The 138815-nt window shown below is 38.0% G+C and overlaps 21 protein-coding genes and 1 pseudogene across 33 annotated transcripts; 11 read left to right on the top strand and 11 right to left on the bottom strand.

The window, feature by feature from the left end:
- Positions 1-118: 118 nt before the first annotated feature.
- Positions 119-2353, bottom strand: LOC114721104 (subtilisin-like protease SBT1.2). The gene has a single exon (XM_028906915.1). It carries the CDS (start codon positions 2351-2353, stop codon positions 119-121), a length of 2235 nt encoding a protein of 744 aa, XP_028762748.1.
- Positions 2354-4350: 1997 nt separating this feature from the next.
- On the bottom strand, positions 4351-6618 carry LOC114721110 (subtilisin-like protease SBT1.2). Its single transcript, XM_028906919.1, has one exon. The coding sequence runs from the start codon at positions 6616-6618 to the stop codon at positions 4351-4353; it is 2268 nt and encodes a 755-aa protein (XP_028762752.1).
- Positions 6619-12427: 5809 nt separating this feature from the next.
- LOC114721103 (subtilisin-like protease SBT1.2) lies at positions 12428-14653 on the bottom strand. The gene has a single exon (XM_028906914.1). It carries the CDS (start codon positions 14651-14653, stop codon positions 12428-12430), a length of 2226 nt encoding a protein of 741 aa, XP_028762747.1.
- A 3084-nt stretch (positions 14654-17737) lies between these two features.
- LOC114721102 (subtilisin-like protease SBT1.7) lies at positions 17738-20109 on the bottom strand (annotated as a pseudogene).
- A 1465-nt stretch (positions 20110-21574) lies between these two features.
- Positions 21575-25079, top strand: LOC114721132 (copper chaperone for superoxide dismutase, chloroplastic/cytosolic). The gene is made up of 6 exons (XM_028906953.1): positions 21575-21939; positions 22033-22059; positions 22627-22699; positions 22798-22932; positions 23846-24069; positions 24594-25079. Exons 1-6 carry the CDS (start codon positions 21685-21687, stop codon positions 24855-24857), a joined length of 978 nt encoding a protein of 325 aa, XP_028762786.1. The 5' UTR covers positions 21575-21684; the 3' UTR covers positions 24858-25079.
- Positions 25080-25873: 794 nt separating this feature from the next.
- Positions 25874-30333, bottom strand: LOC114721134 (nudix hydrolase 14, chloroplastic). Of its 2 annotated transcripts, none has more exons than XM_028906954.1 (7): positions 30009-30315; positions 29318-29423; positions 28583-28660; positions 28127-28219; positions 27375-27467; positions 26973-27071; positions 25874-26334 (listed from the first exon to the last, which is right to left on the bottom strand). In XM_028906954.1, exons 1-7 carry the CDS (start codon positions 30230-30232, stop codon positions 26098-26100), a joined length of 930 nt encoding a protein of 309 aa, XP_028762787.1. In that variant the 5' UTR covers positions 30233-30315; the 3' UTR covers positions 25874-26097. The 2 variants fall into 2 exon arrangements, with proteins under 2 accessions (XP_028762787.1, XP_028762788.1); XM_028906955.1 differs by lacking the exon at positions 25874-26334 and adding an exon at positions 26341-26648 and having other exon boundaries at positions 30009-30333.
- A 1550-nt stretch (positions 30334-31883) lies between these two features.
- Positions 31884-39713, top strand: LOC114721130 (geraniol 8-hydroxylase). Of its 4 annotated transcripts, XM_028906951.1 has the most exons (4): positions 31884-32760; positions 32788-32988; positions 33067-33491; positions 38847-39321. In XM_028906951.1, exons 1-4 carry the CDS (start codon positions 32104-32106, stop codon positions 39040-39042), a joined length of 1479 nt encoding a protein of 492 aa, XP_028762784.1. In that variant the 5' UTR covers positions 31884-32103; the 3' UTR covers positions 39043-39321. The 4 variants fall into 4 exon arrangements, 3 of the variants coding, with proteins under 3 accessions (XP_028762784.1, XP_028762783.1, XP_028762782.1); XM_028906950.1 differs by having other exon boundaries at positions 31884-32988; XR_003738029.1 differs by lacking the exons at positions 31884-32760; positions 32788-32988; positions 33067-33491 and adding exons at positions 37213-38322; positions 39537-39713 and having other exon boundaries at positions 38422-39274.
- A 3307-nt stretch (positions 39714-43020) lies between these two features.
- Positions 43021-44601, top strand: LOC114721100 (geraniol 8-hydroxylase-like). Its single transcript, XM_028906913.1, has 2 exons — positions 43021-43860; positions 43990-44601. Exons 1-2 carry the CDS (start codon positions 43021-43023, stop codon positions 44599-44601), a joined length of 1452 nt encoding a protein of 483 aa, XP_028762746.1.
- Positions 44602-46282: 1681 nt separating this feature from the next.
- On the top strand, positions 46283-47968 carry LOC114721131 (probable sugar phosphate/phosphate translocator At1g12500). The gene has a single exon (XM_028906952.1). It carries the CDS (start codon positions 46495-46497, stop codon positions 47560-47562), a length of 1068 nt encoding a protein of 355 aa, XP_028762785.1. The 5' UTR covers positions 46283-46494; the 3' UTR covers positions 47563-47968.
- A 3896-nt stretch (positions 47969-51864) lies between these two features.
- On the top strand, positions 51865-54349 carry LOC114721119 (guard cell S-type anion channel SLAC1). The gene is made up of 3 exons (XM_028906928.1): positions 51865-52550; positions 52913-53718; positions 53829-54349. Exons 1-3 carry the CDS (start codon positions 52041-52043, stop codon positions 54163-54165), a joined length of 1653 nt encoding a protein of 550 aa, XP_028762761.1. The 5' UTR covers positions 51865-52040; the 3' UTR covers positions 54166-54349.
- Positions 54350-54422: 73 nt separating this feature from the next.
- On the bottom strand, positions 54423-60282 carry LOC114721120 (protein TPX2). 5 transcript variants are annotated; one of them, XM_028906929.1, is made up of 18 exons: positions 59975-60282; positions 59485-59643; positions 58602-58688; positions 58310-58457; positions 57834-57942; positions 57393-57443; positions 57032-57129; positions 56864-56939; positions 56719-56781; positions 56474-56560; positions 56243-56301; positions 56078-56156; positions 55827-55892; positions 55678-55740; positions 55410-55487; positions 55270-55314; positions 55031-55119; positions 54761-54867 (listed from the first exon to the last, which is right to left on the bottom strand). In XM_028906929.1, the coding sequence occupies exons 1-18, from the start codon at positions 60147-60149 to the stop codon at positions 54849-54851; spliced, it is 1551 nt and encodes a 516-aa protein (XP_028762762.1). In that variant the 5' UTR covers positions 60150-60282; the 3' UTR covers positions 54761-54848. The 5 variants fall into 5 exon arrangements, 4 of the variants coding, with proteins under 4 accessions (XP_028762763.1, XP_028762762.1, XP_028762764.1 ...); XM_028906932.1 differs by lacking the exon at positions 54761-54867 and having other exon boundaries at positions 55033-55119; positions 55270-55304; XM_028906931.1 differs by lacking the exons at positions 55270-55314; positions 55410-55487.
- A 2572-nt stretch (positions 60283-62854) lies between these two features.
- Positions 62855-63442, top strand: LOC114721099 (uncharacterized). The gene has a single exon (XM_028906912.1). The coding sequence runs from the start codon at positions 62855-62857 to the stop codon at positions 63440-63442; it is 588 nt and encodes a 195-aa protein (XP_028762745.1).
- An 11277-nt stretch (positions 63443-74719) lies between these two features.
- LOC114721118 (probable aminotransferase ACS12) lies at positions 74720-77788 on the top strand. Its single transcript, XM_028906927.1, has 4 exons — positions 74720-75422; positions 75530-75670; positions 76492-76652; positions 76739-77788. The coding sequence occupies exons 1-4, from the start codon at positions 74925-74927 to the stop codon at positions 77592-77594; spliced, it is 1656 nt and encodes a 551-aa protein (XP_028762760.1). The 5' UTR covers positions 74720-74924; the 3' UTR covers positions 77595-77788.
- A 2406-nt stretch (positions 77789-80194) lies between these two features.
- Positions 80195-84067, bottom strand: LOC114721111 (probable LRR receptor-like serine/threonine-protein kinase At1g12460). Its single transcript, XM_028906920.1, has 2 exons — positions 82020-84067; positions 80195-81928 (listed from the first exon to the last, which is right to left on the bottom strand). Exons 1-2 carry the CDS (start codon positions 83186-83188, stop codon positions 80440-80442), a joined length of 2658 nt encoding a protein of 885 aa, XP_028762753.1. The 5' UTR covers positions 83189-84067; the 3' UTR covers positions 80195-80439.
- A 1131-nt stretch (positions 84068-85198) lies between these two features.
- Positions 85199-89646, bottom strand: LOC114721098 (TVP38/TMEM64 family membrane protein slr0305-like). 4 transcript variants are annotated; one of them, XR_003738020.1, is made up of 5 exons: positions 89050-89640; positions 87681-87917; positions 87353-87570; positions 85830-86093; positions 85199-85484 (listed from the first exon to the last, which is right to left on the bottom strand). XR_003738020.1 is itself a non-coding variant. In XM_028906911.1 (4 exons), the coding sequence occupies exons 1-4, from the start codon at positions 89323-89325 to the stop codon at positions 85451-85453; spliced, it is 765 nt and encodes a 254-aa protein (XP_028762744.1). In that variant the 5' UTR covers positions 89326-89646; the 3' UTR covers positions 85199-85450. The 4 variants fall into 4 exon arrangements, 2 of the variants coding, with proteins under 2 accessions (XP_028762744.1, XP_028762743.1); XR_003738022.1 differs by having other exon boundaries at positions 85845-86093; XM_028906911.1 differs by lacking the exon at positions 85830-86093 and having other exon boundaries at positions 89050-89646.
- Positions 89647-94768: 5122 nt separating this feature from the next.
- LOC114721117 (uncharacterized) lies at positions 94769-97472 on the top strand. The gene is made up of 5 exons (XM_028906926.1): positions 94769-95255; positions 95723-95801; positions 96217-96285; positions 96853-97026; positions 97200-97472. Exons 1-4 carry the CDS (start codon positions 94930-94932, stop codon positions 96955-96957), a joined length of 579 nt encoding a protein of 192 aa, XP_028762759.1. The 5' UTR covers positions 94769-94929; the 3' UTR covers positions 96958-97026; positions 97200-97472.
- Positions 97473-97999: 527 nt separating this feature from the next.
- Positions 98000-98986, bottom strand: LOC114721106 (uncharacterized). Its single transcript, XM_028906916.1, has 2 exons — positions 98393-98986; positions 98000-98308 (listed from the first exon to the last, which is right to left on the bottom strand). The coding sequence occupies exons 1-2, from the start codon at positions 98560-98562 to the stop codon at positions 98116-98118; spliced, it is 363 nt and encodes a 120-aa protein (XP_028762749.1). The 5' UTR covers positions 98563-98986; the 3' UTR covers positions 98000-98115.
- Positions 98987-100465: 1479 nt separating this feature from the next.
- LOC114721115 (zinc finger A20 and AN1 domain-containing stress-associated protein 1) lies at positions 100466-102174 on the top strand. Of its 2 annotated transcripts, none has more exons than XM_028906925.1 (2): positions 100466-100746; positions 101465-102174. In XM_028906925.1, the coding sequence occupies exon 2, from the start codon at positions 101472-101474 to the stop codon at positions 101976-101978; it is 507 nt and encodes a 168-aa protein (XP_028762758.1). In that variant the 5' UTR covers positions 100466-100746; positions 101465-101471; the 3' UTR covers positions 101979-102174. The 2 variants fall into 2 exon arrangements, with proteins under 2 accessions (XP_028762758.1, XP_028762757.1); XM_028906924.1 differs by having other exon boundaries at positions 100467-100747; positions 101469-102174.
- A 4210-nt stretch (positions 102175-106384) lies between these two features.
- On the bottom strand, positions 106385-108406 carry LOC114721141 (AT-hook motif nuclear-localized protein 24). The gene is given in 2 exon segments (XM_028906962.1): positions 106385-107284; positions 107287-108406. Coding segments are annotated over 2 exon segments (873 nt in total). The 5' UTR covers positions 108041-108406; the 3' UTR covers positions 106385-107165.
- Positions 108407-116152: 7746 nt separating this feature from the next.
- Positions 116153-118162, top strand: LOC114721140 (protein DETOXIFICATION 56). The gene has a single exon (XM_028906961.1). The coding sequence runs from the start codon at positions 116418-116420 to the stop codon at positions 117942-117944; it is 1527 nt and encodes a 508-aa protein (XP_028762794.1). The 5' UTR covers positions 116153-116417; the 3' UTR covers positions 117945-118162.
- A 39-nt stretch (positions 118163-118201) lies between these two features.
- Positions 118202-121255, bottom strand: LOC114721114 (ATP-dependent Clp protease ATP-binding subunit CLPT2, chloroplastic). Its single transcript, XM_028906923.1, has 5 exons — positions 120964-121255; positions 120836-120874; positions 120397-120506; positions 119288-119467; positions 118202-118489 (listed from the first exon to the last, which is right to left on the bottom strand). The coding sequence occupies exons 1-5, from the start codon at positions 121182-121184 to the stop codon at positions 118332-118334; spliced, it is 708 nt and encodes a 235-aa protein (XP_028762756.1). The 5' UTR covers positions 121185-121255; the 3' UTR covers positions 118202-118331.
- A 6154-nt stretch (positions 121256-127409) lies between these two features.
- Positions 127410-130691, top strand: LOC114721108 (ACT domain-containing protein ACR8). Its single transcript, XM_028906918.1, has 7 exons — positions 127410-127833; positions 128482-128527; positions 128645-128759; positions 128911-128978; positions 129097-129663; positions 129754-129858; positions 129948-130691. The coding sequence occupies exons 1-7, from the start codon at positions 127754-127756 to the stop codon at positions 130308-130310; spliced, it is 1344 nt and encodes a 447-aa protein (XP_028762751.1). The 5' UTR covers positions 127410-127753; the 3' UTR covers positions 130311-130691.
- The last annotated feature ends 8124 nt before the right edge of the window (positions 130692-138815 follow it).

The following is a 138815-nucleotide window of genomic DNA, read 5'->3' as shown; positions in this document are numbered from 1 at the left end:
TACCTTCGATACAAGGAAGATTATAAGAAAGCTTTTCTTCATAGTTCGTATGCGGTAGGACAACTTTTAAACCATGACAATGGTGTTCCGAGACGTCAATACCTACCTTCCCAGTATCTCACTCAAACTTCACAGAGATGGGACTCCTAACACTCTGCTTCGCAGAGACCCATCGTAGATACCCTTGAGCATATTCCCTTGTTTTATTACCCGACCCAATTCGGCTGAAAGTGACCGAATACGTCTGCTTCTGGTTCACCTCCGAAAAATAAACCTTATTTGGTTGGACCTTCACGTCAACCTCCTCCGGTGCTGTAACCATGACAGCGTACGATGAATAACCTTCCCCGACATTTGTAACTGTTCTTGTGAATGTCTGGGAGGAACCAAGCACAACAGAAAACGAGGGGTAGTTGAGCTGTCCTTCGGGAATGCTCGATGTTTCCGAGCACTTAACTGGTCTGCGAGCAATGACCCCAACTTCCTTATCTCTGTACCCTAAACCACACAGATAAGGAATATAATCATCCGGTTCGATATCATAAACTAAACCCGGATCGTTTGCTCTTGATGGATTCACGTGGCCGGAGCCCGTGGCGAAGAGATCTGCAGGCTGAAGTTTTTCATCAAGAATGAGTTTACCTCCCAAATGTTGTGTGTCCGCCGTAGTCATGATAGCAGATTTTATAGCAGCTGGCGACCAATGAGGATGAGAGCTTTTGAGCAAAGCTGCAATACCACTCAGATGAGGGCACGCCATAGATGTGCCAGACATAATATTGAAATTGGGTTCTGATGAAGATGTAATGTTATTTGGTGGGAATGGCCAGGAGGCTAGGATGCTCACTCCAGGTCCAATGATGTCTGGTTTTAAAATCCCAGGGCTTACCAAGTTAGGACCTCGGGAAGAGAAGGACGCAACCGTAGGAGATAAGGGATTTCCTATGATAGTTCCTTTAAACAAGATGGTTGCTGTTGGTGTTGCCGTAGAATTTATATAGGCTTTCGTCTTCAGCCCAGCTTCATAGCTTACATGCGTTGCCGGCAGAACATGTACATCAGCTAAGGTACTGAAGCCATTAGCTTCATCATTCATGAAGATCATGGCAGCTCCACCAGCTCTTTTCACTTCTTTTCCTTTGTCAATTCTTCCAATGCCTCCTCCTCTCTCACATAAAACAATCTTGCCTCTGAAATCATCGCCAGTCAAGGATCCGTTAGCACAAAAGGCAGAATCTTCTTGGCCATTCTTGCCGGCATACACAAGTGGCAGCATTGTCGAAGGGAAGTCATGAGGCTGGAAAACAGATTCGCCGATAAATTCTTCCCCGTTTCCAAGCCTCGCAGTAGCTGCAATGGCTCTGTCGATGGTGCTTGCTCCAACTGTGAGAAGCCACGGCGCTCCATTAAAAATAGAGCCACTGGAAGGGCCAGAGTTTCCGGCCGCATTGCTTACAAATATTCCCTTCTGAATTGCTGCAAACGAACCAATCGAAATGGCGTCGTTAAAGAACGGCGACGCCTCATCGGAACCGATAGACATTGATATTACATCGACACCGTCCTCGACGGCGGCTTCCAACCCAGCAAGTATATCACTTTCAGGACAATCATCGAAGACACATACTTTGTAAATGGCTAAGTGAGCATGAGGCGCCATTCCTGATGCTGGGCCTTTGGCATTTCCTAGAACTTGCGCGTTTTCTACGAACGCACCTGCGGCTGTACTTGCCGCATGAGTTCCATGTCCATCATCATCAAACGGCGAGTCTACTTTCTGTCCCCTGGCCCTAGCCGCACTGTTGAACGATCTTGCTCCGATTATCTTGTTGTTGCATGCCGACGCATTCACCTCGCATCTGCCTTTCCATTTAGGAGGTGGGGGTGGAATTCCTGCATCACTAAACGAGGGATGGTCGATCACAGCGCCGGAGTCCAGCATTCCGATGATGATCCCCCTTCCAAAATTTGATTCCTTCCAAAATCCTGTGGTTTGCTGTAACCCCAAAAACTTGGGTGTGTGTGTGGTTTGGCGACGTAGGATTCTTTCAGGACGAGCTGATACAAAGCCATTTTTCTGCTGCATAGGTCTCAGTTCCTCCAGAGTGAGTCTTGCAGCAAAACCACTCATTACATTCCGATAAGAATAAAGCAGGCGCGGTTGTTCCTCGTCGGAGCTCATAATTGTCGGTGGGAAGAACGAACGGTACCAGCTCTCTAAATCTTCTGACTGCGCAAGTATCCTGCCCTGTGGTCGCTCGACATGGATAATGTATGTTTGTGGACTACTTTGAGCAGAATTACTGAAGAGGCTCAGCACGAAAACGAGAACAATAAAGCAGGAAGCTTCCATGTTTAGCAGAAACGCAGCTTTAGCTGTTGTCTAGTTGATTTGCGCTTTTGGACATATAAAGGAGTCGCGAGAGAGGAAGAAGGCCGGCACTTACATGTGAGTGGCCGGTTACTCTAGCGCCAATAACTCGTTCTGGATGGCAGGTAACGATCGAGCTTGGTCAGCACGCTTGTCTAGCTTTTGGTTTTTTCTGTTATACGCTCAAGTCGGCAACCTGGAATTTTTAAATATGTTTGTGAGATTTCTGTTGTCTCACTCTGGACCTACTCCTTTCAAAACATGTTAATTTAAGTTTAGTGGGATGAGAAGAGAGACCTCGTCCTCTGAGCTTGCTTCTTCAACAATGGCCGTTGACTTAGATGCAACTCATATGGAGTGTTCGATCTAGTGAAATTATGCACGGTGTCATGTACACAAATTTTCGTCACGTCTCTAAGTTTCTTTCTTTCATTCATTCATTTTTTGGCTGACAGAAGAAAAGTTAAAAGAAAAAAGATAGAATGCTGGTCCAAAAAAAAAAAAAGAAGAAAAAAGATAGAAAAGGACAAAATAAATCACGCAATAATCTAATAATGGACACGGTGGAATAACAGTGCACAATAGCCATCCTTTTAATAATAAATTGATGGGAAAAAGAAGGAGTGAAATATGCCTTGTTAGGGGTAGAGAGCCGGCTGGATTGACGCTTTGGGAATTTTCCCCCTTCTTAAGAATATTTGAACCTTTTATCCCCAGTTCATCCTTATCATTTTTGAAAATGACGCAGTGTTCAAGCATGAAATAACTAAACATGGTTTTCCATATATTGTATAAAGTTTATAAAATAATAAATTGAGTTGTTTATGATTTGTTCATAATATCACCTGCTATATAGTTTATGATATACATGTGTGTGTCAAACATTGATAAAATTAATTATTTAAATATATTTATTATTTTATTAGTTAACCTAAATTAAACATAATAATAAACAATTTTTTCACAACAACAACAACATATAATATAATTTTAATGATGAAGTAAAATACTTAATGAATTGGTTAGTTAAAGAACTATAAAATTATAAACAACTTCGATAGATTTATGAATCATGGTATCATGAATTTCATCGGTGGCACTGGTCTTTTAAAATAATTCAAATAGTAAACATGCGACAAAAGCATAGCAAGCTATTCCAACTACAATTAAGACAATTCAAATTAGATATAAACAGTCCAAATATAATTAGCTTAGGGTGTTGATTAAGGTGAAAAGTACTAAAATTGGTTCCAAGACGAAAGATCATTTTATATTTTAAGAATTAATTCACTACTCATCGCAGTGATGAGTACCATCATGCTCATTGTTGCAGTGAAATTTAAATAATTTAAAATTAGTTTTAATAATTTAGATTTAAAATTGAACTAGTAAATTTTAAATAAAAAATATTTTTAAAAAAACTTATAATTAAAAGAGTATATTTATTTTGAATTATGCATCTATTAAAATAAAAATATTTTTTTAAAAAAATTAAAAATTAAAAATTAAATCTTTACTGTTTATATAAAATTTAAATAGTTAAAATTTGAGGAGTATCATGTTACTCACCACTCTATTCCTTCACGGACGAGTGATGCAAAATAGAATTGCGCTCCTCAGCTTTTGTCAAATAGTCTCGTGTGATTACCTGTGGAGCTGTTTCCTAATTTTGTTCGCCCACTTTTCCATTTTTTATCATCAACCCCTATTGAGCAAAGAATCAGAAAAAATGACTCCCAGTCTCCCAGAGACTCATTAATTTCAACCCATCTGATTACTGTAATTACCAAAATTTTACAAAATAAACATCACTCGTTCTAATTTTTCTCGAACATGCAAATAATTATTTAAAATGATTAGTTCGAGCAGAAATTGACATCAAAGAGAGACATCCATATAAACTCCGAGCGGTAGAAATAGAAACTTTGCAGACATCTGATTCATGTCCTTTATTTTTGTAGTGTCATGCCACAAATATTTCACTCGAAGGTGACCGCTATGGGGATGCGCACGGTGTGTTTATCAGAGATCCACGTGAGTTGCCCCTGGGAAAACCCTAAATCTTCTCTAAATTTTTTAGGTAGCGGAGTAAAATCGACTGAATATGCAACCCGCTGATTCAACCCTGTGAATTTTATCTGGCGAGGGTTCACGTTCATCACAACTCCCTCAGGCACGTCAAGTTCCAAATTGTAAACAGAATTTTCAGATCCAACATTTGTTACCGTTCTGGTGTAAGTCTGCGAAGAAGACCCCAGTTGAATAGAAAATGAGGGATAATTTAGCTCTGCTTCCGTTATGCTTTTAATCTCCAAGCACGTCACTTTCCTTTGCAAAATAACTCCAACTTGTCTGTCTGTGTAGCCCAACCCACATAAATATGAAACGTAATCTTCTGGGTGGATATCATAAACAAGACCAGGATCGTTTGCTTTGATCGGGTTCACATGTCCTGCACCAGTTGCAAAAACATTTGCAGGTTGAAGCCTTTCGTCCAATATGGGTTTTCCTCCTAGGTTAACTGTCTCAGCAGTGGTCATAATTGCTGACTTAATGGCTGCAGGAGACCAATCTGGGTGCGAGCATTTGAGCAGAGCGGCAATGCCACTGAGGTGAGGGCAAGACATTGAAGTACCAGAAATGATCATGAATGGTGTCGTAGAGTTGTCCACAGACACAGGCCATGCAGCTAGGATGTTCAATCCTGGTCCTATAATGTCTGGTTTAAGAATGCCGGGGCTTGTAAAGCTTGGACCTCTCGAAGAAAATGAGGTAACTGCTGGAGCCAGCGGATTCCCTATCACTGTTCCGTTGAATAAGATTGTTGCTGTAGGTGTGGTCGTTGAGTTTATGTAATTTTTAATAGCCAACCCATCCTTGTAGCTCACGTGTGTAGCAGGAAGAACATGCACATCAGCAATGGGATTAAACGCCTCATCTTCACTGTTCATAAGGATCATGGCGGCTCCACCGGCATTTTTAACTTCTTGCCCTTTGTCGACTCTTGCAATGTGACCACCTTGCTCGCATAACACAACCTTTCCCTTAACATCCACGTTCTGTAACGATCCAGGGGCACAAAATGTTGATGATTCGTTCCCGTTTGCACCAGCATATACAAGAGGCAATGGCGTTGAAGGAAAGTCCTTTGGCTGGAACACAGATTGCCCCTCGTATTGTGCACCACTTCCAAGGTTCGCTACTGCTACGATTTTTCTGTCTGTGGAACTTGCACCAACGGTTAGAATCCATGGGGCTTCATTGGACAAAGTGGTATTTTCAGGACCAGTGTTACCAGCTGAACAGGCTACAAAAACCCCCTGTTGAACTGCACTGAAAGCACCAAGGGCTATTGAGTCATGGAAGAAAGGAGACGAGAGACCACCAATTGACAGAGAAAGAACATCCACACCATCTTCAACGGCAGCGTCCATTGCAGCTAGGATTGCACCTTCGGAACAACCATGTAATTCGCACACTTTGTACATTGCCAAGTGCGCTTTGGGTGCCATACCAACTGCTATGCCCTTAGCGTTGTCGAAAACACTGGCGTTTTGGACGAATCTTCCGGCGGCTGTGCTGGCTGTGTGAGTTCCATGACCCACTTGATCAAACGGTGGGTCTACGGGTAAAGTTGAGTTTTTGACGAAGTTTCTTGCACCGATGAGCTTGTTATTACAAGTCCTCTCTCCGTTGAATTCGCAGAAGCCTTTCCATTTTGCCGGTGGAGGCGGCATTCCTTCGCCGCAGAAGGAAGGGTGGTAGGGTTGTATGCCGGTGTCCAAAAGTCCGATTATGATGCCTTCGCCGAAACTGGAGTCTTCCCACAATCCGAGTCCTTGTTGCAACCCTAAGAAGCTTGGCGTATGAGTTGTGTGCAAAGAGTATATCTCTTCGGGTTTTGCTGACATAATCTCTTCCTTTTCTTCCAGAGCTTTCGCTTCTTCTGGAGTTAACATGGCAGCAAATCCAGAAACAACATTTTTGTATGAGAAAACCATGCGCTGTTGGTTCTGAGTTTGTGCAGTGGCGGGCAGTAATGAGTGGTACCAGTTATGTAACTCCTCGTACCGAAGGGAAGCAACATCGTCAGACTTTTTAACGTGAACAATGTAAGTCTGCAAGTTGCTTCCAAGTTCTGGATTTTGAGTGGCTGAAGAGGTAGGACTCACTATAAGCATGGAAATGAGACCAAGAAGAAATGCAAGCTTCATCTTGGTTGACGCTCTTTGCTTGGCTTTCTCCATGCTCTAACATACGCTATATATGTATATATATATATGCATATGTGTGTTTGTGTATGTATATGTGGGTGTCTTTTATATTCAAAGAGCAACATAGGTTTTCACAATAGGGGATCTCCCATCGGTAAGTAAAGACGCCGTTCTTATCAATGTCCAGCTGCTTTGTGCCTCTATAGGCTCTATAGGAATTATCAAAGTTTTAAGTAAATTAAGCCGCGTTTGCATGGTAATACTCGCTCTATACATACCATGCCGGTATAGAACATTAAAACTTTTCACTCGGTGTAAGGCTAGCTATAGGAATTTATGGCAAAGAGAAATCATATTTATGAACATCACTTTGTTTACTATTCTGAAATGAGATCAAAGAAAATCTCTTACTTTCCAAAATATGCAGTTTAAATTTATATAATGAATCAGTTTCAACACTCATCATTTTAATGAACACCTTAAACTCATTATATCTGAATCATTCATATATCATTTGGATAATTCAGATTTAATTTTTTTATTTTTATTTATTCAAAATAATTATTTTAATATGTATATAATCTAAAATAGAGATAATCTTTTAACTATCATTCTTTAGAAAAAATAATTTTTTCTATTTAAAAATAATTAATTAAAGATTTTAAACCTGAACTATTTAAATCAGATATAAACAGTCTAGATTTGATGAATTTAGGGTATTAATCAAAATGATGAGTATTGATATATCCATCTCTCATGGAGGGCCTTTGTGATAAAAACCAAAGCGTAATACGTCATACCTGTGTACAAGAAACAGAGGTTCTACCTTATGCTCAACTTATTATTAAGACATTCTCATGTTCAAATCTACGCCTCTCAGAAGCGTAAAGAATCGTACGAACCTAATTTTCGGAGTTGCTTTCATTTTTCAATTGGATATATATACTTTTATGAATGTATTTAGATTTAGGTTTATGGTGTTTGAATTAGTTTATTTTAAATGATTTTGTACTCTAGGAAGTAAGTATTTAAAATTTTGGATGAAATACTGTCTTATAAAATACAAAAAAAGAAGAAGATTTAAGTGATTATATTTCATTATACATAACTAATCATAGAAGTTATTATATGAGTTTATTTTATATAACTAATAGTAGGTTTGTTGTTGTTGCATGGAGTACGTACGAGAAATGATTCATATTGCTTCTAGTTCATAGACAGTCTTGTTGAAATTTTCATATACAATATAAATATAAAGTTTAATTTAGACATCATTTTTCTTTTTTGTGTGTAATGCACGAAAAGGGATCATAACTTTAAAAGTTTTAAGGGATTGTACTCATTTGTTTTTCATATACTGATTGAATTTCATACATTTATATGTTCGATTACTAGCCAGTTTCATGTTAGTTAATTTATGAAAGGAAATAATAAAGTTCCAATATTGGTTTTCACGTCTCTAGTTAGGAGGACAGTCAAAAATTGAAAACAGAAGCATAGACTGATTATGTGCTCGATGCGGACAGAGTTTGGAATAAGACACACTGCTAAACCAATTTGAAAAAGAAAAAATGATAAAAAAAAAAGAAGAAGCTAAACATTACTAAATGCTAAATAAAGAAGTCAACAAAAATTTGTTATTATTTGCAAATATGTGTTGTTACCAAAACTGATTTGAAATTTAGTGTTTATTTAGTTTCTTGTTTTGAGCACAATTTTTGGTTTTTAAAAACAGAAAAACAAAAAAACTTTTTTGGCAATTTGTTTTTAGCTGATTGTTTTAAAAAAACAAAAAAACAAAAATATATTTTTAAAAACTGAAAAACTAAAACAACTTATACGTGTTTTTTGTTTTTGTTTTTCCATTTTTTATTTTTTTGTTTTGAAAAATTAGAGAAATCTTCTTCTTTTCTCTTCTACTACTTACTACTTATCACTACCTGTGATAACTACTACTTGTCAAAGTATAATTTTTTATATATTTTTTTCAAATATGATTCTTTAAAAATTATTTTCCAAACAAATTTTTTTGTTTTTTGTTTCCAAAACTTGTTCTTAAAAACAATTTTGTAAAATTGTTTTGAGAATAAGAAAACAAAGAACAAAAACAAACAGGCCCTTAGTAATTTTCAACTTCCTTTTTTTTTTCCTTTTTTTTTTTTTTAACATGTAAAGGCAAGCCGAAGCTTGAGGAAAATAACGCCTTAAAAGGCTACACAAACAAACAACAGAACAGTCATGTTAACATCTTGTCTTCCAGGAATATTCCTTTGCAACCGTTAGGCACCTCCCTTTTTTTTTTTTTTCCTTTGAAAAAGCAGAAAACGTCAAAAAAAAAGTCTTCGGTGTTTCGCTCTAGGTTAGGTAACACAATCGTAATTTTAGTATTTTACAAATAAACGAATTTATAACGGCATATACAATTAAACATCTTCATTTACGCATGACCAAATCAAAAAACTCGAATATAATTCTTATTATTGTTTTTGTCAATTTGACATGAAAATAAAGGCGAATTAATTTTCGGTTTCAAGTAATAATAAAAATATATGCTTTTCAATGGTTAGGTTTTTGCAACTGAAATTGATTTTCAAGAAATAAAAATAGCAAACGAAACAGAATATATAATTTATATACACGCACATATAAACCAAACGCATATAACACTAGAGTGACCCACATGCGCGTATAAAGGGCCCGTTTGGATGAGCGATTGGAAAAGCTGCTTATTGGAAAAGCAGCTTATGGATAAGTGAAATGGGATATAAGCTAAATTGAATAAGCTGAATTGTGTTTGGATTGGAGTTCAGAAAAGCCCGTTTGCAAAAGTGAAATGGATAAAAAGCTGTTTGGATTATGGTTGAGTAAAAGTAAGTTTGGTTGTAAAATGACTAAAATAGGTATGAGTTTTAATAAATAGTAAAAAATAGGAAAAAAATAATTTCACATAATACAATGGAATTAAAATAATTTAATATGAATAAGTGAATTAAATTTTTAAAATTTAGAGTAATCTAAAAAATTATTTTAAATATAAAGTGAAAGAAGGAAAAAATTGAATAGAGATAATATAATGATGAAGTAAAATTTATTTAGTGAATTAGAATTACGAACTGTAGAGAAATCATAAAAAATATTTAAGAAACAAAGTGCAACATGATAAAAAAAAACATAATACAATAAATTTAAATTAATTTAATACGAAGAAGTCAACTAAACATAATTTAAATGGATAACAAAGTTTTGAACTCCAATTGACAAAATAAAATAAAATAATATTACATAATTAATTATTTGATAAACTATGAACGATTTGGTCTCTGATTGCATCACGAACACGATTCATATGCGATGAAGACTGTGATGTAACGTTTGAAGGCGATGGTTGACTAGCTTCAGCCTGATCATGTTCGGCCACTATATTATCATTTTCAGCTTGTTCAAAAAGGGAGTCGGAGCTTGAATGCCTCCTTATAAGGTTATGAATGGCCATTGTTGCACAAACTAAGTATACTTGTGTTTGGAAGTCGTAACTACGCATGTTTCGTAAGATGTGAAATCTATTCTTCCAAACACCAAAAGTTCTTTCTATTGTGCACCTTAAACTGGAATGATAGTAATTGAAGGCTTCATTGATATTTCGAAATCCTACTTGTCGTCGGAAGTCCGGAAGGTGGTAGCGCTCAGATCTGTATGGACCTAGATATCCATTTGGTGTTGGATATCCCGCATCAACCAAGTAATATTTCCCTAATGATTCATGAAACAATTAGAGAGATTGTGAAAAGAAAAAAAAATGATGTTCCAACCCGGCCTTGTAAATGATGTTCCTTGACGTTCTTTGTGCACAATTTGCTCAACACAAACATCGATTAGAATTTTCGTCGTATACGAATCCCAACTCGCTTTTTCTTTATCGTTATCCATTTCTAAGTGGAAAATAATATAGATCAGACTAACAGAACCAAACAAAGCACAAAAAATGTTCAAATTCAAGCTACATTATGTAAGAAATAAGTTCTACCCAGATAAAAAAAATTGTTCTTGCATATTCTTCTCATCTAAAATTAATAAGAAATCCCAAGACATTAGATCTATGCATATAATCATTGCATATAATCCTTATATTCTCCTTATAAACGTATAAGAGTAATCAATAATTTTTCCCTAAAATATCCTTCACCCTTAATAATCTAATTGATAAGAATATGATAGGTAATAATTGAAGGCAAAAAAAAAAAAGAATACTTAGGTCAAATTACTTAAATTGGTTAAAAATGTTTTATTGATGTGTAAATTAGAAGAAAACTTATCATAAACTAATAAGAACCGGATCATTTGACAACATTAATTGATATGGAATGTATTTTGGCTCATTCTTCCTGTCGCCTACAACACTCATTTGCAGGTAGCAATTACATCTGTGCCAGATTTAGCCCAAAACTCAGATCTAAAAATCAACAAATGTCAAGCATTCATCACAAAAAATTATTCATCACCGAAACACACCACAAAACCAGGCCAAGAAGAAAAAAATAACACAGCACGGTGGTTCGATCAGTCAATCTATTAGCTCACACCAGATCAACAAACACACACCCTCCACATGCTTTGATTAATACCGTATCCTACATTCACCGAAAAGCAATACAACACGAATCGGTCAACCTGGCTCAGAGCAGATCAATCGAAGTTTGGCAGAGGTAGATCAGGCTCAGATCTTCGACGCACACCTGAGATGGACCAGCTGACGGCGGCGACAGAGTTCACGGCAAGTGTCGGTGGTTCTGGGGACGGAGGATGAGGGGAGGCAGCTCGCGTGAAGGACCAGCCTTTCGGTCACTCGAAGCCACACCCAACATGAGGACCTCACGGCGGAGACGCGACGCAGCTCACGGCAACTCTCGGTGGTTCTGGGGACGGACGATGAGGGGAGGCAGCTCGCGTGAAGGACCAGGCTTTCGGTCACTCGAAGCCACACCCAACACGAGGACCTCACGGCGGAGACGCGGCGCAGCTCACGGCAACTCTCGGTGGTCGGACGACAAGGCGACGGAGGAGGCAGGATGAGGGTCGCCGGTCGGGTAGAAGGGAGAGCAGATGGGAAAGAAGAAAAGAAAGAACGAAGGCTCCAGGAGACGAAGAAAGACCGAAGACTTGAGGAAAAAAAATTGAGGACCGGCTGATAGGATCCAACGGTAAAAAGTAAGAGCTTATGATTCAATAAGCCATAAAAATTGGCTTGGGCCAGAACGTGCGTTGAGGAGCTTAAAATTCATAAGCCACTTTTTTTTCCAAGCCCATCCAAACAGCATCTGAATTCCAATCGGGCTTATGCTGACTTTAAGCTGCTTATAAGCCCCTCAGAAGCCCAACCAAACAGACCCAAAATTATTAGGGGAAAACAGCTTTTTTAGTTAGATAGTTTCAAAGTTACAGCTGTCAATAAGTATAGGGAAAAATTGGAATTCAAGTCAAAAAAACCGTATACGTTTATCAGGGGATCTGCAGCTTAAAGATGTTTGATCGAGAAAGAAACCTGGGGCTGAAATTGTATATATCATGGGTCATCGTGGGGAGGAAATCAAAGTTACATGAGAAAGTGCTTATGAGCTAGCTCGTTTGGAAGGATTGATGGCCTAAGCAGAAACAAAAAAGAAAAAAAAATTCCATCTGAATTCAAAAGTTCATGAAAATTCACGATGACTATCAGCCATGCAAGAGAGATAATCAAATATTTAAAGCATCGCATCGCCGCGAGAGGCACTGGGATGAATATATGGAGCCATTTGACTCCTTTATTTCGCCAGTAAGATGGTGTGCCTTCAACCATTGGCTTTCATCACTGGAAAATGACAGATACGGGGATTCTAACAGTGTGTTGTTTGGAAACCCACGAGAGGGAACCCTGGGCAATGGAATGATTGCCCCTGTTTTCTTTGATTTGTGGGATGAACTCAACCGAGAAAGTAGCCTTCTGGTATACCTCTGAGAAGGTTATCTGAGTTGGGTTTACGCTCATACCTAACGCCAGGGGCACCTCAAGCTTCAGTGAGTAAGTTGAATTGGCGGGTCCAACATTAGTCACTGTCCTGGTGTAGTACTGTGAAGTAGATCCCATAAGAATAGAAAATGAGGGATAGTTGAGTTGTGCTTCTGGTATGCTTCTGATCTCCGAGCATCTCACTTTCTTCTGCACAATCATGGTAATTTGCCCATCTGTGTAACCTAAACCACACAAGTAAGGAACGTAATCATCAGGATGGGTGTCATAAACAAGCCCCGGATCACTTGCTTTATTCGGATTAACATGTCCAGCACCAGTGGCGAAGATGTCAGCAGGAAGAAGCCTTTCATCCAGAATCGGCTGGCCTGCTAGATTTAAGGTATTAGCAGTGGTCATGATTGCCGACTTTATGGCTGCCGGAGACCATTCAGGGTGAGCGCTTCTGAGCAGAGCAGCAATGCCGCTGAGATGAGGGCAAGACATTGAGGTACCAGAAACAACGTTGTACGCGGGTATTTTGTTGTCTACAGACACACCCCATGCTGCGAGAATGTTCACACCGGGACCAATTATGTCAGGTTTAAGAATGCCGATGCTTGCCAGGCTTGGACCTCTGGATGAAAAGGAAGCTACGGCTGGAGTGAGTGAATCCCCAATTATAGTTCCTTTAAATAAGATTGTTGCTGTTGGTGTGCTGGTCGAATTAATGTATTCCTTGATCACTAATCCAGCAGCGTAACTCACATGAACTGCAGGGAGAACATGAGCGTCAGAGAAGGTGTTGAAACCAACGGGCTGTTTGTTTATAAGGATCATGGCAGCCCCACCGGCATCCTTCACTGTTTGTCCTTTTATAATTGTGGAAATATCGCCACCAAGCTCACATAAAACAATCTTTCCCTTAACATCCATGTTCTTCAAGGAACCTGGGGAGCACCAGACAGAGGACTGGTTTCCACTGGAACCTGAATACACAAGAGGCAATAACTTAGAAGAAAAGTTTTTCGGTTGGAATAAAGTTTGGCCGTCATATTCTGCTCCGTTCCCAAGCCTTGCCATTGCTTTGATTGTTCTATCAATGGTGCTTGCGCCTACTGTGAGAATCCACGGAGCCTCATTGGACAGAGTAGCATAGTTGGGGCCAGAGTTAGCGGCCGAGCAACTAACAAAAATGCCCTTTTGAACAGCGGTAAATGCACCTATTGCAATCGGATCATCGAAGAAAGGAAGGGAGCCCAAGCCAAGTGACAGAGAAAGCACGTCCACGCCATCTTCAATGGCAACATCCATTGCAGCTAACATTGCACTCTCGGGACACCTTGTGTCGTCGCAAACTTTGTACATTGCCACGTGAGCTTTAGGTGCCATGCTAGCTGCTGTGCCTTGAGCATTTCCAAAAACGTTGGCGTCCTCCACAAAGTTTCCGGCGGCTTCGCCGGCTGTGTGGGTTCCATGAAACAAGTTTTCAAAGGGAGGTTCTTGCTTTGCATTTTTCACTAAATTCCTCGCCCCGATAAGCTTGTTGTTACAAGTCCTCTGTCCGTTGAATTCACAGTAGCCCTTCCACTTTGAAGGGGGTGGCGGCATGCCTTTGTCGGAGAAGGAAGGATGGAGTGGGTATATTCCGGAGTCTATAACCCCAATTATGACGCCTTCACCAAAGTTGGACTCTTTCCACAGCCCCGATCCCTTTCTCAAACCCAGGAAGGTTGGGGTGTGGGTAGTGTGCAGAGAAAGTGTCCTTTCGGGACGAGCCGACACAATTTCGTCCTTCTCTTGCAGAGCCTTGGCTTCTTCCTCTGTCAATCTCACAGCAAATCCCGACACAGCATTTCGATAGGAGAAAACCATGCGATCCTTGAACGAGGCTTCTGTGGTAGTTGGCAGAAACGATTGGTACCAGTTATGCAGCTCTTCGGATTGAGGAGAAGCGATACCATCGGGCTTTTTGACACGAACGACGTAGGTTTGCAGCTTTCCCTGCTCTTGGCTTTCAGAATTTGAAGCTGGAAAGACGCTGAGCAGGCAAAGCAGACCAGTAAGCAATGCAAGCCTCGTCATTGCGAGAATGCCTAGCTCTGCTTAGAGACGAAGTCCTCAAATTGGACTGCCTTGAATTTGTGTGACTTGCCATGCACGAATATATAGCACAAAACGTAGAGGTCAAGTACTGCTCACATTGCTCTTCACGACGGGGACTTGCAAATTGATATATGCGGGCCAAGGGCGGCTTGTTTCTTGTTCGTAGCTTTTTGTTAAATATTTATATTTAACATAATGTTAAGGTAAAATGAATACCTTATATTGAGCCACTCGCATAAGAGTGCCCACTTGACGCACGTCGTGCAATAACATTATTCCTACATGAATCATTGCCACGTGTTCATACTACACGTACATCCATTACGGAAATGCTCTTCATGAACTAAAAAAAAAGAAAGAATTAAGTCATACTATCTCTGGTCCTAATTATAAGAGTTAGTTGACTAATTTAAAAAGATTAAGAAAATAAGTTAAGTTAGTTATTTATAATAAAAGGTATTTGGATGAAACCAAATCATGGTTTGGAGAATAGATTTTGGAAAGAATAGATTTTGTGAAAAAAAATGATTCTTAGAAGTGAGAGTGTCTGGATAATTATTATCAGAAACACTTTTTATATACACAAATTACTAAAAAAAGTATAAATTAATATGATAATTACATAAAAGATGGATTTTATGATATATTTTTATTTGAAGAAATAAAATTGTTAATAATATATTTTTTACCAACATAGGTAATAATACATAAGATAATATAATTAATAAATAATTAATATCTGTATATATTTATAAGATATAAGATGAAATATGTTTATAAAAAAATAATTGAGGGATGTTAAAGTCGTATTATTATTGAGATTTATTCTAACAGGTAGAATCATACTCTCCAATTTGAGTCAGAAACATAATGGATTCACTTCTTCTGAAACCAGAGTTTTGGGCTCCAAAACCATGGTTTCGGATTATTTCTCCAAAATTGATGCTGTTTGAGTAACATCCCACACAAATTATGGTTTTGCCTTCCAAACCATGATTTTGAGAGACACCCAAACATGTCCTAAATAGGTGTTGTCTTTTCTAAAATATCATTACTATTCAAGTGTGTTGGCTAGAACTACCCTTATTAGAAGGACTATTTTTTAAAAAAAACATAAATATTAAAGACAAAGAAGATTGGGGTCTTATGTCTAGGACCAAAATAAAAATCAAATAAGATTTTATACTAAGAACAACAGGATGTAATATATTAGACATGGATTTTTGAATAATTGGTTATAACGTCCCTTGTTATGCGCGGGGGAAGAATAAATAATTTTATGCTTCCCCTACCAGAGCTTGGTCAGTGAGAATTCATCATGCATTGAGTATGGTGATCAGTTTAACCAGGCCAGGACTCAAATTGTAGCATACTGCGCGCGCGCGCGCACTCATATAAATAGTTGATAACTAATGAGCTTCCTTTTATCTTTCCTGCTATATTATTTTCTATACGATAGCATCGGCTAATTTATATGTAGTTTTTATTAATACTGTCATAAATTAAGAAAAGTTCATTATGTGTCCTGTCTTTGCATCTCCTACCTAGTAAAGCTCCGTGCAACGTACATGGAAGACATTCTTGTAATCACTTTTAAATAAGTTATAATTGTAAGTAAATTCCATGAAAAACATAGCCTGCATGTTGTTGGATATTTCAATACTTCGCCATATATAAACATTAAGGTGTATGCACTAAACAAATCGTACATGTGCAATAAAAAAATAAAATTAAAATAAATTATTAAAAACTTTTCCGCACACGACATTTTGATTTAATTTGTGTTGGTTGCAAGTCTCCCATATACAATAAGAATTAGGATTTTCAAATCCTTTTTGCTGCATACATGGAATACACCTACGCATATTGACTATGTATAAATAGAGATACAGGTAAAAGTATAACCCAACATTGCGTTGACTTTGACTTCATAGAAATGGCTTTTATACATGTTAAAATGCTGTAAGTCTGTAGCCTTGAATCATATTGAGATGGTGATCGATGTAGCCATGTCCAAGAAATGGGGGGAAAAAAATACTCCTCCGGTCCTAAATATAATACCCTTATACTAGTGTGTATAAGGGTCTTATATTTAGGACCGGAGGAGTAGCTTCATAATTCTAACATTGATAACATCATTACTTTAATCTCATATCTTCACAACCATAGAACATATCATTCCATGCATAGGCCAAGTGATTCATCAATATTTCTAAATGGAAGTCATCATGCATCGATGAAATCCATATTCCTATCTTGCTGGCACTCTATATCAAAGAAAAAGTATATGCTTGTATATAGATGTTTACGTTTGGGGGGGGGGGGGGAACAAAGTGCTAAATGAGCCGATTGGCATCTATAGACGGATCGTTTTTAAAGTCAATCTTAATTCGACTCAATTTTATAAATTTGTATAGTGTGCTTCTAATAGAATAAAATTATAGTCTAAGGTTTGGCCGGTAAGAATAGGGGTGGAGTGAGATGGAGGTAATGGCCAGATGTTCGAGGGATTAAACTCTATATGATATGACTAAAAATATATTATAGTTTATATAAATTTCAAAAAAAAAAAAGAATTAAAACAGAATCATATAGAAACCTCATGTGTATACTTAAATTGATAAAAACTCAAAAGCCATGCACATATATGGACGTATAATTACCAAGTATGGTATGGGGAAAAACGGAATTTTAGTCAAATATAATTACTAATTTTTTTAACCATCTCAGTCAAATTATTAATTGCTACTACTAGGTCTAATTAATTTGTTCCCTTGGAATGCTCACTTCTCCGGGTCGTCATCAGCTTAAAGAAGATCGGGAAACAAAATTTGGGCAGAAATCAAATTTCATGGGTAATCGGAGAGAGGATTGATGGTTAGTTCAGAAACTCATAAAAGAAAATAATCCCATCAGAAGTTCATGAAAATTGATCACGATGATCATCAGCCATCTGACTGGAACAAAATGAACAGTAGCGAAATATTCTAACATTAAAAGTAGAAATATTTATCCCACAGATGCCAAGAGCCTTGGAATGAGTACAAGGTGGTGTGACGTTCATCATGTGAAAAGGACAGATATGGGGATTCTAACAGTGTGTTGTTTAGAAACCCACGAGAGGGAACCCCGGGCAAAGGAATGGTTGCCTCTGTTTTCTTTTATTTGAGGGATGAACTCAACCGAGAAAGTAGCCTTCTGGTATACCTCTGAGAAGGTTATCTGAGTTGGGTTTACGCTCATACCTAACGCCAGGGGCACCTCAAGCTTCAGTGAGTAAGTTGAATTGGCGGGTCCAACATTAGTCACTGTTCTTGTATAGTACTGTGAAGTAGATCCCATAATAATAGAAAATGAGGGATAGTTTAGTTGTGCTTCTGGCATGCTTTTGCTTTCCGAGCATCTCACTTTCTTCTGCGCAATCATGGCAATTTGTCTATCTGTGTAACCTAAACCACACAAGTAAGGAATGTAATCATCAGGATGGATGTCATAAACAAGCACCGGATCACTTGCTTTATTCGGATTAACATGTCCAGCACCAGTGGCGAAGATGTCAGCAGGAAGAAGCCTTTCATAGAATCGGCTGGCCTGCTGGATTTAAAGCATTAGCAGTGGTCATGATTGCCGACTTTATGGCTGCCGGATACCATTCAGCGTGAGCGCTTTTGAGCAGAGCAGCAATGCAGCTGAGATGAGGGCAAGACATTGAGGTACCAGAAACAACGTTGTACGTGGGTATTTTGTTGTCTACAGACACACCTCATGCTGCGAGAATGTTCACACCGGGACCAATTATGTCAGGTTTAAGAATGCCGATGCTTGCCAGGCTTTGACCTCTGGATGAAAAGGAAGCTACGACTGGAGTGAGTGAATCCCCAATTATAGTTCCTTCGAATAAGATTGTTGCTGTGGGTGCGTTGGTTGAATTAATATATTCCTTGATTGCTAACCCAGAAGCGTAACTCACGTGAACCGCCGGGAGCACATGAGCTTCAGAAAAGGTGGTAAAACCAGAGGACTGTTGGTTTATAAGGATCATGGCAGCTTCTCCGGAATCCTTCACTGTTTGTCCTTTAGTAATTCTGGAAATATTGCCACCAAGCTCACATAAAACAACCTTTCCCTTAACATCCACATTACTCAAGGAACCTGGGGAGCACCGGGCAGAGGACTGGTTTCCTTGGAACCTGCATGCACTAGAGGCAATAATTTGGAAGAGAGGTTTTTCGGTTGGAACAAAGTTTGGCCGTCATGCCCCATTTCCAAGCCTAGCGGTTGCTTTGATTGTTCTGTCAATGGTGCTTGCGCCTACTGTGAGAATCCACGGAGACTCATTGGACAGAGTACCATAGTCGGGGCCAGAGTTAGCGGCCGAGCAACTAACAAAAATGCCCTTTTGAACCGCGGTAAATGCACCTAATGCAATTGGGTCGTCGAAGAAAGGAAGGGAGCCCAAGCCAAGTGATAGGGAAAGCACGTCCAATGGCAATGTCCATTGCAGCTAACATTGCACTTTCGGGACAATCCACCATTTCGTCGCAGACTTTGTACGTTGCCACGTGAGCTTTAGGTGCCATGCCAGCTGCTGTGCCTTGAGCATTTCCAAAAACCTTAGCGCCCTCCACAAAGTTTCCGGCGGCTTCGCAGGCTGTGTGGGTTCCATGAAACAAGTTTTCAAATGGAGGTTGTTGTTTTGCAGTCTTCACTAAATTCCTCGCCCCGATAAGCTTGTTGTTACAAGTCCTCTGTCCGTTGAATTCACAGTAGCCTTTCCATTTTGAAGGGGGTCGCGGCATGCCTTTGTCAGAGAGGGAAGGATGGAATGGGTATATTCCGGTGTCTATAACCCCAATTATGACGCCTTCACCAAAGTTGGACTCTTTCCACAGCCCCGATCCCTTTCTCAAACGCAGGAAGGTTAGGGTGTGGGTAGTGTGCAGAGAAAGGGTCCTTTCGGGACGAGCCGACACAATTTCATCCTTCTCTTGCAGATCCTTGGCTTCTTCCTCTGTCAATCTCACAGCAAATCCAGACACAGCATTTCGATAGGAGAAAACCATGCGATCCTTGAACGAGGCTTCTGTGGTAGTTGGCAGAAACGATTGGTACCAGCTGTGCAGCTCTTCGGATTGCAGAGAGGCGATACCATCAGTTTGTTTGACATGAACAATGTAGGTTTGCAGCTTGCCCTGCCCTTCGCTTTTAGACTCTGAAGCCGGAAAGACGCTGAGCATGCAAAGCAGAGTAATAAGCAATAGAGGCCTCGTCAATGAGACAATATGCTTAAAGAAAAACAAGCGGGCTTCGATTGCTTGAGTCGGTATGCCTTGCCCTGCAAGTATATATGTGTGTGTGTGTGTGTGTCGCGCTCGCGCTGGTAGGTCCCATGCATTCCAGCTCCTCCGTAAAATATTCTGCTCGTCACTTTCCATCTATGTCTCACGTTTTCGATCCTAGAAGAGATATATTTATTCGGGTGTCAACGACGAACATCATAACTCCTCACGACTGGGTCCTGCAGTATGCGGGCCTTGGGCGGCTCCCCCCCCCCGGGGGGTCCTTGTTGATAGTTAATTGTTAATGATTATTTAGTTATTATTATTAACCAAAATAATGGACGCATCACATAAAGTTTAAATATTAAGCTACTCTTCGGCCAACAAAAAAAATATTAAGCTACTGGCAATGCATGGAAATGCCCGCCTTCGGGCCGCGACTCGATTACTATAGAATCATCGCCGCACGTTCACACCATCCTGCACGTCCATCTATTACGGCAATTCATAATCTGTGGTTCCTAATTTTTGAACGGGAGCATTTATGTCCAAATAAATTATAGAGTAAGACTAAAATAAATAAGAGAATTGAAGTGGAGGGATTAATAAATAACCAACCAATAAGCTTTGATGCCCTTGGATGGACCTGATAATGGGCTGGGCCTGTAGAAATGGCAAAACATGGGCTAGAATTTCCTACAATACGGGCTGTATGCTGTGATGCGGGCTGAGGCAAGAACTACGTGTTCGCTGAACCATGGCCTGTCTCCTGAGAATCCAACAACAATATCAGTTTTTTTTAATCAAAAAGCAGAGTCTTCTACCAAAAACGGGGCACAATTAAGCTTGAAAATTACACTACGCGCAAAAGAGAGCGGCTAATTTGCTTCCACTTTGTCTTCACGGAGACGAACGTAAAACCCAGTTGGGATGTTCCTAAATAAATTACGTCTTCACCAATGCTTGGATTTAAGAAAGGCTGATGCTTCAAAATTTATCCCTATATTTTGTTATTTTCTGGCACGGGTTCAAATCCGCTGCCTTCATAAAATTAATTGCATGTAATATATTTAAAGAGAAGAATTAGAAAATTATAATGAGCGGTATGATTACAAAACTTTAACCTGACATAAACCTGGGCTAACATTAATACTCCTCCGATCCTTAATATAAGACTCATTTAACTAATTTGATTAGATTAAGGAAGTTAGGTAAGTTAGTTAATTATAAGAAAAGTGACACATTTTTCCTAAAACACCATAATCATCTTTCTTAATACCCCTCTCCCTCTTTTACTTGATTATAGTTGAGGGAGTATTCATAGGGGTAATTTATAGAAAATTGATAAATATGAGAAATGACTCTTATATTTAAGACCAAAACCAACTCAAGAATTAAGTCCTATATTAAGGACCGGAGGAGTACATTATTTTCAAAATCTCAAATTAAAAATTACTTTTAAAATGTGTTGTTAAATATAATAAACAAAACTAATTTAGAATTTTAAAATTCTAGAAGTATTTGTAAAACTTTTATGGCAAATAAAAATTAAGAATATAAAATTAGATATAGTGGTGGTTGGCCCCAAAAAAAAAAAAAAGCTACGTTGTGGAAGGGATGGATGGTTCCAGAAGGAAGTGGCGAGCAGGTGAGTCCGCGCGCGGAAAGCTATCGACTTATGAGAGTGCATGACTCAAATCGATCCGATGGAAGAATTATAATTACGCGAAAATGGCATTCTTAAGGTCAGTCGCAACAACCACGACTGCCATAGCTGCTTCTGCAATTCCTGCAGCTTTCGCCTTTTCAGCTCTTTCATCATCGCCATCCTCTTCCTCCCAATCTCCCAAAGTCCCACACCTTCCCTTCCTCTCCATTTCTCAATCGCTCAACCCAAACCGCTTCGGTCTTCTCAGGACATTTGCTAACCCCGGCCCAGCTCTCCACATGGACGCCCCAACCTCTCAACACAGCCCTTCTTCTCAGGTTCGCCATCATCTATATCGAACTTTTGTCTTCTTATATTGATTCGCCTATAGTCTGAACTATTTTATTGTTATTTCCTCTTTCTCTTGATAGGCCGATGCTGTTTTGCCGGATTTACTGGTACGTTTGACAATTTAGTCTGAAAGCACTTGTCTCCTTTTCTTTTATATTTGGATTGGATGGAATCCTCCTCATGCCTTTTGTTGCTTCGCTGGGCTTTTAGTTGTTAGTTTGCTCAGCTTTAGCTAAATCTGCTCCTGGTGTGTTCTGCAGTTCCATATTTTAAAATCTGTACCACTTCCACACTTGTGTAGTATGTTGGAGTGAAATGTCTAAATACCGCTGGAGATAATTCAGATTTAATAATTCGAAGGTTATCTTTATTGAGATTCCAAGCATATCATCGTTTGAAGGCTTAGAATTTTTGTTATATTGGAGTGTTATCTCTTTATGCCATTATTTCTAGGAGTTTAAATTACAGTTGATCTCTATTGCATAGTAATACGCATAAAAGGGAGGGGGACTGCCCCAGGGTGTAAGTCCCTGTTTTCTTGTTCATTCAAGGATCTCGTTCTCTTGCTCTATCAAATTCTCAGTTTTGTAAATGTTGTCAAGAAACTCTTTTGCAACAAAAATGACTTGCTGATCATCTGGTGCTTTAATGTTTTATGGTTAATTTGGTGCCAGACGGAATACATGGTGGATATGAAATGTGAAGGCTGTGTTAATGCGGTCAAGAATAAACTACAGTCAGTAAATGGTAGGCTTTCTGATGTATCGTTCTAAGTGACCTGTTTAGCATTTTTAATTCCAATGATAGGTTGTTTCCTTTGTTATTCGTTCTGTCACATTTACCAGGAGTGAAGAACGTTGAAGTGGATCTGAGTAATCAGGTTGTTAGGATTCTTGGTTCCACACCAGTGAAGACGATGACTGAAGCTTTGGAACAGACTGGCAGAAGAGCCCGATTGATTGGACAAGGGGTGCCTGAAGGTTGGCCTGTTAAATTCTCGATGTTATTGTATGCCTATTAGTTGCCAATTTGATAATATTTTTCTTTTAGAGTGATAATTTTCTGTATGATCTTATTTTGTTAAGTATATACATCACATTAGATTGTAAAAGCACCAGTTTGAAGGCTTGGGCAATCGTTAGATATGCAGGGTTACCCTTGCTCAAGGTCCTGGAAGAATACGAGGAGCATCATAATTAGGCTCCTGGGTGGTATGATATAAATGCCACGGACCCACCACTAAAAGAACCTTTCTTGGTCAACATCCAGCTTACTAGCCAAATTAATTTGTTATCTGCTTTAGTAGTTTTTTGCCAAGCAAAATTTAATTTGATCATAAATGTCATGAATTCACATAACCGTGTTATCCTGACTCATTAGCTATACTATTACTATGCATTAACCTGGTGCTATGCTGTAGCAGCTTGTTTGCATATTTTCCTTGTTCTTTTGTCTCTAATATGGCATAACATGAAATGTGACTTCATCAACAAGAAAACAACATTTGCCATGGAAGGTTGGTTCACTTAGCAAGTATATGACTCGTACTCTAAAAGGGTGTGGGTTTAAATCCTATTGTTGATGTGAGAATTGTTGAAGGTTGGTTTGCATAAACCTCTGTAATAACTTTTTATGCCATGGGACCTGTTCTGATCTTAGTGAGCTCTTGTGCTACAACTCACCTAAATTTTCTCTTACCCAAAAGTGGGGTAAAAGAACTAGATATTGGATATCGCTATATTTTTGCAACAATCTTCAAAAGTCATTGATTGCATAGCAATGCACATGTCGCTCAAACCCAGTTTGATTGTCAGCGATATATTGCTACTTATATTTTTCTAGGTTTTGATCATCTCATGAGTGTAGTTCTCATAAACAACTCTTCTACTTCAGACTTTTTAATTTCTGCTGCTGTTTCCGAGTTCAAGGGCCCCAATATTTTTGGAGTTGTTCGCCTGGCTCAAGTAAACATGGAATTGGCCAGGATTGAAGCCAGTTTCAGTGGGTTGTCGCCTGGAAAGCATGGTTGGTCGATTAATGAGTTTGGAGATCTGACTAGAGGTGCAGCGAGCACTGGGAGAGTGTTCAATCCGACTAATGAGGAAATCAACAAACAGGTTTGCTTCTCCAGACATTTTTTGTAGTTTTATTGTTCCGTACCTTTCATGTAAAACTTTTATCTAAATGAATTTATGACTGATATTGCTACATGGTGCTAACTAGAATGATCAAATTAGTGAATTAAACGAGATGAATCCGGATGTGTAATAGGGTGATGTGGCTATGTTTGCTGATCGAATCTGTTTAAAATTCCTGTAAAATGTGTGATATGCCTGTAATATGCTGTTGCTAAAACCTTTTTCTTTGAAGCCATTCTGATCAAGTTGGGAGATGGTTGAGAGGATACATACACAGACTGATAGGTTTTATTCCTTCAGTTACAAAACCATTTTTTCCTGACTCAATGCCCCCGGGTGCTCGTTGACAGATGCATGATGTACTTTCATGAGAAATATAGCCTATTGATATAATTGCACTTTTTTCTTCCTTGCGTTCTTTCTTTCTTTTCAGTTGAATAACCTGGACTGAATACGTTCATCTTAGGACATTAATTTCCCTTGTCCTTCAATTGCATTTGCAGCCACTTGGTGACCTGGGAACACTAGATGCTAATGAAAAGGGTGAGGCGCACTTCTCTGGGGTCAAAGAAAAACTGAGGGTGGCTGATCTTATTGGTCGATCTGTGGTGATATATGCAACTGAAGGTAAAACAGACAGCGGTATAGATGCTGCGGTGGTTGCCAGAAGTGCAGGTGTTGGTGAAAACTATAAAAAACTTTGTACGTGTGATGGCACCACTATCTGGGAGGCAAGTGATAGAGATTTTGCTACGAGCAAGGTCTAATAAACTCAGAAGTATGTATCAAAATCAGTTGTAATTTAGATTGGCACTCGTGTATTAAACAAGTAAGACCGAATCTTTAAATTTACCTGAGTCAGGGAAGCCAAATCAACAAGTGAATTGTTCTTGCTCAGGCACCTAATTGGGCGATTCTTATTGTTGCTAGTGTGGTTTCTGTATTTGAGGGATCCATAGCCTGCCGCATTATTTTAAGCCCTTTAGTGACCTACCTTCTAATGAAGAACAAAAGCCCAAAATTGGTACGAAACGAAAGAAGTGATCCATCTACAATGGAAGTCAAACCTTATCCGCAGTGGGTATGTGCTTGGGCTCTAATTAGGGTTGTGCAACACGTCTGTTGGCTTGTCATACTCGATCCTGCCACCTGAGCTAGCCTCTGGTTGCTGCACACTCCTAACAAATACTTTCTCTAGTTTTAAATATAAAATTTATTTACACTACAAAATGAGTTTTATATTAAAGGTTGAAGAAATATTTCATTTAGTTTTATTAATTACCTCGTTCTGAGGTTAGGGCAGGCTTCATCATCCAAGTCATTGTAAGCGTCGCGGCATTTGATGGCCCAAACCAATGCCTAAACTTGCAAATGACGAGGAAGTTATATGAGGTTAAAAGAATATAATTGTATCCGGAATAAACGGATATATTGCTCCAGTTCTGCAGTGCCCTCAGTGGTGCCATCTTTCGCCAGTGCTGTAGTACCACATTGGCACCAAGCAACTCTCTTAAAGGGGGTGGTTTTGCAAGTTCCTCCTCTATGTGGATGTGGGCATGTATGAGTTCTCTGAGAGAGAGACTCGTAGATATGGGTATGCAGGGTTTCATAGTTGCGTCTAACAAAAGAGGGCACAATTGTCCGGGGCTTGTGTCTTCGGGCCTAAAGGTTATCATTTTCTTTATTGACCTTGACTAAAGGTTATAATTTGAAAACAAGCAATATGTGAAATAATTTAATGCTCGACAAAAGTTTTATTGCATTCCGTCTAATCTATTTTTTCTGTGACCAAAAGAAGAAATGATATCTTCCGAAAAAAAATGTCACATCTATTAACCTTAACAATCGTTGTTATTGGCGTTGCTAGGCTAAGCTTAAAGGTACACCACATCATTTTACAGGAAAACACATGCAGAATCTGAGATAAATGACCTGCGCTAGTTCCCTGTCCTCAATGGTGGCCAGAAAAGGATTCTCCACCACCAATAAGGAAAGCCGGCCAGCAAACTATGTTGCCAATGGAGGCAATAGTCCTTCTTTTGTAGCCATTTCAAATAAACAAACAGCCATTAAAACCTTGGAATCAGCAGTTGAGCGCCAAAGTTTCTCGTATGGTACAACCCGAACCTTTATCAGCTCCCCGTGTTCACGAAGGCCTGTTTCTTTACCCTGTAGCTGTGTGATAGTCTCCTTATTAACAGAGCCTCTGAACAGAAATAGACTGATTTCTTCGTCACAGCCTCCCTTCAATCATAAGAAAGAATTTAAATTTCGTTTAAGATTAGAGCAAAATAGTCATTTTAGTTTATTAAATATAAGGGAATTGTTGAGAGTTGTTGAGGAAGCTTAAGTAGGTGAAACGTTTAAGTAGTTTGCAGCAAGTTCTCATGCAGCCATATACTAAAAGACATCTCATCACTCAGACAACTCATGTAAAGTAGACACATCTAAAATTTCACTACTTGCTTTTCTCATCCATTTCCAGAGTTCAAGAGTATCGCAAACCACAATTCATTCTGTGACAAATTTCCCAACATATGTGCAAAGCCATTGGATCCCTGGCAGTGTTAAATCAGTCACATGAGCAGGTTATCAAATGACCTAAATTTTCTTCTAATTATGACATAAATGGTTGTATTCTTATAAAGTGCTACTCTACAACAGCAACAAACAAGTAGTCTTATCCCGCTAAAGCCACATGAATTGCACAATACCACCACTTCTATCTTGGGGATGTTATTTCATAAATTTATATATCAGCAACAGGCATCATGCTAATTTATTTGCTAGTGTTGGAGTACGCCAAAAAACAAAGACAAAAAAGGATGCACAGACAAGTAACCAATTAGGTCCTCAGGCTTCTAGAAAAGAATTTGAAATACCGGAGAAGGAATAACTCTGCATCCAGTAGATGGTTCCAGGAAGGCAGTGAGGTCAATCATGTCTTCTACATCCAAGTGTATGCCAGTCTCTTCTTCAACCTGTCAATGCACGGCATGATAACCCATGAACAACACTGTAGTGAGCTCAAAAGTTCAAACAAGGTTATCAAGGAGTAAAACTACTTGCAGATCACATCTTTAAAAACTGATCCCATACAAAATTATCATTTTTATCATTCAATGAAACATAACTCGCCTATTTATTCTAATCAATTACAATAAAAAGAGGAGTGAAACCAAAGGCCGTGATGCAAAGAAAGAGGGCCATAAGAAAAAACGCACAGCTAAGACTTTTCACCAGCCAAAAGAGGAAAGTGGGGGGGTGAATGAGAGAGAGAGGACCTCACGAACTGCAGTGCCAACAAAATCGCCCTTGTCATCATCCAACATTCCAGCAGGCAGTTCCAATAAGATCCTTCCAGTAGGGACCCTTACCTTATTTTTCAATGAGATTGAAATGAAGCTGTTAGGGCCCTGAAACTAAATTCTAGAACTCCCTGCTTGATTGGAAACAGAAAATAGGACTGCAAGGCAAGAGATGCAATGCAATTGAACTTGCGTTTTGTATGAATAAAAAAGTTCCACTGTAACAGTACCAACGTTCTAGACACTGATATCAGCCAAAAATCCAACTTTCCCTTGCACCTTTTTAATAACACAAAAGAAATCAACAGCACAGCAATATCAACAGACCTTGTATAGTATATTAGTGAACATTTTTATTTTTATTTTAGAATTTGGCTCAAATAGCCCAAGCTTCTTGCTTTTCTAATAGACTCCCCCAAAAAACTGAGACTGAGTTCCGCAAATAGGCAACCCAACTGCTCCCTGCCAATGTCTATCCTTCTAGCTGCACCCCAAGCTCGCCTATTTTCCCTCCACTCTTACTTCTTCGGTTAAAATTTTGTTATATTCTTTGTGAGTTGTGATAAATAGTTCCCTTTTGTGCCCTTTTTGCCACTCCCTTAGATCTCCTTCTGTGGGTTTCCGTGACGGAAGATTGGGACCCATCAGAAACATGAAAGATATAAATTTCAGATATTAATTGGTTCGAAACCAACAAGAAAAAAAAACTCCAAATTTGCAGCCATTACCTGCTCAGTAAGAACAGCATATGTCTCGCCTTCTGATTCCAAAAGTATCAACACTGCCACAGCTGGTCCCCGTGCAAATACGATACCTGGAACCTAATCACGGGTTACTATATAATCAAACAAAATGAAACAATGATTAGGTGCACAACGTGCAGGTCCACGAAACAAAAGATTAGTTGCCCAAAATGTAGGTCCACAAAACAGTAAACTTTGACTTCCCAATCCAATCGTCACAGCATACAACCAAAAGAAATGAATGAATTGTCTAAACCCCTCCCAAGTTTCTTTCTCAGAAGAAAAGGGGAAAGAGTAAAGTAACCAATAAAGCTATCGAAAGAGATAAGAATAGGAACAACAAATCCAAGAAGATCCATAGTTCACTACTATTGTGAAAACAGATGAATACTGAAGGCAGTAGATTTAGATTGAAGAATTTCAGTACAGAAAATTGGATACCTTTTGGCCAGTTTCTTTGTCAACAATGTCAGCTTTGAATTTGAGAAACCCAATTCTCTTTCCAAACATATCCACCCCCTGCTAACATGCACACGGCACACCCAAAGAAAACAAAATCAACAGACTTCTGATGATCAGGATTAGGAGAAATTACTACCACCATATAACTATATCCTCTGCTTTAAAACGAAATCCCTACAGAGACCATGAAGATATATTTTCCTTACTGTCACTCTCTAGTCCTTAGCAATTACATTAAAAATGCATGGCATGCTATTGTTTGTTTCCATGTGCAGTCTCAGTAATTAGTTCAGAAGAAACTTAAGACAAGACCTATATTGACAATCTTTTTTGTCATTGCTTTGTCAAAGGAATCACTTGCCCACTTCCCTGCATTGATCAAACATTAATAACTTGAGATCTATGAAGCATAGCACATCAGACTGTGATGTTTTAGCTTCTAGGAGACCGGTACAAGGAAAGCATGTCTCGCCACCCTATGCCATGAAACGAACAGGGGTCTATGTTCATCAGAATATTTATTTAATTATGTCTCAATGTTGCGCCTAAAGTTGTTTATTAGATTTTGTTCTAGCAAAATTTTGTGCAAGTCTCAATCAATACCTCATAATAGTCAAGAAGTTTACACAGCATGAAAAGAACAAAAAACCGAGAAGAGTAAATATACGTGAATTATCAGTGTAGCAGATCGCGAAGAACCAGCATGAAGGTAACCTGAATGAGAACTTGTCTTAGAACCACGTTACCAAAGGCTAAGACCCCATTCTCAGTTTGCAGATTATGTAACCACTGCTTGAATAAAGAGGAATCAATAGCACTCCTGCACAAGAAACGTCAGAGGAAAATTATGCTATGTTCGTCATAGTAGTTACTAGTTAGACATATCGACTGATTCTCAAATGGCTCAGTTTAGGCTCACGCCCCTAACGACTTTAGTTTAAAACAACGCTTCACACGTCTGAATTTGATATCGATGCTGGAAATTAACACTTGGACCATCTTCAGCTAGCTTTGACATCAAATAAAAACAAGAGAACATTAAATCAAGAACCGTTTGCAAAAGTTCAAATTCCGAATAGAGCTGATAGAAACTAAAAGGAGATTACATCCGTGGTCCTAAATTTTGCACCAAAAATTAATGATATTAGCCAAAGAAAGTTTGCCGGTGTAGAATTTGCAACATTAGCCCTTGCCTTGGTTTAACCACCGGGGGTAAGTAGTTTTTTTTTTTTTTTTTTTTCCCGGGTCAATTTTCATTTGCAATTATTTTAATTGAAGCAATAAATGCACAAAACTACTTGAGATTCGAAACTCTCTGGTTTCTTATTTAATGTGACCAAGAAACAAAATTAAAAGGATGATCTGCAGAAACTAAAAAGACGAAGGCGGTTTGAAGCAGAGATACCAGAACTCGGAAGGGGAGATTCCAGGAGCCGCGACAATCTTGACGGGCTCAGCTACTTGCTTCGGCAATGTGATTGAGTGAATCAACGGCGATGACTCGGCAGACATTTTGCAGCACAGTCTCGTCCTCCTACAATTGGGCGCGCTCAGTGCCGCGAACCTTTTGCAAAATATCGTGCCCAGGCGGTGAGCCATGGGGGCTTCGACATTAACCGGAAGATGCATATATTCTTTTCCTAGCTTTACACGTGTGAATCGCTCGTTCCGTTATCCCAGAGAGCACAGGGCCGCATCCGAAGGGGCATTAGAAAACGGTGTCTCTGCTACATTTTCTTTTACAGTATCTTCGCTGCTTCCCAAAAACGGTGTCGCCCCTTGGTGAAGCGAACAAATCTAGACCGTTGTTCACAGGAAGCAATCATGGCCGTCGTTGCTTTTACCCGTTGTCTTTCCTCTTCCAGGCCTCTATTTGTGTGACTTTAACATAGGCTTGCAATGTAGAAGAAAACACAAAACCTTGAACTGCATCTCGTGGAGAGAAGCTGAAGCTAATGCTGTCCTTTCCACGCTCGTGTTCAGTTATTATTTATTTTTTGGCTTTGGTCTCCTACTTGCTATTTACTCATCTTCCACTTTGCTAACTAAAACCAAGAAAAAAGAGGAATTGTTAATTTATTATTATTATTGTCATATTCCCCTCTGATTAAAACAATAAAACAGCAAAGTTCCTTCCTCCTCTACAATCAAATAAAACCATACAAGACAATTTAAAGTCACTTCCCTCTCCTACTTTTTCATTAAAATTCTTTCGTCCCTCCCTTGTTAATGCAAATAGACCATAAAACTTTTGGCGAGTCTAAAAGGGTAGAGTGAAATTTCAAATTTATGTAGGGGTTATTAGAAATAAATTTGCTACAATAGGAGCCATCCGAAATTTTCCCGATAAAAAATGTTCCATGCAGGTAAATTTGGGTCCGTGGCCAATTAAATATAGGTTCGCCAGTGAGATCATATCGATTAGGATCACACAAACCAAAAAAAAAAAAAATCAATTATGGACATTAATAAAATTAGATCCACTCTTCGTGTAAAGACAAGTTTGGGATTTGTGATTCCAAGTAAGATCAGTTCATGATCACGGGATTCCTTTTTTTTTTTTTGGCCAGATATGAAAGCCTGTTTCACAAAGCTATGTCAATTATTTGGTGCTATATATGGTTGTTGATCTTTTTTCGGTCTGCTGTCACTTGATGCCTTCAAGTTCACTATTAATGAGCTTGGGGTGGTCTCATCATGATCACTGAAAATTATTCACATAGTAAATGATAAGGTGATCCATTCAAGGCACCATATATTTTTTTAAAAAGAACAGATACTGTGAATTATAATAGCCTGAATAAAGTCGCACTAGTTGGAGCTGAAGATTTTTCTTAATTTCCTGTGTAAAATGGTCAAGGTCTTCTTGTGTCTTCACGCACGGGCCGGATCATTGAAGGCCGAAAGTTAAAACTTTTGACTTTGGCTTTCTTCCCGCCAGCGTATCAAATACTTGTCTCCATGAGTGGTAAAAGAACACGCACGCAAATGTCTACGTGTACGCGTGTGTTAGTTGTATACTTCTGGCCTTCAAAATTTAAGCAGTGCTTTTTTTGAATTAAAGGTATTATATTCATTAAGTATCAAAATTAATTTAGTTTATACATTTAAGAGGAGGATTAAATAAATGGGATGATAGGACCTAGAGCTGATGAAGTAACTTGATTCCTTGCCATGTGTAGTGGATTATTTTATTAACTCGTGTTGCATTGATGAAAATGATCTGGATTTGGATCCGCTTGAGAAGGCGCTAGTTAACCATTAAGCGATGAGCCGCATATGAATAGTTTATTGCTGGTAAAAGGACACATCACCCGACGCGGGTTTGGATTCATATGATATTTTATCGTAGAGTATTTAAAATAAAAATAAATAAATAACATTTCAATTATTGAGCTTTGAAGTCGATCATTATTCTAGGCCTCCAATCCCTTGGGCACAGCGCTAATCTATAGAATGCATGGGAGCAATGATTTGGGGTATGCTATTATCGCACAGAAATGGATCTCATGAGTTGTATTCTCATGTCTGTCATCTGCTTCATCTTCATCCAAGCGCTTTGTTCGTTACATGGAACAAGCAGCAGAGGAAACCACCGCCTCCCTCCCGGACCTCCTCCTTTTCCTGTCATCGGAAACTTGCTTGCTCTTGGGAACAAGCCTCACAAGTGTTTGGCCGAGCTTGCCAAAACTTACGGCCCCATCATGAGTTTACAGCTCGGCCAAATCACCACCGTAGTCGTCTCTTCCGCCGATATGGCCAAAGGGATCCTCCTGACCCATGACCAGTTCTTGTCAAATCGAACCGTTCCCGACGCCATGAGAGCCGTCAACCACCACGAATATAGCTTGCCCTTCCTTCCCGTTTCCCCTCGCTGGCGATCCTTGAGGAAGTTATGCAACAGTCAGTTATTTGGCAGCAAGATTCTTGACGCTAGCCAAGATCTCAGGCGTCACAAGGTGCAACAGCTCCTCCAAGAGGTCGAACAAAGCAGTGTGACTGGTGAAGCAGTGGACATCGGAAAAGCGGCTTTCAAAACTACCATCAATTTGTTGTCCAATACAATATTCTCTGTGGATCTGGTTCGATCTGTAGGTTCAGCCGGGGAGTTCAGAGAGACGGTGGCCAATATCATGAAAGAGGTTGGAACGCCCAACGTGGCCGACTATTTTCCTATACTCAAGAAGCTCGATCCACTAGGTGTCAGAAGACGCACCGCTATTCATTTTAGCAAGATCTTAGACGTCTTCCACCACTTGGTTAGCCAACGGAAGAAGCTCATAGAAAACACAGGTTCACCCATCAGCAACGACATATTAGATGTTCTCCTTTCCGAAGAGAACAGAGAACAGATGGAAGGAGAGAGAATCCAACGTTTATCACTGGTACCAGAAAATCCTCTGCTGATAATTAATCTGGTTTTGCTATTGCAGTATATATCTCAACTATGGTTATATATGTAGGACCTATTTGCGGCCGGGAGTGATACGACGACATCTACGCTAGAATGGGGAATGGCTGAGCTACTCCATAACCCAAAGGCAATGTCAAAAGCAAAAGCAGAGCTGGAAGAAACCATAGGGAAAGGAAAACCAGTGGAAGAATCAGACATAGCGAGACTGCCTTACTTGCAGGCAGTACTGAAAGAGACGTTCCGGTTGCACCCAGCGGTTCCATTTTTACTGCCTAGGAAATCTGAGATGGACGTTGAGGTGGGGGGCTATATAATCCCAAAGGATGCACAAGTTCTGGTAAATGTTTGGGCTATCGGAAGAGATGCGAGCATATGGAAGAATCCGGAAGGGTTCTTACCAGAGAGGTTTTTGCGTTCAGAAATCGACGTCAAAGGCCGGAATTTTGAGCTGATTCCGTTTGGTGCTGGACGGCGGTTGTGTCCAGGATACCCTTTAGGGATTAGAATGTTGATGCTCATGTTGGGATCTCTTGTGAACTGCTTTGATTGGAAGCTGGAGGGTGGAATGAAAGCAGAGGACATGGACATGGATGATAAATTTGGACTTACACTAGAGAAGGCTCAGCCAGTGCTTGCAGTTCCGCACAGAGTCGGCTACCACTGTATCTAGTAAAAATCCAAATATGGGTAGCCATGCAGCCTCCGATCACGCGGTAGGTATATGAAGGTCAAATAATTGGGTATGGGGTATTTTCTGGGAGATCTCTTGCCGGAGATCCGATTCACAAGGCATTTTAAAATGTACTTTTTTTTTGCCCAGCATTTTTAAATGTACTTGAGATGGTGATGTTGGGACAGTGGGACCTGACCTACGAATGAAGCCATGTCCAAAATTCCAAACGAGAGAATGAGAACCAGCGAAACTGTACTTCCACGGTGAGATGGGTTAAAATACAAATTTGGTTTGAAAATATTTTACTCAGGAATATCAGGCATTTGGAAGTGTTTTTTTAGTACAAATTTGCTCTAAAAATTCAAAATTATTGCAATGTTGTCCTATATTATTAAAAAACTTTATATTCGTTGTTAACATTTTTAACAGCATGGATGATATTGTTATAATTTTAAATTTTCAACATAAATTAGCTCCTAAAAAACTTTCGGATAACAGTGCACCCAGCGCTTCCAAATAAAAATTTTCAAAATAAATTTGCACCCTAGCCCATAATGAAATCAGTTAGTGAAATGTTGTACTGTTTTTCTTTTTTTAATTTGAATGTCAATTTTCTTGTCAAGTGGCTAGTGTATGAGTATTTCATACGATTTTTCGGCCCTGGTACTTTTATTTTAGTTTATGCTTAACATAACTAGAATAACCTCTTGCATTAAAAAGGGGGTTTAGATTTTTTTTTTTCCCCAATGACAAATGTACGGGTAAAGTTTTTTTAAAAAGGCACAAAGCCCCACGTGTATTGTGTAACCGGTAAAGTAGTATTCGTTACGACTTGCAAAAGTCCAACTTTCAATATCAAATAAATAATAAATTAATTAGATAGCTTCGAACAATTTTTTTTGCCAATTATCATGGTCGAGTTTTAGTTTATTTATACAAAATAATATGAATTCAACTTACTCTTCGATAAATGCGTGTGTGTGTGTGTTTTCTTTTTTGCCTGCGTTCAGTAAATTTGTTTTTATTCATGACCTCATTAGCTTTTTTTTTTTTTTTTTCAATGTAATAAGGCCATTTTATTTGCTAAAACCCCGCTCGAGTTAAGACGAAAATGTATCATGCACGCCACCCTTAATTAATACGAACCAGAAATCTAATGCGGCTGTAATCTTGTGAACCTATCGTGCACGTCAACCTTAATAAATACGAACCAGAAATCTTCACCAAACCAGGAAATCGGGCTGCTTCTTCCTTGGTCTCTTCATTTAATAATAAATCAAACTTGATGAGTCTAATCGTACTGAGTTGAGATCTACTCAGTTCAATCGTCGCGAGAGCCTACTCCTAAAGCTTCAAGCTTTAATAAGATGGATTTCTACCCTGTGTTTATATAGATTAGCCTCTCACTTTTCTCCTTTCATGATTCTACTTGGAGCTTCTTCTTCTTTTTTCTTTTTTTTTTTTAATTCTGTTAAATTATAAAATATTGTATATTTATCATCTTACTTTGGAAAAATTAATAAGAGGAATAAAAAGACTAGATCTTTGTTGTTTTGCCCTTTCGGGATTGGGATATGAAGGCCATAACCGAAAAAAAGAGAGGGACCAACATGGCTGCACCGACTGTTTTCGGAGCACCGACAGCCATGGCAATGTTTGCATGCTGTAGTTGTCCAAGGGACCGATGCAAAGGACGTCAAATTTCGGCGAGCAGATGCTGAAAATGCAGAATAAAATGGAAGAGATCAAAGGACTGTGGTTTCTTCATAGTTCATACCCTCCTCCAAACCCTAACTTCAGGGTGAGATTTTAACTCTGTTTAACCCAAAAAAGAAAAGAAAAAAGGTTTACAATGCCATGTCATCCCCCTTATCATTTGCCAACTAAGTTTTTCTGTCACACTCTACCTTAGTCAGAAATTTAATGATTAATTTTAAAGATCTATTAATATTAAATGAGATTGCTCCATTTTATAAAACTTTATCCGTAAAATTATTGTACCATAAATAATTTTAGGGACACTAAGTGTATATAAAAAAAATACCTAAGAATGTTAGATGCGTCTTGACCTTTTTTTTTTTTAATATCTTCATTCTTTACCTGTCATGCTTGAAATTTAAATGATTTTGTTCTTAGGTAATATATAAATTCCAGCAGATTAACTTAAATGCTTCTTATGAAAGTTTATTTAGGGAAACAGTTGACATCTGAAAAAGTTTATGGCCAGAGAGGACAAAAATAAGAGGTTTATTTATCCAGGGTTTATTAAGCTCATTTAATATATAAATTATATTATATATGTTCTATCGCTCGAGAACATGAATAAACTTGAGATCAAAATCTCAAAGGTGAAAAATAAAGATCACAATAACTATAGGTGGATCTAACGCATTGTGTAAAAATTGAGGAGTGAGTCAAGCTTATGAGAAAGACAAATTAAGAATTTTAATATTTTATAAATATGATACTACCTTCGTCCTAATTACAAGACATCATTTGTAGACTACAAATAAAGTCTTATAATTAGGAACAAAGGTAGTATTTATCTCCACTTCCAACTCTTGACCGACGTTGGTCATACAGTTTGGAATCTCTCATCTTCCCTTCTTATTCTCTTTCCTCCTCTTCTTTTTCTAATATTGGATTAATATATTTTAACAGTTTATATTTTAAATTTTTTATAAATTATTTATTAAAAAATTTTAAAAATGTTTAGTGCATTTACAAAGCATTAGAATTAAACTTTAATATAGTTTGTAATTTATTATTTATTCATTTTTATAATTTAATGGTTGAATAATCATTTTGATCTTGATGGAATTTGTTTCAATTTCATTTATTTGTTTTATTTTTCAGCCCTTTTTATTTTGGTCATGCGGCCATCGTCATTTTATACTAAGAAAAGGTGGCACCATCTATGCCCCCAATCATTTGAGATCAATTTTATAATGATTTTTAGAGTATACTTCCAGTTATTTTAATTTTATATAAAGTTTTATTTTGATCTCTTAATTTTAAAAAATATATTTATACCCATTTAATCATAAAATCTTTAACAAGGAATATGATATTAAAATATTGATGAAATATTCTCAAATATTAATATATTAAGTTTAATTTTTAAAATAATTATGATTATTACAAAAATCATTATTTAAGAATAATAATTTTAAGATAAAAAAGACTAAAAATATATATTTTAAAGTTAGAAGACAAAACTGAAATCTTATATGAACTTAAAATTTATCACATATATATATACACACACTTTTCCTAGCTTTTAAAGTCAATATTGACTTTAAAATGTTCATAAATTTTGGTAATACTTTTAATTTTATTGCTCGCTCACATCCAAATTAAATGCATCTACTCCAAGAGGTCTTGCTCGAGCCCTTGAAAACACTTCAATGATCTTTTCTCCTTCGCCAAGGAGCAGTCATTTATGATACCAATTTTGGTCAGGAAGAGTTAATGAGAGAAACTCAATCTCAAAACACGAGTATCCGTTTTTAGATCAGAATAAAAATCAACAAAACATGCCTTACTAGCCAAGAGATAAAGCCTAAATTTGGTATACGTCCATTTCATCATTGGGACATTTTGTCTAAGATATTTTGAGATTTTGGGCCACGTCTTTAATGCATATATTATTAATTATTCAGTCTCGCTAAATGAGTGGCAGTTGGGGAATGCTATCCTTTCTCACGAGTCACGAGCTGCGCGTAGCCAGAGTCTCTCAGAGAAATGGATTTCCTGAGTTATATGCTTTTGCTCATCTTCGTCATCTGCATCTTCGTTCAATTTCTGCGTTTGCCGAATGGAAGAAGCAACAGAAGAAACCGCAAGCTTCCTCCAGGTCCTACTCCTTTTCCCATAATCGGAAACCTCCTTGAATTAGGGCACAAGCCCCACAAGAGTTTGGCCAAGCTAGCCAATATTTACGGCCCAATCATGAGCTTACAGCTCGGCCGGGTCACCACCATAGTCGTTACTTCCGTCGACATGGCCAAGGGGGTACTTCTAACCCATGACCGGTTCTTGTCAAATCGAACCGTTCCTGACGCCGTGACAGCTCTCAACCACCATGAATATAGTTTGTCCTTTCTTCCCGTGTCCCCCCGTTGGCGAGCGTTAAGGAAGCTATGCAACAATCAGTTATTCGGCAACAAGGCTCTAGATGCGAGCCAAGATCTCAGGCGTAGCAAGGTGCAACAACTCATCAAGCAGGTCCATCAAAGCAGTGAGGTCGGTGAGGCCGTGGACATCGGAAAAGCGGCTTTCAAAACCTCAATCAACTTGTTGTCTAATAGTGTATTCTCCGTAGATTTGGTTGAGTCTGTAGATAAAACTGGGGAGTTCAAGGAGACAGTGGTCAATATCTTGAAAGAGATTGGAAGACCCAACGTAGCCGATTATTTTCCGATACTCAAGAAGATTGACCCACTGGGGGTCAGAAGTCGCACCACCATTCACGTCCGCAAGATGCTCGACGTCTTCCACCTCTTGGTTACTCAACGCTTGAAGCTCCGAGAAACAACAGGTTCACTCGCCAACAATGACATATTGGACGCCCTGCTTTCTGAAGAGAACAGGCAGGAGATGGATGGAGAGATGATCCAACGCTTATCACTGGTACTATCTACACGCACACAAAGAAAATAATTAGTATGTTGACAATTAATATGGTTTCGTTATGGCAGATCGCAGTAATAACCACATATGTTTATGTAGGACTTATTTGTGGCTGGGAGTGATACAACATCATCTACGCTGGAATGGGGAATGGCTGAGCTGCTCCGGAACCCAGAGGCAATGTCGAAAGCAAAAGCAGAGCTGGAGGAAACCATCGGGAAAGGAAAACCAGTGGAGGAGTCAGACGAAGCGAGACTGCCTTACTTGCAAGCAGTAGTGAAAGAGACGTTACGATTGCATCCTGCGGCTCCATTTTTACTGCCCAGGAAAGCAGAGATGGATGTGGAACTGGGGGGATACACAATCCCAAAGGGTGCACAAGTTCTGGTAAATGTTTGGGCCATAGGAAGAGATCAGAGCATATGGAAAAATCCAGAAGAGTTTTCGCCGGAGAGGTTTTTGGGCTCAGATATCGACGTCAAAGGCCGGGATTTTGAGCTGATTCCGTTTGGTGCTGGCCGGAGGGTTTGTCCGGGCTACCCTCTGGCTCTGAGAATGGTGTTCCTGGTGTTGGGTTCTCTGATAAATTGTTTTGACTGGAAGATGGAAGGTGGGACAAAGCCGGAGGACATGGACATGGATGATAAATTTGGAATTACCTTGGAGAAGGCTCAGCCGGTGCTCGTGGTTCCGTATAGAGCCAACAAGCGCCGTCACTGATCGAAAAGACATCCGGATTGGCCTGCCATATTGGGAGATAGATATATGGATGTGTTATTGGCCACAAAAAAAGGAAGTGTTTATAAACCATCTTTGGAGATATATTCTAAGGGAACCAATGAATATGTCGTTCGGGAATGGATTGGATAATGCAGTACAATTTTACAGCGCGAGCGGATGGCACCAACCAGTCAAAGATCGATGGAGAGAGTTCGTGTAGTGAAACCATATGGTTGAATGTTATCTTTTTCGGGTTTACATATCTTTTTCAACTCAAGTATCTTATTGCAGGTACGTTCTCGCAACCTTCGTCTGACTTTTGATCCGTTCATATTTTTGGATTTCTTACTTTATCTTTAAATTGACTTAATCCAAATGAATTATTTTTAAATCTATTCTAATGTAATATCTATACATACTAAATATATGTAAAAAAATGACTTAAGTCGAATATTATTTACAATATCACACATCTGTTTTGGCGTACTTTTCAGGAATAGACTCTTCATGTCAATCCTTCAGAAAAGTTGGGGAGCAAGGTGTATTAACTTTTTGCTATCAATGTTGGAAGCCATGAGAAGGGAACAAAGCTGAATCTCTCCACTTTCTTTGATCTCATTATTATCTTCACCGTTAGATCAACTTTAATAATATTATTTAAATATTAATTACCAAAAAATGTATATAAGTAAATTGAAATTATTAAAATTTGATGTAAATAGTTCACATCTTTATATTTCTATTAAAATATTTTATATAAGATATTAAATCTCAACTATTTAAAGTTGATTTAATAGTGAGGATGAAAAAGAGAAGGGAAGTAGAGGATATGAAAACTGGATCTTTCTCATGAGAAGCAGAAAACAATAAAAAATTTTTGCCAACTAATCTCTCCTTTTTAAAAATAATGGAAGGTGTATACTCTCTTTATTGTTTTTGTTCTGTGAATGTACTCTTTTCATTCTTATTATAGAACAAAGTTTTAAATTTTTATTTGGCACTAAATATGATATAGAGATGAGACATTTAATTTTCCTCAAGATTACCCCCTTAGTTACATCAAATTGTTGGCATTTTTTTTATTCCCAGAGACACCTTATGGTAATCATTAATTTCAGTGAATGGCAACATTATTAAGCCATGCATGCTTTTACAAGTTTACTCCTGGCTCTATTTATGAGGAAGAGTAAATTTTTTAATCTTATTTATAAGTTATTTTATTAAATTTTTAACATAAATATATTATTTTCACTCTTCATTTTTTATGATATATTTTTACTCTTCGTTTATTATTGCCACTATTCTCATTATTATTTTCACTTACAAAGAAGTTTTGATCCTTTTTATTTGTTATTGGTGTCCTTTTCAGTATTTCATTTTTAAGTTAAAGTAAAGGTGAAGAGAGAAGAAACGAGTGAGAGAAAGATATTAGTATTTAATAAGGGTGAAAGTTACATATTTCATCTATTTGATACTTTCATTGGTATGCAAAAAACTTCTACAAGTAATAAATAATAAGGACTAGAATGGTATGTAGATTGTTACTTTGATTATATATATATATATATATATATATATATTAAATAATGATAAAATTTGAAAGTTTTTATTTAAGATGAAATTAATGATGTTTAATATTATTCTTAATTCTTATAAAACATGTTATAAGTCACTTATAATTAGGGGTTAAAATAACCTTTAGGTTTTGTTTGGATGGAAGGTTTTTGGGGAGAGGGGAGAGGAGAAAAAATTGTGTTTAGTTCAGAAAAATGGAGGGAAAGGGAGGGAAATTTTTTTATCTTTAATGCTTCCCTTCCCTCCCCTTTAAATTTGGGATTTTTTTAAGAGGAGAGAAATATTATCTCTCATCCTGACTAAATTACTCATATTAGTTTTTGAATAGGGAAAATCCCAAAAAAGGTCCTTGGAATATGAGAAATGCCAGATTGGGTCCTTAAATTTCAAAAATGACAGAATGGGTCATTGACCCAATCTGTCATTTGTGAAATTCAGGCGAATTGACAATTTTACCCTCATTTATTCATTCACTACAATGATTCAAGGAATCACTATAAGGGTTTAGGTGTTACCTAGATTCGTATAGCGAATAACTATTCACTTTTTCATAATCAGGTGTCTTGTTATTAACTACAACTAATGCTGTAATCACTAGAACAATGTAAGCATTACCTAGATTTGTGTAAAGAATAACTACTCATTTTTTCATAGTCAGGTATCTTATTATTGTCAAGTACTTTATTATTAACTACAACGAATCTTGTAATCACTAGAACAGTATAAGCGTTACCTAGATTTATTTAGAGAATAACTACTCACTTTTGCTCAAGGGCAAAAATGTCAATTCGCTTGAATTTCACAAATGACAAATTGGGTCAATGACCCATTCTGTCATTTTCGAAATTTAAGGGCCCAATCTGGGATTTGGTATATTCCAAGGGCTTTTTCTGGGATTTTCCCTTTTGAATATTTCAAGTTTCTTCTTTTTAGTAAAAATTTTTTTCACTCTTTGCTTTTTTTTTTTTCAGCCCTTACTATTCTTCTATGGATTTTTTTTTACTCCTCAAAGATTCTTTTTTTTTTTTGTGCATATTTTCTTTCTTTGATATTATCATTTTCCATGCTCTTTACCATTAATCTTTCCCATCTTGTCCCCTTGCCTGATCCCCCACCTCATTCATCTTATCATTATTATTAGTATTTTTTATTCATTTATTCTGTATAAAACTATTTTTGATTGGTTTGTATGAGTTGAAGTCGTTGAAATCTATTAAAATGATATTATCAATCACCAAATTTGTTGATATGTGTGTCCATATATACCTATTTTAGTTCAATTTTATTTTTTACACAAAACTCTGTGTATTATCGATTTAAGCATGTGAGGTTGAGCACATTATATAATTAAGGATGGAATAGTTTAAAACTTGTAGGATAAATTTATTTACAATTTATATAATATGCTAAAGATTATAATATCTTTTTTTTGATTGACACGTATTTTGATATATGATTATTTATAATCTATTTGTTATGTCTTAAGATATCTGGTTTTTTTATATTCACAAATTAGAAAATAATAATTATGATATAAATATCATAATAAAATAATAAAGAAGTTTAAATAAAAAGATAAGGATATATTTGTTAACTTAAAATTAGCTCCCATCCCTTTCGTTCCTAAACCAGATAAGAAATCTCCCATATACTCTCTTCCCCTCCAACCAAACAAAACTCATAACCTTTCCTCTCTTCCTGTCCCCTCCCCTCAATTCATCTTCCCTCCCCTTCCCTCCATTGAACCAAACAAAGCCTTAGTCCATCAAACTTATCCTTATTTTAGTTTTAGTCTCTCGATCAAGTTTCAAATCATATGTTTTAGTCTTTCAAGAGGCAAAATAATTCAAAAATGTTTTAAATGGAAAAAAAATTTAAGGAATTAAAATCGATGATTTGAAACTTAAAGAATCAAAATCAAAATGAAAATAAACTTTGAGCAGCAACGTTTATAGTAACTATAATTAATTAGGACCAAAAAGAATATAAAAATTAGTTCTCCTTTTGAAAAAAAACTTAAAGCTTTATGTTATAAATAGAATTGGTGTGTAAGCCTTTTTGCTCTCTTGTAAACACCTTTCCCGCTCGAATATGACAACGAGACTTTGCTTTTGACCTTCTTTTAAAAATTTGTTTTTTCAATACTTAACCTCCGGTCAATGAGAAAGCCATGAATGCATAATAAATGAATTATGGAAAGGTGTGCAAATGCCAATTTAATGCCTTAATTTCACAACCGAAAGGAAAATTAATGGGGAGACACACGTCAATTAGAAAGCTACTGCAACCATAGATAAAAGGAGACCCTTACTCCCCCGAGTTCAGGGGCCCCTGTGTCTGTAAAAGAAGATGGATTTAGTGTATGTCATCTTAATCCTACTGCTAGTAGTACTTTCCTTCACCATGGCTCAAGCCCTTCGTCCTGAGAGAAACAATAAGAGAGCCAAGTGCAGGCTTCCGCCAGGTCCTACTCCTTTGCCGATCATCGGAAACATCCTCCAACTGGGCAAACAGCCACACAAGTCCTTGTCCAAACTTGCAGAGATTCATGGCCCTATCATGAGCTTGAAACTCGGCCAGATGACCACCATTATCGTTTCTTCCGTAGAAATGGCCAAACAAGTCTTGCAGACCCGCGATCACCTCTTGTCCAACCGTAGTGTTCCGCATGCCATGACGGGTCAAAATCACCATGAGTTCAGTTTGCCTTTCATGGCCACTACGCCTCGTTGGCGATTCCTGAGGAAAATATGTAATAATCTGTTGTTCTCCGGTAAGATTCTTGATACCACTCAGAAACGTAGGCGCGAGAAAATGCAGGAGTTTCTCGCTCGTATTTATCAGAGCAGCCTAACCGGTGAAGCAATGGAGATCGGAAGATCTGCTTTCATGACTATAGTAAATATGTTGTCAAACTCTATTTGTTCTCTGGATTTGGTTCACTTCAATACAGTGAACGAGTTCAAAGAGTTAGAGTCGGACGTCATGGAAGATGTTGGAAGACCAAACTTGGCAGATTATTTTCCTGTTTTGAAGTTGGCGGACCCACTGGGCATCAAAAGACGTGTGGATGTTCACTTTGGGAAGATGTTGAAGATAACTCATGGCCTGGTTAAACATAGGTTACAGATGAGACAAGAAACAACTTATGGCGCCGACAGAGACATGTTGGATGGCCTCCTCCGCATTTCTGAGGAAAACAGCCGCCAACTAAACGATACCATGATCGAACGTTTGTTAATGGTATGTCACCCTTTAGCTAGAATCGAAGTAACTTGCATATCATTATGCTTGTTGATTGTTATTGTTATTGTTATTGTTCATTAGAATATGAGACATATTTTCCACTAGTAAATTCGGTTCTGGGCGCAGGATCTCTTTCTCGCAGGGTCAGATACAACTACATCTACATTGGAATGGGCAATGACGGAGTTAGTGAGAAACCCAGAAGCTATGTCAAAAGCAAAAGCAGAGCTAGGGAATACAGTAGGCAAAGGAAACCTGGTAGAGGAAAGTGACATGGATAGACTCCCATACTTACAATCAGTACTGAAGGAGAGCTTTCGCTTACACCCTGTAGTTCCATTTCTACTGCCTCGGAGAGCAGACGTAGACGTAGAAATATGTGGGTATGTTATCCCAAAGGGGGCACAAGTTTTGGTGAATATTTGGGCTATTGGGAGGGATCCGAGCATATGGGACGAACCGAATGTATTCAGGGCTGAGAGATTTCTGGGATCGGAAATTGACGTCAAAGGTCGACACTTTGAGCTGATACCATTTGGTGCAGGGCGTCGAATATGTCCTGGGTTGGCCTTGGCGATGAAGATGCTGGTTCTTATCTTGGGCTCGCTTATTAACTCGTTTGACTGGAAGCTTGAAGATGGCATGGTCCCTGAGGATATGGATATGGAAGATAAATTTGGCATAGCCATGGAAAAGGCTCAACCCCTGCGAGCCGTTCCTGTTAGCTTAAGGAATTAGCACAGCATCGCATCTCTGTGTTGTGCCTCTGAAACGTGTTGACTTCCCTGAGAGATTGGAACAGTAGTGATGGATTGTAAATAATAAATAAATGGCGTTCTTGGAATCAAATGTTGGTTAGGTTCATGGAGAGTGTGCATAAGAGCATGAAACAATGGTGACAATAATGTAGGTATTTCATCAATCTAAGGGTTTAAAAAACAAAGATGAGGGAAAAGGATGAAGAGGCAAGGGAAGAGGTTCCGAAGTGATATATACATATATATATATATATATATATATGAATTTATCTATTACTATCTCTATTATAGATTAACAGGATCAAATTAAAAAAAAAAAACAATTGGGTTGTTGAGGAAAATCTATTCTATTACATGAAAATCGATATACACATATTCATGATGTTTTTAGCCAAAAATATTTATCATGTCCATTATATTCGTTTAATAATTACTTGACGGGAACAATTTCCATGTTATTACTTATTACGTTCTTATTTCATTTTTTTTTAGGTTGCCTAAAGTATCCTCCTACCCGAACGATGAGAAACCCCTCCAAACAGTGTTTATTCCATACATGTCATCCTAAGAATTAAATCCAGGATATAATATTTAAGGTGTCTAAGTCTTTTTTATTTGAACCAACACTTGTTGGTTATTTCATTCTTTCTTCATTCTATTGTGCGTTGTAACTGCTTAAGGGGCCTTCTTCGGAAAATGATGGATTGCATTTAAATTAAAATTTGGGCCTTGTGTTTGATGGCCATGATCAATTGGGCCCAGGTGAGATCAACAGAACAGGGCCTGACTAGCTGGCTGACAGCTGACTGTTGGTGACTAAACATGAATAAGATCCAAAGAAACGCATCTAACAGCTATGATTGTAATACGAAACCGAACGCGAGACGAATGAGTCCATCCAAACCCGGGGAGGAAAATATACTAGCTCCGGTCTTTAATATAAAATTCTATTTGATTTTTATTTTGGTTATAAATATAAGATTTCAATCTATTTTGTTTCTTATGTTTATACATTTTTTTCAAGATAATCCTTCTAATAATTATAGGTCTAACCAATACAGTTGATTAGTAAATATATTTTAAGAAAGATAACACATATTTATTACAAATAACTAACTTAACTTCTTTCTTTAATCTTTTCAAATTAATCAACTGGGTCTTATAATTAAGATCGGAGGTGTGTTACATAATATGTCCCTCCGATTTCCTTTCCTGTGTTTACAAGAAAACTCACGCTGACGGGGGAGCAACGCTTGTTCATTATATATTCTCTTTTAGATCTCATACCGTAGATCTGGGGACCTCATTGTAAGAGAAAGACAATGCAGCTAACAAGAAAGACTGACAAAGTCAAAGGTGGTGGACTGTGTCTGGGTGTGAGAACAATAATGAAAAAAATATGACAGACGCTGGGGTAAATTGAAGTTTGTACAACAAGCGGGGGTCGTCTGGTCAACATGGTAATGTGCAACAAAAGTGTAATACTGCTACTAATGCCCCGTTAGGAGCAATACACAATTAAGATTTGCTCATTGGAGCACACCGACACGAAGCTCTTTCCGCACCTTGGAGCCTCTCCCTTTGACGATGGTCCCATTCTGTGTGTTCTTTTTAAAATTATTTGATTTTGTTTAATTCGCTCATCTACGCAAATTCCAAAGCCTCACCCTTGGATCGCATCCGCCTTCTTTATTCCTCCTTCCTTTATTTGTATATTATTTATTTCTCTCCTTCTCCACCACTCCTCTCTCAGCTCTCTGCGTTTCAGATCTGACCATCCCCACCCTTCTCTCTCTCCGCCCTGATTCTCGTGCTTGTGATTTTCAGGGAGAGAAAGTCGGGGTTGTTTGGTTTCTCTTATCGTCCATTGGCGATGGTGGAGGCACAGACATGGACTACGAGGAGAATGAGCAATCCCAGGTTGCTGGACACGGCGGCGACTGACAAAGTCCTCGACATTCCAGCCACCCCGCCTGGAGATGTTCGGAACAACGCTTACAGCTTCGGATCCCGCCTCTCCCCCAGTCTATGCACTGCCCTCATCATTGCTTCTTGGTACCTCTCTAACATCGGTGTTCTCCTTCTCAACAAGTACCTGCTCAGCTTCTATGGCTATCGTTACCCCATCTTCCTCACAATGCTTCACATGCTATCTTGCGCCGCTTACAGCTATCTTGCCATTAATTTCCTTGAACTCGTTCCTCTCCAACAAATCCACTCCAAGAAACAATTTCTCAAGATCTTTGCTTTGAGCGCCATTTTTTGCTTCTCTGTTGTCTGTGGCAATACGTCGTTGAGGTACCTTCCGGTTTCTTTTAACCAAGCAATTGGTGCCACTACTCCTTTCTTTACTGCAATATTCGCCTTCCTGATTACTTGCAAGAAAGAATCTGGTGGGGTTTACTTGGCCCTCTTGCCCGTAGTTTTTGGGATTGTTTTGGCCAGTAATAGCGAACCTTTGTTTCATTTATTTGGGTTCTTAGTGTGTGTTGGTTCCACTGCTGGGCGTGCCCTGAAATCTGTGGTTCAGGGCATTTTGTTGACCTCTGAGGCAGAGAAACTTCACTCCATGAATTTGCTTTTGTACATGGCTCCATTGGCAGCCCTGATATTGCTTCCCTTCACTCTTTACATTGAAGGAAATGTGGCGGCCGTTACGCTTGAAAAGGCTAGAAGTGATCCGTTCATCGTGTTCTTGTTGGTTGGGAATGCAACTGTGGCTTATCTGGTGAATCTGACGAATTTTCTGGTGACAAAACACACCAGTGCGTTGACGCTGCAAGTTCTGGGAAATGCCAAGGCAGCTGTGGCGGCTGTTGTTTCCGTTTTGATATTCAGGAATCCTGTCACAGTAATGGGAATGACGGGATTCGCCATTACCATCATGGGTGTGGTGCTTTACAGTGAGGCAAAGAAGAGATCCAAAGCTACCACTCATTGACAATAATTCTCAACATTCTTTTGTTTATTTGCATAAACACGGTGAGCTTATTTCTTCTTTTTTATTGCACAAGTTACCTTTGTTTTAATTCGATTTCTGTGAAAGATAGGGGGAATTGGATCAAATTACGGCAATTGGACTGTATAGGAGGGAAGGAGAGAGGCATAGAATGATGCTCTTATTCTCTATATTTGTCGCGGTTTAATGTTCTTGGTAAAGGTGGTGAAGAGAACCCAAATTCTGTCTCTCTTCGCCTTTGTAACGTTGTACTATGCTTGTTATCCATTGGCAACACACACATAAAGGATTCAAAGACAAAAAAACTTAAATGTATGAGGGAGGAAAATTTCCCTTCACTTCATTTTGTCTATCTTTGATTCTATTTTTGTCCTTTGGTTATTCTACACTTTGGAGTTTTGTGTGTCTATTTTCTTAGTATTTTGGTTTGGCTCGTTCACAAGCGTGCAGTTGGTTTTGCAATGTTATTTAATCAAACAGCCTTCATTGCAATTTATCAAATTATCACTTGTATGCTTCTAAAGTCTTGCTGTGGTCATTCCTTTATTAGACACTGAGCTGTGATTGTCCTTATAAAGACAAGATCATTATGACGGGAAAGGGAGGCTTGGTGATTTTGATGAAACCCCAAAATCGCTTGTAGAAAATATAGCCTGGTTAACGTTAGATAATTGATCAAATTTCGGCAAGGCCTCAAGTGGCCAGTGCAGGGGACCTATTGCTAAGGCTACTTTCCAGTAAGCTTGTTGTTTTGTTCTTGTATAGTATTTGTATGTACAGAGTAGCACATGACAAAACTAAGCTTGGTGATCAGTTTCTGGTCTTGCGAACCAAAGCTAAAAAAGTCCGACTATGCCAGTACCTGAGGAACCATCGGTAATGATCAACTTAGTGTAAATGCATGAATCAGTTTTGCTTGAAAGGGTCCTACTGTTAACCGTAAGAAAATTGTAATGTTTGTTCTGTTGAAAAGCCCAGACATGGAGGTGGAATCAATTGACGTTGTGTTTGAATATATTATTAGCCGGATTAGCTAGAATGAATCTCGCCTTCACTCTTTGCCATTCTGGTTCAATGTTTTTGTGATGGAATTGACCTGATTATTGGGGAAAAAAATGATTATCCTGAAGTCAAGAGATCTGAAGTTAAGAGAATATATTGATTTTATATGATATTTTATCAACTAGACAACATTTAGCATGCTTGTTTACCGACAGTTGGAACAAGTACACGGTGAGGTCATTGTCCTTTCTTTTACTTGCATTTCAAGTATGAGAAAATGGCACATAGAAGTCATATCATTTTGGCAAAGATTACGATGTGTTGCCAAATGTGAATGGTTCTAATCCTCGCCAGTTTCTACTGATCCGCCCAATCCTTCTTCAGGTGTGTTTGACCCAATCTATTGAGATTTCCTTGCGTTAGTCGCATACTATCTGCGTCAAGGCTGTTCATTGTTTTTAAAATTTTGGAGGAAAAATAAAAAGCCGTTAGGCTTTCTGGTGGAGTTGGAGTAGAACCTCACTCTTGTTTGAATTGATCATCATTTTCAACAGTCAAATGCTAAAAAGGTAGGGAACCTACCCAACCCAAAGCTGAGGTGGTGTTTGGAGGTTGAATGTGTTAATCTTTATCAAGTTGACGAGAAAAATTTTAGCATAAGATAAGAAAATTTATTCTATTTATGACAAAAAGAAAGGTGAATGTATACTTTCATTTCAATTGACCATTTCGTAAAAGCAGCTGACCAATGAATGTGATTAATAGTAATAAAAAGGAAAAATGACATTTTAGAACCTTACAAGAAAAGTGGCAAGGACGTCAGCTTGGAAATAATGAAATGCTAGTGGAAGATTATGGAAGCCCAATTGAAAACGGTCTCCCATACTTTTTATAAGCTATGGTATTTTAAATGAGTTTGGTTATTTTTTATAAGTTTTATTTTGAAAATGTTTAAACATTTAATGTTCTTGTTCGCAAAAAAAACATTTAATTTATTTTTTATTTTTATTCTTAATTATATTTGCATTTTTTATGCGTTCATTTTCATCTTCTTTCTCACTTCTTTTTTCATAAAACTACATTCTTTCACATTTATTGTATTTAATCAACGTTAATTGATTTCTCTATTTACACAATTCAATTCTTTATAACTTATAAAAAAGAATAGGAGGCAATATTATTTCTTATTTTTTTGGTTACGTGTATAGATATTTTCTTATTAGAGACAATCAATCCTATTTGGGAGTCAGACTTCCACAGTTCTACTGGACTCAAGCCTCATTGGTCTTTGTGTTTGTTTTTTTTTCCAAACAAGGAGAAGCAAAGCTTGAGTTACATAAACAAGGACCAAGTCCTAGGTAACGCAAGCACCTAGCGAACCTGTTGTCTTTTAGGAACATTCCGAAGCAGCTATTTGCTACATTACGAGAAGAATTGCAAAAGAATCATTGTATGCTTTCTGTGTCAGCACATTTAATTGTGTATCACTGCACGCATGCTGGCATGGTGAAGCTCCACGGACCAGTCGTCACAGGTAATATTATCTGCCTTACAAGGTTTGAAAGCGTCACTTTTCCCTTAATTAAAAGGGTTAAAAACTGCAATGTGAATGTAACGAGCACGAAGGTCAAATCAAAGGAAGCCCAGCCTGAATGGCAAGGCCTCACTTGATGCTGGGTTGCTTTTATTTCGATGTATTAATGTTCTTTTCTTGTATTTAAAATGAATAGCCACCTTCTTCGAGTGGAAAAATGTAGTCTCTTTCATCAACTTAATGATGAAAGATGGTTCCTGAAACAGCAAAATTACTGTTATAGCGTTGGGTTGGAGGGAATTAGGGAAATGCACAAAACTACTTTACCATGTCCGATTCTGGTTTCTTGCCTTTCCAGTCATTCCAGCAACTTTGGATGGGTGACTCGGCCGATTTCTTCAGGATTCAGGCTTCCATTATAATTCTCTGCCCCCAAAGCTACATCAAATTTTAATCTCCAATTTATCGCATGATAAGTAAGTAACACTCTGCAAAATTAGCCACAACCAAGTTTCCAACATTTCTCATTCTTGACAATGGATTTTGTAACATCGCTAACAGACTAAAACGGCCAAGAAATTAGCCACAAATTCTTATTTTCGCTGTGTCTCCGCAGTAAGAATGCCTTAAAATAAAGTTTAGGATATGCCAATATTGGAAGAATAACTCGTCAAAAGATTTAACGATCGCGTCTACTAGATGACAATGATCTTGAGAAGGACATCCCTTTCATTACCAATCTAGAAGTTATTAACGTAAGACGAACATAGAAGTTTCCTAAACATAACGATTTTACATCATCCATTTCTTTGGTGTAGAAGCTCCAATATGAAATAGTTCCATCGTCTTTTGTATGGCTTCGGTCGTGACCTTATCTTCAAAAAAGTTCAAGAGGCTAAACGCCCAGTAATAAGCCATTCACATACAACAATAATATGAAATAAGTGAATATAACCAAAAATACACTGGTCGTAGGACTTGGAGTGGGAATAGGGTCTTCCTTCCAAAAGGGGTAAGACCAAAACAAGCATTGTTTCCGGGGCTAAAGAATCCTTTCAAGCTGGTATATGACCCTTATCCATTGAACCAAGTGGTGGATGGTCCCCCCCCCCCCCTTCTTTTTTTGACCGAAGAGGCTAACAGAGCTCTCAAATTGCATAGACAATTAGGGAACGGCTATTCCATGTTAATAACTCAAAATAAACTACCAGTATGATTTAGATTGGGAGAAAAGTCTTCTCCCTCCTAAAAGGGAAAGACTAAACAAGTTAACAAAGTCCTTCCTCTCCCGGCTTCCTTTCATTTGCATTGATATCACAAGCGTAATGGGATCAAGCCCACCATGACCCTTTTTTGTGACAAGCTCTGCCACTAAATATTTGTCATTATCGCATTCTGATAATTCAAATTAGAGATCTCTAATTAAACCGGCGCAAGCCTTTGTCAAATAAACCAAGGACTTGGCAGTTCTTGCCTTTTTAAGAAGGTAATAAGAGTTCCCGAACTGCTTAGGCATAGGCAAGTGGGCACAGGCTCCTTCTCGTTAGTTAAAATCATACGGCTGAATCCCCGTGTCGTGTTGAAAACTCTATTCCATTGATGTTGTGTGAAGTATGAATGCTACGTTCAAGTTGCTCTCAACCCCTAACCATGCTGTTACCCTGCAAAGCCACAAACTCTAGGGAAGTTCCCTCACGGGAACTCCATATCTCGACGCTATCTTTTCTCACAAAGCACTGGCTTCCATTTCGCCTGCCGAACCATCACCAAAAGATGCTTCCTTTTTTACTCATTTCTCGTGATCCCTCCTCCTCCACACCTCACTTATGTATAAATACCACACCCAACTTACAGTGACTCTCGCGTAATCTTCAGCTTAAGATTTGTACTTGAGCTTGTTTTGTTAGGTTATCGGCGCAAGAAAATGGACAAGAAACAGACAATTCTGCAGACTCATTTTGTGGATATACATGAAGCTTTACCAGAAGAAGACGAAGAGAGGATAATTAAAATGGAGGATAGCGATAATAACGTGGAAAAGAAAATGAATAGACCCATCAGAGTTAGGGAGGCGAAGAGGCCCCAGAAAAGTTTTGGCAGGCAGCTTTCGCTTGAGACTGGATTCTCTATGCTGAACAAAGAATCAAAGGCTAAGGATGACAGGAAGGCTCTGCCGAGAAGTGGGAGAAGTTTCGGAGGGTTCGATTCGGCCAACAGGATTGGTTTGGAAGGAGGGCGCAAAGGAGACTTCAGTATCTTCAAGACCAAATCCACTCTGAGTAAGCAGAATTCTCTGTTGCCCTCAAAGAAGGAGAAGGAGCTGGAGTCTCACAGAAGTGATGGCTCCAATGGCATTGATGAATCTGTCAACAGAAGCGTTCCCGCTGGTAGATACTTTGCAGCTCTTCGTGGACCTGAGTTAGACGAAGTCAAGGTAATAAATTCACCTCTGTTGCATACGTTGTTTATATAACGTAACCTTCTTTAGGTTTTTTTTGGCAAAAACTACGTAATCTAATTATAAATCATCCCCGAATTGAATCTTGAATTTTAACTGAAAAATGCTTATCTGTTAAAATATAAACCTCATTAGCATGCGGTAAGTCTCATTCTCCGAAACACTTCCTCTGTTCCGCTCGCCTTCACTAATATTCTCAATCTAACAGTAGTTGATCATTCAAGTTGTTGATCGAACAACTTGTAAGAGCAAGACACACACACACACACACACACACAGAGGATTATCAGGATCACTCATAATTATAGAGTATGACTGCTAATGAACGGTTTTAACAGGAATCAGAGGACATTCTTCTGCCCAAAGATGAGAAATGGCCATTTCTTCTGCGGTTTCCAATAGGATGCTTTGGTATCTGTCTTGGCCTAAGTAGCCAAGTGGTTCTGTGGCGGGCCCTTGCAACAAGCCCAGCCACCAAGTTCCTCCATATCACCCCATTCATAAACTTCGGCCTCTGGTTATTGGCCCTAGCAGTTCTAGTCTCTGTCACCATCACCTACATTCTCAAATGCATATTCTACTTCGAAGCGGTCAAAAGAGAATATTTCCATCCAGTTCGAGTCAACTTCTTCTTTGCCCCTTGGGTTGTCTGCATGTTCTTAGCCATCGGTGCACCTCCAAAAATTGCTCCTGGAACACTTCACCCCGCCATTTGGTGTGTTTTCATGGCACCATATTTCCTCCTGGAACTCAAAATCTATGGGCAGTGGCTTTCTGGGGGTAAAAGACGACTCTGTAAGGTGGCAAATCCTTCTTCTCATCTCTCTGTGGTGGGAAATTTTGTTGGGGCAATTTTAGCTTCGAAAGTAGGTTGGAAGGAGCCTGCCAAATTCTTGTGGGCTGTTGGATTCGCACATTATCTGGTGTTGTTTGTGACTTTATATCAGAGATTGCCAACTAGCGAGGCTCTCCCAAAGGAGCTCCACCCTGTGTACTCCATGTTTATTGCAGCTCCCTCCGCTGCCAGTCTTGCTTGGGAAAACATTTACGGTGAATTTGATGGCCTATCCAGAACTTGCTTCTTCATCGCTTTGTTTCTCTATAGTTCACTTGTGGTGCGCATCAATTTCTTCACCGGTTTCAGGTACGATGTTTCTCTAGGTTTCTCACCTGTCCCTTCATCAATTAATTTTTGTCTTGGAGACATTCCTATAAAGGTTGTGATTTGATAACAAATAATCTTGTAATTGACAGATTTTCAGTGGCGTGGTGGTCGTATACGTTTCCCATGACGACAGCGTCAGTGGCGACTATAAAGTATGCAGAGCAGGTGCCGTCGGTAATAAGCAAGGGCCTTGCGCTGGGGCTTTCGTTCATGTCTTCGACGATGGTGTCTGTTTTGTTCGTGTCCACTCTTCTTCATGCCTTCGTCTGGCATACGTTGTTTCCGAACGATCTTGCCATTGCCATAACCAAGAGAAGACAGGGTAGGGAGAAGAAGCCTTTGAAGAAGGCCTATGACATAAAGCGTTGGACCAAGAGAGCTCTCACCAAGAACAACTCTGTGAACAAGGACACTGCCCAAGAATAATTAATAATGAGACTCAATTCCGTGCTTAAGAAAGCCAGACAACCTATTTCGATAATTTCCCAGGATTATAATTCCAACCTTTACGCTCGAGAGACCTGTATTTAAGTGGTAGGCTGTAAAATTGTTTACCTAGGCTCGGTTATTTATATCAGACAATCTTCAGCTATTTAATATAGTCTTCTCCATGATCAGCGTTTCATGCTTTTTCTGGTAAATTAACGGCACTGGCTGGTGTGAGGGAGATGAGGTGGCCTTTTGTTCTCCGTTACATGCGAAATTAAGTATGCGAATACAGAATGAACAAGAAAAATGGTTAACTGCTCTAGAATTTGAGGAAATTAGCATGTTGTACGAGTCGATGCTAAAATGTGAAAGATAATGATAGGCTTAGAGGCTATACAACTCTGGCCTTCTAATGTTTTTATTGATTTAAGATCAAAGGGCAGTCGTTCATGATACAAGTGATGAAGATAATCATGGTGTGTTGATTTCTTCTGAGCTGAAGTATTCTTTTTTGCTTTTTGTACCAATACTTCTATACAGTAGAACTATCTTTCGTCTGAGAAGAATTTTTACGCGATGTTCAGATTCAACTATGTACTCATCGAACTTCCATATCAACAGCAAAAATTCGAATCTGATCCCCATAAGAGAAGCTTGTTTTGCATTGCTTTTGTTTGTTTTCATCGGATGCCCAAGCTCCTGGAACATTACAATTGGAAAGAGCTCGAGATCAACGATTATGAAGACAGAAAAGAAAATTCTTACAGCTGATTCCACATATAATGTTTTCTTATGAATCAAAGCCCCCATGCAATGCACGGAGAGAAATTGAAATGATACAACTGGCATCAATAACGTATACCTCCTGGCACCAAACATTGTACTAGCTTCGCTGCTGCAGTCGTTATTTCCACATTGGTTTTGCCTTCCACCAAATATGGGGTGCTTTTCCTACAAGATTTGTGTCAGCTACAGAAAAAATTGATAATTTTGATGTGAAATAATGAACAGAGATATAGGGTTTAAAATTGAAAGATCGAAATAATTAGACAGATTTAAAAAGCAAATCCAACAAGTCATCTTTAGGCATCTCATTGTTACCTTTCGCACATGATGAACAGAACTTAATATATTTTCTTTTGAATCCTTGCACCAAGAAACAACCAACTCAGTATGATCCTCAGGTATATGATAAATCATCCAAGACCATCGCATTCACTTTAAAATTATAGAAGTTATACCCCTCTGAACATGTTGGAATGCGGAGATAGTTTTGTCTGAGATCTATTATTTGGCTGGAATTCAGATGTCAAGGACAGCTAACAATTCGAAAAAGGAAACCGTATAAAAATAATGGAATACAGATATCTTCATAAAAAACAAACTACTTGAGTATGTGAATTAGAATTCAAAACAAGTTGAATAACTGGCTATTGAGTAAATTTAACAGGGAGGGAGGAAGCAGGGGAAGTAAGGCATAAAACTAAACAAACAACAACATATATTCACCTTGCTGAAGAGATCAATCGGAGGGTTCTGTTGAACTCTCTTCTCCGTATGAAAATTAAAATCCTGTACGAGTTGAAGCAAGATGTCATTGTACTCATCCGGAAAAAATATTATGAAACGAAGGACAGACAGAAACATTTTCCCCTCACCACTGGCACTGTGGTTTCCTGCTTGCTGTTCCAGAAAACACCAATATCTCCTTTACTCGAAAGTATCTGCAGTCAGACATTAATTTTTTTGAAAAAATATAATTTAATTTAATGCTGCTGCAGACTATGGGCCTGCGGCTAGAGGACAATATCTTATCACGATTACCCTCCAAGAGAAAATATAGAGCAATTTCACAGTTCATGTCGTTGCAAGAGCTTTATACGCATCTCCCCAGCTATTATCTCATTACCTTTTTATTAAGAGGCCGAGCTTTAAAAGTATGAGTAAATTCCAGAACATCGTGCTTTAGTGCACTCGTGACTTTTGGCCTGGGCAAAGCAGCAGTTTTACAAAGCTAACATCAATATGTCATGAACTATCAAGTAAAATGGTCATTTATCATGGCATTTCTTACCTTCTAATGTCCTTGATTCTATTTTCGCGAGCAGAAACTGTATTTGGTTTGTCCATACCCTGCAACCAAAGAATTTAGTTTTGAATGCAGGTTAGTCATCAGAAGTACGCATCTTATGCTAATTTACAAATTTTTTTTCATGCACACTTGATGCATGAGAATGCTGAACCACAATACATGAGGGTGAGAAATAACATGAAATGGTTTAACACAAAATCAAATGAACTAAACCTTATCAAAATTATTGCACTGAAGAGAAGCGGATGAACTAGCTGACGTGTGGTGAATGGCCCTCTCTGATGTTTTTAGGTGAAATTCCTGTGAAAAGCAAGAGAGAGGCCCCAGCTTAAAAAATGCATGCAATAGAGGAAACGTGCTTTTTCAGATTTGACTGTCTTTCAATTCAATTCTTTCTTATGACTGTTGCAACTGGTGACGCAATTTGTTGAACTAGAGAGCAAATATCAGAAGCTTACTTGAAATTCAGGCAACCGTGGAGTGCTCCTTTTGGGAAGTGGTAAAGAAGGAGCTTCAAGAATCTAAATTATTAACATAATTAGGAGAGAGATGGAAACTAAGAATAACCAAACAAAACCAACTTTATAGACAGAAAATACAAACTTTTCTGTTTAAAGGGCGTGCTTTGAATCTATGGACAGCCTCTGTCACATGTTCTGTCATTGCAGCGTTTTTAGGCCTGCAAGATAAGTTGATGTTAGGATTTCCACCAAGTCAAGAAAAGAATTGACCTTCGTCATCACGATTTCACTGAGGTTTACTATGTCTGACCTAATCCTTTGCGCTCTTTGTGCCGTTTCAAGCTCAGGTTCTAATGGAATAGTAAGCTTCAGCCTGGCTGGTGCAGCATTCTGTTCAACAGTTACAACCTACAGGAATATACAAATATAGTCTCATCATGTGGACCTCGCTGTGAAGAATTTAATGTGCTCTTGGTGTTCAGATATTCAACAAGGAATTCCCTTCTTTAATATCTGATCAGTAACCCTCTACTCATTGTAAGACATTCAAAAGCAGACATGAGAAACAAACACCACCATGCATAAGAAGAGGGTGTTTTTCAATTTCATCCAATCAATTTTTATTAAGGGAAGATTTAAGCAATTGTTTTTAAAAAAAAAAAAAATCATACCGTCTTAGGTGCCTTGTGGAAAAAATTTGTTTGCTGCTTCACATCAGCAACCTGTCATAAAAAGGTGCAATAAGCAATTTGGATCTCCGCAGTACCATAAGTGGTTGGTCAAAGTTAACTAAGCTTAATGTAAGCTTCCAGTTCATATTTCCAATGCTAACAAGTCAAAGGTCATTATCAAGTTTCCAGAGTTTAGGACAACATTAAAATCTCCCCCCCCCCCCAAAAAAAAAAAAAACACACGTGGTGGTCCAATTTTATTTCAGTCATAACCCTTTTTTCTATTGCACTCTTGCAGAAGCACTATGCATTTCTGACACATAAAAAGATGATAATGACAATCAATTATCGCCATATATATAAGAGGTACATGCAGACAAATTCAGCAGCAGCTTCTTCAAGTATCAGCAAAATCAGAGAAGAAAATAGCAATTTGCGGACCTTGCGTAAGAGCCCACAATCCAATTTCTGCCTCTTGGCAGCTTGACTTTCCACTCCAGAAGCGATAGATACAGTCCTTTCATTGTTAAGTCCTGGTAGCTTGTGATATCTGAGAACAATGGAAGAGTTAACAGGTCGCACAAATAATTCTTTGACAACTCATTCTTCATGCTTAAACATCACCACGAATTAGAGATCTAGATATGTGCATAACAGAAAACACACTTAGGAGCCAATATTAATGCAGCCCTGCTGCCAGCCCAAAAAACTTAGAACTCCACAGAGAACAAAGCACTTACCAAAGTTAGAGAGAATTTAAGGCAACACACCACACCTTAGTGAGGTAACATAAATCTAGTAAATTACATAAACATGATACGTTTCACATGCAAACAACGCATGATAATGTTATTCTGTTCATAGTTCATTAGTCCTCGTTAACTACCAAAAAATTGACAAAGTTTGCTGAAATCCACCTGGAGCCAACAGTTTGGGGAGGTCGATTTTGCTTTGCCAACTGACTGGCAGTAGGTTTCATCAATGTTGATCTCTTTGAGACAGCTGATCTGGCCTTAGAATTCATACTGTCCCAGGTTATCTTACTCTCACCATAAAAGGTAAATCCTAGAAAGAGACATAGACACATGCCAAGCAAAAAAAGGAATTAAAAAAAGTCAGAGTAGAGAGAGAAAACATAGAAGCAGACACGACCATGATATCATTGTTCAATTACAACATAAGTAAGGTGCATATTATCTCATTGATTACCTGTAGTTACTTGTAATGGCTCCTTGGCAACATTTTGTAGAATTCCACTCAATAAGCCAGAAATATTGCCACCTGCTTTCACATCCGCTGAAAATTAAAAACCATCATCAATTCGAAAGTGTTTGATAAAGTTCAGAAGTTTGAACCGCCCATTACAGCTTGAACAGGAAAAAGGTATGAATGTTAAATGAAAGAGGCCATTAAAGTAATCAATGTCCCAGTTTCGCCCTTCATTTTTGTTATGTTGCTGCAAGAAATACTGCCAGCATAGCCTCCAGAGTTTTAGACATTTGAACCAACTACAAAGTACAGATTACTGTTGCAGTTAATTCTGAAGGGCAGGAGTTCAATGTTTGAATGTGAGAACATTAATATGATGCTAACTGCTAAGGCGAGTATAAATGCAAGCCTGGCAAACCAATTAGACATGGACACGTCAAAAACACGTCTAATGCCAACAGATAAACCTCAACTGTCAGTTAAAAATATTGAAGCAGCTTAATGAACTGCCCAAGAGTGAAGTTGAGGCCCAGGAGAATTAGCCGTGAAGAAAGTTACAAGGGACAGACGCACATAGTGTATGACTTGTGAAAAAAATTTGCCATGCTTTTTTTTTTTTTTTAATGTCACTGGCGACCAATTAGCTTCATCATAGAAAAAATTATTAAAGTATTTTATCATATAATTAGTAATTAATGACCAGTCTCTCTACGATCTAGACAGATTTCCGAATTCGATGGAAGGGTCCAGTGATGGAAATTTGCATACGTATAAGTACTATAGCAAACTCCTCATGAGCATAGTGTACTTCACATATAAGAAGACTGAACAAGCATATTATAACAGAATATGAGAAAAGCACATGATAAAACAAAACGCATACCTTTATTGTCAATATCAGTCTCAGAATACTCCATCGCGGACGGAACACTGACCTTGCTATCATCCATCAAACTTGTGTATTCCAGGTGTTTTGATTTCGGAGAGGCAGTCGCACTCTCAATAAGAACGTCCTCTCCCATAACTAGCTTCGCTACAAAAGCTGAAACAGAGGCAAAATATGATTCCTAGGGCTATATGATGTCCGATTTCAGTGGGAACATGCAAACAGTAAAGCAGTTAAAGCCTAGCATCCTATCAGCCATTAAAAGCCAAGCCACTCATTGTCAGAGAAAACGCAGCCAAGTATACCTATCAGAATGAAGAAAATGTGACCAGGTAATAGAAGTAAACACGGCGTAGTCGCCAAGAGTGGAACATTACGCCGCAGTCGCAGGTCATTGTGTACATAATAATTGAAAAGTGAAAAATGAACTGAAAGGACCTCCATCCAAATAAAAAAAGATTCAAGAAAGGAAGAGAAAGGTACGGACGTGAAGGAGGGTAACTTCCAGCAGTTTCGAACCAAATTTCTGCTTGATGAGCTTCGGCAGGAGTCTCCGGTCGAGTGAAATCAAAGAAGCGAGCCGCATCAAACTCATAATCGAGGTCTATTTCATGAGCAACAAAGAAGTGCTCGATTTCCATATCTTCCTCCATTTCTTGCATCTCTTCCCCCCAAGCAACCAGAATGTATCACCAGCAGGGTGAGTCCGCGTCGGTTACGGAGCTCCGAATCAGTCCCGAAGCAATGAGGAGGACGATGCGCGGTCCCAGGCCGGCACTCACACTGTAGGGAAATAGGTTCCAAGGGGGGTTTTAAATGTTTTTATTAAATTTCTGATTCGTATTATATTAAGCACCGCAACAAATACAATTTGAACGAGACAGAGTACAAACAGATAGTTCGAAGCGAGAATGAGCAGCCCTTTTAATTTCCATAGAAGCAATCTGTATTTTAATAATAAATATAATATTTAATATTTATCACCCCGAGAGATGTAACCATCCAAAATTTGAATTTTTATTATGGCGTTTAAAGACATATGACTGATTTACCCCTGGATGATGGCGGAGGACGATTGAAAATTGAATCACGAGTCGTGGATAAGACAGACAATTAGAGCATTGGAGAGAGAGTGTCTGACTGTGTGATCGTGGACTTTGTGCAACGTTTCGGGGGACGAAATCCTGTCCAAGACTGAAATTTCGGCGTCTCGGTAGTTTGCCTCTCGTAATCGAACTAAATTACCGAATTGACACTAACGGTTCTCTCCAGATTCAAAATAGAAGATGGGGACCCAATAGCGGCAGGCCATGCGCCCAACCCAAGGATCCAGGTCCACCCATCAAAAAAACCTGGTTTTGTATTTTTCCGGCCATGCCAAGATTTCGTGCTCTTCGTCAGGAAACACTCAAATACTTCAAAGATGGTGCTCTCTACCGGAAAGTCCGCTCTCGTTCCTTCTTCTCAAGAAGACGATGACCTGCTAGCGCGAAGCTCTAAAAAGATTAAAAATGCAAGGAATGTTGGTGCGATGAATATTCTGGGTGGTCATTGGCCTCAACTTGGTAGTAAAGCTCCTGAGTACTCTGTAGGAGGCCCTTCCTTCGCTGATAAATTGAAAGGTGTCGATAAGCAACGTGAGGAACAAGATGACATTGAGAATGACTCTGATACTGATTCAGAAACACATATGTCCCAGGATTCCAATCATGATAGTGATAAGGAACCTCTGTTCAAAACTATTGAAAACCCCGACAGGAATTTCCCAACGTTCTGTTTCTCAGGGAGGATGAGGAAGAGGCTGTACAAAGCCTGGAAGAAAGCAGTCATCGTGAAGTTGCTGGATAGAAGCATTGGGTATAAAGCATTACTGGCTAGATTACAAGTGCTATGGGCAAAACGAGGAGTCATTAGCCTTATTAACATTGGTCATGGTTTCTTTGTGGTTAAGATGACCAATAAAGAGGATTACTTCAATGCCTTAACAGGTGGTCCTTGGATGATATACGATCATTATCTCACAGTAAGACCTTGGGAGCCTCAATTCAGACCAGCTCGAGCAAATATTGACAAGGTTGCAGTGTGGGTAAGACTACCAAGAGTCTTTTTGGAATACTACGATGAAGAAGCCCTTACCATCATTGGTAATAGAATTGGAGAGACTATACGGATTGATATAAATACTTCATGTCATCTGAGGGGACACTATGCTCGCATTTGTGTTTTAGTTGATCTGGGGAAACAACTCATGTCGGGGTTCCATCTTGATGGTGAGGATTATTATCTTGAATACGAAGGACTTCATATGCTCTGTACAAAGTGTGGATTCTATGGCCACCGAAATGAATCTTGCCCAATCAAAGTGAATTCCACAGAGAAGAATGCTAGCAGTGAGAATAAAGAAGACAATGAGCAATTACAGGGAGAACAATCGCGATCCAATCCAAATGTTGCCCAAGATCTTTGGCGAGTTGTTCAAAAACCTCGCCGGCAACGGAAAAGCAAGGATGCCAAGGTAGAGTCGTCGAAGCCGGAAAACAGGGGATCAAGATTTGGCATTCTAGCTGACGTGGCAGCAGACGAGAAAGATGAGGATTTGCCTATTATTCCGTATCCCGTACATGAGGTGGAGCAGCAACTATCTTCACCCCAACGCACTACCGCCTTGCGTCTCCAGAGAGCAAAATTAGGGAGTGTTCCAAAAAAGCAAAATGGGACCAGTGAAGGTACAATGGTAGTGGTTCCGAGCAAAACGGCAGAGGAGCTGCGGGAGGAAAAACGAGCCAGACGCTTGGAGAAAAGGACAAGAGAAATGATGAGGAATGAAATGCGAAGCGGTGAGATTATGATGTTAACACTAGAGAGTCAAAAGGAGGATAGTCAGCTGGAAGGTGTGAACGGGCAATCTATACGGGCTATAGATGAAGAGCCAGATTCTATTATGGATGACCAGGCCCAATATATTAACCAGCATTATGACCCAGGGCAGACGCAAATGCATGTAGATCCTGGAGATCAGGTTAATGGGCTGCGTGATGAAAGCCCAACGGGGAATGGAGCAGGCGAGAACTTCAGCGGTATAGGAACAATTGTTCCAGAAACCCAGTTTGAGGCCTAATAGGCCGAGATTCCTCCTCTCTCTCCTTTCCAATTTTTTATGGATAGTATCCTATATTGGAATACAAGAGGAGCAGGCGGTAGAGGGCTCCTCCATAATATTAAGCCCATTTGTGATGGGACCAAGCCCATTATTATTTTCTTAGCTGAAACCAGATGCCAAAATGAAGAAAGGTTTCGCTGTCTATCCTCCCTAGGATTTGACAAAGTGCGAGTAATTCCTAGCAATGGCCAATCTGGTGGAATCGTGATGGCGTGGAAGAGTCACTCGATCAGAATCTTAGTCCTCGAGGAAAATCACCAATATTTTCATGTTGACTGTCAGATACCTGGGCGAAATTCCTTTATCTTGACTGCACTTTATGCAAAACCTCATCATGACTATAGACAGCAGCTCTGGCGAAACTTGTTCAATCTTTCACAGTCCATTTCTAATGCTTGGGTTGTATTTGGCGACTTCAATGATATTCTAGCTGCCTCAGACCGCATAGGAGGTGCTCAAATTCCTTATAACCGAATTGATTGGTTCCAAAGCAGAATTAGGGATTGTGGTTTAGTGGATATGGGATTCAAGGGCCCTAAATTCACCTGGAGGGGTCCTCGGCTCAACGGACTCAGACGGCTGTATGAGAGATTGGACCGAGCTTTGTGCAATTCTGAGTTTCTCAGTTCCCTTTCGGACTGCTACTTAAAGGTACTTCCAAGAACTAATTTTTCTGATCATAACCCAATCTGTCTTCAATTTCACTCGTCTCACTCTGGTGATGTTGTAAAGCCGTTTCGCTTTGAAGCTATGTGGCTTGAGCATGATGATTTCAATCGTTTCCTTTCCAGTTAGTGGAATAGTTCGGTCAATTTAAATGCTTCCCTTGAAAAGTTCAAAACCTCTATTGCCAATTGGAACAGAAATGTGTTCGGTATGGTAGAAAAAAAGAAAAGGATTATTTTGTCCAGGCTTAATGGTATTCAAAATTCTCCTGCTTACCCCCATTCTTCCTTTTTAAACAATCTAGAGATGTCGTTGCAAGCTGAATTAGAGGAAATCCTTAAATTAGAAGAGATGAAATGGTTTCAGAAATCTCAATCAGTTTGGATTACTAAGGGGGATAGGAATACCAAGTATTATCATATGAAAACGAACATGAGAAGAAGAAGGAATAGAGTAGTTACTCTAAAGGATGCTGGGGGTAACTGGTTAAATGATGATGAGGATTTGAAGGCTCTAGTTGTGAAATACTTTAAAGATCTCTTTGAAGATGATAATTGCCTGCTTCAAACGGATATGAAATTTCCGCAGCTCAGTGGTACTCAGATTTCACAATTAGGGGCTACCCCTACTGATGAAGAAATAAAAGCAGCTTTATTTGCGATGGGGCCTTATAAAGCTCCTGGAATAGATGGTTTCTCCCCTATTTTTTACCAAGCTAATTGGAATACTGTGGGAAAATCTGTCTGTGATTTTGTAAAATCTGTCTTCCAGCAGAATTGTCCGTTGAATGATGCTAATAGGACCCTAATTTCTTTGATTCCTAAAAGAGATACTCCAGAAATAGTGAGTCACTTTCGTCCCATATCTCTCTGCACTGTTCATTACAAGTGTTTAACCAAAGTGATCACTAATAGACTGAGAGGCATGATGGATGATCTGATTTCCCCCTTTCAATCTGGTTTCATCAAAGGAAGACATATACAAGACAATATAATTGTGGGGCAGGAAATTATTCACGTTATGAAGAAAGCTAAAGGTAGAAAAGGTCTCATGGCTATGAAAATTGACTTAGAGAAGGCATATGACCGTCTAAGATGGGATTTTCTTCAACAAGTCTTAGTGGATTTGGGTCTGGAAGAAAATTTCGTGAGACTAATTATGAATTGTGTTGCATCGGTTTCTTATAACATACTCTGGAATGGGTCGCTTACAGAATTCTTCTTTCCCCAAAGAGGGCTTCGTCAAGGTGATCCAATCTCGCCACTCCTCTTTGTAATCTGTATGGATAGGCTTTCCCATATTATTAATGATGCTGTCAACAGGGGTACTTGGAAGCCTATTAAAATCACTAAGAATGGGCCAGCTATCTCTCATCTCATGTTTGCAGATGATATACTCCTTTTTGGTGAAGCAACTGAAAGACAAGCTGAGTGTATGATGACTTGCCTGGAGTCTTTTTGTGCAGCTTCTGGTGAAAAAATCAGTAAGGATAAGTCTTCAATCTTTTTCTCCCCTGAAGTGCCCACAGACTTAAAGAATACTATCTGTGGTATTACTAGAATGAATACTTCCTGTGGAATAGGGAAGTATCTTGGGTTTCCAATCTCCAGAAGGAGGAGACCCAAAGATACTTATCAGTACATAATTGATTCTGTCAAGGCCAGGTTATCAAATTGGAAAGAGAATTGTTTATCTATGGCGGGAAGAGTTGTGCTGGCCAAATCAATTATTAGTGCCATACCAATTTACCCAATGCAAGTAGCAAAAATTCCTGTTACAGTCTGTCTAGAAATTGAGAAATTACAAAGGAACTTTATTTGGGGAACCTCTAATAGGAATCATGGTTTCCATCCAATAGGATGGGAACAAATTATTCTTCCAAAACTACAAGGAGGACTTGGCTTCAAAAGACTCACTAGCCTTAATCGGGCGCTTGGAGCTAAACTGACGTGGAAACTTATTTCAGGGGAGAAGGGATTATGGATCGACGCTCTGTTCAAAAAATATATGCTTAGAAGTGATTCTAATCTTTTAGAAGCACGAAATGGTGACTCTCCAGCTTGGAAATTCATTGCACAGCAGAAAGATATTGTTGATATGGGCGCTAAATGGACTATTAGGAATGGTCAATCGGTAAGGTTCTTTACTGATCATTGGATTTTTCCAGACAAATCCATCAAGGAACTTTGCCTTAGACAACTCTCAGTGGAGGAAGAAGAGAGTAAAGTGGCAGACTGGGTAAGCTATGGCACGTGGGACTTCTTGAGTTTATCTTCGCTAGTCCCACAGAATGTAGTACATAAACTGATCGCAAGAATACCCCCAATGATAGAAGCTGGTGAGGATTTCTTATCATGGAATGCAACGGTTGATGGCTCCTTCATGGTGAAAAGTGCTTATTACATGCTGGAGCGTTTGATTGACACAACTAATAGCAGTGTTTACAAAGCTATTTGGAAATGGAAAGGCATAGAAAGAATACGTGTGTTTATGTGGCTAGCAGTCCAAAATAGATTACCTACAAATGTGTGGAGGAGTTTCTGGTCATCTAATTCTCCTTTATGCTCCCACTGTAATCTGGTGAGGGAAGATACTATGCACATCTTGCGCGACTGTGAGTACGCTAAATACTTATGGAAGCAGATTTTACATCCAAGGTATCACTCTTCTTTTTTTGCTGCTAACATTAAAGATTGGTTCGCTCTCAATCTGAAAAGAGACTTGGGGGTATTAAATGATGGTAATTGGGAGTTGATTTGGGGAGTATCTATTTGGAAGCTCTGGAAATGGAGGAATGAAGCTACCTTCAATCCAAACTTTGTTAAACCTGGTGAACCAGCCCTTGTTATTCTGAATAGCTGGAAGCACTTTGTTCAGTATGAAGTTGAATCTCACAATGAATACTCTGCTAGTAGCACTGTTTCCCTAGCTTGGCAACCACCCCCTAGAAATTGGATCAAATTGAATGTAGATGGAGCTGTGTCTAACTCGTCTGCTAGAGCAGGATGTGGGGGAGTCATCCGAGATCATAATGGTTTATGGATTGCTGGATTCTCTCATTTTTTGGGGTCTTGTTTGGCGTCAGATGCAGAGCAATGGGCTATTTATAAGGGCCTGCAACTTGCTTGGGATATGGGTTTCAAAAACATCATCCTAGAGTCTGATGCTTTGAATCAGATTAATCTTCTAAAATCTAATGGACCCTCTCATAATAGTGGTCTTTTAGTGTTGCAAATTCAGAAGATGATTAAACTGCCGTGGAAGGTGGAGATTACTTTCATCGGCAGAGAGAAGAATCGGATTGCAGATCAACTTGCGAAAGAAGGACTCTCTACCAGCTCGCTGTTAGACTCTTGTCCGCCTAGGCTTCAAGACTTAGTAGCTTCTGAGTGTATGGGATTCAATCCCCTAGTTGTTTGATTTTTAAGTTTTTGGGCTTTGCCCTCTCTTGTAACCCAAAAAAAAAAAAACACTCAAATACTTCATCTTTTTTAATACAGAGAAAATTAGTTTGGAGGTGCTTACAGTTTTATTCAATTTTGAATCAGGTTTCTAAGTTTTTTTTTTCTTTTTATCAGATCCTTTAATTTTTTATTGCTAGATTACTTAGTCCCTGCCGTTAAATAAGCATTAACAGTGTCAAAAAATTTTGTTAGTTGAAACTATCTTTCCCCCCATCTCCTTCCACCGTAGCCCCACAACAAACTAGTTCTCCTCTCTTCTTTGCTTATTCCCGAAAGTATTCTTTTGCCCCACAATTAAATGGCCCAACTCCCTTCCTAACATATTCCCGAAATGGATCCCTATGTGGAAGACGAAGGGGGCAACAACTCTGATTTACAATGAAAGTATAACCACGGCCGATGCCCGACAATGAAGTGGGCGGTGGTTTGAGGATTTCAGGAGCTTGAGACTAGTGCACCTCCTAATGGCAGTAGCCGACACTCTTAAACAACTCTGCACATTTGGTTCCACACACATTAATTTGTATACACTTCTTCAGCTTTAGTTAATTTCAAACACTCTCCTCAAGTTTACAATATAAGGTCTGAGTAATTGCCTTGTCGTTAAGTTGCAAGATTAATATGACAAGTTAATAGAAAAAACAATTAAAATATGACAGGAGAGCATATAAGGTAGTTGTTGTTTTGTTTGCTTCCATGTGTCATCATGTTGGTTTTGGCAGCGTAACCAAGTCCAAATGCAGAGTAGTGCCTAGAAACTAATCAAGGATCCGCTGACGGAAGCAGGAAAGAAAAGATCAATGAGAGTGGTAAGGATCTCTAAACTAGTTTTCCCTTTAATGTATTACTTTCAATTATTAACACGAGAATTAGTTTAATTTTTAATTCAGTTTATTTCATATTTATTTATTTTTCTTAATATACTCTTTGTAATAGTTGCATATGTTAAATATTTCATCAAATAATACTTTACTAACAATAATATTTTAGGAAATGCAACACTTATTTATTATAAATAAATAACTCAATTAATTTTTTTAGCCTACTCAAATTAGTCAACTAATTTTTATATTAAGGATCAAAGTTAAGAAGAAAAAAAGAGTGGGAAAATGTCTTAGAAGGTGGAACAAAATGAGTATAATATAAATCTTGATAAATTAAATAAAGCAGCAATGAGTAAATTACTCAATGGATGAACAGAATGATTACTGTGAGGCTCAAATTACTGAGCACCACTCATCAGCCGGAAAAAAGGAATAAATAAATAGAACCCAAACTGCACCGTGGGTGCCACGAGGATAATCGATGCCCCTATATTGATATTATGCCTACTATTAACTATTACTAGTATTAAGTTGGATTATAAATTGCTAAACTAGTGTTGGCCGCGTGGGTGACAAAGTTGATGTGTATTAGGTGAGGTTGTCGATCTATGAAACGAAGCGAAATTGGAATTAAAGCTGGCCCCTTTTTTTCCTTAAGAAATTTGAAATCACTGATTCAGCCGTACATGGAACTGAGCATTATTTTTGACTTTTCTATTGCAGTGAAGGTTTTGACAGATCGTTTGGTCCCTCCGGATTTCAGATTCACCCAAATAGCGTTCAGACGTGAGAATAATAGAGCATGCCAGCCCAAGCGAGTGCATTAATGGGACAGCATTGGATTCGAATCCCGAGTTTTAAAACTGAGGCTAGCTAGCTTTTAATTAAATGGGTTACAGGCTCCCAGCTTTCAGCACGGTTGATATTGAATATGGTAGATGAATGGAGATTCCAGAAACATTTGGCGACGGACCATAAATAATTAATGAGAATACAGAGTTTGTGGCAATGCTTGTTCAATGACTTCTCCGTAGGACATTCCCCACCCACTAGTTCAATGCATCGCAATGGATTATAGTACTGTACTCTTTCATTCTTAAATATAAGGATGTATTATTCAATTCTTAGATTTAGGGTCAAACCAGAATCCTTAAAAAGCATTTATGCGTTAGAATTTGATGAAGTATATTTTTTTGTAAGCTATTTTTTTGTTTTCCTAAAGTATAGATATCTTCCTATTAAAAATAATACTATTCGAGACAGAGTCAAGCATTAAACATGGACACCGTTACCAACAGAAATTTGAATTTTAATTCGTTATATTATGAGGAGCTAACCATTTTCACTAGATCCAACTACTGCTAATTTTTGTGTAAGCTGTGTTGGACGATCGGAAGTATTGTATGAAACATTGATTTTGGCCAAAAAAAGACGTAACACAAAGCTAATATGAAGGGGTGAAATAATTAAAAATAAGTTTATCGTTCCTCGCCTCTCTGCGTAGCCAAAAGCCGGAGGCTTAAAAGCCCAAGCCACCTACGGATAATAAATAATAGAAGTAAAAGGGAAAAATGGCCGGAGACCATTAAACTAAACAATTGGCATGAAGATCTGCCTTCACTTGGACACGGGAGGACCAAAACCCTGAACTCAGTCGGGGAAATGATGGCATCCCTTTTATTTTTATAGCTAACTTAATCTGACTAGAGAATTGAGTCCAAAAAAAAAAAATCTGACTAGAGAATGCTAAGACCCCTTATTAGTTAAAGGTGAACAAAATAATCCTTTTGCCAGCTTAAAGATTCAAAATTGCTCCTTCCTCATATCCAGAAGATAACGTCATTCTCTCTGTGTGCGCATTAATTAAATGTACGTAAGAATGTGATGTGCGGGACTCCGGGGGGATGTGGGACAATTTAACCTGGACGACAAAAACAAAGAATAAGCCAAAGGATTTCAATGTGAAATTCTTGGAAGATGGACAGACGTAGCAGTAAATGATTGTAAAAATACTTGTAGCACGCAAAACAACGGATTGCATGAGAAGAACAACTAGACCGGGGGAATGGAACACAAATATTTTGCTGAGAAGAACAATATGACAGCGAGTTTAGTTTTATTTGAAAAGCTACTTTCCAAGTTTTACTTTGAATCAAGGCTTATAACTTCTTTCAAAGTTATAATTTTTTGATAAATTAAATAGAAATCAACATACAATCTTAGTCGAGATATTATTAGGTACTAAATGTAAATACTACCTCCGGTCCTAATTATAAGAGTTAGTTGACTAATTTAAGGAGACTAAAAAAGTAAGTTGAGTTAGTTATTTGTTCTAAATAAGTGTTTTCTTTCCTAAAATATGCTTGCTAATCAAATGTTTTGGTTATAATTACTATTGTTAGAAAGACTACTTTGAAAAAAAATGTATAAATAAAAGAGATAAAATGGATTAAGATCTTATATTTAGAATTAAAATAAAAATAAACAAAATTTTATATTAAAACCAGAGGTAGTACTTTTTTAGAATGGGATTTAAATTTTAATTCTTTATATTGTGAGAAATTGACTTTTTTGACAGTTTTACTGTCCAAAAACAATCCCAAAAACAAGAAGAAAAAAAAAGGCCCTTTATTTGCCTCTCTTTAGTCTTTATGGGATGCTGTTAGGACAACGGAGGACGAGGCCCAATATCTATGCGCTAGCCCAAAAAGTGGTTCGAGGCGATGAAGAGACCGCTGCATGCAACTGTAAAATTAAATCTGATGATTTGGATTTAACAGTTCTTGAATTTAAATACTACTTTTAGGGAGAGGGAAAAAAAACTCAGGTCAAATTACTTATATTTATTATATTAAATTTTCCAATGAAACACAGTCATGCGTCATTTTTTTATTTTATGTGAATTTATAATTAAACATTAATATTTTAAAAATAGGATATATAGTTATTTGTGATTAAAAAACTTAATATAATGTATATAAATAACTTAATATAAGTATTGTCTCTATTTTATATTGTTAAAAATTAATGAACGGTTAATAAAGCAAGCCAAGAGGGGCATGGGGCAACCACATCGTCATGACCTCATCCACTCCTCAGTCCTCAGCCCCAAACGTCCACGTCCATATCCTTTTTTCTCTTAATTATTAGCCCCTGCCCAGTGCCCTCAAATCATGTTCCTCTCTCTTGCTTTATTTGTACCCATTTTTAAATTAACTCTGGATCCATTCCTTCCAGTCCATTTCACTGGGAACCAGGGTCCTCGCTGAACTCATTCTCTGCTTTTCTTTCTGTAGGAAAGAACGACATATCTGCAGCATCACTGTACTTGTGGCATGACATGCCCCACTCAGTGTTTCTATCAGAAAATTCTGTTCGTTCAGCTAGTTTAATAAAGATAATGTCAATTACGCCAAACTTATTAAGCGGCCTAAAGTTTGCCACATAAACTTACCAAGTCATATGGTTAAATGATTATTTTGTATGAATGCTTATTTCACTACAAGTTTAATTTGGAATTTACTTTCCAGCTGGGATTGATGTTCGTTTAATTTATATTAACCATTAATTCCTATTCATCACAAGACAACTATCATCATGTATACTGTTCATCCATCCAGCTCCAAATGTATGGACTAGTAGGGAGAACTGGTTTGGCTTTAGATGGAAAACTCTAATTTACTTTATTTCTTGAAGCTGTAATTTGCTCCTTGAATTATCCCCGTTAATATACTTATGGTGGGGTTTCTATCATGGATGATTCATAATACGAATTACTAAAAAGATGTTATAAGAAACTAATACACGTTTTTTTTATAAAATAATTAGTTTAGCTAATTTTTTCAGCATCTACAAATTAGTTATTTGGCTGCTACATGAAGACTGAGGGAGCATATAATGATGATTATCTTTTTCCATCTAGTGCATATAAGTAACAATCTAGCTAATCCTCCTCTGTTCTCTCACAAACTCTGCATCATATTAGTTCTGTTCCATGATTTTATTTGGGAATGGTCTGTTTAATCCAAGGAGGGACCTGTGTATATGGGCAGAATAAATCTTCAAGGAAAGTGTCATAGAGCCTTGCTTAAATATTCTGAAACTCCTACTTAGCCAACACTAAGAAATTTAAAGACTTTGCTGTGGACTATCACCTAGTTCAGTGTTCTCCATCTTTGCCATCGAACACAGATTTGTAAACTAGAACGGCTGCTTTGTTAGTATGATATCGCCATTTGGCTAGCTGTCGCTTGAAATCACGGATGTGTACATCTACACGCATACACACTGACATGTTGCGTGTTTGAGCGTTAAGATTGTATTGAATGGTGCATAAACCAGAAGGGCCACTAAAAGAGACAAAACCATCTTGGAGACCTTGCGAGTTGCGACGAGGATAAACCACCAGGAAAGAATTAGAGGTATGAGATTTATACAGTAAATGTGTGTGGTGCGAATAACGATAGAAGATCGGGGGACAAGTTGTCATTGCTTCGCTGGATTGATTTATGGTGAGATCCAAAAACAACAAAACCCGGGTTTTGTCAGCAAGTGGAGTGATTAATGAATGATTTCGATATGTGGAGATTCCAAGGTTTTTTACCCATTCTAATTGGGTGTCCAGGCTTTATTATGAGAGTCAAGCAAGGGATGATTTGCTCCGCGTTGCCACGACGCACCAAAACCCAGGCTGATCCCATTCACCGAAGTTGTTGAATAAAACCTCTTGGTTAATAATATATTAAGAAATTTGATTGTTAATACAGAGTATAATTCATACAGTCAAGTCCACTGGTGAGATAAAATTGGCCGGGAGGTTGTACTTTTCCGGTTCTTAATTACTGAGTTAATTTTGATTCTAAATATAAGATTCAATTTTTAAATTTATCTGTTTTTTTTAATTATCCCTATTGATACTCTTCCAATCATAATCAAGTGGAAAAGAGAGGGATGATATTACGGAAGATGATCATGATATTTTAGAAAAATATATATCATGTTTATTATAATTAACTAACTTAACTAATTTTTTTAATCTAATCAAATAAATCTTATATTAGGGAAGAGAGGAGTATCATTTGAAAAATAAAATTAGCTTCTATGTCATATTTTTTTCCTCATTAGTTAATCTGATCTCATGATAAAATACTTACACATTTTATTTAAATTTGGTTTTTTGGGCACATTCATATATAATACAATTAACGGTTAATTAGTTTAGTTTTTTGCAAAAGAAAAAGAGACACGCCCATAATCTCATCTTTCATTTAGAATGGATAAAAGTCATGATATTTTGGTAGAAAACGATTTAAAATCTTGCTATCTCATCAAGTATTTTATTTATGCTTTTAAATTTTTTTTCCTTCGGTGAAGTAGTTGAAGCATTCTGAGGGAGTTTAATTGTTTAATACGCTCTCTCCTTTAAGATATTGGAGGCAAAAATCAAATAAAATTATTATCTCTTTTCGAAATTTCGAGAGCGTAATATATGGACTCCTCTGAACTACGTTTATGTCATAAACGACAATTTCTAGATAGCGGCTCTTGCAATTCATGACCATCTGATTTAGTACCTCATCAAATAGTATTTCATTAGACTCGGACAATTGTTTGTGAATTAAAATAAAAAAATGATGCAAATTCTATTTGGAAAAATTAAACTGAAATTGATTAAGAACTCGACAGAATTATGCTGAAATTATACTCACTAATATTTACCATGAATAATATTAAAATTTAATTTATTTTTGGTATTTATGAATTACAAAAATAAGAGCATTCCCGATCATTTTTCCAACACATTTTTATTCTTACTCGTTTTATAACACACCTTCTCTCATCTCCATGGCTCTTTATTCTTCTAAAATTCACAGACCATATAACAACTAATTAACAATGACGAAAAAAACTCATCTTAAAAAAAATTAAAAGAAAAATATCATTTTGCAATATAAGGAAAAGCCGTCAACTTGCAAAGAAGAGCCGTCATGAGAAATCCTTTTGGCAAGGAGACCCATCCAAAATTGATCTACTCCTCTTATGTTTGTAATAATTTTGTCATGAACTGACAAATAAATCAAATCTTGTTGATGCCTAATTTTAAAAGTACTAACCACAGAAGAGGCTGCATTGAAAAAGTAATAAATGGCGCACCGCGCACATCTGTCCTTAGAATTCACAAATAGAATTTTCGTAACGCTTCGAAGTAAGTTCTAAAATGTTTTATCATAATCGGCACTAAATATTAATTAATTTAAGTGAATCCATATATATATATACTCCTCCGGTCCTTATTATAAGACCCCATTTGACTTTTTATTTGGTCCTAATTATAAGACTCCAATCCATTTTGTCTCTTATATTTATGCATTTTTTTCCAAGATAATCCTTCTAATAATGATAGTTTTAGCCAATATACTTAATTAGCAAGGATATTTTAGGAATGACAACACTTATTTATTATAAATAACCAACTTAACTTACTTCCTTAATCTCCTCAAATAAGTCAATTGGGTCTTATAATTAGGACCGGAGGAGTATATATTTATATTTTCTTTGGGAATGAGATATATTTTCTCATTACCATTTTTTTTTTTGGCCAACAATCTTTTCTCATGACTCAGCTAAGTTAGCTTAATATATGTATAAATGGGTTAGTATAAATTTTTATCTCTCAAATTTGTTTTTATTTTGATTTTGATCCTTCAAATTTTAAATTATAGGTTTTGTTTCTTCACGTTTTTTCATTTATAATACTAATCTCTATAATCCAATAAAAATTTAGACTATTTTATTTGTTAAGGGACTAAAACTTATAACTTAAAATTTGAAAACAAAAACTAAAATGAGAACCAACTTAAAGGAAATAAAAATTATATCAACCTTGTATGAATATATTAAATCCTAACCTTTTTGCCGCCTGAAATGATGGTATATTGAATTATTGATTGATGATTGATTTCGCGGGGATGCATGGAAATTGGGGAGAGCTGGTGGCAAAGTGACGAATTTAAAGAAGTTGACTAGAATGAGCGGCAAATTTTAGAGGTTATTTTGGTAAAAAAGATATGCAGGAAAAAAAAAATATCGGGAAATGCATTGAACGGCGCACACAATCGGATTGAAAATCTAAAATTAAGCTCCCTCTTCTCCGCTCACATCACACTTGCGTCTTCTCCGATACAATCGTCTCTGTTTCTTCTTCTGCTTCTTCGTATGCTCCGTCCGTAAGTCCATTTTCAACCTATCCAATCCAGTCACACCCTTTAAGCCTCGTAATGCTTGAATAATGCAGCCGCCGCTCCTCATGGTTCTGCAACTACAATGACCCAGAACTTATCGCTCCTGCAATCAGAGGAAGATAACAAGCCATATCCTGGTCCTCGTGGCGGAGGAACGGCCATGAGAGTGATTGTGCCTTTACAGGGAGTTGTTCAAGGTAGAGGAGGCCTCTTTTTGGGTTCAGTAATTCCTTGTGCCCTCTTCTACTTCCTTCAGCTCTACTTCAAGAAAAGCCATCGTACTCCCCCCAACTCGCCTCCTCCATCTTCCTCTCCCGACGCCAACTCTTCTTCCCCGTGTTCGCCATCTACTTCTTCCGATAAGCTTACAGAGGTCGCTATTTTGCCCCGCTCGCTTTCTCGAATTCTTCTATCGCCCAGGGGTTCGTCCTCCGTGCCGTATCTCTCCTCTCGGGCCAATTCCATCGTTAAGGCCGAAAACTCTCCTTATATCCTGCGTCTGCAGAAGGTTAGCGAGGACTCGTACCACCTAACTGATAATCCGGATGGTGTTATTCAGCTTGGTTTGGCTGAAAACAAGGTAAGTACCGCTTGGGTTTTGCTTTCTGATTACTGGGTTCTTTTCCTCTTTCAATTGTCCTGCTCGGTTATGAGAAATGTGCCCGAAGAGTTTCTCGCTGTTTGTAGTTATCTCTGGACTTGGTTCAAGATTGGCTTGTGGAGAATGCGAGCGGGGCTATATTGGGAGGCCAAGAAGATTGCAGGGAGTTGAGCATCAGCGGGATTACGGCGTACCAACCGCATGATGGATTGACGGAATTGAAAGTGGTAATTCAGACAGACTCTTTCTCTTAGTTCCATCTGATATTATTTGCTGGTCTGGCTTGTTGCACCTGTACAGTTATGAAAAGTAGTTGAATTCGAACTTTGAAGCCAGTCACGGTTAAGGCGTAAATCGGGCTTCTTTTCAGTAGAGACTCGCGTCACTTGCGAAGTTTTGATGTGCCTCAATTTGGCCTTTTGAAATTAAGTCCCTCATGAAATTGGGTGAAGAATGCTCTGAACTTGTATTATTTGACATGTATAGCTACATAATGCAACACATAGAGAAGGCAGCAATGAGTCAATGCTGCAGGGCATTATTAGAATACTTACAAGGTAATAGGATGGTCGGTGAAAGGAATTGGAGTTGTTTTGTTTGGCATCAGGCTTATGGAGACACGATGACATGATTGTCTCTGAACCTTTAATGTTACTCATTTAGTGGTTTTTAGACTTCTAATGAAATATGGAGTCGAAGAATCACCGTTACTTTAACAGTAGAATTGTTTCAAAACTAAGCAGAATTGCCACCTAATTTCTTAAGAATATTAGCATCATGCGCTCTTCATTTTATTGACAATAGTCTGTGTGAAAAAAGACCTCCCCCCACTTCGTATATCCAGAGATATATACCTCATGTTCCGCTGTCCTCCATCTTCTTTCGTGGTATTTGTCGCATGAAAGTGACTTTGTAGAGTCTCATCTGTTATAAATGATTAAATGCCCAGTCTCTGGTGTGAGTTCGGGATGGCCATACTTGAAATGTACCTCCTAGAAGACTACTTTTAGCTTGTAAATGATTGTGGCCTGATTTTCTAATGCTGCAGGCTGTTGCAGGTTTCATGTCTCAAGTTTTGGAAAATCCAGTTTTGTTTAACCCCTCTCAAATGGTACTAACCACAGGCACTACCCCTGCTCTTGAAATTCTTAGCTTTTGCTTAGCAGATAGCGGAAATGCATTTCTCGTTCCTACACCTCATAGCCCTGGGTAATTATTAATTTCCTAATTGAGACGTCATCATTTTTACCCCTGCTTTCGTGCAAGAAGTTGAATATTTTCAACGCATGATGCAGCTTTGATAGGGATATAAAATGGCGAACTGGCCTGGAGATGGTACCTGTTCCCTGCCGCAGCACTGATAATTTCAGTTTAAATATAACTGTACTTGATCAAGCCCTCAAGCAGGCAAAGAAACGTGGTCAGAAAGTCCGTGGAATGATAATAACAAATCCCTCAAATCCTGTTGGAAATCTGTTGAACCGGGAAACATTATATAATCTTCTGGACTTCGCCAGAGAGAAGAACCTCCACATAATATCTAACGAAATATTCGCCGGGTCTACTTATGGTAATGAGGAGTTTGTGAGCATGGCAGAAATCCTGGAAACACAAGATGCTGACAGAGACAGAGTTCATATTGTATATGGGTTATCAAAAGATCTTTCTGTTCCAGGTTTTAGGGTAGGTGTTATCTACTCTTATAACGAGAATGTCCTGGCCGCATCTAGAAAACTGGCAAGGTTCTGTTCCATTTCTGCTCCAACCCAGCGATTTCTTACCTCCATGCTTTTAGACACAAGATTTGTTGAAAAATTCAATGAGGTTAATCGATCAAGGCTACGGAGAATGCATGATATGTTTGTGGCAGGTTTGAAGCAGTTGGGGATTGAGTGCTCTCGAAGTAGTGGTGGATTTTACTGCTGGGCAGACATGAGTAAGCTAATCCGCTCGTACAGTGAGAAAGGAGAGCTTGAGCTGTGGGACAGATTGTTGAATGTATCGAAGATCAATGTTACCCCAGGATCATGTTGTCACTGCATTGAACCAGGATGGTTTCGTTTTTGTTTTACTGCATTGACTGAAAATGACATTCCTGTAGTTATGGAACGAATTCGGAGAATTTCCGAAGCTACAAAGTCCCCCAGTTGATATGGCGTCAATTATTTGATGTAAATCTTGCTAAATTATGCATTCTTTATTCTTTTGAAGATGCTCATAATTGTTTTATACTGCTTCTGCTGGAGGCAACAACCAGCAATTTAGTGACTGTGGAAGTGAATGATCAAGAGCCATGGTGTTTGATGAGTTGCCGTGAAATAATGGATCGCAAATTGGAGTGGTAATGCCATTGCATCAAAATCTGATTTCTGCCTTACTCGATCTTATCTTTTGGAATAACTGATGGTGAAATTGCCTCAGCCGTGACCGAAACTACAATTGTTATCCCCACGTAATTAAGCTTTGCCTTTTTCAGCTCATATAGGACGAGTCTGAAATGAGAAGAGGTAAGCCCCTTGCAAGACTTTGACCCCAAAAAAAAAAAAAAAAGCCCCTCGCAAGACCAATGTTTCTATTATATGCTTATAACTTTTAGATGCCGTGACTCAGGAAGTGTTTGGCAACTTCTAAACCATGATTTCAAAAGCATTTTTTTTAAAACGAAACAAATTTTTTCATATATTTATTTCGTAAACCATAAAAATACTTCTGAAATTATGATTTGGTTTTTATTCAAATACTCTGTCAGCGTAATATGAAGTATCAGTACTTTGTCTCTCATTGCAGTGTTCTTTATTCAACAAGACATTCTTTGTCTCCTAGTGGATTTCTGAGTCTCTATGAATGACATCTCTCTTTAAGGCAGGTGGGCCTCGTACCGAAGAGAAGAGTCTTCACAAGCAGGATCTTGTGGGCATTATATTTTGCGTTGATCTAACTTTGACATATTTTCAAGTATGTTTAAAGTATTTTATAATTCATCAAATATTTTAAAATATTTTTTCAGATGCATCTAACATCTTAAAGTATATTATGGTTTATTTTTAGGTGCGTCTAATATCTTAAAAAAATACCCAAAAAAAATTTAGAGTGTTTGATGTACATTCACTTGATGTATTTTTTGAGGAGTTAATGGTGAGATTAAAATTGTTTCTAAAAATATTAATACTTTAAGAGTAAAATTACATCACAAAGTATTTTAGGATGTTAGATACAACTGGAAAAATATTTTAGAATGTTGAATTAGTCTTAACCCTTTTATTTTATCACAAAAAATTTGGGAAAATTGTCACAATACAAATGTCTAGCTCTTTTTGTGGGAAATCCGTCTTCAACCCAAATTGATACGCAAGTGTTGTTTTAGATTTTATTAACAAATATTAAAAAGAGAAAATGATATTTAGGTCCTCTATAAGAGAAATACTACCTCCGATTTAGGATTTAAGATCATAGTATTAACGTTTTAGTTTTTACTCCAAAAGGAATTATTCTTCCGGTTCTAAATGTAAAATTTATTATATAGTAAATTACCTCATAAATAAGTCTCACAGAGAGAGTATTAATTAATAGTATTGTAGCTATCAACATTAAGAGAATTGTGCTTAAGCAATCTAAGTGTAAATGATAATGTCATTCTCATGGTTAAAAAACCCAAAAAGGATAGCAGAGCAAGGATTAGCATGCGGAAACGTAGAAAGCGCACAGTACGTGCACCACAAGCTTTGCTGGAACATCGCCATCTCCTTGTGCCCATGGTAAACATCCACATGGACCACACATCTCTGTTTGGTGTCTGGACATGTGATATTTCATGGAAGCCAAAATTAAGCATCTGAACGACTGAAATAAAGTTTTCAGTACCCTTAATCATTATTAACATATTATCAACACCCGTTGATTCGAAACTGGACAACTTATTAATCAGGTCAAAACACTCATTCCAGGTCCGCTGACCATGGTTGATTTAATAGTGATAAAATTAATGTTTTTAACTTTATATACAAAATATTTTGGAGAAAATTAAAGAAATTATTACTAATAAATTAACTTGATATTTAAATATGAATAAGTTAATATTCATCCACAATCCTACATTGAACTCCAAATAATAAGTTAATAATCTATCATCATAGTATTCATTAAGCAAATGTATAATTACTGATTGTTATATATAAGAATAATGCTCACATAGTAATTGTACTAATCACTTAAAAAAAAAAGTAAAATAATAAGTTAAAGAGTATTACCCACACGATATTTTTGGTTTTTGACCCATTTAATAACGTTCTCAGTCGATTTAGGCATTGGTTTACTAGATTTGTTCAATTTTTGACTAGTTCAGTCCAATTTGGAGAATACTAAGCGATACTAATAATGTCATAAATATAAAATATGAAGTAATCATGCCTTTTTTTTTTCAAGAGATAAGATATTTAAACATTTCAAAACTATTAACAAAAAAACAGCCAGTATTTAAAAGCTTTTTTTTTTTAGGTTCTTATACGCTATGAAAGTTTATTTTTGTAGCTAAAATACTTTGACTGCTATCCGCCGTTAAATTTAACCATTAAAATATATGGTGTAACCAATGTCTTTATCAATTAAATTTAACAACAAATAATAATTCATAGTAAAAATATTACGATCGTGGATATTTTTAAGCTATTTAAAAACCTTGTCCTTTTTTTTTAATTTAACTGTCTAAAATTAAACCTCACCACATGAAGATTTTTTTAATGAAATCAGCATGGTGCAAACGTAATAAACAAATGCCTCTTATTGAGAATATTACAGTTTTAAATTAAATGATAATTTAAAAATGAATGCAAAAGAATTATTTTTCTTTTTCACTTTTCCTAGGAAAACATTCTCACTCTCGAGCCTTGTATGCACAAATTTCCATCCACTTCTGCTGCCTCCTATCTGTACTCAGGGAGAAGCTAAATTAAAAATTACCTAACTCTGGGCGGCAACGAAGTCCATTTGGTCTGTCTGGTTAATTTGATTCCAATCCATTTCTGATAGATTCAAGAACCTGCACAACCTCAGCCATACTTGGTCTCCTTGAAGGATCCTCCGACGTACAGATAAGCCCCAATCTCATCACCTGAATTAACTCGTTCTCCACAAAACCCAGCAACCTCGTATCAAAGCATTGTGAAGCTGAGCCAGTCTCCAATAATCCTCTAACATAATCACACAAAACCACGACCTCGCTCGCTGTTGGACTTTCTACGGGCTTCCTCCCTGTGACCAATTCCAAAAGAATAACCCCAAAACTATACACGTCACATTTCTCACTCTGTCTCATACTCTGAGCCAACTCTGGTGCAACATATCCAACAGAATTGTGGAATTTGGTCAAACCATAATTGTCCAACATGGGAAGTAACTTCCCTAGCCCATAATCACACAACTTTGCCTCATACCTGTCATCTAAGAGTATGTTTGATGACTTCAAGTTGAGATGAAGAATCGGAGGTCGACAGTCATGGTGAAGGTAGGCAAGGGCTCTTGCAGTTCCAACTGCAATTTGGTACCTTCTGGACCAGTTTAGTTCCCTATTGCCGCGGCTAGTGCTGGTTCCGGGATAGCCAAAGCCATGTAGATTATCGTAGAGATTCCCATTTGAGACAAACTCTGATAGAATTAACTGCATGGTCGAGGACCAATAGTAACCTTGAAAGGCAACTAAATTAGGGTGTTGAAGGTTACTTATTCGCCCAATTTCATGCTCAAATTCATCTTGGTTTCTGATTCTTCCCAACGTCTCAAGCTTTTTCACTGCAATAGAGATCCCACCTTCAAAATCAGTTCTGTAGACTGTCCCAATTGATCCTCGCCCGATCAAAGACTCTTTATCAAGCAATGCTTTGGTACCTGCCTCCCAGTCTTCATACTTCGATGGTAAACTTTTGCTGAAGAGAACCAGCTTTCCTATTATGACATTTGATTCTGTAGATCCAAGGGGCGTAGTCTCAACTATCATCATCTGTTCATCTTTTTTCTTACGACGTGCCTTGATATTCATGATGCTCACCAAACAAACCCCAATAAGAATCACTGCTGCAGCAACAATTGCAATAATTGCAGAGACACTTAGTTTAGGCTTCCTAGAAGTAGGCTGTGTTGTAGTGCCATTTGCTGAGCAAGGGGTGTCCAAAGGAACCCCACAAAGATAAGGGTTGTTGGAAAATGCTGAAGAACCAAAACTCTGTATCGATGCAATTGGTGGAATGATACCAGAGAGATTGTTAAATGAGAGATTAAAATGTGTCAGTCTGTTCAAATTCCCAAGGGAAGAAGGGATAGAACCAGAAAGTGAATTATGTGACACATCTAGGTATTGGATCTTTGACAAGTTTCCTAGGCTTGTTGGGATGCTGCCACTGAGCTGATTTTGATGCAGGTCAAGGACTTCCAGATATGTTAAGTTGTTAAGGTTCTGAGGAATCTCTCCTTCCAAGTTATTACCCGAAACATTCCTGCAGAAACATAAAACAATATATTCAGATTTTGTTCAGAGTGTTGAAGTTAATGGATAGCAGTCTAATAAGCTTAGGTCACGGAACTCACAGCTCTAGAAGGAATCTACAATTGCTTATATCTTCGGGAATTTCACCGACAAGGTTTAGATTATGCAAATCAAGCACTTCAAGCAGCTGAATGTTGCCAAACCCCTTGGGAATCGATCCACTTACTGAATTATTACCTAATTTAATAACAAGTAGCCTTCCCATGTCTTTAATCCCTAATGGGATAGTCCCTTTCAACCTATTAGACTCCAAGGCCAATAGCTTGAGGCTTTTGCATCCTGTTATACTAGAGGGAATCTCCCCATCCAAAGCATTCCCCGAAGCATCAAAAAACTGTAATCTCTCGCTACAAGCAGTGTTCCCTGGAATTTGTCCACTAAAACCGTTACGTGATACATTGAAATAAGTAAGATTCTTCGTTCCAATGATGCTAAAAGGGGCTGAACCAGTGAATGCATTATCTCCAAGATCTAAAAGTGTCAAACTTTGGCATCCCACAATCTGCTCTTCCACTGTTCCTGATAAGGCATTGCTTCTCAAGGACATGTAGGATAATCTTGGAATATCACAAAGTCCAGAAGGAATACCCCCTCTTAGATTGTTGAAAGAAAAATCAAAACCTTCAAGGTTCGAGCAATTCGCCAATGACGCTGGAATTATACCTGAAAGACTGTTATGAGAAAGAGAAATGAACCTGGTTTTGTAACAGTGCCTAAACAGAGCCGAAGGAATCTCCGCGGTGAACTCATTCTTCGATAAATCCAGAAAGCGGATACTTTCTAAGTCACCAATGAACTCTGGGATTGAACCAGATAATGCATTGGAGCTCAAATTGATTTTCCACAATGAGTGAATGTCACCGTATTCTTCCGGAATCTTCCCCGAAAAACGATTCCCGAACAATGTCAAAATCCTCAAGAATTTCAATCCAGACAAAGCCGGCGCCAATACTCCGGCCAAACTAGTGTTCCATAGTACGATTCTTTCCACAAAACCTTCGGGGTTACAGAAAACTCCTCTATAATCTTCACAAGGGTTTCCACTCGAAACCCATGAGCTCAGGCTGTTTTGAGGATCATCTGTAATGTTACCCTTAAATTGAAGCAAAATCTCCTTCTCAGTCACCGGTGAGACCGCGATAGATGAAAGAAGACAGAGAACAGAGCACAAGAGAGCATGCGGGAGATGAAATTGACGATGCCTTCTCATGCTCGAAACAAGGCGGAGTTGGGAGATAACATTAGCCGTTAGGCATTATCGTAGTTGGAACCAAATGTGCGACGATTTGTCTTTCCTCAGCTGCAGTGAACGAGGTTGCGCAAATGCTGTTTCAACGACGAACACAGCACCACCATCATGACCAATTGGGATCATTCCACTCAAAGCTCCTTCCTTTTCCAAATGGGATTGACAGAAATCAGGTTCACTAAAACAACAAAGATCTGCGATTCTCTTAGTATGTAGCGATTCAGCCTTTTGAGGGGGGAAGAATGCGAGAAGCAAGGTCTGAGGTTGAGCTGAGAGATGAAGAGAGAGAAGAAATGGAAGGCAGGGAAGAATGGGAAGTAGGAGTAAGTAAATGAAATGAGAATAGTGGAAACGAAGGCTGTAGCTTTGCTGGAAAGAAAGCAGATGAGACAGCGAGAGGCAATTAAATAAGCTTCCTATAATGGTTAGTCTGTGCAAAATAAATTTTAAGCGGTTGCCACCAAGTGAAGCTGAACCACGTGCATTCCAGAGCCGTCCCCCTCTTTCTCACTCTCTAGCAATGATGCGCTTTTAACAATGGAAACCCAGACTGTGCCTGAGCCTGAGTTTCTCTCTCCACCACCATTATCACTCTCATTTATTCTTCCCCACCAACCAAGTCGGGACCAAGACCACCGTCAACACCACGGCAATTACTACAACACAAGGCCAATCCAATGGAACACCAAAAAGAGCCAGAGAGAGGAGAGTGTGGTTTTGTCTGTTCCCTGTTCTGTCTCCGGGTTGGGAAGGGGTATGCTAATTGTTCTTACCCACCCGATTTTTCCTGTGTCCGTTTCGTTGATTAGGGGCTTTATTAGTTGGAATTAGTCGTCATTAGCATCTCATTACTTTAACCAAAACTAGTCACATCATGACATTTATAATGTATTCTGTGCTGCTGTGGGTTCGTAATGTTCAACGTACACGAAGGGAGGTTTTACGAACTGTGATTTGCGGGCGAGGAAGCTCATACCATGCGAAGCGTCTGATTTGGATTGTATGGTGGCTCGTAACAAAGGAGAAATTGAGAGAAAATAATAGAAGACAGTGAAAAACTACTTATAAAATTATAATTGATATTAAAATAGTATTAATATGACAAGATGCTAACACAGCAAGCGTCCTGCTCGATGTGTTAGGTAATTTTGGGATTAGATTAATGGAAAAGGAAAGATGGGGCCTTTTCTTCAACGCAGAACCTCTTTAACGTTATTTCTCTTCGTTCAAAGAGTCTGTTGTGTTGCATTTGACTCTTTTAAGTTTGTTGTGGTTGGGTGACTCCTTCTACCCAATTTCTCCCCATCCTAATCAACGGTCAAAAATAGAATTTCGAGATACACTCAGCTCACACGCACACCCACAACCAGTGAAGGCCGACAATCTGTGTAAAACGTCTCTGCTGGTTTGCCTTGTTAAGTGCTTTTTCTCCCTTTTAACCGCCTTGGCTCTTGCCCAGAACAGAGAGCAACTTTTATCATTGTTAGTGTTAGTCCCATTCCTAATATAAGAAATTAAGTAGTTTTTTTCACATTAAAAAATTATTATTATTATTGTCCCTACTATTTGATCCGCTGGTTCCCTCAAAGAACGCAACTCGGCCTATTTTCATTGGTCGTGGTCATTTTGGTTTCATGATTATTATTGAGATGATATGGCCTCTGATCTTAAGTTAATGTCGTTTTGACGGATCACATAATTCAAAAAACAAGTAAGCAAGAAAGGCTGGTTAACAAATACCATGCGTGTTTTGTGGTAAGTGGGTGGCGATATGAAAATAAAGAGGGGGGGCCAACTGACAGCCATAACTTGTACCCACTTGTAATTGCATGCAATTCGAATCTGAGTCTGTCCCATTTCCATCCGCCAAAAGCTCCCGACTCTCTAACACAGGACAATCGCTTCAGACAGTTTTTAGTGGGGTCACTACTCCTTAAATTTTATTTCTAACTAATTTATAGGTACCAGTAAAAAAACAATTAAAAATATTAAATCTGTTATAAAATATGAGTAATTTTTGATACTCTATTGTCCTTATAAACTATGCTGAAACTTTACATTATAGTACTAATTTTTACCCTCTTTCATCTCTCTCATGAAAAGGGGAGGGAAAAAAAAAACACCAACAAGGCTCTCTGACGTGGCATCGCCACAGTAGGATAAGAACAATGTGGAGATCATTATGGCTTTTTCAGAATCTTCTATCCTGCTTCCAGCGTCGCCTCAACACAAAAGCTTTGATTGTGAAGCGCAAGGTCTACAAAGAGATTAGATCGTTATTGGTCACACTCCGCGGAAACAATAAAAAGGAAGGATGATTATTAGTCAATCTTATCTGGCTACTAATCACAAAATGAGCTGGCTCAAACGTCAATCATATGAGTGAGAAACTCTTTTGTATTTGATTCTCATTTGTTCAGTCCAAACAATAGCATGAGTGGGAATTTCATTCATATACAATCATACAATATAGACGCACAAAAAAATGTCCGTCTCAGCAAACAAGACCGGGGTTCAAAGAAATGTAGATGCTGAGCTAAAATAGGTTAGTCGTGTTAGCTGAATTCCTCCCATGGATGAAGTAGCTTAAATAAAACCTCACCCAACTGTGCACCACCTGCCAATATGACCTGGTGTCTAGCTCATGCAGTGAAAGTCGAGGAAACCAAGCCAAAAATTACTGGATTATTGCAATAAAACTTCGTCTTCCCTTCCCAACTCTTTCAACCACTTTTTAGCATAAAACGTGAAGAAGATTGTTGTAGCCACAGTAAAGCAGAAACCCATAACGTTAAAGATAATTTGAGGGGCAGATAGAGTGTGTTTTTCATGTGAAGCATCAGCTAAAGTCATTATCAGAATCCCCCTGCAGTAAGAAAATGCCAGGGATATGAGTTGAAGATACAAAACAGGAGAATCAAATTATGGTGAAGTCACAAGTCTCGCTAGGAAGATGATTGGAGAGGTGAAACCCCCACCTGGGGGGCGGGGATGCAACCAGAAGAGGAAGAACAAGAAGCCAACTATGGAAGTAAGAGCAAACATGGTACCTAGCTGGTGAAACTAAAGCATAAAATCAGGTCATGCACATACTCATTCGCTCACATGTAGGAAAACAGAAAGTCAAAATGTCAACATCCTTCAATAACCATCAAGTTTAATGGTGTATATATGTAAAACAAAATAAAGTTAGGTAAAACAGTTAGAGTAACTAGCCGTTAGAGATTTAGGATTTAGGGATTATAAATAGACTCAAATACCCAATTGTATGACCCGACTTTCCCGTGAATGAAATTGCATACTATTCAGAATTCTCTCTATCTCCTCTCTTGTTCTCTCTCTATCTCTACTTTCCCATCTCTCTCAAACCCTTTCTTTCCCGTTCCCTCTCTTCCAAAATTATCTTTACTCGTCAGTTAACAAATAGTACTTGGTTTAGTTAGAAACACTTGCATTCAGAGAAATAAAAAGAAAACAAAAAATCAAAAGCATTCTGCCACCTCACACGCATAAAACCAGAATGCAATTCTAAGGAAATTCTCTCACTCAGAATGGAGTATATATCTGGCTCACATTCTTTGCAGATTCAGTATTAATACTGAACCACAAAGACACAGAAGGAGATGTTCACCATACCATCTAGAATTCTACAAATATTTCACAACTGCTGTTTAATTAGTCATTTGTCACTGAAATATAAATGGTAATTTATAAACCTCGTAGGGATGAAAGCAACAGATTTCAACAAGGGAGATCATAACAACATGGTTGCAGAACTCCCACTTAAATCGAGTATTGAAACCATATCAACTTGTTCCAACAATTAATAGTTTTATCAAGACATATATTAATAAATGTCATTTATGAACAAAAGGCTTATGAATATATGCATGTCCTCAAAAAATTTAAATAATGATCAGGCATGGACATCCAAAATTGAGTAGAACAGACGGTCCCCATGTATATGGAAACATTTAACAAGCGCATATAAATATTCAACAAACTGCCTAGATCTAGGTATGCAAAGAGGAAGCGAAGCAACTCATTGAGTGATCAAAAAACAATGTTTCACACAAACACACACAGACATCCACACAGAGAGAGAGAGAGAGATAGAGATTCTACGTGTAGATTGCAACAAATATTTCTGGCACCATTCCCACCAATGATCCCATTATGTAAGGTCCATACTTAACATTTGTTGCCACAGCACAGTAATTGTAGATTATGTAAGGGAATGGAGAAATTCTGATTAAAGCAACAGCACGAAATTGATGCAACCAATTTCCTTCACCTGCAGATCTTAATAATGAGGCTTTCTTAGGATACCTTTCTAACCAACCCTGCATAGAATATGAAATGTTGGGTTAGCTTTAGCACAGAAATGTAGACAATGTTTTAAGAAAAAAATAAAATATAATAAAACCAACTTGATTAAAAACAAGGCACGTACTTGAAGTTTTTGATGGAAGATTGAACCAATGAAAAAAGGGAGAGAGACACCCACAGATGCCGCAGATATTATTAGCAAGAACCCAAGGCCATAACCAAATGTCATCCCAGCCACCCACATAGAAGGTGTAGACGGTAAAAATAGTGTTGGAAATAATGCTATGGAAGCAAATAGCAGAACAGTTAACACTGGAACACTGAACGTGGTTCTCTCCCAAATCAGTATTGGAATAATCTCCTGAAAAGAAACATTAATCAGGTAGGTTCTCAAAATACTGATATATGCAGATAAGGGCAAAAGAACATAGCAAACTTTTTAATGCTCTAATCAGTTTCTGCAGCTGCAAGAAATCATGTCAGCCTATATATCCATGCACTGAAGTTCCTAATATCTCAAGTTAGAGGCAACCAACAAGAAATAAGATACATTAGCCAGCATCGTTTAAAATCAACTCGTCAGCCAAAGACACAGGCTTTTATTCATTTCAACTACCATTTCTACTGTCACAAGATAAAACTGAGCTGTAAAATTCACAGAGTTCATCCAGGCAACAACTATCCAAATAGTCAAATGCTCCATACCAGATACAAAGAGAAACCGTCCTAATACTTTCTACATTTTAAAATGCATTCATCAGACAAAGACACAGACATGATCAAGCCAAATTGGATAAACTAAGGTTGATTCCACAGCAAAGTACTCCACATTCAGGATGATGGAAACCAAGCTCTGTAGGTGGCCCATACACGTGGTTATGCTAATTTCTCAGATCTTTGTAAACCTATTTATTAAAAAAATAAATAAATAAGTTTAACATCGACCAAACAAATTTTTCCCCCCTTATTATTTAAGATATGCAATCACGAATTTTAAAATTTTCATATGGTTAAATTTTCATATGTGTTATCTTCAACCACCTTTCAAGTAAGTTTCCAGGTATATGCCTAGGAATTTTTTTTTTATTTTTTATTTTTTAACCAGACAGAACCTCGGGTGTCGATTTCAGTCATCCTGTACAATAAAAAATTACACAGCAACCGAACAAAGGGGAAAAAAAAAACATAAAGGACTTCTAGGATGGAAATCATGGATGACCAAAACTAGACTCGAGGTTGCTAATTCAAAGCATGTTTCTTTGACGCAAGAGGACCCACCAAGTTCACTCCGGCACTCAATTTTTTCCAAACACATACATGATTTCTTTCTCAAAACTTTGATAGAGAGGAACGGGGATGGGGAAGCCTCAATACCCAAAACATGTGCGAGTCCAAGACTAACCAAAAGGGAAACGATTACAACACAGTAATCGAGGGCATTCAAGTTCATCTAGAGTTACGATTGCAAGAATAATACACGAGTAATAACAAACCTTATCCATGAAAAAGGGTCCGACCCACTTGAGAAATACAGCAACCAAGAGCCCTATACACACAGCCAAGATCAACAATTTAACCCAATACCATAAAGACCCTACTCTTCCTGTTGGTGAAACCTCCGCCGCCTCACCTACGGCGGTTGCCGGTTCAGCATTTTCCGGACCGTGCCTCAATTTTACGTAATCCCCATTGTTGTCGTCACTGCAAATTCTGAGCGGAAGCTCCGGGATCACCTCGGCCCTCCCACCATCGTCTCCATAATAAGCCATCGAAAAAGCAAACCCCTGAGTGGCCGGTGGCCCAAAATACGCTCCCTCCTTGTAACCACCGGTTGAAAAAAAAACACACCTTATCAAAGAAACATGATGGGAATTTTTATTCAGAAGATCAGCGACCTACAATGATAAGATGGTGGAAGTATATAGGGATGAGAAATGAATCGAGGAACGGAGACTGGCAGATGCAGTGACCGCTGACGAAAGAACCGATTCAGGAATTTATGCGTTGTTCTCCCCGTGATGAAGAAACCATTTGGAACGGAACGGTGTCGTTTTGCTCGTCAGCCCCGGTGGCGCCATGATCCCGTTAAGGCATCGAGTGTGAGTGACGCGTATGCAACGGCACGGATGATTTTGAGGGATGGAATGCCATTGGCTCGTCGTGACTTCACCGTTACTGCAACGCGGGCCTACAAAATCAACATCAACATCTTTTTCTTTTTCTTTTTCTTTTTTTTCTTATAAAAAAAGATGTTGCGTAGTCTGGATTTCACTGTTCATATCTTAATTGATCGCTACATTTATTTTTTTATCGCTACATTTATAAATAATGCGTTTGCCTTGTTTGTTTTTTTTTTATCAGCAATAATACGTTAGCCTTGTGTACATTAATAAATGATTGATTATATGTGTGAATATTGAAGTGGACAGTATTGATGTGGATGTAAATTAATATTATTTTTGAAATCATACGCGTTAGAAATTAAATGATTGACTTATAACTAGGTGGTTGAGCCGCTTATCCTTAAGACCTTAAGCTAACTTCTTGTTTCATCAAGAGTGAAGCTTGAAATTTTTTTAATAATTATTTTATCTTCCAAATTTATAATTATTTCCTTACAATTTTCTTATTAACCGCACATATTGAGGGGTTTTTCAGGAATAGTTTTCAATACAAATAATTAAAAAAAATACTTTAAGAAAAATCAACACATATTTTTATGAATAACCAATTTAATTAATTTTTTATCTATAAATTCATTATACAACTCACTTATTTAGAATCAGAGAGTAATATGCTATGAGTGAGATGCTGGATATGAGAGGAGATATTTGGAAATGCCTAGACGGGGGTAATTTTGTCCTTTAATTAAGAAAGGTGAAAAGATAGTAATGGTGAGAGAGAACTCTGGGGGGGGGGGCCCTCTGATTCCTACACATGAATAGGTTGGAGCCTTGAAGGAGGGAGAGAAAGGAACGCTTTCCTCTATCCCTCGGGTGGGGATATGTTGTGAGTCCAATATCCAGACGACGCGTGTGCGTGAGGTGGCAAGCACTCTAGATTATGAGTGTCATCAACTGCTTCGCCGCTGCTTCCCCGTGTATGCCTTTGGTCCACTAGTTCGCTCATCGGCCCAAAATAAAAAAAAAAAAAATCCTTTTCTGTTTTAATCGCCTCCCATAAGCATCCGCCATGCCTCTCGCTTGATTCGCTTGATTATCCAACATGTCTCCCCTGATGTTTTGTTCTTGTTTTTATTTTCTCCATCTTCTTCCACATGTTCTTACTTAGAAACTACCACCTCAAGTTTTTAATACTAGGAGGAGATAGTCGTAATTAGCTTAACAAAAAATCCATTGGGTGGTCTTAAAAAGTCTTATGAATATATCAGTAAACATTAAATAACTAATTTAGTTAATTTTAAAAGTTAGTTAAATTTTATGGAAGACACAACATGCATCGGCATTCTCAGTCCCCACCTCTCGTAAAACCTATCCGGCGACGCGCTCTCAAGCACTCCTGGTCTGGGGCCAGACACATTAGACACCACACTCCCTCACTCTCTCCGCCCAATAATTTAGCAATGGGAATAAAATCTGTCCAACTCTCACTCCACATGCATCTAAATTAAGATGACTCATACATTGCAAATTGTAGACTTATATATATATATATATATATATTGGCGAGTATGTTATAGTAGAAGCCCGCTGGAGACATAATCGCATTAATTAAAAACAGGGTCATGATTTAATTGCGCATAAGCCAGGTGAAACATATAGAACGAAGCTTAAGCACGGCAGTTATTTAATAGTACACGCGTGTGAAGTCAGTGTATTGATCAAATTTTGCTTGCACAGGAGAAAAGGGCGCTCTTACAAGTGGTGCCAGTTGTGCCAAGACGTCCAGTGCCCGTCCTTGTCCGGGTCGGCATGCTACCAAGGAAATGATAGTGAAAATGCTTTGGTAACGTGACTTAAACTGCTTTCACCCCTTGTGAGACATAACCAGGAGGAGAGAAAATTAGGAAGGAAAAAAAAAAAAGAGTTATTTCTTATTTGGATGGGAGAGAAAATATAAGAGGAAAAAAAATAGGAGAGAAAATAAGGTGAATCTCATACCTAATTTTTTCTTCATGTATGGAAATATTTGGAAGGAAAACAAAGTTTTCGTCACTGACCCTCATCTCTCTTTCTTTTCATATTTATTTTTTTATTATATTTAAAATTTTCACTTTTTATCTTGTATCTTAAAACAATATTTTTATTAAATAATTTGATTTTAAAATATAATAATACGAAAATATATATAAACCAAATAACTTGATTTTGTATTATTTGATGATACTAATTTTAGTGTAATTTTCCTATTGCGGCATTTAATTTGATTTAATTTTAAATATGATATATTTTAATAATGATATTTTAGTTATTCAGCTATTTGCTTATTTTCTTTCCTTCTTATTTTTCTCGTCTATCCAAGCAAGAGGGATGATAACATATTCTTTTTAATTTTTTCTTCTCTCCATTTTCTCCCCTCTTATTTCTTTCCTCCTAATTTTTCTTCACATCCAAGTAGAGCATGAACAGAGCCTTGTTAGGTATTCCCACTGTCTCTATTTATAGCAGCAAACGTTTGATCAAATGAAAAGTTAGTTAAAATTGATTAAAAACAATAAATATATAAAATTTGTAAGTTTTCCCTCAAAAATACTTTTATCAGTGAAGGAGAGAGTATAAGTGAGAGGATAAAAAGTTATTAAAATAAAGAGAATGATACATTGAAATAGTGAACTAATAGATATGTGGAATATTAAAATAAGTAGCTTACAGGCCAAAATAAGAAACTAACCAGAAAAATTTAAGATATCTTACAAATGCTTCTTTTACATAGAGGCAAGATATAAATAGTAATTGTTTCTTATTAAAAAAATTGGAGTAATATTAAAGAGTAGACTTAAGGTGGTGAATACGTGTTCAAGTGCTCATCATTTATAATCCAGATGAGATTTATAAAATATTCAATAAAAATATTTATAAAATACATACTAACAAATTATTAATTGAGATAATAAGTAAACACAAATTTAAATCTTAAAAAATACACTTGTTGAGAAGTTTTACCCTTAACACCTAAGTCCAAAGTGACTTAACAAAAAAATACACTTTGCAACTTGCGGTGAAATTAAGTGGCACATTCAAATCATTGAGCAACAAATAAATTAAGAGCAATTGGATCCAAGGCTCCTTTAGATCAATGTACTTAAACTGAACGTCCAGTGGAAAAGACCAATTACTCGTCGTTCTTATGGACCAACCAATTAGAAGGCAGGAGTCATGACGTGATAATTCAACAAAAAATTGATACACATATATAGTAGTATATATAATAAGTTTAATTATCACTATAATATCAATACAATAGATGAAGTTTTCAATAAAATAAACTCATATGGCCACAAATGATTCGAAAATATATCTGACTCTCTTGTATACTAATTTTTATATATTTTTTCGTTATTTTCTCACTAATATATTTAACTTCATGTTTTAGTTCAACGGTAGTTCAACTTTAGTTTGATCTGACTTGGTCATAAACTATTTTTTTGATCCAAACTAGGATGTTAATAAATCCAATTGGTAGTCAGACTAGTTAAATTGTTTAGCCTGATACCGTTTTAATCATTGCTTTAAATAATACTCCTCCCGTCCTTAATGTAAGACCCAATTGTTGAGTTAGTTTTAATTCTAAATATAAGACCCATTTCTCATATTTATTAATTTTTTCTAAATTACCCTTATAGATACTCCCTCAACTATAATCAAGTAGAAGAGGGAGAGGGGGTATTAAGAAAGATGATTATAGTGTTTTAGGAAAAACATGTCACATTTTTTATAATTAACCAACTTACCTAACTTCCTTAATCTAATCAAATTAGTTAAATAGATCTTATATTAAGGACTGAAGAAGTATAAGAGTAAGATATTGGTGGAAATTGTAATAAAACTCCATATAAAATTTTTTGAAAAAATCGTGCTTACTTCATGATAATTGAAAGAGAGGAGGTTTTACCAGAAATATAAATCAAAAAGTAAAAGAGATGAGTCTACTAGCAAATGGAGGATTAGTGAGCTTCTCCTTAGAAACACAGGAGAGGATAAGGTACTTTTCCATAGAGATTGGTAAGTTCTGATTAACCATATCTTTAAGAAAAATTTAGGCATTGCTGATTTTTCAGTCAAGTCATCACATATTGTGGAGGGGAATTTTTATTATCTTCAATAATCTCCAACTCTTAGCAGGAATAGGAGACTGATGATGAGATTTGGCCCGCTACTGCTGTTTTGTACTGACCTCTTTTATGGTTCAAAAGTATAGCTGGGCTAACCCGCGAGTTGCGGGCCAACCCGTCACAACTCGCGGGTTATGCGGTGCGGGTTGGAGCAGCCTGCATTTTGGTAGGCTGGAAAAGTCCCAACCCTAACCCGCCACAGCGGGTTGGCGGGCCAGCCTGCCAGCCCACCATCTTTTTTTTTTTTAATTCTCAATTTTTAAATCTTATTTTTATTTAATTTTTTAAACTAATAAATGGTGATCCAAAATTTCAAAAGTAATCACAAGTATAAATTATATTTAACCACATTTAAAATAGTCAATATAAATATAAAACAATATATTACAAATATTTTACATGACTAACATTCAACATCAACTTATCAAGTGATAAATTTTATAATTTTTTTTATACAAATGTCATGTTTGATACAAAACACTATCTCTTAATAAATTAGAAGTGCATTTATCTAACTTTTTTTAAAAGTTCATTCACCATATTTTTCTAAAATACTTTTTTTCTATAATAAATATTATCTTATATTTGATTGTAGTTATTAAATTTTTGCTACAAATATGGTATGCTTATTTTTTAAAAATATTTGCTGTTTACATATGTATTATGTAACATGAAAATTGAGATGTAAATGAGAGAAGAAAAATTTCAAATATAATAATATATTATTTATATGAATTTTTTTTTTAAAAAAAGTGACGGGTTAGGCGGGCCAACCCGCCACAGCCCGCGGGTTATGCGGTGCGGGTTAGAGCAGTCCGCATTTTGACGGACTGGCAAAATGCCAATCATAACCCGTTCTTTTATAACGGGTTGACGGACTGACCCGCAAACCCCAACCCATATTTCCGGCTCTATTCAAAAGAAAGAATTGGTGATCTTTGGATTCATTTTCGCGGGAGTATCAAATCAGCGTAATCTCTCTTTTGAAAATTCAAAACGTCGACGTAAACCGTGCTCGACTTCTCATTTGTGATCCTCTTTCTCGAGAAGTCCCCAATTCCGCTGAAACTCCAATCCAAACATGGCCGTCGTTGCCTCCTACTCACCTAAACTTAGCTGCACTTCAAAAATCCCCTTGCCGACCCGTTTCTCTTGCCTTTCCCATCCAAAATCCACTGCGCCTGCAACTCCAACTCAAGCTGCGCCTCCAAAACTTGTGATTTCTGATATATTTCGGAGCCCCAAAACCAGGGCGGCTCTGCTCGGAGTGGGTCTGCTCCTCACCTTCACCGAATCTGCCTCATCTATGGAACTTCCGTTGCTGGGATCTGCACTCCAGCTGGATGAACCCTCCAATGCTCTTTCCCTTCCCACATGGACTGTACACGTCTCCAGCGTCATCGAATGGTGAGTTTGCTTTCATGTCCTTGTGTGTTGTTCGTATTTTATCACTTTCTCTAAGTCTCCCATGCCTTCGCCTTCTTCATCACCGAGGGCTCTGCCTTGTTTATTTTCGAACAGTTTTAGCACTCTTCAATACCCCAGGAATTGATTATTAGTAACAGTCGAAAGGACATCAAGACGTTCTCATGTACGACTACTGTGCTTTATGAAACGGATCGAGCTCCCATCTTTCTTTCGTCGTCTATTATTCCCAAAATAATGGAGATGATTTAGTATGCTGAAGTTCGAGGGCTCTGTGGTATTGATAATTTTATATTATTCACAATTGGCGAAGTAGTTACAGAACTTAACCCAGTTCAAGTGCGCATTGTTTCGTCTTAACTCTAATACGTCTTATCTGTGAGGAGAAATCCTTTTGGTTATTTTGTTTCTGGGGTGTCAAGTTACTGATTGTTGTTTTTTATTCAAAGGATTATAGCCATGGCGTTGGTATGGCAGTACGGGGAGAGATCAGGATATGAATCTTGGAAGGGGCTTTCATGGGGCATGGTATTCTTTTCTTATTTTGCAATTCCTTGCATTGCCCACTGCATTGCGAAGCTCTATGTTTAGAAAAGGCGTTAAGCTGTTAAAGAGCAAATGATATTTTTCTATCACTGATCTGTACATTAATTTTAACTACTCCTCGAAGGCTTTAGTTATTTTACTTGCGTTTCTATGAAAATTAAGCTTTAGGCCTGCATGCTTAGAAAATTAAGCTTGGTATTGTTCTGTTAGTTTTCTCCTAGCAGTTATCTCATGTGACATACGTTTTTTTTTTTACCAATCCAAATATTTCCTTCCCTCATTTACCTCCATCAGATGTTTTGGATTTTGGTATCTCTTTTCTCATTTGGACTATGTCTTTATTCTTTACCATAAGGTTGAGACAAGGTGTTATTTAGATGTTGTCTGATTCTTCCAGGTACCCCTACTAGGTGGAGCACTTTGCGCATGCACATGGCATTTCTTTTATAACTCTGAGTCCCTGGAGGTAGGAAGGCTTTTCTCTCCTTATGCAAAAATGCTGTGCCCTGTAGTGACAAAATTTCACGTGATTGATGATACGATTATTTTAACTTAAAGAGGATCTTGTTTTATATGAATATGGAACGATTAATTGGTCAATATACATATAAATAATCATTACCTCAAGATGCGGGGTTATGGATGGTGTTTTTTAATATATGTGCTAGTTAAGAAGCATGCCTTCTGGGCTTCTGGCCAATCATTTGTGGTAGCCACCGTCATTAATTTCTGCATGTCTGCATCCTGACTTCAGAATATTTCACAATGTATTATACGTACAATTCATCCTCCCCAACTTTGTTGCTAGCTTGAACCCGCTTCTTATGGAACTTTTCGATGAATAAACTCATGGACCGTCTGTACTTTCCAGACCTAAGTTACTTCATTCGACCTATCGAGTTGGGTTTGTATTATTGTTATGGCCTAGCTACGTAACAGATGTAGACTCATGATGCTTTCATACTGTGTTAAATCCGGTTAAATAAGATTAAGGCAGGAAGCCTAAAGTGATCCAGATCCAAATGAATTGCAGGTATTGGTGGCTCTTCAAGCAGCACTTACCGTTCTGGGTAATGCCACAATGTGCATAGCTGCATATCGTATATACAAATCCCGGGAGGGCACCAAAAATTTTTGAAATTTTGCAGTGCGGGCCTCTGGAATTAATATATTAGACCGAGCGGATGTCTTCTTTTTCTGCTTCTCGGTAAACTACTCCTTTTAATTTATGAACGAATATGATGGTGAGAAGAGTCTGCTAATTTACGAAAACCATTAAAATGTCAGAGATGATGCTTACGAGGAAAGGAATCCTTCTTTTCCGTATTAGTGCCACCAGCCATCATTTCCTCTGAATCTACTTGTGTTTTCTTGCAACAGGATAAACCTGCTGGAAAATTCGCGAGATCAAGATCTATTCACTAACGGTAGGCATTAATTCCAGAGTTTGGATTCAACTATCAAGGCCGTCTTATATTAGGAGCCTGTGAATGCCGAAGAATCTCCACTGTCTAGCATGAATAATCATTCATCTACTGTATATGTATGTCCGGACTCCTAATTGTTCAGAGTAGTCATAACTGACGAAGAGGGCGGTATGAGGATCTAACATGTTTTTTTTTTTTTTAAAAAAAAATGTTTTCTAGTAGTTGATAGTCCTCTCTTATGCATACTGGTCCTAAATATAAGACTCTTACACAAGTATGTATAAGGGTCTTGTATTTAGGACCAGAGGAGTAATAGCATATTTGTTAATGTGATAAATAGTGAATCTTGTTTGAATGCATATATTCTGCTTTATTTGATCAAAGCCGCGGTCATTTTCATAAAGTTAACTGTGAGTTGGTAATGTCTATAGTTTGAAGGGTTTAGAGGGCCACTGTCCGACTTTAATCAAATTAGTTTAACAGATGTCTTTTGTGACACTGGATTAAAAGTGCACTAATTTACTAATGGGAATGGGGTACAGTGGGAGGGATTAGTTCTTTATAATATAGTGAATTAAGGTTTAAATTCTTATTAAGAGAGGTGTTTATGTTTAGTGTTTAATGATGTCTTAAATAGAATTGTCTCTAATGAGAGTATGCCTATGCTTAGAAAAAAAGAAGAAAAAAGTACACTAATTTATCCATTTTTGTTCCCTAGAAACTAAGATATTCAATCGCCTTATCATCTTCATAAGCTTTCACATAGCAAGCACTCCTTTTTTTTAAAAAAAAAGGCTAGAAAAGCTAATGGGCTGAGGGAGAGGGAGAAGGAGGACTGTCGTCCACAACTTTTAATTGTTCCTGATATACTAGAGGGTGACAGAAAATAGGTTCAAACGATGAAATTTCTTTTCAAGCCCACTCATCAGGACAAGCTTCTCCTGCTGAAGATGAACAACCTTGTTCTTCAGCTTCTTGTTTTCTTCGCTGATAATCTGGTTCTCCAAATACAGCTTCAGATTCTTTAGCATCATTTCTTCCCCTGCCATCCTTTCACTTCGTCTGTACATGCATACATATACAAGACTCCTATGCGTTAGGATGTCGGACGAAACCAATGAAGATATAGGATAAACCATAATTTACCTCGCAAACTTGTAAACCTGAACTTTAGGTCGTTTGGATCGTCGTTTCCTAGCTGAAGAGTGAAGGAGACCTATCGAATTAATCACCTTGTTGCCCACGCACATGATCTTCTGGTTCCTATACGTCTTTAGTGAAGAAAGTGAGAGGATATGCAGAATTTGATAAATCATTAGTTCCTATAAATACACAGTTTTGTTCTTTATTCTTGTATGCAATGATGCATAGGGATATGTAGCAAATATAGACTCGACAGAGAGTGAAGAGGCGTTTCTTCGCTTGTAATGATGACCAAAGTATCAGCCTCTAGAATAACACACATCCAATATGGGTGACCCAATAATAAGTTAAGGGGGGAAAAAGGGTATTTTGTTGAAGACAGGATGGATCTATGCACTTGATTTCCTGACATCTTTATCAGCAGTAGAGAGCATTTGAATCCCTGTGCATGCTTAGGTACACGGAATCAAACCAAAGATTCAAAATAGAAAAGGCCTTAGTCGGCTAGTCCCAAGTCCCCACTTTCACATCTTCCTACTATCTGCTATGTCTGCTCGTTATTATGAATTGTGATGGCCAAAAGAACCAATTGGTAGGAGAGAGATGCAGGGAGGCTATAGTCAACAAATGAATCGAACATTGCTTCGTGCGTTCTCCCATTATCAGAGTGATTTCAAATTTATACATCCGAATCAGTAACCTTACGTGGCCAATGCGATGATAACAACATTAGGCCAAGCACCGCATCTTCATTTTTCTTCCACGCGGTGTAGTTGACAGTTTTTTCTTGTTACGCGCCCTGCCAAAAATGAATTTGCTTGTTACTTATAAACTCTGCAACTTATCGTTGACTTTATTATTTACGTTGATAACTTGATATATTGAAATTAATTGGGGTAGTTGCTGAGGCGATGAATTTATCTCGCAAGTAAAAGATTGTGTATTCAGTTTTTCTTTTTTCAATATTCAAATAGTTTCAAAATTGAATATTATCCTTAATATAAAACCTATTTAACTAATTTAATTGTAAAAAATGTGATATGTTTTTCTTAAAAGATTATAATCATTTTTATTAATATCCTTCCTCTCTCTTTTATTTTTATTATACTTGAGGGAGTATCAATAAAGATAATTTAAGAAAAACTAATAAATATAATAAGTAGGTCTTATATTTAGAATAAAAATCAACTCAATCATTAGATCTTATATTAAAAATCGGAGGAGTATTTAATACACGGTGAATCGACACCCCAAATCAAGGTGTAATGAGGCCTGGCGGGGCTGCAGGAAGATCAACGATCCTGCTGATAACTTTTTCTGTTTTTTTTTCTTAATTTTCCGGTTGTTTATCTGCTCTTTTTATGCAACCTTTTGGTTAAGCCTTTAGCTGGCCTTGATTAACCCCAAAAAAGAAAAAGAAAAAGAAGTGAACATTCCCATAATTAGATGTCACAGTATTTGAACGGCACACTGTAATGTAGAAGACAAATGGTGGTCATAGTATTTATTTATTGTTTTGCTTATTTATTTTCAAAGTTGGTGACAAAGCGACAACAGACGATGCGGCAGCAAGGGCCTGTGCGTTGTCGATCATAATGACGGCATTGTGACGGTATCGGCGGCCTGGTGAGAGGGCACGGTCAGCTCCCTGCCACTACTCTCTTCACAAGCGTGATTTATACGCGCTCACTTCTCTCACCGTTGTTGCGGAAAACAAAGGCAGAAAGCTTGCCCAGTCGCTTGTAACTGATAATTGGTGCTGGTCAAAGGAGGACAGTGAAAGTTGGGGAGTGCGCGTGGCATGAAACTTGTAGGGCATGCGAGTGTTAGGAGGGCCAGTGCTGTCCAGCCGGTCCAGCGGCTCCCATGTTGTGAATGGTGATTCCAGGGCAAGCCTCGGGAGCACCCAACTTGCTGAAAAGCTACATAGCACGCGCTCTATCCCTGTTTTTGTCCTTCTTTTGGCTTTCTCTTCCTATGTTATTCTCATTATTATTATTATTAACCAAAAAAAAGGAGAATTTAGAAAAAGCAGTGGCGGGGAGGCGGGCCCACTATCTGGGTTGGCCGAGGGAGACAATGACAATGGGGTGACGATGCAAAAACTAGGGGTGCCGTGGGAAACCCAGACGATTTTTCAGTGGCAACATCAAACGCCAAAACCAGGGGACTTTGTTGCTGCGCCTCCCCACCCTCTCATTTTTTAAGGTCCGCTTCGTCGCCGTCCCTCCTTTGCCTCCAATCCATCATCCTCTCCTCTTTTCGATTACGCCTTCTAGTCCCTCCTTCCTCTGTTTTCCCATAATATCTCTCACTCCTCCAGATTTCATTTCTTTCCTTCTTTCTCCTATTCTCAAGGTACGATCACTTTAATTCTTCTTTTTTTGTGTTCATTTGTTTTCTTGTTTTCTCTTCTTACGTTTCTGAATGATTTGCCTTGTTTTCTTTTTCATTCGATCTCTCATGCATTCCTCGTGACTCGTGTGGAATTCTGATCATCTATTTATTGTTTTTAGTTTCTCCACCAACTTTGCGATGGTTAGATGACCAACGCGGTCTAACGTCCGAATTCTGAGCGGATGCTCCGTGATGCTTCTTTTGCCTTTTCCGGTGGTCAAAAGAAATATTTTTTGGACGCACATTTCTTTTTTTCGCTCACCCTTTTTTCAAATACAGCAGAGGGCCAAGCCCAAACAAGAGCGTCTCTTCTCCGGTTATGCCTCCCCATGTCTTTCTCCGTGCTTGAGGATTTTTTTTTATTTTTTTTATTTTGCCTTCTCCATGCTGAGGTTATGTGCATGTATGTCTCAAATTTAATTTTACCTCATCTAGAATCATCTCCTCACCGACTTTTCCGGAAAGTTTTTTGGAAACGTTTTTTTTTTTTTCAAAAAAACATTACTGTTAAGGAGTTTTAGTGGGTTTTTTAGGCCTGATTTGGTGGGATTTCAATGACCATACGCAACATATATATAATCATTAACACGGTTTCCCGGAACTCCCAAGCAGAAGTCTGGTCGAACCCTAGAGAAGAATTACCAATTTCGTATATTCACCTTCCCTTTTCGCTCCTTCGCAGAAGATGGGTTCCCAACAGAACGATGGCACAAGCTACGCGCCGTCGGAGCCGAAGCCATGCGCCAACAACTGTGGATTCTTTGGCACCGCCGGCACCATGAACCTTTGCTCTAAATGTTACAGAGACTTCCAAATCAAAGAGCAGCAGGCCGCCTCCGCTAAAGCCGCCATGGAGAAATCACTCAACCCTAGATCCGCTCCCTTACCTCATCAGACCCGGGAAACCGACCCCACAGCGCAGTTCCTTTTTGGAACTCCTTCGGAAGCATCGTCTTCATCGTCCGCGGTTCTCGGTGGCGATCAAGGGCAGCCAAAGGCGGCGAACCGATGTAGCAGTTGTAACAAGAAGGTAGGGTTGACTGGATTCCCGTGCAAGTGTGGGAGCACTTTCTGCGGGGCACATCGATATCCGGAGAAGCACGAGTGTACATATGACTTCAAGGTTTCTGGCCGTGATGCGATTGCCAAGGCTAATCCGGTGGTGAAAGCCCCAAAACTAGACAAGATTTAGGATCTGCCTGTGTCCTGCAACTTGTATTTTATTTGATTAGCGCATTAGAAAACGGTTTGGCTTATCTCTCTCTTTGACTCTTCGTAGCTACTAGTTCGCGGAATTAGATTGGACGGTCCAATAAAAAGTCTGATACCTGCTTGGTTATTCATGGTCGCTGAATATTTGAAGTGGCTATCTGCTTGTGCTTTCTTCATTTTGCTGGTCTTCTATATTGTTTGTAATCATCTGATTAAAAGGGTATGTGGAAGAAACAGTTTTAAAAATAATTTTACGATATATGAATTAAATATATAAAAAGAGTTTTATTTTGTTAATTTTTAAAAATGTTTTTTGTGATTATTATTTGGGTGGAATCAGATCATAATTTTAAAAATAATTTTATAATATAGAAAATATGATTAAAATTTTGACAATATGGCAATTCCTGTCGTTCATGTGCAAATTCACTCGATTTTAAATAAAGAGGGTTGTATCTCTTTAAGGTTGTTTGAATTAACTTTTTAACGTTTATCTTATGGAGTATGAGACTCTAGAGAGTAGAGAGGCGTCTGGGGGTATGTAGAAAGTGTTTTTTGAGCATACTAAATTTCTCCAAGTGCTGTTTCACTTAACTCCTGAAGGGCGTTTTCAGGTAGTCAATACAAAGGGATGTTTGGCCCATGTGACAGTGCTTTTAAAAAATATTTTTTTACAAATCAAGATAAACTTCTCTATATATTTATTTTGTATGCTATAAAATTATTTTAAAAACTACGATTTGGTTTTTATTCAAATACCACCAAAATTTGAAATGGGACAATTACAATAAGATTATGGGAAAAATCATAACATCTCTTTTTAGTATAAGAACTTGTTGGATTTTTATTTTGATTTTAATTTTAAAATTTTAATTCATTTTATCTTTTATATTTATTTTTCAAAATGATCTTTATAATAAAAATAGTTCTAGCCAATATATTTGAGTGGCAAGGATATTTTAGAAAGGAAATCTATTTATTACAAATAAATAACTAAATTAGTTTTCTAATCTATTCAAATTAATCAATAAATTTTTATATTAAGAACCGGAAGTAGTAATTATAAAAAATCTCAATGACAATCTAAAGAGACAGTAATAACAAGTTCTTTCTGAAACTTGTTTTGTAGTTATTTTCCTTCTGAAAAGCTCATTGTAATTCTTTCATTTTATATTGAGATTTCATAATTCATACCGAAAGGTGAATATTCCTGTATTTTTACCTCCTGAAATGTCCTGTTCGTTATTAGATGTCGCAACTTAGTAATTTGTGTTTCTGGTTAGATTGTAATGTGTGTCACTTGTGTTGCCACTTAGACTGAAAAATCCGTAACTAATGAAGGAACATTGTCAGCAGAGGAAAGTTTGAGATATTTCTTTTAACGTTTAGGAGAGATAATGGTTTCGTTGGAACAGGCCCTCCAGAGCTTCCCCTCATACTTATGGACTTCAGCGTCTGCTCATATACCTGGGAAGCATGAAACATATTCAACCATCACGCATACTCCTTCTCCTTAACTATGAACTGGTTCAGAAATTAGCAAGACTAAACAAGAGAAATCAAAACGGGAAAATAATCTTTTTGTACAAAAAGATAGTTTTTTTTTTTTTTAAAACTATGATGCATTGCACATGTCCAGGTCTTGTATGGTAAATATACATAAAAACTTACTATTTCTGTAAGCTTTTGTTGATTCATTTTAATTAAAAATAGGCTGAAGCTAGAAATTTGAAAATCGGTTATATGCGTTTGGGAATTGAGTCCGCGTTATGACATTTGGGTCTATTCGAGTCGGGACCTGCTTAAGCAGTCAGGTTACTTTTGACTGAGGCTATTTTACGAGCATAACTAAGAATATATCATGTGTTTTCTGATAAAATTATTTAGTTTCAACCACTAATTATAAAATTAAAAGAAAATTTTAATACTGTGCCTAATATTAATATCCATTAAGTTAATTTGCCAATCAAATCTCAGCGCATAAAATTTCTTAATCACAAAAACTTGCGTGAACAATATTTTAAAATTATGTTGTACTACCTTCGATGCGTAATATAATACTTCGTTTGACTTTTATTCTAATCCTAAATATAAGACCCTGATTTATTTTGTTTCTAATATTTATGCATTTATTTTCAAGATAGTCCTTCTAACAATGATAGTTCTAACCAACACACTTGATTAACAAGGATATTTTAGGAAAGACAAGACTTATTTATTACAAATAACTAATTTAATTTCTTTTTTTAATCTCCTCAAATTAGTTAACTAGTTCTTATATTTAGGATTGGAGGTAGTATTATTTATAATAAAAATCAAATACAGTAAAATTTGAATAGATAATTAGACCAACCATATGTGATGGCAAAAATTAGACCTACTATATAAAAGCAAATGAATATGAGTTTAATCCATTTAACATGCGCGCACGTATATCGACATCAGTCCATGAGGGTGGTGAGCTACGAGGAGGGCCCGCACGCGCGCCATTTTACTTTTTAAAACCCAACTGCTTTTTTTTTTGGGAAGGGGGACCTTTGGTATGAGACAGATATGGGCCTTGACTTTTATACGGCCCAGTTAGTATGATGAAAAATATTTTCAAAAAAGATTAAAGTAGTAAAAGGGAATGAAGGATTGGTGTGTAACATGAAATTTTTGTATAAATATTAACTTGGTATGTAAATTTATGGTATGAAAAGACTAAAGCATCCTCGGTAAATTAAAAGGAAAAAAAAACCATCATTGTGAACCTCAAATTAGCGCAGCATTAGCGTTTTTTATTTGCCAATCTTTTTGTTTAATCTTAAACATACAAATCAAATTCATATAGTTTTTTGGGCAAAATCGAGATGCTTTGTCTCGAAGTCGATGGATAATGATAAGTTGATAATTGAGATAATCGTAACGGAACACTTGGAGAAAAAGGTGAGGTTAAAGCCGCAACAAGGGATAGATGTTATAAGCATATTCCAACAAGAAAGAAGCTGGTTAAGAATCTACGACCCAACCGGTAAAATTATAAAAATATACACACAAAAACGAAAATGTAAGATTCGTGTTTTGTTGACACGATCAAGAACCCTATCCTGTTTCTTCATCTGTACCAAACCAATTTATCGAAGAAAATTGACCGAGGTATTTCAGCTACGTTCAATTTAATTTATTCACAGGTTGGGGCTAACTTTACTAGCATATTTGTAATTGGCAATTAAAAAAACTACTGAAAATTACACATACAAGACAGGAAACAATATAAATGCTACATTTTCTATATAAAAAAAGAAAGATGAATGCCAAAGCATTTTCAATATAATAAGAAACGAGAATTAGGAATTATTCATTATCTAATCTTGCACACAATTTATAATTGAAAAAAGAAAAATTAAACAAAAATAATCGAATCAAAGACTGAATTCAATTTAATTCAGTTTGGTTTTCAGTTTTAATTCAAAACAAGCAAAATGACTCTTTTATAGGAAAAAAGCTAACTTTTTAAGAGGTCAGGTTTCTGGAGGTTGAATATGTGTGTGTGTGTGTGTGTGTGTGAGTCTAGAAGTTTAATCAAACAAACAGAAAGTGGAACCTCTTATTTAAAGAAGAGCCAAACAATCCCATATTAATGCTAAACCCCGATCTATGAGAATGAAGGAGATCATGAAAGATGTGAAAACATTGCTGTTTATCTACGAAGGGAGTGAAGATTAGTCTTTTGAAGACAATCCAATGCAACTTGGCTTGCAAGTATGCATACATATAGGCTGTAGCTCAAATTAAACTGGAGATAAAATGATGTACGTAAAATCAGCAAACATAGATATACATCCCAACTATTCTTTTTAGTGTGTATTAAAAAGAAAAAAGAAAAAATTAAAAACAGAAATATGAATGCTTTGTTGGATGGGAATGAAAAACGAAAAACGATCTTTTCTCCTGCAACTAATTAGGAAGCAAAGGAATGAACTGTACTGATGATTTTCATACCAATTCCTCAACAGTATATATAAGCACCTTTAATTATATAAAAATATAATACGCGAGCTGAGTTCATATAGATAAGATTAACACAGCCACGTGTCCTTGCCTCCATATCTTCTATATATATCCATGTCTCCTCTCCTGTCCCAGTATAATCCCATGTATCGGAGGAAGAAGAGGTAAGCCAACAATCCTGGGATGGGATGTTTTCTGGAAATTCAAGCTTTGGGTGGACAAGTAGTGTAAGCGCATGGAATATTGTGATTTGGTTGTGTGTGTGTGTGTCTATATATATATGTGTGTGTGTGTATGTATATATGGCTTCAACTCCAGAGAGCTGTGTGTGTGTATCCAGCTGTGTGGTCGATTACATGCGTGAACAAGAGAGAAGCTACATCTTGGTAATGATTGCCTTTAATTTCAATGCAAACATTTAGAGACTGCATGCCTCGAAAAAGAGCTATCATCAGACACTGCATGTGTGCTGGCCAGGCACCAACAGTTACACGCACGTATACATCTATTTAACTACACCATACAAATAAACACACACGATTCCCATATATATAAATGTGGGCATGGCGCTGAAGTTTTGTCATATAGAAATGAGGTTTGATGAATACCCTAGCTACCTTCAGAGCTGCGATCCACAGTAATGTTACTCTAGATGACGAAGACGAACATATCAAAACGAGAGAAAGGACTCAATGAATAATTCGCAGAGCTGTAGCCATAAACGGAATAGTGAGTTTACAAACACTTCACGCACTGTGTAAAGGAACAACATTAATAGACAGAAGCAGCTTCGGCAATCGCAACTTCGATCACTAGCTATTTGGTATCGTTCTCTTCGTCCTCGATCTCCAATTGTCTTACCGCTACAACAACCATCACTAATTACTCTCCTACAGGCTTCTCTTGAACTGAACCAAATGCGCACGCACCCTTATTCTCATCAACTCAAACTCACCACGAACCATAGCAGTTTACAGTCTCAGTTGTCAAAGCCAAGTAAACATATATGATCACCTATCTAATCAATCGATGAACTAAATTAAATCACGCACAAATCCTAGGAGAAGCTTACCAATTAATTAAGCTAATGTCGTGGGTTCATGTTTGAACATCATACGTCTGACCTTTCTAATAAGTTGACAGAGAATCAATCTGGCGTGGAAGTTACGATGCTTCATCCGAATGGAGGACGAGCAGTGGCCCAGAAAGGCTGATCAGAAGGCATCTGCATAGAATTGAGAAGATTAGGAGGCAAAGCATGCATGAGTGGCGATGTTGTGTCCCCTAATAGCGGTGCTGTTGCTGACCAACCCCACCTGGTGACCCAATTCCGGGAGGACCTTGAATCGCCGCCGATGGGTCTTCTTCCTCCAAAGGAAGTCTCTCGTAAGCAGCGTTGCTAAACGAAGCCGCCATGATCACCACCGGTCCCGCAGCCATAAGCGCTCCTACTACGGTTCCCCCGACCACCTGACCTTGCCCGCCAGCCAAATATATGGTCAAACCGGATGCGGCGGGTGGAGCCGGTGGCGGCAAGAAGGAGCCAGCGAGTGACAAGATCTCGAACCTTCCGTGAAGAGTGACGACAGCACCGGAAGAAGCGGGTTGCCTCAAAGTGACATTGGTGACGGTGCCGGTGCCGCTCATAATACAAACCCCTCTCTGGCGTCGCCTGGCGAAGCTGGACACGCTTTCGACGATGTCACAGCCGTCAGCTACCTCCATGACGTGGGTTCTAAGGGCATTCGCACTGTCTCGGGTTATGATGATGGGTGGTTTGGGTTTGTTCTTGGATCCGGAGGGTCTGCCTCGAGGCCTTCTCGTCATTTCGCCACCACCTTCTCCGTTCATATTGCCTTGATCGTTGTTGTTATTGTAGCTGGTTTCTTCGCGTTCTCTCTTGTGGGCGAGGTTTAGGCCACTGCTGCTTCCGCTTTGTTCCTCTTCTGTGTTTTGGTGTAGAGACTGAAATTGATGCTCATGCTGGGACTGCTGGTGCATATGGAATGGTGGAGGAAGAGAGTGCCCATGCCCTGCCATCGGATCCATTCCTAGTCCTTTAATATTATCCTCGAATTGATGGCTTTGACTTGTAAGAGAATAAATCGGCCAATTGTCTGAAGCAATAAACAAAATCAGACTTGGACTTCAAAAATTGAGCAAGGCGACCGGTGCTACTTCTAAAGGAATCAAGTATTGATATTTATGATGACTACTATCTAATCTCTGGTTGTCTCTCTGTGAACTTCGAATGGAATAGTAAGAAACCTTCAACTGGAAAGAAAGAGATGATCTGAGAAGAAATTGATGTCGGTGGCAGCAGTCACCGCGCAAAGACTTCTTATGGATTTTCTTTCTTTGAGCTGAGCTTCAAACGCATTCGTGAAGAGTGTCCATAGTAGCGGGTGGTTCGGGGAATGGAACTATATGAAGAGAAAAGAGAAGAAAAGCTCGAGAAGGAGCTTCTTATATAAAAACTGGTGTGTGAGTTAGGGTTAGATGAGATCCAGGACACATGGATCCCAACTTGTTTTGGTTTGGGTGAGATCCTGCTTTCCCGTGGGCGGCGGGTGGGTCCCCCTCCCTCACTCTATTTATCTATCCATACAGTTACTTTCGTTTTACATCAAGTCCTCATGTTTTATCTCCACTTTCACCGTACAAAATTTCTCAACAACAGCTTCCATGATCGACTGATATAACAAGTATGCCCTAATATGCATGTATTTAATTTGCAGCTTAAAATGCCTAGTTATATATAAATTAAGCGGGCTTCTCAAGATCATTATTTTCCATATGCAAGCACACAAATCGAATGGGGTTACTTGTGTAACTGATAATGAGTTATGATAATTCTGATGAACAAGGAAATAAACTGTAACTAGGTAGCTAAGTAGCTGACAAGGATCAAGCAAGGTAAAAGGTTAGGGGTTTAGAACCTATAAACTTGGAAGTATTGCGCCGCTGCTTTAGATTATTTAGTGGGGACGGACAGAGTTCATTATAATGAAGGAGCAAGCATACTGGTGAATTAATGGCTTGATAAATCTGAAGTAGTACTTGCTTTTGGTCGTTTCCTGATGTGTGTGTATATATATAAACACGTTAAGACAGGAAACTGGGTGTGTTTTAAAAAAATGAAAGAATAGCTGGCACAATTAAAAGAGGAGTAGGGAGAGAGATGAGGTAGGAGCTTCAAATTTCAAAGAGGACCACATGCGCCACCTGGGACTCCTGCAAACTCCATGTTTTATAATGTTACTGCTATTGTCAAAGTCTAAGCTTTAAGGAGGAGCCTCATCCACTTGCTGAAAGCCTGACGCGTGTCTCTTCCCCCCCGCTTCTTTCGGGTCCATTCACTTTCCCTTTCATTCTACTCTCCTTCTTCTCTGCCACCATTCATGACTAACTACTGCCTCTCCCATGTCTCATATAGTAGTATGCGCGCGCGCGCGCACACACCCCCAACGGATCGATGACCTAACAAGGTCGAATTAATCAGCATCCTGACAAAATCTGGCCAATCAGTGAATCTCAGCCACACGTTAAACAAATATGAACGTATTCGTATATGTGTATTATTTAGTGGTGTTGTTTTTGTCGGACATGATGGGCCAAGATAAAACATATGTCAAGTAGTGGGGTATGAGGAGGAAGAGGAAAGTTGGTGGAGAAAAGAGGAAGGGAGGCATATGCACTATATTATACTCCTCCGGTCCTAATTATAAGACCCAATTGACTTATTTGAGGAGATTAAGGAAGTAAGTTAAGTTGGTTATTTATAATAAATAAGTGTTGTCATTCCTAAAATATCCTTGCTAATTAAGTATTGGCTAAAACTATCATTATTAGAAGGATTATCTTGAAAAAAATGCATAAATATAAGAGACAAAATGGATTGGGGTTTTATAATTAGGACCAAATAAAAAGTCAAATGGGGTCTTATAATAAGGACCGGAGGAGTATTATCTCATATCCTTAATATAAGAGTTTGTTTGACTTTTATTTTGGTCCTAAATATAATACCTTAATTTTCTCTCATATTTATTTATTTTTTTCTAAGATAATGTTTGTAATAATAGTAGTTCTAACCAATATACTTAATTAACAAGGATGCTTTAAAAAAGACAATACATATTCATTACAAATAACTAATTTAATTATTTTCTCTAATCTACCCAAATTAGTCAAGTAACTCTTACATAAAGGACAAGAGGTAGTACATAGTTTTCAAGAATAGAGAAGGCTTAAAAAAACATATACAACCTCTTATATGATTAACTAACTTAACCTTTTTTTTTTTTTATGTTTATGTGAAAGTAAGTATATAAGAAAAAAGGGAATGAGACGAATATATGTGGAGTTAGAGTTGAAGCTCGGGATACATGGATCCACTAGCACTTAAGAGAGGGTGGAATCCCAGTAACTAGTCACTAGGAGCACGCACGCACTGCCATGAATGAGTCTTACGAAAAGATAACGTAGCAGCAGCGGTCCATTGTGGGCCTCGAAGATGGAGAGGCTCTCTTTTAGCTTCTCACTTTTGTTTTCTATATATTAAAATCTGTACTTGTAACTGGCCATATATACACATTGGGTATGGTGTAATTAAATTAAACTATTATATGATGAAAGCTACTCATCAAAATGAAAGAATGATGTAGAAGTAACAACACACCCATCTGGTCAAAAAAAAACAACACACCCATCCAATGAAATGCCAACAAATATATATATGTTATGAAAGTGCAAAGCCATATCTATCTATCTGTCAAGTAAAATGAATGTATGGGAAAGAAGGCGGAGGCAGCGCTGAATGAAAGCACAGGAGGATCGCCGGAGGGCGTGCTGCTCTTTCTGGAAGATGCTCTTTGTCCCTCTTCTCTCTCTCTCCCTCCCTCTGTCTCTCTCCAGGACCACCCCCTTCCTCTCCTTCTTCTTCTTCTTCTACATCCATCGCCTAACTCCCCGGCTCTCAGAGGATGACATGTAAACCAGGCAAGGGATGAACCTTGCTTATGTAGTTATTCATTTATATAATCTCTCTCTCACAACAGACACATCAATCTTTATCGTCGTCTGCTCATGTATGCACACACGAATACAAAGGTCCTACGGCTAATATGTCATTGACTTAGGAATGAATGATGATTTGTGAATATATATATATATGTGTGTGGTTGAATATGATTTTGAGAAAATAATACGATTGGGATGCTGCTGAAAACTAATCAACATATTTGATGCAGCTGATTTAAATTACTAGGACAGAAACGAGAAGAAGGCTAATATCAAAGAAGCAAGTAATAAAAAGGGGAAATGAATAGAATAGAATTAAATAGAAAAAAGATATTTTAATTTAGAAAAGATAATACTTATTTCTTGCGAATAATTAACTTAACTAATTTTTTTAATTTATTTAAATTAGTTAACTAACTGCTTTATTAAGAATAAAAACTATCAAAGAAGCAAGTAATAAAAAAGGGAAATGAATACAATAGAATTAAATAAAAAAAGGGGGGGGCATGTGATTGTGTGAAGAGGGGGCAGCCTTCCCAACGCGAATATGGGTCATTGCATGCTTCTGCACAGTGGCAGATCACAAGTGACAAAGCCCCCACGTTTGTGCTTCATCTTCTTCTTCAATCAACCAACCTGTCTCACATTTAAGTATCACTATTTCTCTCCCAATACGACAAATCTCATGCTTCCACATGAATTTTGACTCACCCCTGCTTTCATTTGGAATCATTTTCTTGGACGCCGCTTCTAATGAATTAAATATAGGTGTGGACTCGCGCGTGGAGATGATTACATTGACGTGGGCCGAATATCAGATTAGGTGAATCCCCTTAGGAGCCCGTTTTTATTGATCCCATGGGCCTCAACTCATTTCAGGTTCTGTGCGTTCTTTGGATTCGCTGCATATTTCCAGTTTCCACTGTGTTTGTACATTACAAAAAAGGGAAGAACAATGGATAATTGCATCATAGAAGAAGAAGAATTGAACAAAAGGAATTGAACTGTTTGCAAATTATAAATAATATGAGCTATCACTTAAATTTCCTGCAATAAACCGAAGAAGTTTAGGTGGCTCATATTTTGGGAAATTTCAAAAACTATGATCTAATTATTGGTAGCATGCATTGTTTTATTTTCTTATTTTTCATACGTTTCAGTGAACCAACCAAAGTGCTTAGACAAGCCTCTTACTGTAGCATTTCGGTTTAATAGATGTCGTTATAATAATATCAATAATATTTATTCACAAATGAACATAATGCATGCAGCTCTCGTTCTTAGAAAATATCCCTAGATTTTTTTTTGAAAAAACTTATTTTAATCAAGCTTCAAGTCTCTCTCTCTGTTTTTTTTTTTCAATTTGGCTTTAAGTAATTTCTCAGTGCAGGACGGATATATGTAATTACCTAATTAAACAGTCCGCTCATCACTTTCCTCTTAACAGCTATCCTTGGTGCACCTTATGGAATATGAATATACAGTCCATGTTGAAAACACTTCTCAGAAACAAGTTACCTACGTCTCATTTTCTTAGGATCCGCCAACTCAAATATCATTAAAGGACCAAATTTGTTTTGTGGGTAAAAAAGAAATCTTTCTCGACCATCTTGACAACAACTCAACCAGTGAGTCTTCTATTGCTCGCTTATGAATCCTGGCTATCCAATCAAACTCCAGGCCGTTGGCAATAATGAACAGCAACTGACTCGGAAGTCACATGTGTTTTGATTGATCGATATATTATATGTCCTTAATATAAGAGTTAATATGACATTCAATTTAGTTCTAAATATAAAACTCCAAGGTTCTAATCCGTTTTCTCTCTCATATTATCTATTTTTTTAAAGTAATCTTTATAGTAATTACACATATCAAATGTTCAATCAACTGGTAGTTCTAAGTTTCTAACTAATACAATTGATTAATAAGAGTATTTTAGAAAAAATAACACATATTTATGACAAATAATTAACTTAGTAAACTTTTTTAATATATTCAAATTAGTTAACTAATTTTTATTAAAATAGTATTATATTATTGTTCCGATCTATTTCACCCCACTATTGACTTTTGTAGGCTTTGATGAGTTGATAGCCATGTCTGTCGCATTTATTACATCAATCATGCATTCCATATAATATAAAATCATTCCCCCTTGAATTGGGCTTGGTTTACAGATACGGAGAGAATCCCTAATTATTGTTAACATCTGACGGGATTTATTGGTTATTATTATATCTGATTAACTATTTCCTTTTTTCACATGCTATGACATGCAGAAAATAGATTAAGTTACAGAAAGCTAAGTGAAACCTGATATGACTATTTCTACTTGTGGCTCAAGCAACCTAGTAATAAGCGAATTATTTGAATCCTAGAATTAGTTTCTTATCCAAGTTGTTTACCCCAGGGTAGTGAGTTGTGACGCAGAGGAAGAAGCTGTGTGGGTGCAGAGAATCCATTATATATCATGAAGAAAAGACTCTTTGGATCCTTGTGAAATGATGATTGGAGATCATTTAATTAGTGGGAATCGTCTTGTTGTGCGCACTCTGGCCTAAATTGCAAGTACTTCCATCTTCTTTTGTATTAGGCTCCATCTTTGTATCATAAAAGCTGTTCGAGTTGCCGTCTTAAAAAATCTTTCTTGACCATCTTGACAAAGCAAAGAGGTACACCTCAATTTCCACTTGGACCATTTGTTTATCATATATTTGGACGAAAGGTACTCCCACACAACTCTACGTCTCTCATTCTCAATTATTTCTTGCTTTCCAAGTGGTTTCTTACTTTCTTTTGTCGATGTGTTTCTCCCCTTTTATCAATATCACTTAATTACCTTTTCATCAACCATCAAGAAAGTAGAAACGACGTTTTTTCATTCTTTTCCTCTCTTTAAATCGTATGGCTCTAATGTCCAATCTCTCTTTAATGCCTAACCGCTCTTTCCTTCTTGTGGTTTGGTGCCATGTATTTGCATTGTAACAAGCTTTCTCTGGATCTGCAAGTTCCACAATTATTGAGCGAAGCTTTCTTTGCCATAAATGCTTCCAAATTATGAGATATGATTGGAGGCCAAGCTGTGAAATGATGATCTAGTTAGTGGGGAGGAAAAGATAAGTACATGATTAGCTTAGGTTGTGTTCATGGACTAACAACCATTTCCTCCCACCTTATCACTTTACAGAGAGTGCTCTGTGAATCTATGCTTAAATGGGAAGTGGATATTAATAATGGGGACCAGAAGAAATGGGCCACCTTTCAGAAAAGGATTTTGTAGGTCCCTTAATTAGGATTTGTATTAGAGCAAGTCCTAGAAGGAATCAAGTAGCTAGATAGTCCCAATATACTTAGTTCACGTTATTAATAGGTGTGCTGCGAATTTTGCAATTTTTATATCATGACTGATTGATTGTGCGTCTGTTAAACTCACACCTGTTGTATGGGTATATTTTTATTCCTCATGCTTATGTTTATTCTTTGAGATTCTCCCATATCCTCCTAAGGCTTATTTTCTTAGACTCAATATCACATTTAAAATTTAATTTTCCTTGTGGGATATTATAATCTTTCCCACCACATTAGAGTCTTAATTAAGCACATTCCACACAAGAATATAATCTCTCTCGCACCACTACCAAAGAAGCCAACAGAAGCGCTTACAACAATCCTATTGGGCAAAATGTCAGTACCGTATTGTGAAGATTAGTGGAGTTAGAAATCTTTCTAAAAATTATCATAACGTGATGAATTAATATTTAAATTCTTAATGAAAGATGTGTCTATATTTAATACTCAATAATATTTCAAATATGATTGTTTGAGAGAATACCCGTGCTTATTAAAAAAATATTTCTAACAAGAAATATGTATCAAGCAAGACTTTAAATGGTTTCAAAGCAATTAAAACCAACATTCATAATATGCGATAGATGTAAATTTCTTAGTCTAAATTCTTTAACAATTTGTGTCAGTTTACATGGACAAGAGTATGCGGGGGAAGAATATGATCTTTAAAGGATAAGTTTTAAACGCATTTATCTTGGTAGATTATTCTCCAATGCATACTTAAAAGGTTAAATACATTAATATAAAATAGGAAGCCTCTACGATTCCGATGACAATTTATTAAATTTGTTGATGGAATTTTGTATGGCTTTTCAGCACTTTAAACAATTGAGTATATATCAACACAAGGAAAAAACCTACCAATCGCACTCTGAAGAGTGAAGAGTGATATATAATAACTAAACGTCGCTACATTGATTTATTAATTATCAAACATGTTATCGAAGTTATTAATACATATCAAAGTTATTCCAACATACAGGAAGTTATTACTAAGCACATGATTCCACTTTATTCTACACTATAAAATTAAACGCAAGAATTTAATGAACTTGATATTCGTCCATAAAGAATCAAAAGATTATATTCCCATATATATCTACATGTTAAAGCCTTGGTATCCTCTTCATATCCTGCAGTATTCAAGTCAATGGGAGTGGAATCACAGATGAACTTAACCCCCCACTCCCTGGTACTAAAGACATATATTCCATTCAGTGATTTTATTCTTGATAATTTTCATTATTTAACAAGAGCTATGACTTTTAAAATAGCTCGTCGTTTCACAAACACAGCGACTTACCGAGTCAATATCGTGTGTGTGTGTGAAAATTAACGTGTCCTATAAAATAATTATGGCGTGCTAAGCGGTTCTCTCTGCATCTCTTTTTATGAGAAACAATCTCTTTTATGATGGCATCTCTAAATGTAAGAAACAAATTCTAATTTGTCTGAAATTTTGAAATGTTCTTTCTACTTTTACCCCCCATTAAATATATATCACCTATTATCTCTTTGCAATAAACTTTTACTCATTATCTCTCACATATTTTCTTTACAAACAAAGACATAATTGAAAAAATATGTATACATCCTATATATTTATTGTTTTTAACTAATATTTTGAATTTCGTCATTTTGATAATTGTTTTTTCTAACAAGGAGGGAGTAAAAGTTAGTAATATATATGGAGCACACACGAAACTTTTTCCAAAGAAAACGCCTCAATGAAAAAAAGATGTTGTGGGAGGTAATCGGAAAATGCACGAGACTCTTTATTCAGCAGTTCTTGCAAATGGGAATAAGTGCGATAACCAGCCAGAGTCGTAGTTCATACGCACTATCCAAATATAAATCTATATATATAAGTTAACCAACAATCTCTTTAAGTGGCAACAAGAAAAAGCCTATCTTTCCTAGAAAACGATTAGTCCCTCACGAAACTCATGCACTAGACCTGTTTCCGATCTCGTGTCCAACCCACAAATAAAGCCAACGCATAACTGCATCTTCAACATTCCTTTACCCAGCAGCAACATTATTGAGCTCACCAAAAATGTCATCAGCAACATCTAAATCTGATAAAACCACCCAAGACGCTCCACCTTCGCCGTCTGATGCTCAAGAATGCCCTCCCGGTTTAGTCAAGTTGGTGCTTTCGGAGCTGAACGTTCAACGGAGAATAGCCATTCCGTTGATGGCCATGAACTTTGCTTGGTTTGCCAAGACAGCCATCACGACTGCTTTTCTGGGCCGCCTTGGTGAGCTCAACTTAGCCGGTGGTGCCCTCGGTTTCACTTTTGCTAATGTTACCGGCTTCTCTGTCTTGAACGGTCTCTGTGGCGCCATGGAACCCATCTGTGGTCAAGCTCATGGTGCCAAGAACTTCAGGCTCCTTCATAAGACGCTTCTCATGACAATCCTCTTGTTGCTCGTCATAACACTTCCCATCTCTTTCTTGTGGCTTAACATTGACACAATCTTAATTCATTCTGGCCAACAAAAAGATATTTCAGTCGTGGCCAAAACCTATGCCAAATATCTCATCCCCGACTTGGTAGTCACCGCATTTCTCTGTCCCTTGAAAGCCTACTTGAGCTCTCAAAGCATAACTGTCCCAACCATGTTCAGTTCAGCCTTAGCCCTTGCTTTTCACATACCCACAAACATAGTCCTCACAAAGGCTATGGGCCTCAGAGGGGTTGCAATGGCGGTTTGGATAACTGACCTGATATTTACAATTCTACTGGCCACTTACGTTTTGATTCTGGAAAACAGGAAGGAGAACAGGTGGAGGGAAGGAGGGTGGTGGGATCAAAGCATTTATAGTTGGATAACGTTGCTGAAACTCAGTGGATCATGCTGTTTCTATACCTGCCTTGAGTGGTGGTGTTATGAGATTCTAGTCTTGCTCACTGGCCACCTGGCAAACGCTAAGCAAGCAGTGGGAGTTTTAACCATTGTGCTCAACTTCGATTATTTGCTATTCTCAGTCATGTTATCCCTAGCCACCTGTGTTTCGACCCGTGTGTCCAATGAGCTTGGTGCGAACCGAGCGGTTCGTGCTTACCGGTCCGCCTGTGTGTCTCTGGCCGGAGGCATATTGTCAGGTTGCGTAGGCAGCTTGGTGATGGTGGGCGCGAGGGGAGTATGGGGCCCCCTGTTCAGCAATGACGGGGGAATCATAAGGGGGGTGAAGAAGACGATGATGCTGATGGCTCTTGTGGAAGTGTTCAATTTTCCACTCGCTGTTTGTGGAGGCATAGTAAGGGGAACGGCTCGACCATGGTTAGGCATGTATGCCAATATTGGTGGATTTTATCTCCTGGCTCTGCCTCTGGGTGTGGTTTTTGCCTTCAAGCTCCATCTTGGGCTCAGTGGACTATTTTTTGGACTAGTGATTGGTATTTTCGCATGCTTGATGCTCATACTGGTATTTATCTCCAGGATAAAGTGGGAGGAAGAGGCTCGCAAGGCACAAACACTAACCTCAAGTGTTCAGGACCAAGAAGTATTTGATGAAAATGAACAAACAGAAGCCCTTGAAAATGTTAAAAGCACAACAATTACTAGTTCAATTTAGAAAACATGTATATCTGCATCACTCGTGCTCAGCTTAACCATGCAGCATAATCAAGATCGAGGCCATACTTCTGTAGATTGGTTGAGTTTTTTCTTGGTTTAAAACTCCATCTTCATTCTTTATTGCCTCCGTAATCTGAGATGTTTTCTGCAAATCACTGCAAATTTACAATCACTGTAAAATGCTCCTGAATATGTCACTGCTCTTTTTTCGCATTATGGTGGGGGTGGTTTATTCTGTTTCTTCTTCAACTATATTTGAAAGTAGAAGACCTGCAATTTAAATCAATGGAGCAGAACAGCCCATTCATCTATTATACAATTAAATGCAACACTGATTACAACGCACTCAAAGCAATTCTTTTGTTTATAAATATCAAAGCAAACATCAATCATCTGTAAACTTTGGATTAGATATCAGGGCCTCTAGCTCTTTAGCTTTCTCGGCATCAAAGCCAAGGGCAGCCAGTATCTTGTGACCAGGTGATTCTGCTTCAGCCCAAATGCCCAGAAGTAAATGTGTTGTAGTAATTTCCCCATCATGACCTGCAAAGTCCCATATGGAGTTGCAATTGGATTAAATTTTTAGCATTATGCAAAGATAAGAATCAGACAGAAACCTATTGATCACAACTTTTTTCTGGGGCTTGAGTTTATATATATTCAAGACACCAGAAAGCGAAACTACTGCCTGAAGCAAACCTGTTAGCGTTGATACTTATTAAGTTTTCATTTTTCTTTTTAGTGATAATGAAAACTCACGTCACTCATAATAAACAAAATAATCTTACGGGTGCCATTAAGACCAACTAAAATGGTAAACACCATCGAGAAAGTTGCCAGTTCTCTCTAGGAAGCAAGGACCCACGAATGTTTCTCTGTTTAGCTATAGAAAGAGGTCTTAACGCCATCCTGATAAGTATTTGATGCATAATTAAAGATCTTCTGGCAATCATGACTCCCAAAAGCAGAATTCGGGTCTTCTCTATAATTTATATCCAAAGGATAATTCACAACACAAGCGAACTAAGACTAAGCCATCATGACCTGGATATAGTTTGACTATTCATTATGGTATTAAAAACAAAACTTTTAATGTTATTCCAGCGCAATTTACTTGACTGATGAACAATTGAAAGCTGCTCACCTAGTATATGCATAAAGTAAAAACTTCAACAATGAAATTCAACCACTGTTTTTAACTTATCAGGATAATTGCCAAAGATGCACATGTCATACAGAAATAGAGAAATTGAAGAGATAGCAACATACAGACCAAAGAACATGTAATTGTTTCCCGAGTTCTACGCTCTACTGTAGATGAGAAAAATAATAGCAACAAACCAGAATTAAGTTTCCGATCAACAGCCCAGTCAAGGGCCCTCTGAGCTTCTTCAGTTAGTGGAGGATGCTCAGGACTGAAGAAATACAAATCTGCTTTTCCAAGTGCCTTCAAAGCTTCATCACGCACCTTTAGAAGTGTGATTCCATTGGCTCGCAAGTATTTCGAGGCTGGACTAGTTCCTACAGCCCAAAAAGGGACTCAGCATAATGCATAAACTTACACATGCAAAATCCTTATTGCTTATATATTTGAGGAGGAGGAGGAGAAGATATGGCAGCAAGAAAGGGGAGGAAATAAATACAAGGCTCTGAAACACAAAAAATGTCATGACTTTGCCATATAAAAGAATTGAAGCGTGATCTATAGAGTTAGTGCCAACAGATGTCATACGTCCAGTAGTTTTGCCTGCAGCATCCAGATTTATGTTCAAACGAAGCAGGTAAACAGAGTTGGACAATTTTCATGAGGCTCCCCGTGAAAGAAAACCTCTTTCAGTGGTCTGGCGATTGCCAAAGTAAATATTGACTATAAAATGGGGGAAAAAAAAATGTGAGAAGTTATCTTATGGAATTGGTGAGGATTTGAATAGACTTGGCCCAGCACTAAGACACCATTTGAAGGATAAAATTTGTAAGCTACCAGTACTTTTATAAACCTGTAATGGCAGCAGAAGACAAGCATTAGCAGTTGGGAGTTGTTTGTAATGGGTTGCAAGCATAAACAAGGCAGACCATTCTGAAAGTGGTGATGGTTAGTTGGCGGTTAGCTTGGAATTGGCAAAGCGGTAATTGACATTGAAATATGACGCACATTGTGCTTGTGCTTGTGGCATTCCTAATAAGAAGATGCAACAGCATGTGAGGACTACAAAATAATTGGACACACAGATTGAGGATTGAAGGCTTTGGCATGCCCGCAAGCAAAAAACCAGAAACACAGGATATGCAATATAATGTGTGGCCTATTTTCCCACAGGAAAAACATATATTAGGACTCAACATTTGTTCTCAGCGTCAACCTTAATTATAAAGAAGAACATGTAGACACTGTTATATGGCATGACAACTGGAAAACGATAAGAAGGCTTAGGATTGACGAATTGGCCTACCCTCGATAAGAACTCCCATAAGAAGGGATTCAGTACCAGTATTGGGATACTTGAGTTTTCTCGCCTCCAGTTCAGCCATTGCAAATGATTTTATAGCCTTCGAAGACCATCTGCTTCCGTCAAATGCAATTAATTGTCAGATTCTTATAAAAAGGCGATGGAAAGAAAAAAAAAAAGGGCCGTACTAGTTAGAGAAGATGGAAAATCTACATAGGAGAGACAACTGAGTTCAATAGAAAGTTTCATTTTCAATAATTTTCAGTTGACTTCCGGAGAACATGACGGAGGTCAACAGTTTGTTTGTACCAGGCAAAGGCGAAGTAATTTTCACTCCAAAATAAGTAAATATCCAACTCCATACATTTCAAGTAATTCGACTCAACCAAGCAAACCTCCAACGACGAAAGCAGCAAAAAGACGGATAGGAAAATGTACTCACTTGGGAACTTTCTGGCCGGAAGAAACTCGCTCGGGATCTCTGCAAATAGGAAATGAGAAGCAATCTGGAAGACCCAAGATAAGGGAATTGAATCGAGAGAAATGGAGAAATGTGGGATTTGGACTTACGCAGTCGGGAGGCTGAAGGAGACGATGGCGACGAAAGGGCGGAGCTTGGACACGGGTGTTCTGACATTATTAGGTTGAGGTTGAAGCCAAAGTTTGGTACCCAGCCATGAATTGTTAAGGATTTGAGGTTGAAGAGGATGAGCATGGAAAAGCCTTCTGAAATCCGACCGCAATACCAGATTTGTTGTGGAAAGCTGGGACAAGAAGTTCGCAGCAGCCATCGTTAGTTCTCAACAAAATGGAAAGATTGGCTCTTGGAGTTCATGGACTTTGCCCATTCCGGGGTTTTAGTTTAGTTTGGGATGGAACGTTGAGTGTTGGGAGGAAACACAAAAAACATACGGCGTCGTTGGAAGCTGATTTGGGCTAACACTCCCAAGTCATGATCCAATGAAAGGCCCCGTTTGGTTGTACCAAAAAAAAATTGGTTGGGCCTATGAATTAACAAACGATTCTGCCTGATACAAAGTTGTGCCAAAATGAAAATGATACAAAGTAGCCTTCGGGACTTGGAGATTGGTACACAATACGCAAACCTGGGCTTACAATGCTGTCCTACTTGTTCTCCCCAAAAGCGCAACGCCAATTCCATGGAAACTTGTATTTAAAAACGAAACATGGAAACCAAACTGGTATCTTTTTTTTTTTTTTTAATTGTTGTAGACGCACAGAAGAGGGCTCTCTATGTCCTGAATGCTGTGATCCGATCTACGACTGAATATTCTACAGGAGCTGGTTAACTTTCATTTTTGAGAGTCTTGAGCTGTACAGTTACATCGACTTGTACCAGCTTCTGTAATAAACTTGATTATGGGCTGGGCCACTATCTCTCTGGTGCATATTGGAACATTAAGGGGTTTAGTAAACAAAACAGACTGATGAACAATGTCATGAGCTTGATTTGACAAGCTAGTGAACACATCCATTTGCCATTCACATCTTTCATAAGGAAATCTTTGATTTGCTTTAGCCAAGCTTCCCAGTTAAATTTCTGGTTATATTGATAGTGATGATCATAGTTATTATTTCAGCAGACTCAATAATGACCTTTCCAGCATATTGATAGTCCTTGGATTTAGTTCTTGGCTTGTGCTGCTCATCTTTATGACAGAGCTTTATGGCAAACATAAGACGGCCACATCGTTGAAGTCATAGTAACGCAAATTAGGGCGAGGAAAAAGAAAAGGCTAGTGCATTGATGTAGTAAGGAGTGGTAAAATCTCATACTTAAATCACCATGTTACACAGATTAAAGGTGGTGCGATGCAGGAAAGGCGGAGTGAACGACGTGTGATGATGATAGACAATGAAGTGAAGGAGGACGTATGGGTGATGTCAGAGGGCGTGGGACTGAAGGGAGGGAGGGAAGGTGAGGAAGATTCTCCAAATCCAAAGGAGAGGTCCCTCGATTTTGGGACAGCTGGACAGTATCATCAAGCGGCGCGCACAAAGTCAACCTAATATGTTCATCTGACTGTGTCTGATCCAATGTTGTGAGGTGGGTCCTCCCTTCCAGCCTGTCCAATCACCCAACTCAAACCGCTGGCAAATACAACATGCACCGCATAAATTTTATCGCTGCTATTTTCCCTCACTTCAACTTCGTGCCCATAATCACATGTATTTTCTCTCTTCCATTTAATTTTATCCCCATAAGTGTGGTCTGAAATACCAAGACATGACATTATTTCTAACTTCCCTATTAAGAGGGTGTTTGGATACCCTGAAAAGTACTTTTCAGAAACACTTTTCTGCAAATTGAGATAAACTCCTTCATATATTTACCTCGTACACTGTAAAATTACTTCTAAAACCATGATTTGATTTCCATCTAAACACTCTTTAAACCATGCAAAAAATAGAATTCCATTGGCTAAAAATACCGTTAGTTTATATCTTTATTTCCTTAAAACACAATGAAAAAAGGAGCACAATCAATTTGAATGCTACTAAAAAGGGTAGCATCACAAGTGCAATATTACATATATAAATATGACGATCTGAGGGAGAAAAGGAAATGTGGGGAGGAGTAAGATTATAAGATGGAATGAGTTGAATGAATGAAGGGCCAAGCAGACAAAAGGGGCAGCAAATCAGATTCGACCAGGTCCATCTTGCATGCCCCGTCCCCCATTCTGGGCCTCCCCGTCCACAATCAGCCTCAAATTTTTCTGACACCCATCATCACTACACCATCACCTGCTTTTAGACTTGTATCGTATCCTATATTTATTCTCCAAGTCATTTTTGTCTCTGAATTACTATTACTTCTCACGCTTTAATATAATTGTTATCCTAGCCTTACAGTGACAGTATTTCCAAATACTTATTTTGATTGTAAGCTTATTTAAAATAGTTTATAAGTAGTTTTTCAATCCTAATTTATAAAATACGAGGTAAATATATGATAAGAGCTTTATTTTGACTTACATAAAACGTGTTTATAAGTAATTTCTAACACTATACCAAACAAGTCCTGTTTCAATTAATAAAAAGGGAGTACGGGATACATTCGTTAGTCACTTGCTCGTGCCTTTTGGTTTATTTACACTTCTCACATATATCTGGTAGGTGCGTGCGGACCTGGTGGATGGATATACAAGTCGAATGGAAAATAGAATTAGTGGATGAAAATATACTGCAACAGGACCAGAAGCGGAGTGATGAGCTAAGCTATGACGTGAGAGAATGACAAGTAATTAAGTAATTAATTAAATGGTCGCCAGGCGTGAGAGCCCAAATTTTGCAAGTCGCGCATCTCTTTGGATATGATCGGTGAGACGCAAAGGGAGAGTGAAGCACAATGATCACCAAAGCATGCACACTCCACTGTGTATAATCCAATCGGCAGACAATTTAGATTTAAATCTATTAGCTTTGTAAGATTCCAAGTTCGCTTTTGGAGACAACCAGAAGCTACATATGTATAGGCGCTAAGCATGCGAAGGCTGTCATTCGCCTAGATATATACTACCTCCGATCCTAATTATAAGACCCAGTTGACTAATTTGGGGAAATTAAGAAACTTAGTTAAATTAGTTATTTGTAATAAATATGTATTGTTTTTTTTAACATCCCTGTTAATCAAGTTTGTTATCTAAAACTACCATTGTTAGAAGGATTACTTTGAAAAAAAATACATAAATATGATAGACAAAGTGGATCGGGGTCTTATATTTAGGACCAAAATAAAAGTCAAACAAGGTTTTATATTAAGGAACGGAGGTAGTATATACCCTAATAATTAATAATGTCTAATTGTTAATATTGTTAATTGTTAAAGACTAACAAATAAAGATTTTTGTTTGACTGGCCGTATGTGTCATGACTCTCGGCATCGCATTACCATGCCACATGGACTCGTATGGATGATATAACGTGCACAGAGGGTTGGTTTACATATTTTCAACTTTCGCCTAATATGCTGATACGAATTAATGGCTCGAGTTTGGCGGAGAAAGAAGAAAGGGTGCCCCGAAATGGGCTAGTTGGACAGTAATTTACCTCGTTTAAACAAACAAGCAGAGCAAGTAGCTTTAAACGTAATAAAACAACATAGGGAGTAATTAATGAAATCCCATTTCACTCAAAAAAAAAAAAAAAACGAAAACCTCGGGGAACATATCATGATACTAGCGACCGTAACAAGCTCGAGTCAACTAAGCCGTGGCAAATCATAACGACTTCTTTAACAGCCAATAACCGTTCTTAACTGCAACCTAATTGCCTGACAGTCGTCCGTGTATTGATGATATGGATCCCCCCCCCCCTCTTCCAGTTATATCCCGAGCCGTTGCCTTACTTAGCTCATTGGCTGGTTGTTCTTCTGGGCAAATTATTTACCATAATAAATGGACGATCATATCCATGTGGACGCCCCTCATAATTAACATTATTCCTGATAGCATAGATGAACGAAGACTTGAACAATTTGTTGTTACTGTATTAGTCGTGGGCCGGCGATGGCTTCCAACATGTATTGCTTTCTGTTCACCTCCTCTTGGAGGATGTTTGGATTACTCAAAAAATGTTTCAAGAAACATTTTTTCGTAATTAAAATAAACTCTTTCATATATTTATTTTGTATATTGTAAAAATATTTTTTAAATTATAATTTTGTTTATATCCAAACATTGTCATAGACCACATTGTCATTTTGATTCTTTACGTTCTTAAGCTCATGGTTGACCATCTCATTCTCATCATACCCCCGCTCTGTACTTGCGGGGCCCCCGCCTACTTTTATACTATAATCAACCATTGAATTAAAATTTATCAGACAATATATGGTCAGCAGGCCTGCTCCTTGCTGGAATGAATCGCCGGCACTGTTTTATTTACGACTCTGAAACGATGCAAAAAGTGAACATTAGGAAGAGCAGCATGGAAATGGGCATATTGGCTTAAAATCCGGGGGCATGGGAGACAGGTGGGAAAGAAATCAGGGGGAAGGGCGAAGAATGGAATTGTGACTCATCAGAAGGGTCAAAAAGCAGTACTTGGAAGGCCCAAGAAATGGGCGGGAATTACGAAAAGATGGATGACCGAGTTTTTTTTTCTTTTCCTCTTTTTTGCCCCAAAAAAAAGGCGGTGAACAAGGAATGTGGGGGAGCTGTCACGCAGGCCTCGTTTCGGCAGATTGTCCCTTGGTGAATGCAAAAGCCTCGCAGTTTGGAGGGCGCGCGGCAGAGGGGGGGCCTACCTTTTGTATTTTCAAACTCCCCCGAACAAAATCGATGGAGATAAGGACATGTCCGTGATGACGTGGTCCCCACCACCGTCCCTTTGGCGGGAATCACGTCTCCCCCTGCTTCCCGCCACGTCTTCAAATTCTTTGTAACCCAGGTCAACTAACCTGACCCCCACCAAACGGCGGACCGTTATTGTGCGGGGGAGTCGTGGGCGTGCCCCGCAGGACAGTTGGCGGCACAAATATTATGGCCAACAGGGGAACGTGTTCTCTGACACCCTTGCATGTGGGCATCGGACAAGGAGGGCCCCACCTCCAGGGCTATTTTAGGAACAATCTCTGCCATAATTGAATCCCTCTGCCTCGCATTGTTAAACATCATTGGAGAGGAAATGCAAGGCGGGACTCCCCCCACTTCGTCACGAATCATGCCCGCATCTGCCTTGGCCTTACGGCCGACCAAACCACCCCGGCACAAAATATTACCCGTTTTTCGGCGTAGAGAATTTGACGTTTTTTGAAAATTGTTATCCCAAACCACCCCGCCTTTTTTGTTTTTAAACCATTTTCATCACAAAATATCATGACGCACCCGTTTTTCTAATTGGATCCTAAAACACATATATGCGTAGAGAATTTGACGTTTTTTGAAAATTGTTATCCCAATTTGTAAAAATAATATTCCTCCGGTCCTTAATATAGGACTCAATTAGTGAGTTGGTTTTGGTCCTAAATATAAGACCCATTTCTCATATTTATCAATTTTCTCTAAATTACCCCTATGGATACTCCTTCAACCATAATCAAATAGAAGAGGAAAATGAGGTATTAAAAAAGATGATTATGGTATTTTAGGAAAAACGTGTCACATTTCTTATAATTAACTAACTTACCTAACTTCCTTAATCTAATCAAATTAGTTAAATGGGTCTTATATTAAAGACTGGAGGAGTAGATAGTACCGCGTAACTTTTTGCTACCTAATAGTTAGTGTAATCATGTGAGGATGTAAAAGGAATATGGAGATCATTCATTGAATTGGAATGTATTGGATTCTACAAGAATGATGACGGGGAGGAATTGTGATAGGGATGAGGTCATGACGGCTTTACATAACTAGACAAAGATCAGGATCCATTTATTTATGGAAAGAAAAAATTTTAAGAAAAAGAAAAAGGAGGTAAAGAGTGTGATCAAAATTATAAAATTAAATATATACACACCCAAAAGGAGCGAGGGTGAGTGGGAAGTACAAAGATAAGCGGCCCCAAAACAAGTGACAGAGGAAAAGCCGATCGGAGCGGCGTGGTCACCTGCGGACGTCATAATACGAGTCGGTAAAATCTCACCTTCAAAACCAAGTTAACTTGGGCCCACTTTGACACGTGGGTACGTCCTCTGCATTTCTTTGAGTCCAACGGACGCAAAGTAAACCAGCAGGGATCCGACGTGTGTCCCCAGCTGGATCGTAGACCAATGTCATTGGTAGGGCGGATGACACGTATCGTCATGGCAGGTTGACCCGGTGTCCACGTTTCAGGTAGTGCCCCACAGGAGTAAAGGGAGCTGGGCTCAGGCAGGCGTTGGTCACGCCATGTGACAATGCTCCATAAACACCCCCCTCTTTTCCGAATTGGCGCGGTTTCTAAATAATATAACAATAATAATAATAAAAAAGAGTAAAATAATAATAGTCCCATAATATAGGGATATATAAGCACACACCACACCCGCATAAACGGTGCGAGAGGAGGCAAAGGAACGAGAACAAGGCGTGCTTTGCGCCTGGAAAGAAAGTGAAGAGAGCGTAGTAACTCATCCACTGCACTTGGCAGCGCGCAGAAAAGGCGAGAGAGTTTGGTAAGGGTGGTTTGTGGCGATTTGGTCGAAGGAGGTTGAGCAATAAAAGCCAGCGTTTCGGGTTATAACGTATCGTTTTTATTCCCCAACGTCCGCACGGCGCAAGGACGAAGCCGAGGCTTCATTGCTTCAGGGGCTGGGCTGCTCTGTCTCTTCCTTTCACACATCGTTTCCAGGGCCGTTCTTCTAACGGTTCTTCTTTTCCTTGAGATTTACTCTTTGTGAAGCTACGACGGAAATATGTTGCAAAGCACCGTGGGTAGGGACTGGTCCTGTACGGATGAATACGAGAAACTTGTTTTCCGGATGAGCACACCCAGGTCTGCCTATTATCCTCCTCCTTCTTTCATATTTCCTGGTTTCTTTTTTAGTTTAGGTTTATTAGGCTGTGAATTTGTGTGTTACAATGATCTGACTTGTCCTTGGCGTTCTGAGTTTCCAATTTCGACCAATTCGTTTAGTCGGTATTGTTTTTCCATTATTTATAGGATCATCCGCTGATATTCTCCCCCTCTTTGTTAATCTTGCTATCAAAAGGTGAGTTCAGATTTGCATTAGGAATATTGAACGTTTTTGAAGCGTAAAAATTCTTATCTCCTTGTGTTCAGAAAGCAGTTCCTGGTTTTGTGCTCTGATCCATGATTCCATCATTTTTTGTTTACTCTAAATGAGTCTAATCTGTAAGATTCAATTTCGAAATAATAGTTCCAAAAGTTGAACAAATTCGGTTTGAAAAATTTTGTAGTTCCCACCTGCTTCATAAATCGATCGGTCAGAATACCAATTTTTTAACATTTGCTTGACTTTTCTTATCTCGGGCCTCTTCTAGAACGTCCTTCTCCTTTTCCAGATTTCTTGTTATTTTCTTCGCCAGATATTCTTACGACTCAGTTTGAATTTCAAATTTTAAATCCGGGACAATGTAATTTTATTGAGTACTGACTTTGACCTTGTCATTGCGTGAACAGGGTCGTCATCGACAATGCCGTTTGCTCCACAGCAACTCTAGTCAAGGTAACTTTCTGGTGGAAACCCTTTCCATTGCCGAATAAATTTCTTCCAGAAACTGGAAGGCTATTTTTCAGATAAATCCAAATATGTAAGTCGTATCTGGTTTGCTCGAATGCACAGATTGACAGCGCTAGAAGGCATGGCATTCTTTTGGATGCCGTACAAGTTTTAACTGATCTGAACCTTTCAATTCAAAAGGCTTACATTTCCTCCGATGGCAAGTGGTTCATGGATGGTAGGTAGTTTTGTCTTTTCTTTTTCTCTCTCTATAATAGGCTCGATTTTGTTTTTCAGCCGAAATGCGCCCAACGGCAGCGCACTTTAGTTTTGAGATTTCCGTTTATGCTCTGAGGCCTGAGCATTAGTTTTTTCCTTTGATTGGACAGTTTTCCATGTCACCGATCAAAACGGAAGCAAGCTAACGGATGAGAGCGTTTTAAGATACATTGAACAGGTATTTATTACTTCACCAAAAAATATGTCTACTAGTACAATTTTATCGGTTAGAAGTAGTACAACGCGGTGCATTTATTATGATTGATTTTAACGTTAATTTATTTGTGGCACAACAGTCTCTTGGAAGCATTCAGATTGGTAGAACCGACCATCCCAATGGTCTTACTGCATTGGAATTAACTGGAACTGATCGCGTCGGTCTTCTTTCGGAAGTTTTTGCTGTACTGGCACATCTGCAATGTGATGTGGTGGACGCCAAGGTTTGGACTCACAATGGCAGGATTGCATCTCTAATATTTGTAAAAGACTGCAATTCTGGTTCCCCCATTGAGGACGCTCAGAAAATTGATAGAATTGAAGCACGTTTAAGAAATGTCTTAAAGGGAGACAATGACATTAGAAGTGCGAGGACTTCTGTCTCTATGGCTGTCATGCACACTGAAAGAAGGTTGCATCAGATGATGTTCGCGGACCGTGATTATGAGAGGGCTCCCATATTCAAGTGTAATTTTGATACCCCAGTAGTGACCGTCCAAAATTGGGCAGAAAGAGGTTATTCGGTTGTGAATGTTCAGTGCAAGGACCGAATAAAGCTCCTATTCGATGTTGTTTGCAATCTGACGGACATGGAATATGTTGTGTTTCATGCAACGATTAACACAACTGGAGACCAAGCATATCTGGTAAACACTCTTTAATCGCATTACATTTCTATTATGCACAGTGGTCTTGCTTATGTAATGTACCTAAAATTGCTTAAATTGTCATTTCAGGAGTTTTACATTAGACATAAGGATGGGACGCCAATTAGTTCAGAACCAGAGCGTCAACGCGTAATCCAGTGCTTAGAAGCAGCTGTGGAGAGAAGGGCATCTGAGGTATTGCTTCTTTTTCTCATTTTCATTTGTTCTTATATTCATTTGATATACAATGTCATGGAGATTAATTGTTCACTGTTTGATTACAGGGTCTTAGACTAGAGCTATGTACAGAAGACAAGCAGGGTCTTCTAGCAGAGGTCATGAGAACATTTCGAGAAAATGGACTCAATGTGAGGAGGGCTGAGATATCCACCTTGGAAGACCAGACCGCAAATATCTTCTACGTAACGGATGCGGTTGGAAACCCAGCTGACCCCAAAATCATAGAATCTGTGAGGGAGAAGATTGGGCTGAACAAGTTGAGAGTGAAGGAATTGCCATTGATACGTCATCAGAAAGCAGATAGGGAAGATCAAACATATGGAGTGGGTGGGACAGTGTTATTGTCTATAGGGAGCCTCGTGAGAAGGAATCTATACAATTTGGGGCTCATCAAATCCTGCTCATAAAGCACAAAGGGAGCGCGGAAGATTTGTAGCATAATATTCTTTGCGTCCGGTTTGGGCTATGTGTACATAAGAAAGTAATTGTCGGTAGTTGTAGTTGGATGGAGTTTGGTTGGTGGGAAAATATTAGGTAATACACAGCTGGAAGGATTGGCGGCAACCCACCATTTTAAATGCTTTGTGTGAGGGGGCAAGGATTTGAGATAGGAGAGATGTTGTGTTGATTTCCACCATAGGCTGTGATACAGGATTCTTAGGGGTACGGCACACACAGGCCTTTAGGTTAGAGATACTGGCGAATTTGGTGTATACAGCACACAGACTCATTTGTACATAACGGTCATTCAGAGAGTATTAATTTAAGTGGTTGACTTCATATTTTTTCATATTCTAACCCGCTTCTCTGGCAATTTTTTTAAAACTCCATTATCTTCTTTATATACGTCATCTTGAAAGATCCACTATGCGCTCTATTACCGAATCTTCTTTTTCTTTTAGCGTAACTTCGGTTCCATCGAAACATTGTCGAAGATAATTTTTAGCGGGGACATCTGGTTGGCAAAGTTAAATTGGGTAAATTTTTTTTTTCCCTTTTTTGATAAGCAAACTGGCGGGTAATGTTGAATGCTCGTACATTTTGGAACTTTAATTCGGAAGGTGACTTTCCGCTCAAAAGAGATGGGCTGAGCACGTGGGGTCTATCTATAATTGAACTCGAAATTAATATTGCAAAGGTGTAGTAGGGTTAGGTTTTAAACTTCAAAGGGTGGGAAGAACATATTCAACATGCCCTGTCATGGTTCTGTGTCTCTTTATGCCTGTCCTTGTAAGGAAGTAATTGATCTCCTACGGCTTTGGGTAAACTGCATTCGGTAGTTCCGAATCAATGAGTTGGGTAAGTATTGAACATTCATCAGGAGGAATTAAAAAAGGGGGGGATAGAGAGCGCTCACACAAGGCCGTTCTCTGTTTCTTGTTACGTCAAGGGGCAGAAGTTTGCTTCCCTAGGATTCCGCGTAGGACATTTTTGCCAGCTCAAGAAAGTAAGGAATTTTCCATTTACTTAACATCCAAGTTGCTCATAAGATTGTCCCATGGATCAGCATTGCCTTGCTGATTTTATGGTAAGTTCCCTCCTGGGTGCCGGGTGATCTAAAAAGACTGGCTGTTTTTACTTGTTACATTGAAGACAAGACTCTTGTGTTCCGCTTGGGATGATTACTTTACTGGAGATTTGTATTTATAAATCAATATTAGAAGAAGAAGATGGATCAAGAGGCGTGAAATTGAAATGAAAAAAAAAATTGTAAAGATAATTGTACGTAGTATCGCAGTGGAGCGAAGGCGATGCAGAACTTGGTCATTATTCAGTAGCATAAGACATCGATTGGATCTGCTTATTTAAGTGTTTATAAGCATATTTTATTTAAGTTGAAACAAAACTATCCTTGTATACTTATCTTGTATTTTGTAAATTATAATGGAAAAGCTGTTTATTCTAATGAGGTAAGTTTTATACGTGACTGACGCATTATGCATGATGGTTACACCAGTAAAGTGAAAATGAGGCAAAAGTGGTCAAACACAGTAAGCAAGAAAAGAGGAAAAGGGTAGCATGTTGTTGGAACGGAACACACATCAGCTTGCAAAAGGAAGAGACAAAACGACGACTTGTTTTGAGCGTCATTTTAACTGTCCAAAGAAGATTCCAGCACCTCCCTCCCTCACCCAATATTATATACACGTATTATAATTATAACCATAACACTAACAGTTTGCTGTTCGTTGTTTTGGATTTTCGTGTGTTTGCAACTCTTATGCCCATCTGTTTGACCTTTTCGAACTCTTCCTGCAACTCATTTGAGAAACAAAGAAATTATGTGTGCCAATGAGATCCATTTATTGATTCGTTAATATTTTTTATATGTCTCCAAAGAAGACAAAACAGAGTCCTCTAGGATTCCATCTCTTGGTTGATTTTTTTAGCATATTTGATTCATCCATCTAGTATTTGAACATGCAGGAATAGAATTTTATTTCAGAACTGGTTACAAACATGTTAACTGGAGCACGTAGTTGCAGCATGGTCTCCTACACGTGGATTTGGTGCTGATTCGAACAACTAATAGCATGCGATAGGATGGGTCTGCGGTCAACCAAGTGAAACATAAACAAAAGAAACAGAATTTGAAAAGAAGGGACAGCAATCGCAGATGTAAATGCTAAAGTGCAGGCACGGGCCTTTTGAGTCCGTGAAGGTTGTATTGGGCATTCAAGGCTTTACCTTCTTCTACGCCTTCTTATGTCTTGGAAGGCCACTTTCCAATTGGGGCAAAGTTTAGAGAGTCCTGATTACTTATAACGATAATGATATGCTTAGATACGGTCACCTTTTGGAATATGAACCCTCCTTGAAATTGCATGATTCTTATGCAGCTTAGCAACCTCAAATTTTTAAGAAATCTGCATCAGATGCCACATTTCACTTCACCACAGAATTTTAAATTAGGTGGTGGGGTGAGGCATGGATTTTTTTTTCTATATTATACATGTGCTGACAAAAGGGTACTTGTGTTTTTATTCCATGTGTGAAGGACAAATTTGTAGGGGGGAGATTAGTTTGAATAGGAGATTCTGGCTTTTCATCTGTTGGTTTTGAGCTTATTGATCTGTCTTGGTTTGAGTTGGTCATAGAACTAAAAAAAGAAGTGAAATGCCATCTTGCTTCAAGAAATGACAAAAGATCGCTTTTAATGTACAACGAAAGTATAAAAAGGACATATGAAGAGGCTAATATGTTGGCATTCATTTGCTTCCTTTCTAGTTTTTCTTATTCTCGCATAGAACTCATACTTACAGTTAAAGAATGAGACAAAATGGGGCATCTCCAATGAGGCTCCGTTTGGACAGTTTACCGAAAAGGGATTTGTCTGTTTTCAATTTTCATTATCCCACAGTTATGGCACTCCGAAGAGATTCCATTTCCCAGCAATTTATTGTTAAATACAATAATATTCCCTGGTCGCTGTCATTTCCCTCTGTAGCATCTTATCCTATTTAATAATTTCCCCCCCGCCATGTCAGGATGGTGAGTTTAAACCAATATCCAAGGCTTAAAGCAGATTTGAGACTTCCCACTTATAACATCTTCCTAAGATCTTATTCATTTCAAGGGTAACTGGAATCTCTTAGCTGTACCAGATCAGAGAAAAATAAGCGATGAAATCTCTCAAATTGTTTTTTGGCGACAGAGGATGGGACGGAACTCCATTGATAAACCCAAATGATTCTTCTCATAAACTTAGACCTGTCTATTATCCGTTTGAGTGACCAGCGAGTATACCAATTCATGATGCAGAAAAAAATAGACAGAATGCGTTATTTTCAATTAGAGAAGGACAGGTTAGCCGCCTTCAGCCATTGCAGAGACATTAATGTGGTTATATAGTACTCCTCCGGTCCTTAATGTAAGACTCATTTAACTAATTTGATTAGATTAAGGAAGTTAGGTAAGTTAGTTAATTATAAAAAAAGTGACACATTTTTTCTAAAACACCATAATCATCTTTCTTAATACCCTATCTCCCTCTTTTATTTGATTATGGCTGAAGGAGTATTCATAGGGGTAATTTAGAGAAAATTGATAAATATGAGAAATGGGTCTTATATTTATATTTAGGGCCAAAATCAACTCAAGAATTAGATCCTATATTAAGGACCGGAGGAGTACTTTGGAATGGGAACAAGAGTATGGAATCAAGGAACACTGACGGGGGGAGAAAACGACGCAACAGCTTGCGGAAATAGATGTCGTTTTCTGATAATCTGACGGTAATCACAACTTCCCAAGATCCAAGTTGCACCACTAATAAGCCGGCCTTTGCCGTTTTGGTATTTTTCAAATAATATGTGCAAGAGAGGCTCAAGTTCTGAGGTTTGACCAAAGAGACGATATGATCATATGAATGATGGTCCTCGAGCGCCAGCTGAATCTCAAGCTTGGTTCTGCCTCCCCTACTATGTGCTTCCCCGAATAAACTCTTTTTTTTTTTTGATTTATTGTTGTATTATATTTTCAAGTTGATTATCGTTTTGGTAAAATATTCAAGTTTATTATTGTTGACTTCTTTTCTTTTTTAATTCAGCCGCCTATGTTACCACTCGCTTTCCTTCCTTAGCTTTTCTGGGTTCTCAACTTCATTGGGCTGTGGAGACCTGAGAATGGACAAGGTGGTCCTGAAATGGACTGGCTTTAGTTAGAAGCAAATGGTTGGCCCAAAGTAATATAACTGTGACGGACGGACCTGTTCAATCCGTATTGGGCACGTGACCCATCTCTTAGTTAAACTGCAACACTGTGCCACACACCATGCAATTTTTTTTTTTTTACCACGCATAGGTATCATTTTATTAAAAATAATTCTATTTGATATGCTGTCAGATACTAACGTGACCACACATTTAGATTCAGTGCTTAACTGCAAAAATTTTGCAACCAACAATAAGATTAGATCTAATGAAATGAGTTAATTCCTCACAATATAGAAAATACCTTTGTCTAGTGAAAAAAACAAGAACCATTATGTTTTAATTGGATATGGGCATGCATGCGATAAGACATCTTTATGTAAATCTTTTATCAGATACTCTCTTATTGCTCCAAATTATGCCGCACGCATTCCTTTTCATCTCCCGAAGGCAGAACGAGAGAGCGAGAGATGTAAAATGAGGCTGCTTCTGAGGAAAATAATGCCTTCGATACTACTCAAAATATAATTGATAACCTCAAACCAGGAACAAAGATGAAGATTTTGACGTCAAGGCATAGAGATTTTCATTCTAAATGATTTTTGTCTCAGGGTTGGATTAGAGTGGACGTTGATGAAAATAAGCTTTTTCACCAAACACCCTGCTTACCATTCGAATATTGTAGCTAAACTCCCAATCATCCTATGACGTATTAATCTCAGGGTTTGAATATATTCACAATAAATACGAAAGTGTTTCTGATTTCACAATGGGGAACTCAATCCTCTTATCAGTCATCTTTCTCTCTTGTTCTTGAATGGGTTGGGGCAAGGACATCGAAAATTTGAAACTAAGAAACACTTATTTAACCCAAACAAAAAGGAGGTTTAGAAACACAAAGATTAAACTCAAAGGCATGGAATCAGAGTTAATTGATGGGGATTTAAAAACGTAAATCATGATGTATTATTAAACACTCAAAGTTGATTCCGCATAGCAACGACAATATATGAAGCCGTCATTCCACCATTGGATTATTGTGCACATTCATTCACATTCTGCCCCTCCCCAAGCAGATTTTCTGCCTTAAAATTCCTTAATCCCTACTACAATCACCCACTTTTGGGCGCTTGTCGTGCTGAGAGGCATCGGTTTTAAAGCCCCTAGCTGAAAATGACAGTGCCTGGTTTCAACAGGGTAGACCATAGAGACAACGCCTAGGTTTGATGAGATCGTTGAAATGTACTATATCATTGAAAAATAATAGTTAATAAATACTTAGGATTGGTTCGGATGACGAAAAAAGAGTAGGAAGAAGAGAATAATTTGAGAGAAAATTTCCAAAGATGGTATTTTTTTTTTTTTTACTATTTTGTGGAGTTTCTTTGAATTAGTATTATCTCCTCTTTATTTTCTTTTTATTTTTCTCTCTATCCGAATTAAATCTTAACATAGCATAGAACCCTCAAAACTCAGTTTTAATAAAATTCACTCTCTTTCACCAATGACATAATTTCCAATGTAAAACCAAACACATTATTGGAGGGGTCAAGCGTCTTAATGAACAGGGAATGTTCATGTCTTGAAATGATTCCATGATTCTAAGCCACACACCACATGTACAATGAGATGCCATCTATTGCAAGCTATTTCAATATGTCTTAAAGTTTTCTAGCAACCCAAAAAAAAAATATCTTCAAATCTTTTTTTCTTTCTGAAGTATATGTATTCTTCGCAGACACCTTTTTTAACCAATATTTAAATTATGATTTGACCGCATTGTGAAATACTAATTTCTCAACCCAACTTCGCTTGGTCAAAAATTCTCAAATCCTTAAATACTTAAAAAATTATAAATTCATCTAAGTGAAGCATTTAATATATATATATATATATATATATTGAATTCCGTCTTATTTTACTATCTTGACCTCCCATTAGAAATTGGAATTCTCAAAACATGGAAAAATTGAGACCAAATTTTTCAGAGGAATATTGACCCCTTTTTTTTTTTTTCTCCCCGAACGTTGTCTATGATCTTTTATTTTTTGGGCGGGCGCTTCCACTTATTGTCCATCACTAAAATGACACTAATATATTTACAGTAGTCACAAAAAGCCATATAAATTATGCACAATGCACTTTACTTCCAAATCCCAATTACACATAAATCCCACAACCACCCCCCCAAAAAGAAGAAGAAGAAGAAGAAGCAGAGATCGGAGAAAACACTGTAAGATTAGGGGGAAAACGCAGGAGCGAAAGATGATGTATGTTGAAAAGGGTCAAAAGAAGTATAATGCAAAATAGGCCTCAAGTGGAAATTGGTAAGCCATCATCAATCAAATAGGAAGAGCCACCCTGTTTGACTGATATGGAGTCTCCAAATTGTTAGATGAAAATGTGAAGTTGAGATTGACACTTACTAGAGTCAAACCTCAAATTCATAAATATCTGCCTATTCGTTACTTTGATCTCTGCCAATTACGTGATGCCCAGATGCTTGTTGCTTAACCTTTTGATCTCTTGGGAAGCCATTTCATCCCCACAAGAGTAGTTTGATTATTAAATGCACCACACCATAAAAAAAAATATAATTTATTCATAATATAGATTTGAATTTAAAAAGAAAATAATGAAAGCCGACTCATTGAGATTCCACAGTCATATTGTGCCTGACAAAGACCTCCACTAATAAACAATCAAAGACTCATCTGTTTCATTGTCTGTAAATTGAAACCCTACCCCCCGCCATTATTTAATCCGCCCCATCTTTCGCTTTTAAATTAGTCAGGCCTGCTTATCATTCTAAATTTAAAAATAAAACAAAGTTAATAAATAAATAAATGCCCCCACCCAACAAGTTGAAACTTGAGGGCATATGCATCATAATATATCCCAATAAAAACAACAAACCAAACAAAATCAACACATTAAAAAAACACGCATCCTCCCGCAATGCTCGTTCCCCATCACTATTCAATACTTGTTCTTGTATTTTTCTCCTCAACCCCACCAAAATTAATTAAATTAAATACTCAGTCTCTTCTCATCTAAATCTAATCCTGCTTTCTTCAACCTACCTTTTTTTTTTTTTGGGTTTCTTGGGTAACTTGAGACTCTGACTTGTTACCTCACGAATTTACTGTACCATCTTCTGTCGTTCTAGACAATTATGATACTGCTAGAGCTGAATTATAAAATCTGTTTAAAACGGTGTAGCACACAAGCCAGCAACGTAAGTTGACTTGTGTGTTCAAAAAGTGAAAGGGAGACAAGAAACCATAGGAACAGACAGGGGTGTTCTGCTTGTGTGGATAATAAAAAAAGGGGAGAAAGAGTAAGAGGAGGGTGAGTAAGAGTGATAGGAGGAGGAGTGTGATGAAACAGGGGCATATGTTTGTTTGTGTTTATGTTTGTGTTGGCAAATTAATGTTTGATACGAAGAAGAGGCGTCAAAATCCAAATGTTGGCTTTTCTTTTGGCTTCAAGATTCAAACACACTCACTGATCCCACCTTTTATTAATTAAAAAAAGAAATATGTATATGAGGGATGATTTGTTTGGAAGAAGAAGGATAAGGACACAGGCAATGAGGAGAGCGCACTGAGTTTGGTACTTTCACATGTGCACCCACGAACACCCACTCCCCATAGATCCACATGATCTGCATTCGTACCCTCTTCTCTCTTCGATCTTTTTTATTATAGTTGCTCGAATCTAGTAACTAGATAACTATTGTATAAAAATTTAAAAAGTAAAGTAAGTTAATTATTTATAAAAAATTACGTGTTGGTTTTTTAAAATACATGTTTTAATTATCTGTATTGAAAACTATGTTCCTCAATCGGAAATCCCTCTAATTCTATAATTAGTAGAGAGAGTTTCTAAGAAAATTATAAATTTGAGAGGGAAAATGAATTAAAATTTTACCGGACTCAAAACAAACCGATGACTAATTCTTATACATAGGAGCATGTGAAATAATTATTCAGCGTAATATTACTAACCAGTTTAAATTTAAAAGTTATCAAGCTCCAAATAAAATAGAGCTCTCACAGGTGATTTTTTTATTAGCCATCATTATCTCAAGTTTATTTCCACTCATAGCTCTCAGCCACCATTGCAATTTTAAATAAGAGCAAATAAAAAACTTAAAGCAAGAGTGAATACTAAGTACAATACATTATAACTAGACTTTTCTTTCTTCCCATTATTACAGAAAACATTGGATTCTCAAGCACCGTCTGAAATGAAAAA

This window comes from Neltuma alba, unplaced genomic scaffold (assembly GCF_004799145.2).
Source record: "Neltuma alba isolate B1F8T4 unplaced genomic scaffold, ASM479914v2 tig00012011_pilon, whole genome shotgun sequence".
Taxonomy (NCBI): domain Eukaryota; kingdom Viridiplantae; phylum Streptophyta; class Magnoliopsida; order Fabales; family Fabaceae; genus Neltuma; species Neltuma alba.
This window is presented reverse-complemented; position numbering and strand designations above follow the sequence as displayed.

Coding starts and splice junctions, on each gene's coding strand:
- LOC114721104 (XM_028906915.1), bottom strand. CDS start 2,353: ATGGAAGCTTCCTGCTTTATTGTTCTCGTTTTCGTGCTGAGCCTCTTC.
- LOC114721110 (XM_028906919.1), bottom strand. CDS start 6,618: ATGGAGAAAGCCAAGCAAAGAGCGTCAACCAAGATGAAGCTTGCATTT.
- LOC114721103 (XM_028906914.1), bottom strand. CDS start 14,653: ATGACGAGGCTTGCATTGCTTACTGGTCTGCTTTGCCTGCTCAGCGTC.
- LOC114721132 (XM_028906953.1), top strand. CDS start 21,685: ATGGCATTCTTAAGGTCAGTCGCAACAACCACGACTGCCATAGCTGCT. Junction 21,940..22,032: donor AACACAGCCCTTCTTCTCAG/GTTCGCCATCAT, acceptor TTCTCTTGATAG/GCCGATGCTGTTTTGCCGGA. Junction 22,700..22,797: donor TAAACTACAGTCAGTAAATG/GTAGGCTTTCTG, acceptor CACATTTACCAG/GAGTGAAGAACGTTGAAGTG.
- LOC114721134 (XM_028906954.1), bottom strand. CDS start 30,232: ATGCATCTTCCGGTTAATGTCGAAGCCCCCATGGCTCACCGCCTGGGC. Junction 28,661..29,317: donor TAAGACAAGTTCTCATTCAG/GTTACCTTCATG, acceptor GCATGTTAGCAG/GGGGTGGATATGTTTGGAAA. Junction 28,220..28,582: donor ACAAAGAAACTGGCCAAAAG/GTATCCAATTTT, acceptor ACCCGTGATTAG/GTTCCAGGTATCGTATTTGC.
- LOC114721130 (XM_028906949.1), top strand. CDS start 37,435: ATGGATTTCCTGAGTTATATGCTTTTGCTCATCTTCGTCATCTGCATC. Junction 38,323..38,421: donor TGATCCAACGCTTATCACTG/GTACTATCTACA, acceptor ATGTTTATGTAG/GACTTATTTGTGGCTGGGAG.
- LOC114721100 (XM_028906913.1), top strand. CDS start 43,021: ATGGCTCAAGCCCTTCGTCCTGAGAGAAACAATAAGAGAGCCAAGTGC. Junction 43,861..43,989: donor TGATCGAACGTTTGTTAATG/GTATGTCACCCT, acceptor TTCTGGGCGCAG/GATCTCTTTCTCGCAGGGTC.
- LOC114721131 (XM_028906952.1), top strand. CDS start 46,495: ATGGTGGAGGCACAGACATGGACTACGAGGAGAATGAGCAATCCCAGG.
- LOC114721119 (XM_028906928.1), top strand. CDS start 52,041: ATGGACAAGAAACAGACAATTCTGCAGACTCATTTTGTGGATATACAT. Junction 52,551..52,912: donor CTGAGTTAGACGAAGTCAAG/GTAATAAATTCA, acceptor CGGTTTTAACAG/GAATCAGAGGACATTCTTCT. Junction 53,719..53,828: donor AATTTCTTCACCGGTTTCAG/GTACGATGTTTC, acceptor TGTAATTGACAG/ATTTTCAGTGGCGTGGTGGT.
- LOC114721120 (XM_028906929.1), bottom strand. CDS start 60,149: ATGCAAGAAATGGAGGAAGATATGGAAATCGAGCACTTCTTTGTTGCT. Junction 59,644..59,974: donor TGGAAGTTACCCTCCTTCAC/GTCCGTACCTTT, acceptor CCTCTGTTTCAG/CTTTTGTAGCGAAGCTAGTT. Junction 55,741..55,826: donor AGGAAACCACAGTGCCAGTG/GTGAGGGGAAAA, acceptor CAACTCGTACAG/GATTTTAATTTTCATACGGA.
- LOC114721099 (XM_028906912.1), top strand. CDS start 62,855: ATGGCGTGGAAGAGTCACTCGATCAGAATCTTAGTCCTCGAGGAAAAT.
- LOC114721118 (XM_028906927.1), top strand. CDS start 74,925: ATGACCCAGAACTTATCGCTCCTGCAATCAGAGGAAGATAACAAGCCA. Junction 75,671..76,491: donor GATTGACGGAATTGAAAGTG/GTAATTCAGACA, acceptor CTAATGCTGCAG/GCTGTTGCAGGTTTCATGTC. Junction 76,653..76,738: donor CCTACACCTCATAGCCCTGG/GTAATTATTAAT, acceptor CGCATGATGCAG/CTTTGATAGGGATATAAAAT.
- LOC114721111 (XM_028906920.1), bottom strand. CDS start 83,188: ATGAGAAGGCATCGTCAATTTCATCTCCCGCATGCTCTCTTGTGCTCT. Junction 81,929..82,019: donor TGTAGATTCCTTCTAGAGCT/GTGAGTTCCGTG, acceptor ATGTTTCTGCAG/GAATGTTTCGGGTAATAACT.
- LOC114721098 (XM_028906910.1), bottom strand. CDS start 89,325: ATGGCTTATTATGGAGACGATGGTGGGAGGGCCGAGGTGATCCCGGAG. Junction 87,571..87,680: donor TCTTCCATCAAAAACTTCAA/GTACGTGCCTTG, acceptor TATTCTATGCAG/GGTTGGTTAGAAAGGTATCC. Junction 86,094..87,352: donor ATATTTGTTGCAATCTACAC/GTAGAATCTCTA, acceptor TTCTTACTGCAG/GGGGATTCTGATAATGACTT.
- LOC114721117 (XM_028906926.1), top strand. CDS start 94,930: ATGGCCGTCGTTGCCTCCTACTCACCTAAACTTAGCTGCACTTCAAAA. Junction 95,802..96,216: donor AGGGGCTTTCATGGGGCATG/GTATTCTTTTCT, acceptor TGATTCTTCCAG/GTACCCCTACTAGGTGGAGC. Junction 96,286..96,852: donor ATAACTCTGAGTCCCTGGAG/GTAGGAAGGCTT, acceptor AATGAATTGCAG/GTATTGGTGGCTCTTCAAGC.
- LOC114721106 (XM_028906916.1), bottom strand. CDS start 98,562: ATGATTTATCAAATTCTGCATATCCTCTCACTTTCTTCACTAAAGACG. Junction 98,309..98,392: donor CAGGTTTACAAGTTTGCGAG/GTAAATTATGGT, acceptor ATGCATGTACAG/ACGAAGTGAAAGGATGGCAG.
- LOC114721115 (XM_028906925.1), top strand. CDS start 101,472: ATGGGTTCCCAACAGAACGATGGCACAAGCTACGCGCCGTCGGAGCCG.
- LOC114721140 (XM_028906961.1), top strand. CDS start 116,418: ATGTCATCAGCAACATCTAAATCTGATAAAACCACCCAAGACGCTCCA.
- LOC114721114 (XM_028906923.1), bottom strand. CDS start 121,184: ATGGCTGCTGCGAACTTCTTGTCCCAGCTTTCCACAACAAATCTGGTA. Junction 120,875..120,963: donor TCCTTCAGCCTCCCGACTGC/GTAAGTCCAAAT, acceptor TCCTATTTGCAG/AGATCCCGAGCGAGTTTCTT. Junction 120,507..120,835: donor TCCGGCCAGAAAGTTCCCAA/GTGAGTACATTT, acceptor TGACGGAAGCAG/ATGGTCTTCGAAGGCTATAA.
- LOC114721108 (XM_028906918.1), top strand. CDS start 127,754: ATGTTGCAAAGCACCGTGGGTAGGGACTGGTCCTGTACGGATGAATAC. Junction 127,834..128,481: donor TTCCGGATGAGCACACCCAG/GTCTGCCTATTA, acceptor TTGCGTGAACAG/GGTCGTCATCGACAATGCCG. Junction 128,528..128,644: donor CCACAGCAACTCTAGTCAAG/GTAACTTTCTGG, acceptor TCGAATGCACAG/ATTGACAGCGCTAGAAGGCA.